Here is a 102265-nt window from a genome sequence, read left to right on the forward strand (position 1 = left end):
CTCACAACTATGTTCCTTTTTAGAAAGAAATGATATCTGTGAGGATTTCCAGTCAGGATTTAGACCATATCATAGTACTGAGACTGCTCTCATTAGAGTCACAAATGATTTGCTCTTATCATCTGATCGTGGTTGTATCTCTCTATTAGTGTTACTGGATCTCAGTGTGATGCATTTGATACCATCGACCACAACATTCTTTTAAATAGACTAGAAAACTATGTTGGCATTAGTGGAATTGCACTAGCATGGTTTAAATAATATTTATCTGACCGTTATCAGTTTGTAGCAGTAAATGAAGAGATGTCTTATCGATCAAAAGTTCACTATGGTGTACCACAAGGCTCAGTACTATGACCGTTGCTGTTCACTCTGTACATGCTACCCTTGGGACAGTGGCGTGCACAGACCTCCTCCGGGGCAGGGGCGGAAGGACCAAAAAGGACACTTTTTTTTAAAAACATTTATTTTTAAAATAAATCACCTGTATTTAAAGCAGTATCTGTCTGTCTGTTGTGTTTTATCTATTTTAATGACTTCCTCACAATTATTTGGAATATCTCACTCGATGGAGAGCAGCAGTAGGTCAGAGAGCCTCTCTCGGAAATGATGATCATATAACTAATTATTATTTACATTACCAAACAAAACAGAGAATCAAGTCGGTAATTATGAGGAATTCATGTTTAGTTATGTTGATGTTATAAATTGTAGGCCTATGTATTCAATAAAGTGTTAGCTATCATGAAATCAGTAACACTTTACAATAAGGTTTAGTTAAATTTGTTAACATGAACTAATAATGAACTACACTTCTACACAATTTATTAATCTTAGTTAATATTAATTTCAGCATTTACTAAAACATTATTAAAATCAAAAGTTGTATTTGTTAACATTAGTTAATGCACTGACTGTGACGTAACATGAACAAACAATTCAAAGTTGTATTATTATTAACTAAGATTAACAAATAGGCCTACAGTAGCCTAACAAATGTTTAGTTTAGTTTCAGACACAGTTGAGCTAACAAACAACAGCACAGTCTGAAACAGGTGTAGGCTGAAGCTCTTGCTTATAATGCCTACCTTTTTAAAACATCTCATATTTTAATAAAAAATAAAAATAATTATTGTCTTACATCATTATGTTGACAAACAAATATAAACAGAATACAAAAACATTAGTATTTCCTATGCAATACCATTGCACAATCCAAATACAACAAAAGCAGCTTGTTCATTTATCATTCTTTAAATGGTTTCATATAGTTTCAGTGCATTATTTTTTAAATAGTTTCTTTAACTTATTAAGTGCCCCACATATTTTTAGTTCCTCATGACAGCTATTCCATAGATTTACACCTTTAACTGAAATGCAATGGTATTTTGCATTGGTCCTATGTTCTTTTTGAACTGTACAAGTTCCCCTTAAGTCATGTTGGCATTCTCTTTCTGTGAACAACCCTTGGATACTTTCTGGCAATTGATGATTTTTTACTTTGTACATGATCTGTAATGTTTTTAGTTGTTTTGCATGATTAGTTAATGTTAGTTAATATGAATAATAAACAAATGAACCTTATTGTAAAGTGTACTATGAAATCAAAGATATAAATTCCTTACAATTTAGAGCTGGACATGGACTTTTCCTTGGACATGAAATTTCCTTTCACTAGATGCATTTCCCCAAGCTAATTACACTTGCTATGGCCTGGACAAAAACGAATGACATTGTCAGACTCAGAATGCGGCTGAAATTGAGTTATACTTTTATAATTTGTTAAGCATAGCCTAACTCACATGCTGCCGCAACTTTTACAGTAGCATGGTAGGATAAATGTAACTTTTCCGTATTAGCTTAATATTACCTGCTGCCCGTGCAGTTTGAAGACTAGCGGCGAACTGCTGCGTACATAGCGCTGAAAAAAAGAACTCCGCCTAGGCGCCTACTGCCACTTCACCTCCGCCAAATGCTTCCGCCAAAAAAATAATATTTCATATTTGTTTGTATTATTATTGTTCGTGGCAATGGTGTATAAGTGTATTGTTATTTATTATAATATTTATTTTAATAATTATTATTATTTACATTTATCAGAGAGGGGCACAATACATTTTGAGACAAAAGGGGCAGGGGCTTGAGCCCCTTAAAATATTGCTGATCACTTACAAAGCACTAAATGGTTTAGCTACCCAGTACTTGAGCGAGCTCTTAACACATCCTTCATGCCTATTGTGATCTCAAAATTCCGGCCAGTTGATAATACCTAGAATATCAAAATCGACTGCTGGCGGTAGATCCTTTTCCTATTTAGCACCAAAAACTTTGGAACAATCTTCCTAACATTGTCCGGGAAGCAGACACACTCTGTCAGTTCAAATCTAGACTAAAAACACATCTCTTTGTCCTAGCATAGACATAACACATTATGGACTTCTATAATTCAATGTTAGGCTGCATAGATTAGGTCAGCCGGAACCGGGAACACTTCCCATAAATCCTGATGTATTTGTTACATCATAAGAAGTATGGCGTCTACATTAATATTAGTCTCTCTGTTTATCCAAGGTTTACCGCAGTCCATCGGATCCAGGCCGTATCCAGATCTGATGAAGGACCTGCGCCTGGACACGATGACAACGCAGTCCTGAAGTGTCAACCAGTCCCTCCCCTGTGAAGGCCTCCTTCCCTTCCCTTTACCTCAGTACAGATAAAACTTTGTCGTGATAATTCCGGTTCGCGTGGCTACGCAGACGCAACCAAAAATTTCTGTATTATAAATTTTTAAGGCCAGACAAGTAGTTTATTGAGGGTTAATTTGTAAAGAAGGACTACACGCCTGCGCACATATTCAAACGCGCACACCTTTGGACTGATCACATGATGCGCATATGGATTTCATAAGGATTTTCCTGTTAGAACGGTGTTGTGTTAGCGGCCTCTAGGTTAATAACTAATGATCTTCGCAACGGAAGTGAATCAATCAATCAAAACTAGCTTTAGCTGGACAATAACTTTATCCTAGAGCTGTTGTAAAGCCTAAACAATCTGTTACGGTGATTGCTATTATCTCTGTAAAGCTGCTTTGAAACAATCCATATTGTTAAAAGCGCTATATAAATGAAGGTGACTTGACTTGACTTGACTTGAGTTTGTGGGGAAAGATTAACTATTGAATTCATTTTTCTTACTGCTACATAACATGGTGCAATGATTCATAGAACTACAACTTGAAAAAGACTTGTAAATGCCATAAACATAAATAAAAAAAAGTAAATAAGAAACAATATTTGTCCCCTCAAACAGATATGTAAAGAACTAGTAATAGCACAAAAGTAGCTCTAATTAACAAGACAACCCATAATAACTTTATACTAGACAGAATAATTCATTAAATTAAAAGTTAGATAGGGCCTATTAGTTTTTATGGACCACCCCTTACTACAACCAGACCTCCCTGACCTCCCTCCCAGTTTTTTTTTAATGCAGTTCCAGTTATTTGTGGTTCCTTTTTGACATTTCATGTATTGTGATGTTGTTCATTAATGATCCATCACAGCTTGTGCGGTCTCATGATGTTTTATCAACAAACTTCGGGAGGAGCACGTTCAGATGATCTACCCAATCAGCACGAGAGGAGGCCTGCATATAAAACAGACTTACCTCTGTCCCACGACAGTTTTCCAGCATCCCTCCACCACCCCAACTCCTCACTCTCGACTGTTCCTATACCAAACAAGGGATGGGGGAGTACTCTGAGTTTAGGCCAAATTCCGAGCTCGGAGCCCTCCCCATCGGACAGCACGCCAAATACGCAATCTCTTTACTCTATCTGGCCATGTAAGTGTGAATTCGTGAAATTACTAGAGTCTTCCAGCTGTTGTTGAAGCAGAGGTATTCAGGAGTATTCAGAGATGTCTGTTTAGTTGTGCATCAGTGTACACTGTAATGAAGAGATTGATGTTGTAACGTTTGTGTTGGGCCAGTGTAAGTCAAAGTCCAGGGTCATCTTACACCCACAGTCTGTCCCCTTGTAGAACAACATTTAAAGCAGAGTTGTCCAAAGATTGTTTTTAAAAAGCATTATGTGTTTATGTCTGTAATTATGCACCAGAGGAATGTCTAACAAATATGTTTTGTAATCCTCTGTATATACCTAGGATTCTGTTCTGTCATTTTTCAGTGATTTCATGTCAGATTCTCTAACATACAAAAATTGTTGCTGTTTTAAAAGTCTGAACTGTACACATGCACTGTGTGTATAGGGGCTGGGCTCCTGTCCTTCACAAACATTGCCTTGCTGTTGGCAAATATAAACCCAGGAGTTTCCCCACCGCTTCTGAGATATGTCATTAGTTTTGCATTTCCATACAGAGGTGTTTGAACTTTCAGCATGAATCTGGCATTAGAACTTTTGCTTTGTATGTTTTTAGGGACCCATGGTTTCAACAAACAGTATCCTGTTGAGCCTCAGCCCAACTTTGATCTGGAGAAAGTGAGTATGATTTTTCAATTTTTGGGGGTGTTTGAACATTGAATGCATGTTTTTCATTAAATAGTGACATATGTATAAGAGACATTTTAAATGTGCACAGCATTATATCTGTTTCAAACAGTGAAGAGGTAGAACTGCAGTGGGATATAAGTTTACTTAAAGCACGGATCATGGTTCATCAGCTTACACTGTCAGAAAGAAAAATGACCTATAACAGCTTGTCACTGGGGCAGTACCCATAAAAGGGCAACTTTGTACCTTATTTACCACTAAAAGGTGCATTCTATATAGAGTAGCTATATCTACCCAAACCATCACATCTTTCAAGAAGCAGCTGACGACTCACCTCCCCACACCCTTAAATCAATGCACTTATTTGAATAATCTATTAGTAAATGTTGAAATTAACATTATGTTATTAATAATACATTATGTAATTGTATGTAATAATAATGTTAACAAATGGAACCATACGTAACGCTAATTCTTTTTCAGGCACTGTATTTACTGTAATAACAGTAATTATACAGGCTGTATAACCATCAGCTGATACAGAACCCTTGGAAAACTTAGTGAACTGCAAACCATTTTTTACTTTCTTTTACTGTCAGTTTGCAGGTGAATGGTACCGTATTGGAATTGCAGATGAATCTGCGCTGTTTGCAATGTTCAAAAACCATCTGAAGGTTTCTAAAGGTCTTCTGGTACCAAATGACAACGGAAATGTGAACCTAACCATGTGGACCATGAGGTGCATGAGGAAGATATTGTTTCATATTTACATTATCACACTATCTCAAATAACAAAGGGAAAACATATTGTAAAACATGTAATATTTGAGCTCTGCGCTAACAATCTGTATATATTTGAACTAACAGGCCATATGGATGCTCCGTCAATGTTTATTCATACAAGAAGACAGATGTTCCTGGACAGTTCACTTACTTTAGCAAAAGTAAGCTCTCATTTCCTTTCTCTAACATCTTCGTGCTAACATCACATGTTTCTTATCACATGGCGTCATTGTTCACAGAACTGACTTCCAGAACTGACTCTCAAAAACTTTCAAATATATTTAAACCAATTGCACACCTTCATCGGGTCAACCAAGATATTTCTTAATAATTATTATATCCAGCATTTTGAGAATATAGTGCAAAAATGTATAAAATTAAACCAAATTGTAAAAAGTGGTAACTTGCGATTGTTACTTTAAATAATATTTTAATTACAATTTTTAGGATACCATTTTTTTTTCAGTATGCCTATAGGTTTTAGCTGCACTCTCTGTCTTTATAAACTTTATATACAGTAGTCAACATTTGAAGTGGATCAAAACCTTTCATCAAAGTTACCCATGAATTTTTAAAAATACCTGTTCTTGTCTTAGGACAAGTTTGATGAACTTTCTTCATCCACATCAAATGTTGACTACTACTTCAATTTTAGTATACACTTCTTTATAACATTTACACAAACATAAACAGATCCAATTAATTAAAATGTACATGATGTGTCTGACCTTTTGTTAAGGGCACAGGATAACAAAAGACATCACGATAGTGGAGACCAATTACACTGATTATAGTTTGGTCCTTAAATACAAGAACATGGACAAAGAGTACACTCAAGTAGCTCTTTATGGTAAGTCTGAACTGATGATGTAAAAGATATGCTGTCTTGGACATATTGATGAGGCATGCTAATCTGTCAGAAACATTGCTCCTAGGACGGTCATCCATACTAAGACCAGATCTAATTGAGAGATTCAGATCTTTTGCTTTATCTCTGGGCTTTTCTGAGGAGGCCATTGTCGCCCCAACAGATGTTGGTAAGTTTGCATGTGATATAACGAACATAAACTGTTTATGTCAGACTGCCACACTGCAGAAAAAAAGAAGAAAAAAACAGGAATAAGCTACTGGGGCTAATGTTTAATGTTTATGTGACCTTAAATAGGGCCTCTAAAGTTTGCTGAATCAATAAAACACCATGCACACACAAAACTACCAAGTCACTCTCATGCTGATCTACACTTTTACATTGTACAATTTTACATTCATTTGTTGATTTGTAATGCATTTTTAATGTTTTTTAGATCCCTGCCCTATCCTAGAACCAAGGTATGGATTTACCACTTCCTCATATATATGAGAGGTCGGGGCTAGTTGTCTGTAGAGATATGACTTCAAAAAGCAAAACATTCCACCGTTATTGCTCAAGAAATAACATATAGTTCATTTACAGTTGGGTATGTTGTCACAGTAGACTTGTAAACCTCTTAGTTTGCATCCTTGCGCCAGTAGGTGGCGACAAGTGACCGTCTTTATGAGTGAATCAAATTATTCGTTCAAAAGAACGAAACTGATGTGGATGTGTTTGGCAGTTGGAAGTATTCTCTTTGTTTGAGCAATAACAGACAAGGTAACTGGTAATATTGTGTATAAAATATATGTGTTTGAAAAGTGGCTAAATCACGGCTCTCTATGGTTAAATCGAAGTAATGCTGTTATTCGCAACAACATGTTTTGAAATTGATGTTTTAAAAACAACATACAACACTGCTATAAAAACAAGTTTGTGTAACTGATGTTTCAAAACATTATTGCTACTATTATAGCCCTTGTGACAACTAGCACCAGTCTCCCAGTAGCTGAAATACATGAGTAGCCTACTATGTGACGTTGATAATGATGTAAACCCCATGAAAAGCCTTGTTTTATCCAATCTAAAATATACACCACTGTTCACTCACCTGCAGGGATACAGCAGAATTCAGAGAGGACAAATCTGCACAAACTGTTAATCAGTCAGTCTTTGCCACTGAGAATCTTTCCAAAGTGTGATTGGACAGGATGTTTTTATCGGTAGGCTAACCCACTCGAACTTCATAACTAATTGTATACTTTCACCATCTTTCAGCCAGCCTTGGAGTCAGACCATGGGTTACATATATTCAGTTTTGTTACACATTTGGGGAACAGTGTTTGTTTTAACGCAAACAATCATTGGAGAAATGCAACACTATGACATCTTCAATGTAACGCAGTTTGTGCTACAACTGTAAACCAGCAGGTGGAGCTGTTGTATCCAGCCAGCATCACTGTTAAAATTCTGATCCACCTGACGCTGATGTTTACTAACAGGCAGTGCTATTGATAATGGACATGCATTTGTGTGGTTGGTTGCTAAATGTTTACAGAAAATTTGTGTCAAATCATTTCGATCATTTTACAATTCCACTGTATTTTCAAAATGAATAATAAAAAGTTTTTTTTTTTTTTTTTTTTGCAATTAAACTAAACATATAGGCCTATTCCATGTTACAAAACAAATAAATAAGCATATTACACATTTGTGTGTGTGTATATATACAATACCATTCAAAAAGTTTTCAAGAGTTTTTTAAAAACCAGTATTATGCTCAACAAGGCTGCATTTATTTGAATAAAAATACAACAATAATATTGTAAAATAGCTACCATTTATATTAAAATAACTAATTTATATTTTAATGTAATTTATTCCTGAATATTCAGCAGCCATTACAGTTCACTGTCGCATAATCCTTCAGAAATCATTCTAATATGCTGATTTTGTGTTAACATTTCGTATTATCAATGTTGTGCATTCTTTTCAGGATTCTCTGATGATGTATATATATATATATCATTAATAATCTATGTATACACACACACACACACACACCATCATATATATATATATATATATATATATATATATATATATATATACATATATATATATATGTAATGGTTATGTTGGTAATGACGATGATTATGTAAACATTGTGTCATATCATATTGTAAAATGCAGCCAATTAATCAGTCATTCAATTAGTAAATCAATCAATTAACTAGTTCCTGAAAAGCATTCCTCTACTATCATCACTTGTCAGCAACAAATGATGCGTGGCTTAGTTTGGGCCTTTGTCTGTTACCATATACCCCTCTTTGGGGTCCTCCATCCCTTTCTACTCCTTCCACCCCTTTACATGTCCCTCCCCCACTCTCCACTCTCACCCAATTACCCCCCTCCCTCCCTATCAGACTGCTCCCTCACCCCTTTTTACGGAGTGCCATTATGCAGCGGTGGGTGAAGGGAAGAGGGGGATAACAATGAAGATAAAGAAAGCATGCGGTTAGAGGCTTGGTGAATGGCTCCATTCAGCAAAGCCAGCCAAACAGAAAAGCAGCTCTGCTCTTCCAAACCCAGAAGTTTCTCTTAGTACAACTGGGTCTTTATCCTCTGTAATTATGTGCTAGCATATACATTCATACATACATACATGCGCAAGCAGACACACTTTACTGTAGCACACACATGCAGTAAAGCCACACAGTATATCAGTAAATAGTTAATGTCACAGGGTGATGAACGTTAATTCAACATCATTATAACACTGTCATTTAACATCTGACACCACTGGAGCAGAACACAAAATTAGACCTCCACTGTAAATGTTCATAACACTTCAATTGTTTTGGACCCCATTGACTTTGTATGGACAAAAACTGTTGAAATATTCTAAAAAATATATATATATATTATGTTGGCCAGAAGAAATAAAATCATACAGGTTTGGAACGACATGAGGCCAGACATGAGGACATGAGTAAATGATGACAGAACTTTCCATTATTTTCTTTTCTTTTGGGGGGTGGGGGGATAAACGCCTCATTTATTAAGGTTCCACTGATGAACTTGGATCTGATTTCTCACAATGGATGTTTCTGAAACAATCATGTCTCGAAGTTCAAAATCTAGATGTCACTTAATAAGAAGGGCTTCATTTGTGCATACATTTTTTTCATATTATTTTGAGGATGCACAACCTCTGTGACATCTCAAATCTACATTTTTAGGTTGAAATGCATTAGTACCAAATCATTATCTTTGACATTCAATAATAAATATGATTTTAAGCATGCTTTTGCATATGTTTTACTCACCTAAACACGTATATAAACAATGGGGGAATAAACTCCAAGCACATACATTTCTGTGGTTTTAAGTTACTTAAATGAAACATTTTTGTCGGCGTTGCCATTCATGAAATGTATCGCTTCGCTCATGGCCCCTCCGCCTGTTACCTCACAGATGTGTAACCTCATCTGAGTGTGTCTGTGCTTATTAATCAAAATGAGACACACACACACACACACTCTGGACCAAACTGTGTGTCAGTATTTGGAGAAAGGAGGCTCCATATGGGCACTCCTGCATCTCTTTTCTGTGTTGGTAGCCAGGCAGATGTCACATGGTCTAACAGGTCACCGTGCACAGACATAAGACGAATAGCTGTGCAGTGCAGACTGCATGGGGCCCCTCAGCCGTCTGCCAGCAGAGTCCCCCAGTTTACCCCACTCCCCACTACACACACACACTATACACATAGATATTTCATGCTAGTTTTGTTATATTACCACTCCCTATTTATCAATATTACTGCAATCATTTTTTGTTTTTATTAGATAATCTTGTCTTTGCTCATTCTTATTTATTTTGTTTTGTTTGTGAGTGCATGTCCTACATATAAAAATTGTTGAATTGCGTATTATTATATATTGGAATTACAATATGCATAGTTGCCAAAAGTTATGTGTAGATGGGGATATTTGTTTTTAAAAACCCTACAAAGTTCGATTAAACCATCAAAATATGAGTAAAATATTTTATATTTTTAAAAATGTTTTAAATATGAAGAAAGAAGAAAACACTAAACTTCATACAGGTTTTATTTTACTAAAAACAAAAAGTTCACAAAAGTTGGAAAAAGCATACATTGACTACAACATGATCAGTTATTAACATTTGGTTGGTTCTCTCTTGTTTTTGCATGTGTTCATAATTTCTTTTTATTACAGCCTAGCCAAAAAGTATGTCCGCACATTTTGGCATGTTTCATTGAGTTATCACAAATTAAACAATTGACCCCAAGCACAACTACATAATATTTATTTACATAATATGGCCACTATTGTATATAATGCAGGGTATGTGGACATTTCATCTACGCTGAAAATGTAGAATGTCAGAAATAAGAAAATATCAAACAAAGTGGCATATATTTATATTTATATTGATGATAGTATAAAAACACTTTTCAAACAGCATTTTACAAAAATAAATGATATGCTTTAAACTATAAAATATAAAACAAAAGATAATTTTGTAGATATTTATGGCAGTTAACATAATGCTTTTGGAAAGATGGTCTTTGGCATGCTATACTCTATCTAAATTATTTCATTTTTGCTGATAATAAGCATGTATAACAATTAGTAATTATGCTTGGACTTTTTATGGCCTTATATTAATTGATTGACTACATGAAATATTTGCACTTTTATTCACAAGAATAAATTAAAATATTATTTATATTAATTAAATTAAAAACTAATAATTAAAAACTAATAAACTAAAAACTAATAAAAAATAGTCAAATAAACTTGATAATATTATATTAACATTTATTTATTTATAATATTAATATACTCTGCTGTTCAAAAGTTTGGGATCGGTAAGATTTTTTTAGATTTTCGAAAGAAGTCTCTTCTGATCACCAAGGCTGCATTTATTTGATCCAAAATACAGTAAAAACTGTAATATTGTGAAATTTTATTACACCTTGCACGGTGTCTGTAAGCCTGGCTAGTGCTTACCAGCCCATCTCGCTGGGTCGTTCGGACGATTAAACTTGGCTTTGCGATTCAGTTCGCCCAGCGTCCCCCCAGGTTCAGCAGCGCCCGGTTTACTTCAGTGGAAGTCAAGGATGCTCCTGTCCTGTGTGCGGATATCGCAGTCCTATTGGCAAAGGACGCTAAAGAGCTGCTCACTCCAGCCGACATGAAATCAGGGTTTTACAGCACATACTTTATCGTGCCCAAGAAAGGCGGTAGGTTACAACTGATCTTGGACTGGTAGAAGCCAAGATTGGTTTGCAGCAATCGACCTGAAGGAAGCGTATTTTCATGGCTCAATCCTACCTCGACACAGACCGTTTCTGCGTTCGAGGGACGGGCATACCAGTAAAAGGTCCTCCCCTTCGGTCTGTCCTTGTTACCCCGTGTCTTTATGAAGATAGTGGAGGCTGTCCTCACTCCATTGAAGGAGGCGGGCATTCGCATCCTTAAATATCTAGATGACTGGTAACTGAGCAAACTCTCCCCCATAAATTCATTCAAGAGCAGGACAGCGCTTCCACTGAAATTATTTCAGTGGCTCCTGGGGCAAATGGCATCCATAGCCGCATTCACGTCGCTTGGATTGCTTCATTTGAGACCGCTTCAGCACTGGCTTCACGACCGGGTCCCGAGATGGGCATGGCACCGCGGTGGAAATCACTCCGGTTTGTTGCCAGACTTTCACCCCGTGGTCAGACCTTGCTTTTCTACGGAGAGGTGTTCCCTTAGTACAAGTGTCCAGGCATGTTGTTGTCTCAGCAGATACCTCCAGTGCAGGTTGGGCTGCTGTATGTGATGGGCAAGCAGCCTCTGGCTCCTGGACAGTGGGGTCCTGCCTCGAGTTGCTAGCAGTACACATTGCCCTGCGCCGGTTTCTGCCGTCACTCCGGGGCAAACATGTGCTGGTCTGGACGGAAAACATTTAGACCGTTTCGTACATCAACCGCCAAGGTGGTCTACACTCCCCTGCATATGTCGCAACCTGCCATCTCCTCCTGTGGAGTCAGAAGCAACTCAGGTCGCTTTGTGCCATGTACATCCTGGGTGAGCTCAGTCGTGCGGCCGACGAGCTCTCATGACAGCATTCGTCCAGGGAGGAATGGAGACTCCACCCCCAGACAGTCCAGCTGATTTGGGAATGCTTCGGGTAGCTCAGGTAGATTTGTTCGCAACCTCGGAGACAACCCACTGCCAGTGTTTCTATTCCCTGACCGAGGGGACCCTTGGCATGGATACACTGGCACACAGCTGGCCCCGGGACCTACGCAAGTACGTGTTTCCCCCAGTGAGCCTGCTCCACAGACACTGTGCAAGGTCAGGGAGGATGAGGAGCAGGTCTCGATGGTTGCGCCGTACAGGCCCACCCAGACCTGGTTCCCAGAACTCATGCTCCTTTCGACAGCCCCTCCCTGGTGGATTCCCCTGAGGAAGGACCTGCTTTCTCATTGATGGGACATAATCTGGCACCCAGACTTAAATGGCCTACCTTCAGGGGTAGTTGACACTATCACTTCAGCTAGAGCCCCCTCTACGAGGCGCTTACGCCTTATGCTTTGAAGTGGAACCTCTTCGTTGATTGGTGTTCTTCCTGCAGGGAATATCCCCGTAGATGCATTGTTAATGTCATGCTTTCCTTCCTGCAAGATGAGTTGGAGCGAATGCTGTCTCCCTCCACCCTGAAAGTGTATGTAGCCGCTATTGCTGCACACCACAATGCAGTAGACGGTAAGTCCCTCTGGAAACACACCTGATTATCAGGTTCCTGAGAGGTGCCAGGACGTTAAATCCTCCTCGGCCACGCCTCATCCCCTCTTGGGACTCTTCCTTGGTCCTTATTGCCTTACAGAGAGCACCCTTTGAGCCCTTGCAGTCAGTAGAAATTAGTATCCTGTCTCTTAAGACAGCGCTCCTGACTGCGCTCACATCCATTAAGAGGGTGGGGGACCTGCAGGCATTTTCGGTCGACAAACCCAGCCTGCAATTCAGGCCAGCTAACTCTCATGTCATCCTGAGACCCCGGCCTGGATACGTGCCCAAACTTCCCACCACTCCTTTCAGGGACCAGGTTGCGTTGCTGTGTCCTGTTCGTGCCTTGCGTTTGTACATGGACCACACATACAGTAGAACCTCACAACAGCTCTTTGTCTGCTATGGAGGACAGCAGAAGGGAAAGGCTGTCTCCAAAAACAGGTTGGCCCACTGTATAGTGGATGCCATCGTCTTAGCATACCATTCCCAAGACAAGCCGTGCCCCCTGGGAGTGAGAACTTACTCAACATGGAGTGTTGCTTCTTCCTGGGCGTTGGCGCACGGGGCTGGGCAACACCTAACACATTCACAAGATTTTACAATCTCCGAGTGGAGCCGGTGTCTTCCTGTGTATTGCCTACAAAAAGGTGATATGTAGGAGGGATTGCTTGGTGTCTCGCTTGCTGTGCCATTCCCCTCTGAGGACGGGATACAAGCACTTATTTTGCTCCTCAGTTGAGTTCTGGTGAACCCTGGTGTAGGTCCTCCAGCATCCTCGGAAGTTAGATGCGGCGGAGGCATCTGACGCCAGGTCTACAGCTGGCTTGCTCAGGGCACTGGAAGGGGCAGCAGTTTTGGTGCCTTCTATAGGGATCCCAAATCGTAAGTCACTGACGTTAACGTCGAACGTGACTGACTGATAGGGAACGTCTAGGTTACTAATGTAACCCTCGTTCCCTGAAAGAGAGAACAGAGACGTTAACGCCCATCACCACAACTACTGTACCTCCGCAGTTGGCCGGGACCCCGTCTCGGCTCCTCAGCAAAAAACTTATTGTAAGTATATGTGCATTGGCTTGTTCTGTTACCACTTGAAGGTGATTGGGCTCTCAGGTGAGATCCCAATTCGTCAGTCACTGACGTTAACATCTCTGTTCCCTCCTTCAGGGAAGAGGGGCTACATTATTAACCTAGACGTTTCTTGGGCAGCAAATCAGCATATTAGAATGATTTGTGAAGGATCAAGTGACACTGAAGACTGGAGTAATGATGCTGAAAATTCAGCTTTGCTTCACAGGAATAAATTGCATTTTAAAATATATTCAAATAGAAAACAGTTATTTTAAATTGTGAAAATATTTCACAATATTTCTGTTTTTACTTTATTTTGGATCAAATGCTTTGATGAGCAGAGGAGACTTCTTTTAAAAACATTTAAAAAATCTTACTGATCCCAAACTTTTGAACGGCAGTTTACCTCTCTCTTATTTTTACTCCAAGGGACCATTTAAACGCCACCATTCCAACTAAAAACAGATAACTTTTTATGTGTTTTGGGCATTAATTTACACAAAAACATGTTTTTTAAAATGGGTTTCAAAGTGCACGTTTTTGAAAACTATACAGTTATTGTCTCCGTGCAAACTACAAAAACACGAATTTGCAAAAATGGTGATGTCATGTAAAGTAACTTTAAAAGTAAAAGTAACTTTACAACTACAAGTCAACTTGTTTTACTAACCTGAACCCTAACACCTAACCCTAACATAACAGTCTACTACAGCCTACTAATACTCTGTCGAGAGTTAGTTAGTTGCAAAGTTACTCATAGTTAGTAAAATGTCTAGAGTAGACCATCAAAATAAAGCGTAACCAACAAGCTACACCTGCGGTTACTCTGCTAGGACACCTGTTTGACTTCATATATCACTATGCTACATCTATATGCCATTTGCTTTGATATTTTGACCCATTATCGGATGCAATAAAAACCTCTGTTTGAGTATGAAACAAGCATACAGTCTAAAAATGCACACAATTGCACATTGAGGCCAACATGCATGCAAGTGCATACATATAAACAGTGCAGCTTTCTCAGGCCTGAAGGGTTGGTTCAGAGTTACTTTACACACCTTTGAACATCCCTTTTCAGGGCATGGTGTGAAATGGATTTGAATGAGAAAGAGGAGGTCAGGAGAGGAGGTGTGGAGGCTGGGGGAGGGGAAGGACGAAGGGAACAGGGTGGGAAACCGACAGGAGGGAAGAAGAAAAGGAGGTAGACGGATTTTCCATTTGTAAAAAAAACAGGGCCACTGGTTATTGAGTTGCATGAGAAGAATCTCCCTTTCTCTTTCTGTTCTCTCCAGCCTTCTCCCTTGCTTGTCCCCTCTCTCATTACCATAGCAGCTGCAGAGCTGTGCGTGTGTGTGAGTGTGTGTAAAGGGAGGGGGTCCGGGTCGGGCAGTGTGACTTAGGAAGGGGCTCCCGTCAATGGTGGGCCGTCTGGGGAATGAATAGAGGCGCACAGAGTTGAACTGGACAAACAAAAGAGAAGAGGAGAGAAGAATGGGCAAGTGAATGGGGCGGCTTGTCACTGCGAGCTAGAGCACACAAAATGGAGTGAAATAGTGAAAGAAAGTTAAAAGGAGCAGAGGGCATGCAAGGATTGGCCTGGCCACCTGTCTCTCTCGCTATCTGTCTTTTGCCCCTTCTGTCAAAGGAGGGACTAAAAGTTGGAGGCATGAGAGCGTGATTTGGGCAGAAAAATGCAATGTAAGCAGTATGTTTAAGAGTGAACCACAAGTGAACTACTTTTTTTTACTTATTTCATAAACAACTGATGCAATACTAGAACATGTGTGATGCAATTTTAGTGTGCTAAATAAAGTTATTCTCTTGTGTGATTTAATCAGAACTCACAAAATAATTGTCACTCAGCTCACAAAAAAAAAAAAAAAAAAATTTGATTGGTTGCATTATTACCCTTGAGTATCCTCAGACAACACTGGCAAGATTTTCTGAAATGATATATCAAATGTAAACATGTTTTTTTTTTTTTTTGTACTCAGTGTAGTGAAGGAAACACATGGCATCCTTACCCATAATCCCCTAACCAGTAATTAGGTTACATTGACACAAATATATCAGCTTTAACAGTATTTAGTAACAATCCCTTGCTCTTTAGGTTGCTAGCATGATTGGGCTTGCTTGGCTACATGTTGTATGTATTAGCTGTATACATGGTGGTAATTCATTCAGCTTATATCACACGGTGGCCTATTATCCATCTATGGAAATGCAACCGGGACACAGACATGTAGCTTACAAATGTGTAACTTATTTGCTGAATTGACATTTTCAGAGTTCAAGTTCGAGATAAAGCTGAGACTGTGTTTCAAATGTGGGAGATAAGTAAAGAAACTGCATGTAATTTCTTTAACTATACAAAACTGGTGGAAGTTTGTGTTACCTTATGAAAAACAACGTTATCCTGTATTTTAAAAGAGTACTTATTACAGAAGTATATAAAATAATATATACTTAAGTGCCAACTGAATGTAATGTTTTCGGACACTTAATTGCATGATATGTACAATTAAATGAAATGTATTTTAATTTTAATTAAATGCAAGTATCTGAACTTTAGTATGCTTTTTGGCCAACTTAAGTAGGTATCTTTAAATTACTTCTATTGTCTTTGAAATATGGTTAAAGGGTAGGAGTGAGCGGGGCACAACCGCGGGATCACAGTAGTTGTAACACACGTGGTTTAAAACTTTCCACACATGCCAGCATGACGAAACTTAGTGTATTTACTAGTTGCCATATCATAGTACACTATATAGAGAGACAAAATGCGCCAAAATTTAAAATCTTTGGATTAAATCACTGAACATTTATTTCAGCATAGCAAAAGTAAATTTCTTAAGTACATTTTTCATCTGTTTTTTTGTTTTATGTGTGTGTTTATTTAAAATTAGACAAATCTGATATTATTTTAATCTTATATCTGTTGTTTAACAGTTGAGATAGTTCTTTAATGCTGATCTAACCAGCAGAAGACACTAGCTGGGTTTAAATCCCAGTTGTGCAGGTGGGGCATGTTGTAACACTGTGTTATGTGCCCCTATTAGAACTATGCTATTCTATTCTACTTTTATGAATTCTATTGAGAAACCATGAGAAAAAGGTGAATAAAGACTGAGAGTCAATGTTCAGAAATTATTAAATATTATTATGTTTTGAACTATGCTGTTTTGTGGTGTGTTGTCAAACTCAAAAATTACTTTATTTTTAATTATTTAAAAATGCCATTTTTTTTTTTTATATATATATTTTATATGAAAAAGTTAATAATTGTATTTTATTGACAAAATATTTTGGTTTGTCTTGTATTTTTTTATTATTAGATCATTTAACATTTTAATCTGCCATATGGTTATGTTACAATGTGCTCCTCAACATGCCGCACCTATGGGGTGTTGTCACATTTCACTTCCATTCTTTCGGGGTAAATCAAGAAAAATATACACTGTATTAATGAAACAAAACCACATAACTAGACATGTGGGAGATTAATGTGGGGAAAAAAATAAATACTCTGAACCCCAGGTGAATTTACACAAACAGAGAAAGTCAAAAAGTATTTGACTTTCCCACTCTCCCCTACTGTTGAATGTATTGACAGGCATTCATGGTAAACTAAAATATACTTTAATGTCATTCTATTTAAACTTGTATAGCATGTATTAAATTATATTTGTAATTACACATTTGTAATGATGAAGTTGCAATTTAGTACATTTAAAATATATTAACTAAATATAACATCAAATAACATATTACAGGTAAATACTTTACATGTGCTTTAGTTTGTTAACACATCAAAATAAGTGTAGCCTAGTCCTTTAAAGCATGAAAAAATCAAAACATAATGATTTAAAATGTACTTTAAAGTAATGTTTATTACTTCAAAGTGCACTTTTTAAAAGTTTACTTAAGTGTGTTAAGAAACATGAAGGTGTACTCTCTTTATAAAGTATATGTGGTATTTAGTTTCATTAATGTCACATTATCTGCAAGATCAGTAAAATATATATATAATGATAAGATTTGAAGTACTCTGCAAGTGCACAGTAAGCACATGTCTTTTTCACATAGTTGGTATTAAAGGTTAATGTAGACTTGTTTTAAATAGTTAATTTCTTTGCAGCCAAACTGGTGTTTACTGAGGAGCTAAATGCTAATGCATGCTACGGCTAGCATCTGCTCAAGGCTATATGCATACGGAACATGTTTCTCTGTAAAATATGTAAGGCATACATCTATAAAGAAACTTTTTTAGACTAACTGCATCCCTATATGTGCTTCACAGTTCATTTGTCACAACACTTGTGTTTCTTGGAAATGCTGAGCAACCCTAAGGCTCTGCAACTACCTGAGGAACAGGAAGAGGCAGAGTCTGAATCAAGGAACAATAATATTCAGGAGAGTCATGCGCAAGTCTATGCATTACACCAGTAATTTTCTTAAAACCACAGAATTTAATATCTAAAATGCCTTTGTACATAACGTACAAAATACAGCAAGTAATATATTTAAAATATGACCACTTACATCGTTCAAAACATAAACAAACAGCTAAACATATATAAAAACACAACAAAATAACAATTCACAAAAGACAAATCATTATGAGAGGCTTTTTCCAAACTTCTCTTTGATGAAAATATCTCAAAAGTTGGTCCAAAAAATCACAGTCATTTGACTTTTATCTCAATCAAAGAAGTTACTTTTACTTTTATGTCATAAATGTTATGGCATTATCAAGTAAAGACTTGTGCATTGTGCAACTTCTTGTTACACTGGTTTTACCATAGCATCCCCCTAAAAAGAGGAGGATGGGACTTCGGATATAAGAAGTGCTCCAAGAGTTTTTTTTTTTTTTTCTGAACACTTACTTAGATGTTCTTCCATTATGTCAAAGTTGTTATAGTCTAGAATATGTTTGACATTACTTATGGAGGGACATTTAAGCAGAGTGTGTTACATAATTATACATATAAAGTAATTCAATTCATTGGCATATAAATGCCTTTGATAAGAATGAGTGAAAACCACCCTGGAGCTTCCATACAATAAGAATTGTTTTTCCATTTAGAAAAATAGAATCTTTAAAAGTTGGCTTGACACCAACAACTCATAAAACAGCCATCAGTGCAATATTTAAAACATTCTCAAGTATAAGCGATGCATATTTTCATACTGGCATTGAAGCATTCCAGAAGTCACAACACATTTAAACCTTACCACATCTTGCCTGAGTTGGCAAGGGGTATAAGAAGACGAGTCCAATGTGCTTTAGGACACAGTGCAGTCTATACACTGATCTATGGATTTGCTCAACCTCTGAATTACAAAACAGTAAAGTAATGTTTACTGGCTTGAAATGTGTGGATCAAAAAACAGGCTTGAAATGTGTGGATCAGCACCAAAAAAAAAAAGGTTAGTGTCAGAAACTCAGTTCACATGGGAACTCCATAAGAATTACGACACAACAGTGCCAAAATGCAATCATATTTGGTAATGTCCGGGCTAAGTGTTAGCAATAATATATCAGTTCAAGAGGTGAGAGATCCTGAATGGTGAATAGATAGGCTACTAGTATGATACTAAACTTGATGACCAACATTGCAATGTCACCATTATAATGCATTGCAGTTGAGGTATCAGACATCAGTCCCTGTTTTAGACAATATGAGAGAATGTGTACATAATGTAATTCTATACAGGAATATTTATGTCAGTCTAGTCAGTGTGCGAATTATTCATTGACTCATAGGTCGACTCTCTGAAGGAATGCCTGTCAATAATTTTCTGTTGGTCTCGCATGTATTTAGTAGCTAAGTGTCAAATTAATTAAAGATGTGTTTAAAACAAAACAAACATTTTGTGAAATATCGGAGGTGAACGTCTATAATAAAGGGATAAATAATGACAGTAGTTGTGTTTTGTAAATTCTGTACTTTTCGATAATGAACTGATACTGATAACAGGCTACTGATATTGTTTGAAATATATGTAAAAAGACCAATATAATTCAAGCCTTAATTAAGGATTTAGACCCCAGACCACCCTCCATAATTCGCACCCTGAGTCTAGTCATCCTGTAGGACCACCAACCAAGTATCAGCTTTCTTACTTTGATCCGACTGTTCAATTTATCTTCCAAAAAAAAAAAAAAATCTATAAATAACACAGTGATCATTCATTTTCATCATGCATCAAAAGTTGGCAAACCACATCCATGACATTGTACCAACCCAACATTATCAAAAAAAAAATAAAAAAAAAATAGCCTTTTGGATTTGAATCATGTGCCTACCGATATTAAATCAATTTCCTAAACACATTACATCACAAACAAGCTGTCTTTTACTTTGGCACAAAGGGGTCAAATATATGATAGGCTTAAAGGTACAGCGTCAGATTTTCTTTGATTGCCTCAGAGCGCGCTTGATGAGTACTTCGCCCGTGTAATGAGGTAAAGAACGATGTCTTGATGTCCACCAAATGCTGCTATGTGCAGAGCGCTCCATCCATCTCTGTTGGCCAGACGGATGTCTGCCCCAAACTTCACCAGTAGCTTTACTAACTCCAAGTTGCCATCGATCACGGACTGATGCAGCGCCGTCTGCCCCTCGGGTCCGAAAGAGTTCACGTTAAATTCACAGTTTGTCATGTTTTGCAAGAGAGAATGAAGTTCCTTAGTATTGCCCTTCCTGAGCGCTTCCTGAAACACTCTTTGACGCGCAGAGCAAGTCATGTCCGCCTGACTCATGGTTTCAACAGGTAGACCCCTTCGCTTCTGCTTCTGAGAAAAGATAATGAGCCAGGTCTTCCTCCAAACTCCGAAATAACTCACGGGTCAGTAATGGCACTTAATAATTCATAGACCAAGCTCCAAGGTATTCGCAAATCCCCCAGTTTATGTTTTCCGCCGATACTATAATGAAAAAATATCATACAGTCCTTAAAGCAGAGGAGCTGGGAATTTCAGTAGTCCATATGGCATGTGGTGCTCCGGTACTCTGTTCCTAATAGAAAATGTATTTACTGTTATTTAATGTTTGCACATGCAAAATTTGGGCGGAAAACAGTATTGCAGTCTGTATATTAAGTGCTTTACCTTGGTGGTTCCCACGAGCGGGTGTTGAATTGCCTCCAGCTCCGCGCGCTGTGTTCTGACTGTATACTCCTCCGTTATAGCTGACAGACTATTCCTCCTCTTGCGGCTCATTTGAATAACAATAGCCCGTCATGAAGTTCGTCTTTTAGGGGCGGAGACTGTGTGCGTTTCTATCTGCTTTTTAGCAGACTGCATTGTTAATGTTATTTACCAATATAGGCCTACACAAAGGGGAAATGCAGAGAAAAATGCTGCAAATAAATGAACAATAAAAATGCCAAAAGACTTCTTTGTTATTTGCTCGTTTTCAAGTATATCATTATGTAAAATATCAAGTCGTATGTAATGTAAAATAAAAGTCGTATAGTCAATTTCAAATAACCTTAAATGCTGTCAGAAAATTTTAAAGTAAAATCATTTTATTCCATTTCTTACCCATTTGAATGAAAACCATGAATCTATCTATCTTTCTATCTATCTATCTATCTATCTATCTATCTATCTATCTATCTATCTATCTATCTATCTATCTATCTATCTATCTATCTATCTATCTGTATGTCTGTATGTCTGTCTGTCTGTCTGTCTATCAACTTCACATAATCTTAATTGCTGTCTAAAATGTTAAAGTAAATTAATTTTGTTGGATTTCTAACCCCTTTGATTGAAAACATCTATCTATCTATCCATCTATCTATCTATCTATCTATCTATCTATCTATCTATCTATCTATCTATCTATCTATCTATCTATCTATCTATCTATCTCCCTATCTCCCCCTCTCTATCTATCCGTCTTTCTACAATACTATTATTATTTGGGTGGAGGTGGTAATAATCCCGCCCAGTATTGGAGATCTTCACACTGCTAAGCATTTGTCTATCAAGTCAACAATCCATTTGTTAAAGATATATCAACAAATGGGTGAACAACCCTGCCCAGCACTTCTTCTGGCAGCAGTGAGGCTCTCGTTCTCAGTGGTGAAACAGTGTCTTTAGGCACCATGGGAACTAGGCTACTGCATGCTGTTTTTGTATCGCCCAGTAGCCTCAATTTGGCACAGAAACTTAAGCGCAAACTAGGCTATTTTCTAACTTCTATAGCTTCATCAGTGATATAGCCTATTCTGGTGACAAATGAAGTTGAAGATATAACTTAACATATGAGCATGTAAAATTTAAATTGATAATTAGTTAATAGGTGTTTTTATTTTCACATTTATGAAGAGCAGTTCATTTTAAGTTAATCTTGTGAGTGCACAAAAGATGATTGTTTACAATTGGTCGGGCACCACCTGAACACATTTTGCATGCTCTGCAATGAGAAACAAGGCTGGAACTTGTCTTTATATTCAACATGTGAAAACATCATTTCAAGCATCTCTTAACTCTCAAACCTGACTTAACTTGTCTGTGTACTGTGGTTTTGTTGAATATCTCTTGTACTGTTCTTTGCCAGTTCAATAGACTCTCATTGAAATGCCTTAAAATCTTTGGCAGTGTAACAGGATCTCAATGGCTAAACTGCAGTGACGTTTCAATAGGGAGGGTGGGTCATTCAGGATCCAATTTTAAACCACGTGCTCTAGGACCGTGGGAAAGAGTTGAGCCTTTCTTCCCAGCATAGGCGTATACACAGATAGAAAGTCAGAGAGAGAGAGAGAGAGAGAGAGAGAGAGAGAGAGAGAGAGAAGGTAGATATTTCAAAACAGTTGTCTGTGGAAAGTTGGCATGGCGTATACAGTCTAAAAACGGAACTGTGTGAATAATACAGTTGGTTATATAGGGTAATGTGTTACCCAACAAAACTGCACATATTTATGAAAAGGTTAGAGAAACTTAACTGAACTTTTAAGGTTGAAAAAAATCTAACAATTTTTTTTTGTCACAGTGTCCTTGTTACATATATAGCAATAACTATAAATTATGCAATTCCATGCAACTAACCCTGAACCAAACCCTATTCCTAACCCTAAACCTATAGTATTTATCAGTATTTATTTACATTGTAACAAGGACACCTTAAAATAAAGTTTGAGGTGTCCAAGTTACAGTGTAATTATGCATTTAAGTACTGAGTATTAATAATTAACTATATGTACTTACTATAGGGTTAGGATTAGGGTTAGTTGCATGTAATTATGCATAATTTATAGTTATGACTATACAGTAACTACATGTAACATGTGTAACAAGGACACTGTCAAATAAAGTGTTACCAAATATAGTGTAACTAAAATATTTATACAATACATTTCTAAAAACTTTAGAAACTTTTGGGTTTTGAAATTAAAATGCAAATTATGTGTGCTTTTAAATGTGAATCCTTGTTAAACAGGTCCTTGTTATGCGGGGTCATTTGTAGTGCCCTTGATTGGGCACTTAACCCCATGTTGCCTCATGACACTGCACATGCAATTAGTGTAGTGTAAGTTTTATGCTGACCTATTTATTTTGCATGGGAAATTTAGTGATGGGTGTTTCTCTTCCCACCATTTAAGTCTTTAAGTGTGACTTATAGATCATAGCCCATACACTGTGGGGTCTGAAAGATTTTTTTATGTTTTTTATGAGCTTATGCTCACCAAGGCTGCATTTATTGAATCAAAAATACAGTAAAAATAATTATATTGTGAAATATGATTACAATTTAAAATAACTATCTATTTGAATATATATATATTAAAATGTATATGGCAAAGCAGCCATTACTCAGTCTTCAGTGACACAAAAATGTGCAAAACCTTTGTCTTGGTAGTAGTAATATGTGCCTTAGAGTAGTAATATGTACCCTTAAAGGAATAGTTCACTTAAAAATGATTTAGAAATCATTTACTCACCCTCCAGTTGTTTCAAACCTGTGTGAATGTCTTTCTTCTGCTGAACACAAAAGAAGATATTTTGAAGAATGTCAATAACCAGACAGTTGATGGACACCATTGATTTACATAGGGAAAAAAATACTATGGAAGTCAATTGGGTCCATCAGTTTGGTTACCGACACTCTTCAAAAATATCTTCTTTTGTGTTTAGCAGAAGAAAGAAATTCATACAGGTTTGAAACAACTTGAGGGTGAGTAAATGATGACAGAATTTTCATTTTGAAGTGAACTAATCCTTTAAGGTGTTACTATGAACTTTTAAGTGGAAATAATGTTGAACAAAGTTGCCCTTTTAAGGGTACTGCTCCAGTGAAACAAAATGTTGTTAGCCGAAAGGTAAAAAAAATCCTTGGTTCAGAAATCATTAGAATATGCTGATCTTGTGCTCAAAAAACATTTCTTATTATTTAATATTTTAATATTTTTGTGAAAACCTTGATGCATTTTCAGTCATTTCTTTCAGGATTTTTGGAAAAATAGAAAGTTCAAAAGTTTTTTTTGTAACAATGTAAAATTCTTTACTATCACTTTTGATCAATTTAATTAAATATTTATTTATAAAAAATGTAAAAAAAAAAAAAAAGAAAAAAAAGCTTACTGACCTTGCTGACTTTGAGAACAAAAAGTCCACAAAGTCATACAAGAGATATCTACTGTAGCACAATTGCCATAGACACCAGTCAAATATCCAGTTTAGCGGTCGTTATACTAAAACATTTGACTACTGAATTTCAGGGAGCAGACATGTAATAAACATACGTAATGAGACAATTGTGTGGACACTCTGTGATCCATAAGGGGAGACATTTGCGAGCTAAAGCATTTGTTTAAGTGGAAACAGGGCCTGTAAATCTGTTGGTTTGTCGCGTCAGACAGTAGGAATGTCCTGTTTGTCTGGGTGTGTATTTGTTCACTGTACTTTGTGTTATGCTTGCAAGCCTGGCATTTGTGCGGTTGTCTGTGTGTGTGTGTGTGTGTGTGTGTGTGTGTGTGTGTGTGTGTGTGTGTGTGTGTGTGTGTGTGTGTGTGTGTGTGTGTAAGTGAGTCTGTACTGGTCCGTGTGTTTGATGTGTACCTTTGTGTGGGAACCAAGCTGCTTCCTGCCCTTGAACCACAACAGCTGTAGGGCAGGAGCTCAACTTGCTCAACCTCATAAGTTCAGAGAGAGAGAGAGAGAGAGAGAGAGAGAGAGAGAGAGAGAGGGGGGGGGGGGGGGGGGGGGTAAACAGAGAGCTTAATAAACGGTTGAGAGAAATATTAGATATTTTACTATATAGATTTGAGTTTACTATATCTATAAGCCTTAGTTAACTACTACAAAATGTAGATTGTCTGTTTAAACATTTAATTAATGTGTATTATCCTTTAGAAAACCAGCTTTAAAACAGGAAAGTGAAGTAAAGTCAAACATATAACAGTACCAGCAGGCTTTGCAAATTGTGTCTGTAGAAATTTTTGTCCTTGCTGAAATCTTACCTCTTCGGCACAGCCCACCCTCCTCCAAAGTGAACGCTTTCCTGTCCCTTTCCCAATCTCAGCCTCACTGTTTGTGACGGATATCCCCAGGAAAAGGCAACACTGATCATGATGTCAGACGCTGTACTGCAGTAACCCTCATGAATCGAATATAATACCTTGCGTAGAGCTGTATAAAAGATGGAGAAATATTCTCTAGGACCCCCTAATGAGTTTTAAAAGATATGAAAGTTTTCTTTTTGTAAATGTACTCCTCTGTATTGTATCAAATACAAGAAAATTTTGGTATTTTTAAACAGTCAATATCCCTTTCCAAAGAATTGTGAAGCTAACTCTGTGTTACAGAGGAAACTGGCTCCCTCTGGTGACAGAACACTCAAAGAAACAGTCTTGCTTTATGTTGTTATTTTATTAGGCTATGTGAAAATTCAGTCTGCAATTGTTAATAGGCCTATGGTTAATGGTTATAGCTAATGGTTCGTTTGCTGAGACCTTTGTCTACAAATATATGAAGTTTATAATTATTAAATAAAAAATAACTACTAAAACATGTCTTGTCTGTTATCTCAAGAATCAGTGATAAATAGTCAATGTGGAGACGATTTGTAAAAAGTGACAGCAATGTCTATACTGTCTACGGAAAGTTTAACGTTGATCGGTCCTTGATGACTTTGTTTTACAATTCTTATAATGAGTCCGTTTTAACATTCGCTGTTATGCTGGTATGGCAGTCTTAGTGTCACGGGTGGTTGCAAGACAGAAGATGAAAAAGGCATCTTTTCCAACAAGGTTTAATGGGAGTAATATACAGGACGGCAGAACAGGCAGCAACACTCCAAATACAACAGAGATCGGACCAAGACTGACTGAACAGACGAAACTTAAATGCAAACAGATGACACTGATTAACGGAACACAGGTGATACAGATGACGATGATCGACTAAACAGGAGATCAAGCTGAACTGATAATGACAGTGAAGTTGACATACAAGCAGACAAGTCCAAATGAAAACAAACTAACCAAAACACCACTGTGTCAGAACGCCCCTCCCTGCAAGGCACGTTAACGAGAGAGGCGAAGGTGGGGAGGTAGGGGTTTGGGAAGAGGAAGAGGAACAGGCTGAGGGCTGGCAACAGGAGTGGCCGAAGGGCTGGAGAAGGCAGGCAGAATATCAGGAGAAGGGCTTAGCAGAGGGGTGATAGGTCCAGAGGGAAGGATGATCCATGGTGGAGCCGATGGACGGAGGAACCATGGAGGCTGAAGGGCGGGAGGTTTTTGGGGCGATGACGGACAGAGATGGAACCGATGGGGGAGGATGACAGGGAGGAGATGGAAGTTCACCGGGCCATGGTGGAGCAGAGGGGCACGGGGAAGCCGCTGGCTCGGGCGACTGAGGTGTAGACGGGGGCCGAGGAGTGCAGTCCAGAGGTGAGGGTGGGATGAGGGAGCCTGGCGGAACTGGTGAACTGATGGGCAATGGCAGAGATGAAGGAGGTAGAAGCCAAGGGTGAGCCAGTGGACTGATGGGCCGATGAGGAATCCTGGACGCGATGGTTGGAGTCGGATCCAGGGCATCCACTGTCCATGATGGTGCTGAGGACTGGAAGACCCTCAGCGAGCCCACCATTCCACTGGTGTCTTGAGGGTGAGTGACGGGGCTGACAGGAGGCAGAGGAGATGAGGATGACAGCTGGATGATGAGAGGCGGGAGAGGGAGGTTGGGTGGGAATTCAGGAACAGACTCGGGTGTAGCGACGACCATCTCCTCTGAGGGCTCGGGCGGCGAGGCGGCCATCTTAGGACAAGGCTCTGGAATGGCGGCGGCCATGACAGGACGAGGCTCTGGAATGGCGGCGGCCATCTTGGGACGAGGCTCTGGAATGGCGGCGGCCATGAAAGGACGAGGCTCTGGAACGGTGGCGGCCATCTTAGGACGAGGCTCTGGAATGGCGGCGGTCATGACGGGACGAGGCTCAGGAATGGTGGCGGTCATCTTGGGACTAAGCTCAGGAATGGTGGTGGCCATCTTGTCTGAAGACACATCCACAGCAGGCATGACGTGAGGAATCTCAGGCTCGGCAGACATGATGTGAAGATGTTCAGGCTCCGAACTAGGCTCTGTACGGTGAGCGGGCTCCGAACTGAGCTCAGTGGGAAGTCCCGGAGCAGAGTCCAGAGAGCGTAGTGGAGCGGACTCTGAAGAACGGAGTGGAGCAGGCTCTGAAGAACAGACTGGAACTGACGAGGAAGGCACAGGAACGGATCCAGTTGATGTGGCGATGAAGCTGACAGGTGTTTGTGGTTGAGCGCCGATGTCATCGTCAGCCTCACCCAGGGTTAAGATTGAGCCACTCAACCACAGCACATGATCCAGGTATTGGGCAAAAGTGCCTGGGATCACAGCCGCTGGAGCTTGCTGGTGCAGATGATCGTCCAGCCCGTACCAGAACACAGTCTTTAGGACATCATCTGTCCAGTATACCTCATGAGAAATCTCCAGGAACTTTGACATATTCTTCGATCTGGGGCCCATCCTGGAAACAGGTCACCAGTCAATTTGCAGGATTTACGAGGGTGCGGAGAACGGCTATGTTCTCCTCTTCCAATCTTTAGGTCCAGTCTTCTGTCACGGGTGGTTGCAGGAAGACAGAAGAAGATGAAGGTATCTTTTCCAACACAAATGTTTAATGGGAGTAATATGCAGAACAGGCAGCAACACATACTAAATTCAAATGGAGATCGGACCAAGACTGACTGAACAGACGGAACTTAAATGCAAACACAAATGACACTGATTAACGCAGGGTTTCTCAAACTCGGTCCTGGAGGGCCACTGTCCTGCACAGTTTAGCTCCAACCCTGATCAAACACACCTGAGCAAGCTAATCAATGTCTTCAGGATCACTAGAAACTCACAGCTAGGTGTGTTTGATCAGGGTTGGAGCTACTGTGCAGGACAGTGGCCCTCCAGGACCGAGTTTGAGAAACCCTGGATTAACGGAACACATGTGATACAGATGACGATGATCGACTAAACACAGGTGATACAGCTGAACTGATAATGACAGTGAAGGTGACGTGAATTCAAGCAGACAAGTCCAAATGAATACAAACTAACCCAAACACCACTGTGACACCTAGTGTGAAGGCAAAGACTGCTTTAAATATTTAATACTAGTAGTAAGATTTTAGGAATTCAGCAGTCACATACCATCCTGTTTAATTGCCAGACAGTTAGAAAAGCCCAATCCATCTTAATGTTTAGTTGCCATCCTCTCTATTCTGAGTTTCAGTTTTTACCCTCAGGATCTTGGTTAAAGGGATACTTCACCTCTGGGAAGATGAATGTGTATTTAAAATAGGTCATTTAAGTAGAAGAAATGTGAAGAAATTTTTGAATTTGGAGCTTTCTAGACTGAGAAAAGCCAGAAAATGTATTTTTGGCTTATGTGGATGAAAGACAACAACTCCCAGAATGCACTTGCTTCGCTGCCTTAGGAGGCCACGCCTACCGGTAAGAGTGCGCAGTTGAAAACAACAAGGCTTACTTAGCCTACGTGATGAGTTTGCCAGGGATCTCTAGAGATCGCCCAAAATGTCCGGGATTCGGCTTTTGCGTTCTACAGTCGCCATTCATTCATTATGTTTACTGTGGCGAGCAGGACGAGGCTGAACGGCCGCGGGAGAACGGCGCGAGGCCGGTGGCGTCATTACTGAGACGCGCCGGGTCTCGCATCTCTCACGGAGGAGCGGGAATTTTCTTATCAATGGTAAAACGCACATCAACCGATCACTTGTTTAGCGTTCATGTAAACACTACATTCAGATTCACCAATCGGAGTGAATTCAGTTAGATTGAAACAAAAGGGGTGCATGTAAACAATGAATGGCGACCGCAGAAAGCAAAAGCTGAATCCCGGACATTTTGAACGATCTCGCCCGCCGGACAAGTCCGGGAAAAGGAAGATGGTAACCCCTACTTACTCAGCTTTCTCCTACTATTCAGCTTTCTCCACAGAACAAGAGCCTGCTAGCTTAGCTTCCAAAGAAAGACTGCTGACACTGTGTACATTCTGTGAGTGAGATCCCACCTCCTATGGGCGGGTTGAAAACATGCGGAACAACGCCATCTACTGGCTGTAGTCTTTAGCCTCTGGCCAGAAAATCCTCCGATGACGCAAAATGACGATTTTTGCGTCATCGGAGGATTTTTTCCAGACAAAAAATACATAAATCTCTTGTCTCAGGGGGATATGAGGGTGGAAAGCATGGTAATTCGAAAATACTACAGGTTTTCTACTAATACAAAGCTTAATGCTAAATCCTGAAGTAACCCTTTAATATTTCCCTCTGTTAGGAGCAACAGGTAAACATTCATTTATTCCTATACTTCTATTTCTCTGTTAAATTCGGGCATGGGGGGAGTAGGTGGAAGTAGGTAGTTGTTTGGGCCTGTCGTTGTCTTGTTTATTTCACAAACTGCTGATCTACTGGGGTTTTCACAAACAACCATCTCTAGAGTTTACAGAGAACGGTCCAAAATAGAGAAAATATCCAGTGAGCGGCAGTTCTGTGAGTAAAAAGCTTTGTTGATGCCAGAGGTCAGAAGAGAATAGCCAGACTGGTTCAAGCAGACAGAAAGGCTACTGTAACTCAAATAACCACGCATTACAAACGAGGTCTGCAGAAGAGCATCTCTTAAAGCACAACACATCGAACCTTGAAGAAGATGGGATACAGCAGCAGAAGAACACACCGGGTGCCACTTCTGTCAGCTAAGAACAGGAAGCTGAGGATACAATTTGCACAGACTCACCAAAACTGTACAATAGAAGATTGGAAAAATGTTAACTGGTCTGATGAGCCTCGATTTCTGCTGTGACATTTAGATGGTAGGGTCAGAATTTGGCATAAACAACATGAAAGGATGGATCCATCCTGCCTCTCAATAGCTCAGGTGGCTGGTGGTCTAATGGTGTGGGGAATGTTTAGTACCAACTGAGCATCTTTTAAACACCACAGCCTGAGTATTGTTGCTGACCATGTCCACCCCTTTATGACCACAATGTACCCATCTTTTGATGGCTACTTCCAGCAGGATAACACGCCATGTCACAAAGCTCAAATAATCTCAAATGGGTTTCTTGAACATGACAATGAGCTTACTATAGTCAAATGGCCTCCACAGTCACCAGATCTCAATCCAATAGGGCAACTTTAGGATGTGGTCGAATTAGAGATTTGCATCATGGATGTGCAGCTGACAAATCTGCAGCAACTGTGTGAGGCTATCATGTCAATATGGACCAAAATCTCTGAGGAATGTTTCCAGGACCTTGTTGAATTTAAACCTCAAATAATTAATGCAGCTCTGAAGGCAAAAGAATAAATAACAAAAAATGAAGGAGGTTTTAAATGGAGGTGAAACTACGTATTTGGCGCTGGTACAGTAGGTCACATGACAAAGACAACAAGCCTTTTTTGTAATTTAATGACTTTGAAAGGCTTATACATGTTTTTATTTCTTCTCGTTTAGACTATTGTAATGCCTTTTATGTTGATGTAAACCTGGCCTCTCGCTCACGCTTGCAGTTAGTGCAGAAAACTGCAGCTCGACTTTTAACACGAATGCGTAAACGGGAACATATTTCCCCCATATTGGCTTCCGGTCCTTTTTTAGGATTGATTTTAAGGATTTAGTGCTTGCTTATAAATCCTTAAATGACCTAGCCCCAACTTACCTTTCTGACCTTATACAACTGCACGTTCCATCAAGGTCTCTGAGGTCTGCTGACCATATGCTGCTGGTCGTCCCTAGAGTAAGACTGAAGCACAGGGGAGATCGTGCCTTTGCAATAGCTGCCCCTAAACTCTGGAATTTATTACCATTGTCTGTGAGGATGGCCCCAACTCTGTCTGCTTTTAAAACTAGTCTTAAAACACATTTTTATTAGTTGGCATTTAATTCAGTCTAAGAGCTGTGTTTGTTTTCCTCTTTGTCTTTGTTGTTTGTTTTTCTGACCTGTAATGTACAATATGTACAGTACCCTATTATTGTTGTTTGTTTTATGACCCTTTATGTACATCACTGTGATCTACTATTGTTTTTAAATGTGCTCTAGAAATAAATTGAACTTGAAACTTGAACAACATAGCGAATGTAGTACATCCGGATTACATTCATACTATACACATTCATACTACTTTTTTAGCAGTTTTGAAGAAATTACTTACAAAACAAGTACCTACTCAAGAGAGTATGCGATTTCAGACGCAGCCTTTATCTACTTTTAGTGGAATGTTTTGCATGTAATTGCAAGTGTTTATGCTATCTATCTTAAAAGTAAATGTCCTTAGTTTGAAATTTGTATTTAATGCAATAATATTCTAACATTTTTAAGTGTGGTCAATGTGTGTAATTACAGTGTGTAATCAAGTGACTAACTAAATAAACTAATAATGATAATATTTCTAATAAATCCTAACTGAATTGTTAAAGCATGTTTTTAAAGGCTAAGTTGCTGTTGTGCCTCTGCTTAGGCTCTGCATTATCATTTCACTGATCATATCTAACAACTTTGGAGAAATTATAGGCCTGGATTAGACAGTGTTTAGATTAAGCTAGGATTAGGCTTTAGTTCAATTAGGACTATAGCTTTTATAAATGTGCCTTAGACAAAAAAAAACATTACTGGTGTGCATCTTGAGACAAAACAATGACAGTGACATATTTTAAGATATGTCATTGCAAGTTGCTTTAATTTAAAACAGCTCAAACATGCATTCTGGGACTAATCTTAAGACTTGTCTATGAAACCGGGCATGTATCATACATTGTGCAAAGTTCCCCTTGTTTTGTTTATTAGCTCAAGAATCAAAGTCAAAATCTGCTGTTGATTCATCACACTGTTTGGTGTTTGGGTAAATGGATTTGTTTGACATTTTGATAAATTGAAAAGGGGAAAAAAATGTTAGTTTGAATACGCAGTGGAGAATGTGTATAGCAAACATACTTTGCTTTCACTTAAAACCAAACTAAAAGGTCAAAAGGAGAGGGTCAGTATGAAGGACAAGTTCACCATCCTGACTTTTACTTCCTTGCTATTATTTAACCAAGTCACTCAGCCAAAAATATGCATTTCAAAACGACCAAATATAAAATGCATGAATAATCTAAAGGATCCGTGCTGGGAGGGTCTATAGGCTGGTTAATGATTGATTGTAATCTGACCAAGGTGATACACAAAGGGTCAGTGAATCACTCTTCTGTTCTGTTACACACAGGTTGTGTTTTAAAGCCTTTAAACATTTCTGGGCCTGGGCATCATAGGGATATTTTGGGGGAAATATAAGCTAATGAACCAATGCTGTCCAAGCATGCTGTCTAGGTAGGTAGCACACTGGGTATTGAGATACTTCTCCCCGCTGAGACTCTGAATGGCGTGTCAACTGCAGTACGCACAGGGCGCCACCTGCATATGAGACACTGAGACAGCACAGGAACATACAGACTGCGTCCTGGAAATTAAAACTGGTCTTCATTTCACTCTTTTTGAAAAGGATAGACAAAACAACGGTCGTTTAAAGACGATCAGATGTGGTTTGTTAAAGCATGACCTGCTGATGGTCTTGACTATCATTTCGGGTGAGTTAGCATGCTCGCTAGCTGTCACACCACTGGTGATATTAAGACATGTCGCGTCCATAACTTATCCATCAGGTGGCTTTATTTAAGAACATATGTCGTCGTCTTTGCGGTCGTATTGAGTTGAGACAGCATGCGAAGTGCGAAGCTCCTGCGGTCATGTTTTGTAAATATGGGAAGCAACAGCACATGCTAACGCGCAGCTAGCCCAGCTAGCCGTCTAAACTTGACCCCTTAGCGAGCTGTGCTACAATAAGTCAAATGTTACGACAACTAACGGGATGATCGATCCACACGTAAGTGACACTGAGCGACAAAAATATTTGGAGTAAAAGAAGCAGCATGGATTGAATGACTGTCGCTCTGATATTGGGAAGTTTCAAGTGCGTTGATCGTCACTCGAGTTGGCTAGCAGTGTCGCTAGCTAAGCAACCCCAAACAAGTAAGTATTTCTCTTTACAGTAATTGTTTTTCGTATGCGAATGTGGTTTTTGCTTTAAAACACTGTCTTGTGTATTGCACTCTATAAGAACATATTATGTTAACGTTGTAACGTTAGATTGGATTCAATACTTGCTGTCATGTATAATTATTTTTTATGTAACAGTTAACTGTACAGCCAGTTTGGCATACTGGCAATCTGTCGACTCCGATTGTTGATAAATTAACGGAGTACAGCAGTCTGTTACTCGTTTAACCTCTATTCATGCATAATTCATATAAGTTACAGGTCTTCAAGTTCAACTAAGGCCACTTGTATATTTGTGTATATATATATATATATGTATATATATATATATATATATATATATATATATATATATATATATATATATAGTAACTCTCTTTCACACTCTCACAGTTTATGTAACTTGTCTTGCGGTAGACTTGTAGTCAAGACCGCCTAAACCGAGACCAAGACACTACCAAGACCAGAGGGTATCGAGACCAAGACAAGACCAAGACCAAGACCAAGACAGACCAAGTCGAGACCAAGACCAATTCGAGACCAAAACCGAGACCAAGTCGAGACCGGAGGGGAAAAAAACAGACTAGTTGAAGCTAAGCAATAACTTGTGAATTCAAGAACAGCAGCATAGGGTTCAGCCGCAGTTTACATTCGATACATATTAGATGGTATTACTTCAACTACACAGGCAGAACAATACAGAGACAGACCATGTCATGTGTGTGACTGTGAGCTCATTGTAATCTGTATCTCTAGAGATATCAAAGACACAAATTCATCCAAGCAAATGCCAGCCTATCTCTGCCGATTTCGGAGTCTCAGACTCCAAATTAACCCATTCTGCAACTTTTAAATACATAATTACATTTTTAAAAACGAAATTATAGGCTTAAGTGCGGGATCCGAAAGTTGGTCGTTTTGTCGCTATGGTTACACACACAACACAAATACCGTTGGCGGTGCGCTCAAAGTCATCTGTCAGTTGTGTAGTTGTGCAGTTACCCAAAATGAATGACTCCTGAATGAAGTTAATACCCATCATGTCACTGATATGTGTTTTTTAAACCAAGTGATCAAAGTGCTCGTTGCCGCTGCGATCAGTGGCGCGGATAAAATGTTTTCTCGTGTGGCTCGCGCACACACCGCACTGTCATCAATCCGGCGCGCGCTTCAATCCGTTCCGTTGCAGATAATAATGTTGCATTATCGAACGTTGTGTCGTCGTGGATATTGTAGTATTGTATTTCTAAATCCCCCGACCACTATGTTGGTCTGAGACAGCGAGACCAGACAAGACCGAGAGGTCCGAGACCAAGACAAGAGGTCCGAGACCAAGACCAAAGACCGTCAAGGCCGTGACAAGACCGAGACCACGTAAAAGTGGTCTCGAGACCGGTCTCGAGACCAAGACCGGTCTCGAGACATACATCACTATCTTGCGGTAAGAAGGACACAGGAAAATTCAGTAATTATATAATTATTACAATTATATATAATTAATAAGGTTGCTAACATTAGTTAACCTCATTTGTTAACAGGAACTAACAATGAAAATACTTCTAAAACATTTCACAACTAGTTCATGTTAATTGCAACATTTACTAAATTCTTGAAATGTATCTGACATGAACATGAATTCTATGGAACTAACCATGAACTGTTAATTTTTTAATAAACTAATGTTAACTAAGATCAGGCTAATACAAATGTAATTGTTTGTTAGTGAACCAACTTTAGCTAATGGGACCTTATTTTAAAATATTAACATGATATTTATCTTGATTTTTCTTAGTATACATCAGACATCACGTTTTATATTTAATCTCAAGCTCCTTACAAACATTGGTGTCTCCTTGATAAACAAGTAGCCTACACTAACGTTTGAGGAAACTGTAAACTTTTGGTCTCTTATCACTCAGAAAATATCAAATCAGAAAATACTTTCAACAGCCAGAACAAAATTCACCATGTTTTTGGAATAAAATAGAATATAGCCTACCACGCAAATTATATAAAGAAACACCTTTGTAAAAACCTTCAGAAATTAGATAGAAATAAAGCTGTAAGGTTAGGTGCATGTAAGTGTTACTGAAGTGGAGATTTCTGTTTCATGTTGAGAAAACAGCCTTTAAAGATATGTATTGTTATTGAAATCTACAATACAAAAATAGTGTAATAAACTAAACCCTTAAATGTATATTTTTATGTACTTTCCACTAGTGTGAAAGAAGACATGCTTTAATGTGATGTTCATTGTTCAAAATTGACTGAAGTTTAAGTCTGTTTTAGTAAAACTCTTTTATAAAATATTTAAAATCAAACCCTGTGACACAAAAGTGCCTGTAGTTGAAGAAACGCATACTGTGTGCAACGTTTCTTTAAAAGGAACTCTTATGAACCTCTGTCAGCTCAAATCTTCCCTTTCATCTTAACCATGTAATAGATTTCACATTGCAAAATGGTCATGTTAGAAATAAAGCACGTGTTGTGGTTAGGCAGCAGAAATGGCCCAGCCAACACCCGACGCTTGAAGGTGATGTTTCAAAAAAATGAAATAAAAAAATCTCCCCCGCAGGAAGTCGAGTTCACTCACTTCTGTCTTGTGCTGCAGAAAATCATCCTGTTAAAGGCCTTTGCTCCTTCAGAGAGTTTCTGTTCTCTACATCTTCTGTTCAAAATTAGAGTTGAAGTTAATTGAGCTAATTTCATCAGTTTTGTGAATTTGCATGCATGGGCTTTTCAGTCTGTTAGACTTGTTTTGAGGTTGTGTTTGGCTGTTTATATGTTAGATGTCTCTATATTGATTTAATTCAAAAACTAGAGCTTGAAGTTGAAAACGTACTGTAACTCAAAAATGGACTTTTGATACTTATTTCTTATTTCTTACTTGAAACCATACTGCAAAAATGACTCATTGTGAACTTTTGCAACACATTACCGTCCAGATTTTACACATCAATGACAGGTATTGGGTGATCAGAAACTTTGCCAACATCATATTGAATCATTATTGAAGGCTGTTATTGAAAGATTAATTTAAAGAGACATGATCAAGCCCTCTTATTTTTCTTTAACCTTCCCGGTACGAATGAATTGTTGCAGCGCCTGCATCCCATAGAGCAGGGTTCACCAATCTCGGTCCTGGAGGGCCGCTGTCCTGCAGAGTTTAGTATCTGAACGCTTGCAACAGTGCAAACAATACGAGTCAGTTATTAATAAAGAAACATGTAGTGCAATAGCACAATCCAATAATCAATAATCACAGTTAGGGCTGGGCGATATATCGCATGACATTGTTAGGCGCATCTCGTCAGTAAAGCCGGTTCCTTGATTAGTAGTAAATCGTCATCACCTGCTTTCAGATGGAGCGGCATTCACTACAAAGAGCCGTAGTTAACTGACAAGCTGAGCCATATTGCATTAATATCATGGACGTATCGCCTGTGATAATTAATGCGATATGGCTCAGCTTGTCAGTTAACTACGGCACTGTGTTATAAATGCCGCTCCATCTGAAAGCAGGTGATGACGATTTACTACTAATCAAGGAACCGGCTTTACTGACGAGATGCGCCTAACAATGTCATGCGATATATCGCCCAGCCCTAATCACAGTGCAGGTTAAAGTCAATGTCTGTCTGGAAAGCTTTCTGAACTCTACCATCTGACTCTGGTCAATCGCTCATGGCCTTATTGTAAAACAGTAGGCATTTATTGTAAAAGCATTCCTGCCAGTTTAGTTCAAGTCAAGGCATTTCTTTTTCTTGGAGCAAATTTCATAATCTTCTGATGGCCTTTGTGTCCTGTTTTTTTTTTTTATGTTGCCATAGCAAACAGCAGCAATGATGACAGTCCCAGCTTTGCTATTATTGCATTTCCTTTTATGCTGTGCTTCATGTGGTATTTCAGTAAAAAGTTTTTGCCTTTTAGAATTGTTAATGGCATTACTCAAGCTTTTAATCTAAAGTCATCAACCTTGCTAGTAAACATTTCAAAAGCTAATGGATTTGATTCTAAAGACAAAAGTCAAAGATAGTAAGAAAGAACAACTTTGGCTTTGTACCCATTTCGAAATTCAGCTTGGTTTTATCGCAGTGGTAGTTTTGTGGTAATATTTATCGTCAAAATTGGGGTAACAGACCCTAGTTTGTTGATCAGACAATGTAATAATAGGGCTGGGTTGATGATAGATTTGGGGGGGGATTGATTCACATGAATCGCGATTCTATCTTCTACCGATTCTAATCGATTCACAAATTAAAAAAATCGATTTTCTAAATGTTTCTTAATAACGTGATGTTGTCGGATCAAAGGTGGTTGCAGTGCAGCACTCTGAACCATTATGAAGCATTATGAATTATGAAGCTTTCACATTCTGTCAATTTTAACACGCAATTCAACAAACTTTCGCTTTACCACTAGTTAAAGCAAAAAATAAACATTAATTTATTACATTACTGAAATGTCATGTCTCATGTAATCACTCAAACAGTACCATGGAAGGACGTCAATAAAACAGCTTGTAAACATTATATTTACCTCAGGAAAGCCATTCAATGTCCATGAACTTGTTAGTTAGAAAAAAAAAAAAAAAACTAGAGAGGAGCATTTTGCTAAATATATGCACTATATTACATATACATTATATTTTTACTTAACCTTTTGTCTTCGTTATTTAATCTGTTTTGAATAAATCTGTCAAAACAAGTTTATTACAGTCACAGTTTAAATGTTTATATTTCAACAATAAATTGGAGTAGAAACAAAATGATATTATTACACATTGTATATAAAAACTACATTATGTGAAACTTAAATGTTTGTTTAGAACTTTGAGTGTTGATTAAAGGGATACTTCACCGATTAGCATTAAGCTTGGTATCAGAAGAAACCCGGTTGTATTTTCAAATGACCATGCTTTCCTCCCTCATGTCCCCCTGACTGTGCGTTCACACCACCGCCGGCGAGAGCGTCAAAGTGGCCGGAAGTCATTCATTTTCAATGAGAGCCGGCGGCGAGCACCGGCGACCGCAGCACGTCTTGGACGGTGAGAGCGGCGAGGAGAGTTGAATTCAGGTCAACTTTATGGTAATAAGCTATGACGCGGTTCGGCGGCAACCAATCAGAATGTAGAAGTCCTCCGTCTGAGAGGATTCCAGAGAACGCAATCCTGTAAACATTGGTTTAAAAAGATCACGCCTTCGATCTAAGTCAGAGCATCAGAGCGTCCCCGAATCTTTCTCTGGCGGTGGTGTGAACATACGGTGAGACGAGAGATTTCTGTATTGTCTGGAAAAAAACCTCAGATGACGCAAAAATCGTCATTTTGCGTCATTGGAGGCTTTTTTGGCCAGAGGCTAGAGACTACAGCCAGTAGTAGGAGCTCGTTCCGCATGTTTTCAATCCGCCCATAGGGGGTGGGATCTCACGATGAAACTGCGTCTTTTTATGCCGCGTTCCAGGCAACCTGTAACCCGTGTTTTCCAACTCGTAACTGGGAGTACATCGATCTAGTACGAGTTCACGGGTGGGAAGTCACGGGTTTGACTGCCGTTCCAGTGCACTTTCACGGGTATAAGGTTGGAAAAACACGGGTTACAGGTTGCCTGGAACGCGGCATCAGTTTCGAGTCAACTAGTAGCCTAGTTGTATCATTTCTTCCGATACTGCCCTCTGTAACTGGTAGGTGTGGCTTGGGAATGGCCTTGCAAAGCAAGTGCATTCTGGGAGTTGTTGTCTTTCATTCTCATGAGCCAAAAATAAATTTAGAAGGCACCAACTTCTAAAATAATTTCACATTTCTACTACATAAATGACCCAATTTAAATACTCATTCATCTTTCCAGCGGTGAAGTATCCCTTTAAATACATTTGATTAATTAATTAATTATTAAATAAACATTATATGTGGTTTCAGTTTTTAGCTAAATGAAAACTTAATTTTGGCATTTTGGAAATGCTAACATGTTCTTTGAAACGGATGTGATGCAGTCTTTCCTGGATGCCAACTTCCCTGTTGCAGTAGTCACTGCAAAACCAGCTTTATTAGTTGGAATCACCCTTTATTGTTACATTACGCGTTGTTACATTTTTGGAGAGGTGCACGTCAGGGTACGCGCGCTACACACAGCCTACGACGTAGCTACGGCGTAAGTTCGACGCAGAAGTATAAATTGGGCTTGAGACGCTCACGCCACGCAGCCAGTGTGTCACCGGCCTAACGGTGCGTGTCCACTACAGCGGCAAAAGTCCGCTCAGTGCCGCTGGCAACGCTGTAACGTCTCCGCTTTGGGGTATGTCTGTTGCGAGTGTGTTTAATCTAAGTTTTTTTCAACACACGGACAGTAACGGTGCGTGTCCACTGGCACGGTGCGAGCGGAGCGGAGAGAGCGTTTTCAGTTCATTACTATGGAAGTCGAGCTTCACGCTCGCGCATTGCATTTTGGGATTGACGGCAGCCAATTGCTGTGAGGTTCGGGATGTGACGTCTGTCTTGAGAGTTTAAGAATATGCAAATTGTCCCAGAGTTTATGCTGGATTTAGTGCGTAAATCATTTTGTTTACAAATTAGACACTTTGTAGTTGTTATATATATGTTAAAGATTTTATTTTGGATGTGTTTATTGTGATTATATTGGCTGGGTTTATAAAAGTTTATAAAATTGAAAGGATATATTTGCTTGGGGCATTTGGAAACAAAGCTTGTCTATTTCTAAATGTAATCGCGTACATCGCTGATAATTATACTGTCCGTGTGTTAAAAATAAACTTATATTAAACACACTCGCAACAGACACACCTCAAAGCGGAGACATTACAGCGTTGCCAGCGACACTGAGTGGACTTTTGCCGCTGTAGTGGACACGCACCGTAAGTGTTCCAGCTACGGGAGTGTATGGACCGAAGTGCATGCCTTAGCTTGTGTTTTGGGTTAAGCTGCGTTGCTTTGACATTGTGGAAAATAGAATAATAGAAACAAAATGTATTAGCATTTTTACCTGTTATTATCAATCTAAATTAATCTCTTTTTTAATTTAACTTAATTTCGTTTTTCTTTATTTAAATTTCGTTTTTCTTTATTTAAATTTCGTTTTTCTTTATTTAAATCTACCTTTTACTGTGTCAGTAATTTGTAAGTCAGAAAAATATTAGACTACCTTAAAAGTATTGCTTAAGTTAACAGACCTGTGTGTGTGCGTTTTATATCACTAGTGCAGTGTCCGTTCTCGGAGCATATAAGCCCTGCCCGCATGAGGTGCGCCGCTTCCCGCTCGCGCTCGCGCTGTTCTGTATAGTTTACTAAAAGTTTATTAATTCTGAATGTGTTGCGTCTCGCGTATCCATCTATATTGCACCAAGTGCGACACTGCACTCCCTTGTGAAGTCGATTGGATGAACGGTTCTCGAAATAATCAAAATGCAAACGGACATACAGACACATAGAGATTCCTGCCTTTATTAGAGAGAAGAATATGTTCAGCACCCTCTCTCCGAAGCTTCGAATATTCGATGTTCATTACTACCGAAGCTTCGAAGCTCAAAAAATGGTATTCGGACCAGCCCTACTTTACACGTATGTAACCGCAGACGCTGACATACTGTGTGGTACAGTACTTTCTGTCCCTTATTTTCCTATAAAGAACCACATTTCTCCCTTTTTTTTTCAGTAGGTGGCAACCCTAGTTGAAAGATGCATTACAACTTGCCGAAATTAATCCTGTTTCATGTAATCACTCAATCAGTGTTTTAATCGGGGAAAGACATCAATAAAACAGCTTGTAAGCTATAGCCTACTTAACGTTACATTTACCTCAAGAAAGCTATACTGTCCATAATCTCATTAGTTAGCTAGAAAAAAATAACTCTAGGCCAGAGCATGTTGCTAAATATATGCACTGTATTACATATTCATTATATTTTTACTTGATACCTATTAATGTTTAATACATCTTTCATGTTCTGTTTCACCAACAAGCTGAAGTAGAAACAATCTTGTTAATTAAAAAGTGTATATAAATATTGCCTTTTGCACAATTTAAATGTACAACTCTGTTTTAGCTTTTTGAGTGTTGATTATTAAATCATTTTGATGGATGGATGGATGGTTGGTTGGTTGGTTGGTTGGTTGGTTTTCGGCCAAGTGCATCCTGAATTTTCAGTTTTGGCCCAGAATATTTTTAATGTTGCTTGCATCCCTAGTTGAAAGCTGAAATTGAAAATAAAATAAACTCCAACCTCAGAGGGGTCAGTCAGTTAGCTATTTCCAGTGTTTTCTCTTAATGGAGAAGGCCCTGTAATATCAGACAGTGTCAGAATTCAGAAGTCAGAATGACTTGACCAACACCAAATTAGGGCAGGGCGGTAAATCGAGTTTATACGATATATCTATTTTTATAAACGATTTAGGATGAGGCAATACATACAGTATATTAATATAAGGAGCGCATCTGAAAAAATAGTTGGGGAAAGTGCATAATAATCCAATTTGTCCTAAACATGAAACATGCTTATTATTAAGGGCTTCAAAATACCTTGTAAGATATAGTTAGCACATATAACGCGTATAGTAGAAATAAAAATGATGACGCAGGGCACTGCAATAGGCTATAATTCAAGTAAACAGTGTAAGCTTGTCAATGTGTGTACACACAGTGGTTGGGACTAGTGTTGTACTCTTCATACACAGACAGGTAAGAGACGTTGTTGGTAGAGTTCAGTTGATTTTTCTGCAGCTATGCTCACATTTCTGTGTTTTGACCATATATACAACATAACTCTCAGATGGTTTGATACATACAGCAGACAGAAGTGAATCGGATCCATTCTTTAATCCTTGAGTAATACCAAAGTGACAGATAATGATGTCAAGGCATGTTTGAGATGATCTGATATGGAATTTCTGGGGTTTTATTAATATCTAATAATCTATTGTTGTGTATTATTTCCTTTTTGTGTTTTACCCCTATTACCTGGAGCAGCTAAAGAATTAAAAACCTTTTACTTGATTCAAAATCTTGTTAGAGTCTGAATTTTGCTTGCATTTAGGAAATCTGACTAACTCTGCACTTCTGCTTTTTAAATTGCTGACAAAATAAACTTTATATGTTGTGTTTTTTATGAAATGATTTTAAAAGTGAATAAATACTTTTATTTTTGTTCTTATGAAAGAATGTGAAAACACTTAGATGTAAGTGGCCATTCACAAAGGACACATTTATGTGTTTAAAAAGAGTGGAGGGGCCAGAGATGTCCATCTGACGAATGTCCAAATAAACCTGACATATACAGATGTGATTTTGACTAGATAACTTTACAAAGAATCAGGTCAAGCTTAGATGCTGAACACATGAAACTGATTAGCTTACACTCAAAAAAAAAAAAAAAAGCTGTTGAAAGAACTTGATTAAATTAAGGAAAACTTTTCCACGAAAATGAATTACATTTTTCCAACAAAATCTAATTTGTTTGAAATTATTTATTGTAATTTTGTTGTATGAACTTAAATTCATTTAGTCATTCCTGCTAGATAAAGTTTTGTCAGGTTGACTGTATTTAATTTGTGCCCTACCTAAAATCACCAACATAATTACATAATAACATAATTTTAGCTAATTTGACTAATTTACAGTTATTTCCAATGATAGAAGCTACAAGTGTTCAATTAAATTAAAACCACTTTTTACAGAGTAATATTGAATATTACTTATGCAAGTCTATGAGTGAGGTTTAATGTATAAACTGAGTGCCCACAGCCCTAAACTAAACACAGTCGCCACTCTCCTGCATAATGGTAACCACAAAATTCAAAAACATTGCAGAAAGTCCTCTAAGTTTCTAACATAACTGAATATTAAACACTAACATTAACTAACAACATCTTTCCATTTACAGAAAAACACACAAAATAACACTTTAATCCCTAAATTTACCCTCCTAATGCAGTCCCTTGCAAAGCATGCTGGGAACTATAGATCCACTGCCCAGTTAGTCGTCAACAAAAATGATTCATGTAGTTTTCACACAAATTAATTAAGTAAACTTCAGTTTTAAATATATTAGGTTGATTGAACACAATTAAATTAAGTTGTGACAAAATATTAAACAATCGTGTTACTTTTAGCTTATTTTAATTAATTAAATTTGACGAGGCAAAAATGCACTTTATACATTAAGGACACAGACAGCAGCAGCTTTATAAGTCTGCTGTCACTTTAAGATCGAACATATGGGTCCAATATAATGATACGTGTGCGTTTTCTTTCCCAAATGTTTCCGTTTCCGTTCAAGCAAAAACAGAAGAGAAAGAGAATGGAATTCAGTGTTTGTGTCTTCTTGCACTAAAAAAAAAAAAAAAAAATCGCTTGATCATTTGCTTACTAGCTTGTACCATCTTTTCTTTTTTTGTGTGTGTATGACCAAAAAAAGAAAAGATGGTACAAGCTAGTAAGCAAATTATTGGTTTAAATTATCATTAATTAGCATTCAAATTAGCATTAACTCCTCTATATATGGTTCCTTATATATTATGCAATGCTAATTTGGATTCTTTTTGGTTTGGTGGTTGTTGTTGGTAGATATTAGGGATGTCACAGTGAGGCCTATAATTTGTGGACATCAGCGAGCCGCTATTGAAATCACTTTTAATGTCAAGTAAAGGGATCGTAGTTGATCCGTACAGACCAGGCACCACGGTCAAAACGTGGTTCTCGGATTAGTTGCAAAATGTAACTATCATAGAGAAAATGTTTGGTCCTGTCAATTTAAAGAGTTAGCTCACAAAAAAATCTAAATTCTGTCATCATTTACTCCCCTGTTGTTCCAAACCTGTAAGACTTTCATTCATCTTCGGAACACAAATTAAGATATTTTTAATAAAATCTGAGCCAGTTTTGTACTCTCCATTGACAGCTACGCAACTCCCACTTTGACACTTCAAAGAGATCGTAAAGCTAAACCATATGAATTTAGAGGTTTAGTTAAGTTTAATAAAGAGACACGATCGCTTTATATGATGAACAGATAGAATTTAGGCTTTTATTCACGCAAGAACAAACCTCATTGGTTCTTGCTTAAGCTCAGATGTGCTGCGTCTTGAACTTCCGTTTATCATAACTGATGTGTGCATTGATGAATGTTTATATGTGAATAAAAGCCTACATTAAATCTGTTCTGCATATAAAAGCATTCATGTCTCTTCAGAAAATTTGGACTAAACCACATAATTCTTATGGATTAGTTTTACGATCTCTTTAAGAACTTTTTGAAGTGTCAAAGTGATGACTGAATTTTTGGTTTTGGTTGAACTAACACTTGAAGCATTCAAGCGATTTGTTTTTTTGTTTGTTTTTTTAGTGCAAGAAGACACAAACACTGAATTCCATTCTCTTTCTCTTCTGTTTTTGCTTGAACGGAAACGGAAACAATTGGGAAAGAAAACGCACACGTATCATTATATTGGACCCATACGTTTGATCTTAAAGGTGCTCTAAGTGATGTCACATGTTTTTTAGGCCAAAATATTTTTTGTCACATACAGCAAACATCTCCTCACCATCCGCTAGCTGCCTGTCCCCTGAACACACTGTAAAAAAACGCGGTCTCTCTAGACACCACAGGCTCCACAAACAGCAACAAAAACAAACTGGGCTCACCCGCACCACGAAACATAACAAACTGTTCCAGCCAATAACTGACAAGAATGATTTGGGGGTGGGGTTTGGGGGGTTAGTGCGGATGAGGAGGAGGGAGGGTCTTGCTAGCCTCCGTTTTGTTTGACAATACTTCAAACGTCAACAAGAAGTGAGTCACCCAACATCACTTAGAGCACCTTTAAAGTGACAGCAGACTTATAAAGCTGCTGTTGTCTGTGTCCTTAATGTTAATCAAATAAGAAAATACACTTCACTTCACAAAAGATCACTTAAAAGCTTTAACAAATACTAATTATATTTAATTTATACAGCGAAGGCAGTGTTAATTTACATTTGATTATTCAATTTCTGTACCTGAATACTGTTAAACTTAACTGTGTAATAAGGCTCTGTTATTTCATCTTTGTTCTAATTTATTATTTTCTATGCAGATATACTCCCCTACAAAATCACCCCAATCATTTTAAAATTAATTATTCTTTCCAAATAGAGCTATTAAAGTCATCTGGTGAAATTGTTTTTATATCAAAATATATATTGCAGAAAAACTATATATTTTATAATGTCAGTTTTTTCCAATATTGTGCCACCCTAGTGATAAGTGAAGTAAACTCAGATTTACACTCACCAAGCGCCAAATGCAAGTAAAAATCAACGTTGGCAGGTACAGTATATGAAACGGCGTCAATCGGCGGTTGGCTGGTAACATTTTTTTTTATTCTAACAGTGCAATGTTTTGAGAACATCATTGTAAATAAACATGAACGACGCTTGGGAAAGTTGACGGGCCAGTTCTGTATCATCACGAAAGTGTAAGCCTAGCCTATTTAAATTCAAACCCAAGAACATGAAAAAATTGACTCAACTCATTATTTGCATGTTGTTAGGGAAGTTTAAACATCCGAGGCACGCGCCCAGAAAAACGTGTCTCAGACAGCGTGTGAATATTGAGCTCTTTCATGTCTTTTTGCGCTTGAACGGACAAATTCACACAATTGTGTCAAAAAAAATGCCTGTCTCGGCAAGGATCCTAGTAAACATTGTTATGAACGTAAACAGTTGAGAAAGAAAACGCATGTGTACACAGAGTTCAAAATTAACTTTTTTACTTGGTAGCACTGGTGCTCCCAATTTCAAAAATTTAGGAGCACCCACCAAATGTGACGTTTAGCTTTGCCAGTAGAGCAGAATGACAGCATCCTGGCAATTAAAAGCCTTAATAATCGAACCTGATGAACCTGATTTGTTTGCCACACACCTGTCCCTGCATTTTTGTGCTTGGCACTCTCTCCGTGTTTAACCAAGCTTGCGCGCTTAAAATGTATTGATTCAGTTGCGAACGCTGTGTTAGCTGCAAATTCTGTCCCACAGGTTTTACAGTGAACACAATGCATTGAACCATCAGCATAGCGGAGCCACTCGAAATCTTTTAGCCACTCTCTCCGAAAGCTGTACGATTTCTTTTCAGCTGGTGGATCCACATTAACCACATCACCAACTCCAGGATTATTTGTGACGGCTTACAAAAGAAATCTGTCAGCGTTCATTTCATCTTCTCTCTTATTCAGCCTTTAAAATTTCACGTGGTAGACAGCTCCCTGTCACGTGACAACGGAGTGCAGTGAAAGGGAGTGGGAGTGATTGACAGCTAAAATTAACCAATCTAAAATCTGCTTTAAAGTTAAGAATGTAAGGATGAAGTTTGATTGGTTATGTAATGTTGGATAGAATGATGGTCCGGGCACCGTGTATCAGCGCACATAACGTACACACTGTGCAGTAAGCCTAATTTGCAAACGTTTTGAAGAGAAATGAAAACAGGTCGCACCAAAACCATTATTTGCACTCGCACAAATGCTCCCAAATATATTTTTAGGTCTCACAGATTAAATTTCAGGACCATATGGGACCAAATTGGTCGCAATTTCGAGCCTTGTGTACAGTGTGTATCAGTATATTGGATCCGTGCATTCGGTCTTAAAGTGACAGAAGGCTAATTGACTTGCTGCTGTCTGCTTTTTTTAATGTTAAAAAACACTCACTGCTCTTGAATGAATTACTTTTGTTATTCTATGTTTAATCTATTTTTCGTTTACACAGTGAAGACTATGCAGTGTTATATTACATTTGATTAGATTAATTGAAATTTTGGTGTCATAACTGCCTGTTTTTGCTAAAACATTTTCATGACCGATAAAAAAATATCGGCCATTGACAGGTGGGGTAAAATGTTAGTTCTTGGCCCTGCTCATGCTGTTTGGAGCAGAGCAGATGCTTTCAGTTTATATTTCCATAAAAAAACAAAACGACAGTGGGGGCGGTGCCACGGTGGCCAAGTAATGTAATTGCACCGGTTACAACAACTACCGCACCAAGCCTAGTAGATAATGTACTCTTTCTCCATGTCCTCCACCAGGTGAATGTTGCTGTTTTATCTCTCATCACATGTGTCTCTGTGATGGACATGGAGACAGCTGTGTGTGAACCACGTTACCAGAATGGTGATGTCCACCATGAGGAGCTCTGTCCAAAGCAACCCACCATTCTCAAGATCCACCTCTACCACAGCAGCCGGAGCGATGCTAACTGCACCCCTCTGTGTTACCCACCGGGAGAGTATGTCACCGAACAGCTCATCATCGATGCTGCCAAGGAGTGCGGTCAGTTATGCCCATCATGTGATTATAGAAAAGAAGCTTAAAAAAAATTTATTTAGAATTTATAAAGTAGATATGAATAAAATGTTATGATAAAGAATAATATGTTGCACTGTGTTCCATCCAGATGCAATGTGATAAATCCCTTCCATGGAGACTGTGATAAACGTCCCATGACATAATTTTATTGGTTGCTTAATGCTTAGTGTCTGTATCTTAGAGTAGGCCTGGCCACTGTGAAGTTTAATTTATCAAAAACTGGGATGCTCACTGCTGTGCATTAAACAAAAATGATGCTATGTCACGCAACATTTTCGATTAGGACCGTTACTGAAAACTTGTCACGTTGCTCCTGTTTAGGACAATGTTAAAGTGATTTCCCTGAAAAAAGGGTTTACCAGGCTAACATTATTTTCTTCTTGCCCATGTACTCAGATTTATTATTGATAACACAGTATCGTCAGTATCTTTTTTTTTATTATTCTTAAAATGAGATGTAACTATTATATTATATTATATTATATTATATTATATTATTGTAGGTTATTGCAAAAACAGTCAGTTATTTGTGGCATGCTTGGGATTCTCACATTAATCAGGTGTAGTATTGATGGCTTATATAATAAGATCCTGTCAGTCCACCTGTGTTTACGGTTTAAAAGATAAACATCAGCCCAGGAGCCATCAGCTCATCCCCAACAGGGTATTGGTGACAGACATGTGATGGTCTTCTTGTCACAGTTTTTTTTACCTGACTTTCTTTACTGCTAAGCATGGTGCTGCTATTCAAATAATGTAAAGGGGCTAGTAAATGAATCTGTGATTGATGTCATTTATCCTGTGAAAATTTACAGAAACACCTTGTCTTTATTTGTCTATGCACTGAAGAAAATTCATTTTTATTGCGTCAGACATCAACTAATAAATGCATGTTTAGGTGTGAAGTAGGGGTGTCGCAATATACCAGTGTTGACGATAATCGTGATATTCAAAGCATGAAATATCGACATCGTGTTAATTTAGAGTGTGACAATATACCGGTATTGGCGATAACCACAATGTTTAAAATGAACAGGACTCTTATGATAACATGACACGTAAATACTCCAGCGCCAGTAGGCTACCTGGTTGACCTCTCAGGTGGCTGTATTGCACCCGCTGACCCCTATCAAATAAGAAGACGACGCAGCGCGTGCCCGCGCAGCTAATCTGAGAAGAATGTCGTCTGAGCGAGAGAGTGAAACACTCTGTCCACACCCGAAAAAAATAAGCTCACAACATCTCCTAAAGAAAACATCTCCTTAACCCTCTAGGCTTCTTCATAATTGGGTCACACTTAGCTTCCTCCCGCCCGAAAACGGGCGAAGCCTTAAAATTGTACTTAACTTTGTCCTAGGATAACCAATCAAATATTGTTTTGTTCTATAATGTTTTCTGATTATTATATAGAATTTTTAGAATTTTTTATGATACTTTGCATTAATTATGTAATTTTTATGAGCTATTTTTTCCATTAGAATTAATATATATATTTTTATTTTATTTATTTTATTTTATTTTTCAATAAATGCAACATTTCACATCAAATTAGAGTGCAGGCCTAAAAAAAAAAATATTTCAAGTGAGAAGAGCGCCACCTAGTGGCTTCAAAATGTATTAATTTGTGTCATGTCCTATAACCGCCCATAGGCGGCCTATAGCTTTTTTATTTATTTATTTGATTTATTCCCATTCGGAAAGAAAACAATTTATTACTAATCAACCACTGAATGGAACAACACAAATTATATATCATTTTAAAGCTTAGAATCTCAGCTTTTTAATGCATCTAATTAAATGTATTAATACATTAACGAGTGCGGAGTAATCCCTCTAAAACCAAGTGTACCGCCAGCAGTCGCCACCTAGCTGCGAAAATATTTATTACCATATTTTTCAAAAATCTTGCCTTGATAAACACAAAGTTGATGTCATTTGAAAGCTTAGAGTCTGAACTTTACAGTGAATGTATCCACTTTGAAAAACTCTTAAGTATTGTTGAGTTATTTGCTGATACATAGAATTTCTCTTTTTTTCATAATCTATAAAATAATGTACTGCAATGTGTCAAAAACATCATACAGCTCATGAAACATTCTCAGATAATTGAAAATGGCACTTCATTTTTTACAGCATATTATTACAATTAAAATGAGCCCAAAATTAACATAATCTATTGCTTTTATGACAAGATATTCTTCATGGAGAAAAAATTGCCCATGAGGGGGTGTGAAAGACTGTACAAAAAGGCTATCTCTTTTCAAAATGCTGTAATTTTTGATTCCTTTATCCAAAAATTATTTTTTTTTATCCAGATGCAGCTAACATGTAGTGGGACTTCACTAAAAAAGAATTTTCCTCCTACCTTATTTCCTTCCTGAGTTATTCCATGACAAATATGAAAGATATGCAAAATCATAATAAAAATTATATATATATATATTGTCTTTTATCCACCGTTTCTTGGCGGGACAATGTCCAAATGTAATGTAATTTATATTTTAAAAAATTTAAAAAGAGTTCTTTCAAACGATACCTACCTTTTGACTCTCCTTGCTATAGTTTTGGAGTTATTATGATTATATAATTTTTATATAGTTTGGGGCAAAATTTGCTGTTTCAGTCTTACCAGTTCATTTCTCTGTGTGTGTGTGTGTGTGTTTGTGTGTGGGGGTGTGTGTGTGTGGGGGGGAGGGTGTCTTTTTTGCACTCTTGATGTTTTAGAGTGTCACCCCTTCATTGCTGTACACTTTTTTTCAGCACAGTGGCTGATCTGTAGCTTGTACCACCAAAAGTTTCTCTGAGTTTTCCTATTTTTTCGTATTTCCCATTCATTTCCTATGTCGCCCGTTTTCGGGCGGGAGGAAGCTAAGTGTGACTTTTTTTTTTTACGACCCTTTAACATATCAGAATCATCTCCTTGATTTTTTTGTGTGTTCATATAGGTAATAAAAGAAAAGTCACCAAGTTTCACCCCCATCCGATGAAGCAAAAAAATTAAACAATTCGAAACGTTCAAGTTTTCGCCCGTTTTCGGGCGAAGAAGCCCAGAGGGTTAAAGGGGGTCGCACACCGGAGGAGAAGCGCACGTCTTTAAAATTCGAACGCATTATTCTCTATGAGTGTACACACACCGGCGGTGTGCATCTGTCCGCGGCGCCCAGCAACTGCACCCAGCAACGGCTCAAAATCCGGCCGCGACCATTTTCAGGTGAGATTCTCAAATCATTCAGTTAAAGAGGTAAAGTGTTCAGATCGCAGACTCAGCAACTATTGTATTTAATTGTACAGTACAGTCATAACATAGTACAGACAGACATTATCTTCATTTCATAATACTTCAAGTTGTCATAGACGCGTCGCGACGCTTCTCATCCGGTGTGCCGCGTAAAAGCGATCCCCATAAACTCAATCTGCAGAATGTGTAGCCACCAACCTTTTTACCTATCTCCGTGTCCATCACTCTGCGGATTACGCCATTTTACAGAGTAAATTGCGATTATTTTACTAGTCATGGAATGGGAAACATGACATTAACCTGTTAACAGTGGGATTCTGTGATCATATATCCCATTTCTTTACTCATCTTATTTTTTTGTTCAAATCTGCTATATGCATGACTTGGCGCCAGTGCAACAGGTTTAAGAGCTTTTCAGTTCTTCAGGAAACATTCAGACAGTGTTTCGCTTCAGTTTGAAACCAGATAAACTTCACATGCTTGTCTTCCTTCACAAAAATTTGCCATAGATTGAGTATACAAGTAATGCATGTGCCTTGTGTTTATCAGTATCCTTATGTTTGTTGTGTAAAAAAGAAAAACTATAATCAAAGTAAAAATAAAAGATTCTATATAGATATCGCGATATATCGATATCATGAAATATTTTGGCCACAATAACCGTGGTGTGAAAAATCTAACATCGTGACAGCCCTAGTGTGAAGTACATTTAACACTGAACTTATACAATTTCTAACAAGCCTCAGCAAATTTTTGTTAAAATATATTCCTGTGATGGCAAAGCAAAATTTTTAGTGTCACATGATCCTTCAGAATACAATACTAATTTGGTACTCAAAAAAAAAAAAAAGTAACACTTTAGTTTAGGGTCCAATTCTCACTATTAACTAGTTGTTTATAAGCATGCATATTACTAGGATATTGGCTGTTTATTAGTACTTATAAAGCACATTTTAATGGCTTATTCTGCATGACCATATTCTACATCCCTAAATCCACCCAATACCTAAACTTAACAACTACCTTACTAACTATTAATAAGCAGTAATTAGGAGTTTGAGGCAAAAATCTTAGTTAATATTGAGAACTGTACCCTAAACTAAAGTGTGCCCAAAAAAAGATTATCAATGTTGAAAACAGTTGTGCTTAATTTTTTGTGGTATCCATGATGCATTTTTTTTTAGGATTCTATTCTGAAGGATCATGTGACACTGAAGACTTTGGTTCTTTCGTAGGGAACGCTTCTACAAATGGTGTCCCCTTCCCGAAGTGCCCTTCAAGGGTGCAAAAATGCCATTTGGATTGCACCCTTTACCATCCCAGTAAAATATATTCTAAATATATTCAAATAGAAAACAGTTAGAAAACAGTTACTTTTATATTTTATCTTTCACAATATTACTGTTTTTACTATATTTTTGAATAAATAAAGGTTTTTTTTTTTTTTTTAAAAGCATGAAATACACATAATTATTGACCGGTAGTGTAGATGAGGACAATTCTATTAAAACTAAAGTTAACCTCACAAATTGACTATTTCGCAGTTGGACCATTGTTGACCATCATGATCCATTCCCTAGTTTATATGTGCAGGCATTTCTTACTTCACACTGGATATTTTGGTGTAAAAAATTGTTTGCATTTATGTTTGCCGTTCTTTGTTTTTTATGTGTTGCTCTTGAGCCTTAGGGCTGATGTTGTGTCTGTCTCTCTTGTCTCACTAGCGTCTGTTCTTTATGTTCATCTGTTTCTCACAGGAGTTACGCCAGTCTACTGCAGCCTGTTTGGACTGTACAGAGAAGATGAAGGGGTCTGGTTATCACCCAATCATGTTCTCCATTTACACGAAACAGCCAACGAGAGTTTGTTATTCAGAATTAGGTAGTGCACTGTGCTCCATATTTCACTTAATTAACCTGGTTTATTTTATTTGGCCTTTGTCCTCTCCGTCTCAATGTTTTGTAGCCTGCAGTTTAGTGACTGCGATATTTCCTGTCAGGTACTATTTTCCCGGCTGGTATAGTTGTGGAGCGTCTCGGGCGTACCGCTATGGAGTGACTAAGGGATCTGAGAGTCCTGTCCTGGATGACTATGTAATGTCTTACCTCTTTGCTCAGGTGAGGATTCCCCACGTCAGGTTTGCAATAAAGAAATTACTTTTAATTGTTAACTAAGTGTTGTGTGCTGTCAGTGGATACTGAATCACCATAGCAGTGTTTTACAGTTACGCTTCACTTGGCCTGAAATCTGAGCATATCTTGCGTTATTGAGCACATTCATATATAATTTAATTGCAGTTTGGCCTAGATTATCTTCTCAGGAAAGAGTCAGTCTTGGTTTCGGATTTTACAGTGTTTAAATGTGAATTACGCCACTGTGTATCTGCACAGATAAAGGCCCCTATTTACTAAACACATGCTGCCCGCTCTCTGACTCTACTGAGTGGGCTGGTTTTGTGGCGCCCGTTTGTCTTCCACTAACAGTCTGTCAAGTTGATTGATCTGATTTTTTTATTCCTAACTTCAGCTTTTTAGTACAGCTTCCCATGCAAAATGCAGCCACAATGCTGGATATTAAAATTCCTGACTATTTTGTAGACTATAGACTAAGATTTGTTTTAAATGTCATCTTTGAAAAAATTACTATTTATTTTAACAATTACGTTTTAATAGGGTTATTAAACTATTAGTAAAAATGTACTTTAACTGAGCATAATATTTCATGTAAATGTAGAAATAGAGGAAATAACAGACCACTAGGAGGCTTTGAATTGCAGGGAGCCGTGTAAAAATATAAAAGAATGATGCATGGTTCTGTACTAAGCATGGACAAGTTTGGGTGTAACAATACCCTAATGTCACGATTCGATACATTTCACGATACTGAACTCCCGATACAATATTATTGCGATACTCCAAGACATATGATAGAAGTTTAACAAAAAATGTGCTGTTGATTAAAATGCTAAATTTGGTATTACATTGTGGGTGGAAATGAATAGGCTTGGACTTGGTGCTTGTAACTCAAGGACAATGGTGACACCAGAATAAAAATATTCATGATTCTCAAGCTGAAAATACAGAATTATTTTAGACAAATATTCTTGCACTCTATCACTGACTAGATATATTTAAAATAATGTAGGCCACTTTTTACACAGATATTCCCCCATTTTATTATTATACATTATATTCAACCTTATATGTAGTAATACAGACACTAAAACTCTGAAAACTTGAATTTTTTTTCTCACACAGTACTTTTTATTTTGGGTGAACTATCCACGATACATACATCAGTGCCAGGTAAGCGTAAAAGGAGATAATGTATCTACTTCAAACATCACGACTACCAAAACAACGTGTCTGCACCAGACACGAGCACTGCGGCACGACGTGACAAAAGCAAATAGAACCCATTATAATCAGTGATGCTGTCTACACTGGATATGGCGCGACACGACAAATCCCTGACAGGAAACTGATGCCCCGTTCTATTTCTGACGTGCTTCAAGCGCTTGCGGTACTTATGACACAAAAGAAAAAATGGATTTGTAACGTTCGCTTTGTTGCGTCCTGTGTAGACAGCCTCAAGACAAGAAAATATGATGAGGCATATCTCGTCCTCGGATTCACCAGTACAACGGTGAGTAATGAAGAGTGACCACAGTGTGTTGCGTGCCTCAAAATATTAGCTTCTGGCAGTATGAACCCCAAGAAGTTAAGATGCCACTTAGAGACCACTTAAAAAGCATCCTGTTGAAGTTAAGAAGTTTTAGTACTGTATTAATTATCTTTCAAATAAAACCTATAGGATTTTGCAAGCAAGGTCATGTCTCTAAAAGAGTCTTTATGTGGGTGCGTGCTGGTGGAGGGGCTTGAAAATATTTTTCTCTACAAAAGGCAGGACCAAAAGAAAACGTTTGGAAACCACTGTCATAGGGGAAGCTGTGCTTTAGCGGAAGTCATACGACCATCATGTTGAGTTCATCCTGGTAAAGAAGAACAGGCTTATGGGGGTTTAAAATTAAGCTGCGAAGTGTTTGGAGGTGCATTCTGTCTAACCCCATTGGATTACATGGGTTTATGTCCTTAAAAATTGCAAGTTTAACACAGACTGGAGTCATTTTGAAACCCGTTTTTGAGGCAGCATCTTGTGTACACTTGTCAGTCAGTCTGCGGCTGCTCTGTTCGTGGTTGTTTTCACAATGTATGTTTGCTTATACCTGCTGTGGTTTTCTCTAGCACACTCGTATTAATGCACAGCAGTGTCATAGTAGGTAGTATACAATGAAAACAACATTGTTTGCTTACTGATGTTTGTTTGACATGCTATCAGTAGTTTTATAAATGGTGTTTTTCTATGTAAAACCCCAGTTCCATGGTGACTACATCTTTCTATTGGGTTTTAAACGTAACATACTCTTAACTGCACTTACTATCATTAACCCAGGGTACTTTTTAGATATAGGCTGTTATCGGCCAGGCTAATTAATTGGCTGATAATTACCAATTTGAGATTATTGGTTGGTGACAGAAAATGTGCCAAATTGGCCAGCAGCCTAACCATTTGACAGCACTGTAAATAGATAGTGGACAGTTTCATTTGTTCAGTAAATATTGTGTAAAATAAGTTTTCATTCCAAGCAAATTTGTGAACATCTATCATGAAATAGTTTTAATTATATCAGAATATTGATCATCATCTACAAATATCAGTTTCTGCATATAAAAAAGAAATCATAATAGTTGACCACTATTTTTAACTCTGGTTTAAAGCTGAAATATGTAAGATTTTCTATGCTTAAAATGCATTCTGTTAACCCAGAATTATTGCTCCTTGACTACTATTTGCCATTCATGCGTTTATTTCCCCCAAAATTGTAAACATTGAGCCTCCCAGGCGCCATCAAATCATTGAGAGCGGTCCGCTCAGATCCGTCAGTCTTATTCCAGCTCAATCTTTGGTAAGAGTTTGGGGTGTGGCTACTGAAGCAGGCGGATCCAGAGGGTGTTTAGCTGGTGTGGGACCATGGCTGCCGCTTTACATAGGAAAAGACATTCAGCTTTGGTTACAGAACTGCTATCCATAATTTGCTGCATTTAGATCTTTCAAGATTAAACATGTTATGAACACGACAGCGAACGGGACTTTACGTTGCTACGCACTTTTATCATGCACTCGATCAGTAGACAAAGGCAATGTTTACTTTGATTCCAGTAGACAGCCTCAGACAGTTGTGGTGAATAAAATGCATGTGGTGCACATCCTTTCTAAAGGATCATGGCTGCTGAAAATTCAGCTTTGCCATCACAGGAATAAATTACATTTTAAAATATATTAAAATAGATCACAGTTATTTAAAATTGTAATAACATTTCACAATACTGCTTTTTTTCTGCATTTTTGATTGAATACATGCCCTCCGGTTTAAACGTGGCCTTAACTCTTGTTTAATAAAGGTGTTTAAACATTGTTCCCAGAGAATTACTGCCATGTCATTAATCTCTCTCTCTCTTTTTTATACTGTAATACTGATGTGGGATTCCACTCTCTGTTTTGTGTATGCAGTGGAGGAGTGACTTTGTAAACAGCTGGGTAAAGTTATCCAGTGACCATGAGGTTCAGGAGGAGTGCCTTGGCATGGCTGTGCTGGACATGATGAGGACTGCCAAAGAGAAGCAGTGCTCCCCACTGGACATCTACAATGACATTAGGTACCAATAATGGGATGATCTACTTGATATTTAGACCTGTCAATGTATCATATCTACGATGAGTCCATTTAAAGTTATGTAAATCCTCCAGAATTTTGCCGCTTTCTCTAAAACCTGCTTTGTTGTCTGAATCCAAACCATCTCAGATCTCCTAAATCATCATAGACATTACTAAACACCTAAATTACTAAACACAGCAACATGCACATGACAAATCAAAACATTATCCTGAATGTGTGTGGAAACACACATACACTGTTTGTTTGTGCATCAGTATGACAGACACACACACACTTACTTTACGAGTCCTGTACGTCACTGCAATCGTTTTTACCTTTATTACAATTCGCAACCTTTAAAACTTTACTATCGAGACTCTGGCTTGCTTTATCCAGCCCAGAAACATAGTTTGCGTATCATCTGGGCATACAGTGGTGGGATGTTTGTGGCTCGCACTCTTCTGAAACAAACACAGAATATGATCGAGCTCATGTTTTAAAGCAAAACACATACTGTAATGAATAATTCACTGAAAACGCATTGTGAGTCTTTATTCTCTCTACTATCTGTGATTTAATAAGCCTGGTTTTCTTTATATTAGTGCTGTTTTGGACTGATTAATTGTTTGAATGAATTCTCCTACTGGATCATTGGACCGAAAACTCTCCCAGAGGAACTGATCTGATCGCAAACCGAGAAGCGAAATCGGCTTAAAATAGAAATTTCCACCTACCAGGGTTTCAGGTGCTTGCGCCATTGTAGATGCTCAGTGTGATAAACTCCCGACTTCTAAGATCATCTGGCTGTGTGCAAAATTACATTAATGACGCAATTTCACGTGCTTCAGTATTTATTTGCATACATTTATTTGCAATATGTGCGTTGTGATTTTGAATGAATCGCACGCGTTAATGCGTTAACATTGACAGCCCTAATAAAAACAAAAATGGGACAAAGACCTTTAAAACTTCCATCCATCCTACAAACAAAATGTGGTGTTTGACAGTAATTCTCATTCTCTGCTTAATTCACAGTTACAAGTCTTTCCTCCCTAAAGACATGAGGGAGCGAATCCAGGATTACCATTTTGTCACAAGGAAGCGCATCCGCTATCGCTTTCGGAAAGTCGTGCAGCAACTCAGCCAGTGCCGAGCCTCAGCGCGCGACCTAAAACTCAAATACCTGATCAGCCTGGAGTCCCTGGACTCTGGCTTCTACACCGAACGCTTTCAGGTCAAAGAGCCCTCGGCCGAGCAGGTCACCATCGTCATCTCCGCAGACCGCGGCATCCAGTGGTGCCGAGAACGACACAAAGACACACAGTCTGAGGTAACCAGTTTTAGATGTTGAACCTAAATGTTTTATTTCAAATTCATGAGTACTTCAAAATCACATGTTCACCCCTTGGCCATGCATATACACAAAGCAAGATCTAAACTTGTGTGATTGAAGTCAATCTGGTCACACATATATTTTAGTGATTTGAGTAAATGTTTAAACCGCTTTAACTTTATGAACTCTTTGTGAAAGGCTGTTTGTTCTAGAACCCACTACCCACCTCAGGTGAAACAGATCCGACTTTAGATTAATAGAGGTCTAGTCAGGCTATTAACTGTGGAGTGTTTTACTTACTCTATTTTTAAATAGTGTTTTCAAGGCAGCACTGATGTTCGTCAAACATTGTTGATATTCCTCTCTACAATGAATTCAAAAACCATTTAACATATCTTACTGACCACAAACTTTTGAAATGTAGTGTATTTAATATTTTTATATTAAGTCTCTTATGCTCAACAAGGCTGCTTTTTATCAAAAATGCAGTAAAAATAGCAATTGTAAATAGCTGAGCATGATGCGTGGGTGTCATGACAATGGCAAATCGGCTCTGATGTGGCATTTCATTTATGTTGAACTAAAGCCTGAAACCTAAACCTACCTGGAAATTTAAAACAATTATTTTGCTGCCTTGAATGCATTGGCATATCCTGAAGGAAATACCAGTCTTGTTGTGTTTTATTAATATTTCTGTACTGATGCCAAAATTTAAAAAGGTTTCGTATTTAAAGAAATTTCGTAACACTATTGTACTTTCTCATAAGGACCTGCAGACATATTGTGATTTTGCGGAAGTTGTCGATATCAGTATCAGACAAGGCAAAGAGGGAACCAACATGAACCGCATTGTCTCCATCAACAGACAGGATGGAAAAATTCTAGTAAGTCTGTTGTAACTCTCTGGGATATCCTTTAATTGTTACTCTATTTTAAAGGGTCTCAAAGTGCCTTTGAACTACTGGATTTGTTCCTGCTATTATCTTTGAGAATATTTACAGATCATGCACTAAAATGAGATTTATATTTTTATTTTCATACAGGAGCTGGTGTTTTCCACCTCAATGGAGGCGTTGTCATTTGTGTCTCTAATCGATGGGTACTACAGACTGACCACAGATGCCCATCACTACCTCTGCAAGGATGTCGTCCCACCCCATCTGCTGGAGGCCATCGAGAGCTACTGCCACGGGCCGATATCGTAAGCACTACGGGAAATGCTTATGAATGACTGGCTATTTATTTACTCTTCGTTTTCTGTTCAGATTTCTCTAAACGATTTATTATAGAGCCCCATTTCTGGGGCTTTATATTTAGTTTTTTCAGGTTTAGAAGATTTGCATTCATGCATTATTTTTAAGCGTCTTCATTGTTTTCATTGCCTGTGTTGACAGAATGGAGTTTGCAATCAGTAAACTACGCAAGTCAGGGAACCAGAGAGGTCTCTTTGTGCTCCGGTGCAGCCCCAAAGACTTCAACAAATACTTCCTGACTCTTGCAGTCGGGGTACGTTTTTGCAAAGTGCCATTTTAATTACACAGAACATAATATATTATCAATTAGTAGCATTTTGTACATAAGATCGAATATTCCTCCACTCTAATCCCGACCTTCATATACTACCAATCAAAAGTTTGGACTTGGTAAGATTTTTTTGATGTTTTTGAAACCAAGGCTACATTTATTTGATCAAAAATACAGTAAAGTAATATTGTGAAATATTATTACATTCATTCTTATTTAAAATAACAGTTGTCTATTTTATATATATAGTAAAATATTTTTGGAAGAAGTCTCTTATGCTCAGCAAGGCTGCATTTATATAAATTATTATTTAATTTATTTGTATTATTGTGAAATATTATTACAATTTAAAATAGCTGCTTTATATATTGCAAAATGTAATTTATTCCTGATGGCAAAAGCTGAATTTTTAGCATCATTACTTCAGTCTTCATTGCCACATGATCCTTCAGAAGTCATTCCTATATGCTGATTTGCTACTGAAGAAACATTCCTTATTATATCAATGTAGAAAGCAGTTGTGCTGCTTAATATTATCATGGAAAACGTGATACTTTTTTATTTCAGGATTGTTTGATGAATAAAAAGTAAAAAAGAACAGCATTTATTTGAAATAGAAATCTTTTGTAACATCATAAATGTCGTTAGTGTCACTTTTAACCCATTTAATGCATCCTTGCTGAAGAAACGTGTTAATTTCTTTCTCAAAAATATCTTACTGACCCCAAAACTTTTGAACGGTGGTGTACATCAGCTGTGTCCTTCTAAACATCCTGACAGTCTCTTGACATAATGATTTCTTTCCCTCAGGCGTATGAGGATGTAGAGTACAAGCACTGCCTGATCACCAGGTCCGAGAATGGCGACTACAATCTTAGTGGAACCAAAAGGAGTTTTAGAAGCTTGCAGGAGCTGCTCAAGTGCTACCAGAAGGAAACCGTAAAATCAGATGGTGTCATCTTTCAGTTTAGCAGGTGCTGTTCACCAAAGGCCAAAGGTCAGTACTGCACCTGATATTCTCATTATGGTTATATGCAGGGCTTGGCATTAACACCCGCCAAATGCGTGTGGATTTCAGCGGTGGCGTGTAATGCAGTCACTCCTACTAGCCACTTTGGCGGGTTGGATTTTATATAATATACATTTTTCAATTGTAGTCTTTTAAAAATGCATCGGAAATAATAAACTAAATGCAATCTAGTGTTGTCAAAGATATCGATATGGAAATATCTGAAACTCTTCTGTAGAATAGATGCACAATACCAGCTGATCGTTCTCGCTCTCTAATTCTCCGACAGCAAGTTGACACACAAACCCTTTACTCACTTGTTTCACTTGCTCTGAATGAATATTGTTGGTGGTACAGGGCTTGAATTTCAGCAAGAGATTTCGCGTATTTAGCATGATTTTAATCATTCCCGCAGATTTTGTGCTCACACCCAAAGTGCGTGCACATAAAGACAAAGTGCAGTATATTGGCTATATAAAACAGTATAATGGATCTGTGCGTCATGTCTTAAAGCGACAGCAGCCTAAAATACCGACTGCCAAATTATGAGGTAATATTAAAAATATATATATGCTAGTTTTCCCCCCATGGTATCGATGTCAAAATTGTGGCCAGTGAAAATGCTGTGTGGCTAGTAAGTTTGGAAAACCACTAGCCACAGTGGCTGGAGAGCAAAAAAGTTAATGTCAAGCCCTGGTTATAGGACATACGAATACCAGAAATTTACAACTCTACAATATCACCTGGAAAACAAACCTTTTAGATTTGGAAAATGTTTTGTTGATCCTTTTATAATGGGTTCATGGTTTACTTTTTTTGCTTTGTGTTTTTGATGTAAATAGAGAAGTCAAGTTTGTTGGTGTGCCGAAGTCATCGGGGTTTGGAGGTTCCCCTGTCTCCCTCACTGCAGAGACACAACATCAGTCAGATGGTATTCCACAAAATCAGGAAAGAAGACCTTGATCTTGTAAGCATCCTGTTAATCTTATACATGTGATAAGATTTTTTATAAAGGAATTAATACTTTTGAGCATGGATGCAGTAAATTGATCAAATGTGACTGTAAAGATGTTTATTATGTTAAACAAAAGACTCTATTTTAAATAAATGCTCTTCTTTTGAACTTTTTATTCATCAAAGTGTCCTGAAAAAATATATCACCGTTTCCACAAAAATATTAAGCAGCACAACTGTTTTTAACAAATATAATAATAAGAAATGATTCTTGAGCAGCAAATCAGCATGTTAGAATGATTTCTGAAGGATCATGTGACACTGAAGAATGGAGTAATGATGCTGACAATTCAGCTTTGCCTTCACATGAATAAATTACATTTTAAAATATAATGTATAAAACAGTTATTTTAAGTTGTTTAAAATATTTTGTTCAAATAAATGCAGCCTTGCTGAGCATAAGATACTTCTTTCAAAAACATTAAAAACCTTACTGACCCCAAACTTTTGAATGGTAGTGTAAATGTCAAGTTTCATATTATTATGAAACATTGTTTCCAGGGTGAGAGTCAAGGTCAGGGGACATTCACCAAGATCTTCAAAGGGATTCGGAAAGAGCAGGGAGACTACGGAGAAACCCATAAGACTGAAGTCATTGTCAAAGTTTTGGACAAAGCACACAGAAATTACTCTGAGGTAAGATATAGATAAAATGTCCTGTTTTAAGAGAGAGTTTCGTCAAAGTGGACCACATAAATGTAGGGGAAGTGTGCAACTGATTCTGGAGTAATTTTGGAATTGAATTGTGACTCCCTGAATCGAAAAGCGAATTGAATCCTGGCGACCCACTGTCCTGCAGAGTTTCGCTCAAATAAACCTGAACCAGCTATTCAAGCTTTTCAGGATCACTTGAAAATCACAGGTGTGCTGAAGCAAGTTGTATATAAACTTTGCAGATCAGTGGGTTTCCAGGAGCAGGGTTGAAACCTCTGCTTTAATATAACATGTTATATCAAGATATCTCACTAAAGGAAGTAGACTTGTTTGTGCTTGATTAACTGATGTAGTGGTTTCTTCAGTCTCTTCATTTTTTTCCCCTCTGTAAGTCTTTCTTTGAGGCAGCCAGCATGATGAGCCAGCTCACCCACAAGCATCTGGTGTTGACTTACGGGATCTGTGTGTGCGGAGACGAGAGTAAGTGTTCACACTGTTCACATGTGACCAAAATGATTTACCACCGCATACTTGAGCTTGTGGATTTTTTGGTCTTAGACATCATGGTGCAGGAATATGTGAAGTTTGGGTCATTGGACACATACCTGAAGAAAAACAAGAATTCAATATCAGTTAATATCCTGTGGAAGTTGGAAGTGGCCAAGCAGCTTACCTGGGCTATGCTTTTTTTGGTAAGAAATCGCAACAATTCAGGATTAGCCCATGTGGATTGTGAGCCAAGTAGACTAATGCTTTTGTTCTTTCACACTCAGGAGGAAAAGAATCTGGCTCATGGGAATGTGTGTGCAAAAAACATCCTTTTGATCAGGGAGGAGGACAGGACGTTGGGAACCCCTCCATTCATCAAACTAAGTGACCCTGGCATCGGCATCACAGTGCTGCCCAGAGAGAGTGAGTGAACCGCATGAAGGCTCTTTGGAGAACTTGTGTGAATCTGTAGCATTACCTCTATATATTTGGCCTTCTAGTGGCAGTGGCACAGAACTTTCAAACTGGTCATGAAGCAACCGCTACCCTCCGCTTATTCCCTATGGTAAAGTGAATGAATAATGATTATGTATATTTCCACACAAAACAAATAACTGCCAATACGTCTGAAAGAAAAACGGTAGGTTTTTTAGGGCTAATCAGCGTAAATAATTATTTAACAATAACCGTTCATACCCACCAATTTTACAGAAAAGGGCTTTTCATACTTGAAATGGTTAACCCTGGGTCAACGAAAACCTGGGTTATCTTGCTTCACACATCATACTTCTCATGATTTACATGTGTTTAGCAATTAATCATGGGTATTCATAAGATGACATTTCACACTGTACATTCCTAAACCCTCAGTTATTGTCATAATATGCGTATTTGTGGCGTCAGTGTCACTGATTGGACGAACGCAGCGCGTGTCCTTTTTATATAAACGCTCTAGCATTGCACTTCCTCATATTATACATTGCCAAATATACTATCAGGTTTTTTTTTATTTATTTTTTTTGGTCTATAAAAGTAAGAATGAAATGGTCTCCTCTTCACTCCAGTTTAGGGATGTCAACGATTAATCGACGATCGATTAATTGTCGACAATACATTTAATCGATACAACTCATCGATCATCGATTAAGCAGGTCTTCATGCGCGTGCGCGCTACTCAACTGCGAAACATGTAAAGCGAGCGCGCCGGAGTTATGTTTGGGACCATTTTACACCTTCATCATGACTATAAGTTTGCGTGGGTATTCGCAGCCTTTTGTTTTGTGCAAATGTAAGTTGTAATACTGTTTATTTTGTGTATGCCTATCTATATCTAATTTATCTCACATTGGATGCGTTTGGTTTAGAATTAACTCTGTAGTAAAGCGTCAGCTTCAGCGCGCGCAGCTCAAACGGCAGTGCACGACTAATAATGACTATTGGGACTGTAATATTACATAACATTATAAAGAGAACAATACTGTAATAAAACGTGAATTATTTGGGTTTAGTTGCCGTGTCGCGTTGCTCCAGGAAGAGCGCGTCCACAACATGAGTAGTTCTGAATGAATGGCGCGTAACTTAGTTCAAGTTCACAGTTTGTGCATGAATTTGCGTCATTTTGTGCAGATATAATTTGTAATATTATGTTTATTTTGAATATATCTGATTAATCTCATATAGGATGCGTTTCTTTTAGATAAATAATGTGCTAGCAAAGTGCTCCAGTTTAACGGTAGCAGATTCATTCAGCGCGTGCAGTTGTTCCAGGAAGAGCGCGTCCACAACAGTCACACATTATAAGCGCATACGAGGCGGCGTTGGTGACACGTTGTATTAGTAGTTAATTATATTTGATTATTAAATAATTAAATTAATTATCAATCACATCGAAACATTTTACAATCCTACTAGCCCTTTATTTATATTTAAAACCATTCTCATTGATTTGGTGAGGAACATAGCGTTTTGAGCAACATTTGCAGACAGGCATGCTGTTGGCCATAGTCACTGCAGTAGACGCATATCGCAGTATTACGGCTAACGATTAATCGATTAATTGATATGGCGATCGATCATGGGAATTTGTGAAAATTGACATCCCTACTCCAGTTGATGCATTTTCGTCGCCATTTGACATTTTTCTCATCAAAATGCAGAGTTGACTGTTTATACAACAGATTTCGGTGACAAGATACCATGAAGTAGAATGTCAGTGCTAGAACTATTTTAGCAGAAGCATATTTTACTTGTTGTCATGCACATTGACCAGTAGAGGGCAGACGTCATCTTATTAAAGAGATGGTTCACCCAAAAATGAAAATAATGAAAATTCTGTTATCATTTACTAACCCTCATATTGTTCAAAACCTGTAAGACTTTCTTCTGTGGAACACAAAAGAAGATATTTTGAAGAATGTTTTAACTGTTTTTGTACACACAATGAAAGTCAATGGGGCCCAAAACAACAAAAAACACAGAGACATTATTGGGAATGATATGAGGGTGATTACTGAATTTTAATTTTGGGCTATCCCTTTTAAGATTTGTTGTTAATAAGGTCCAAAAGCATTCTGTTAAATAGTGGTGTGGTAAACAAATGTGGGTTGTTTTAATAGCCGATGACCAATATAATGATAACTTGAAATGAAACCACTTACATGTCATGTACCATTAAACTGCTTATATTTACTAAATTAAATTAACTTTATTTAACAAAATTAAATTAGGCCAAATGGGAGCTTATTTGCCTGATCCCTTAAAACTTTTCTTTGATCACCAAAATTACGTTTAATTTTTTTTTTGTGAAAATAATTCATGCCTTTAAAAAAGCTTGAAGATTACTCCACACCCTTGCTTCATTTAGTATACGTAGATCAATGAACATGCAAATTATCCCCGCCTCCACTCACTCGCACCAGCTCAGAATACCTGATCCACTCATCAACTTTACTGTAATAAACGCTGCACAATGGCAAATGGAAATACTGGTTTAATCCAGCCATACAGTATGTTTGAACCAGAAACTGATTCAGAAGAAGCGGAAGAGCAAATTATACAGGCTCGTCTAAAAGTCGATGCATCAGAATGGTAATGCGTTTTATGCTCTCTATGTCAGATATAACGGTAATTAATATGATTAGCCCTTGGCTTGACTATGCTATCAAACAGCTAATAATGTGCTGCTAATGTTACTCAAACCATGTTCCCATTCGCCATCTCTGAGTTACACAGCTGCCTTCTAACAATCAGTATCCTCATGCTTTGAACAATTGAGAAAGTCAGTGGAGAAAGGCATATAGTTCATCATAACATCGTAATATACATAATTTACGTAATTCACCTGCTATATTGCTAAATGTACCTGATTTTTCATATCACCAGAAAAATATGCCGGTATAACCTGGCTACTTTTGAGACTCACCTACTTCAGAGCAGTTAATGATATGATAAAGCCCGCCTGCACGTTGACGGGAATGGTTACAACATGTTTTTGAATTAAAAAACAAGGCCAATTTCAAACTGCGTTTTTGAGACCGTCTTTGGTTCATTGCAGTTTCAGGAGAAAATACTCTGCAATGGTGTTGACTGATGAATTTGCACTTGAAAGTATATTTAAAAAAATCACAGACATATAAACATTCAAAACTTTATTTTCACCACAGAGGGTCTTTAATATGTAGATAATGGGTTGTCACATTTGATTTAAATATTTGCATTTAAGTTCATTTTAAATATTTTTATAGTTCTCGTGGAGCGAATCCCCTGGGTGTCCCCTGAATGCATCTTAGATCCGAAAAACCTGAGTCTTGCCTCAGACAAATGGAGCTTTGGGACAACTTTATGGGAGATTTGCAGCGGAGGAGAAAAGCCACTTGCCAACATGGACAGTTCCAAGGTGAAGCAATACTTGTGTCCACAGTATACTAATACAGTAAATGTTTATTAGAAAATCCTGTTTTGGTTTTAGTGCTGTTAAAGAAATAATCCGTACCTCTTGACGAACATTTCTTGTAATCCTCCATTCAGAAACAATTGTTCTATGAAAACCATCACCAACTACCTGCTCCCAAGTGGACAGAGCTTGCTAACCTGATCAACAACTGCATGGACTACGAGCCAACATTCAGACCTTCATTCAGAGCCATCATACGAGACCTCAACAGTCTCTTCTGCCCAGGTCAGGACAGTCACATGTAACACACCCAGTCCCACTGGCATTTTGATGTGTCACAATTTATTTGTGTTGTTGCTCATTCTTGCACTTGCTGTGTAATGTTGAGTGATGAAATGTGTTCTCAGATTATGAGATCGTGAAGGAGAGTGACATTTTACCCAGCAGAGCAGGAGCATCTGGATTCAGTACTGGAGCGTTTGAGAATGAGGAGCCAGTGCAGTTTGAGGAGAGACATCTCATTTTCCTGCAGCAGCTTGGCAAGGTAGATCATTTTATTTTATATATAAACTGCTATTCAAATGTTTTGGGGCAGTAAGATTTTTATGTTTTTTGTTTTTTTTCAAAGAAATGTATAATTTTATTCAGCAAGACATTTATGTTGAAAAAGATTTCTATTTCAAATAAATGCTAACATTCTTTTCATCAAAGAGTCCTGAAAAAAATGTATTGTGGTTTCAACAAAAATATTAAGCAGCATAACTGTTTTTAACATCAATAATAAGAAATCAGCATATTAGAATGATTTCTAGAGGATCATGTGACACTGAAGACAATAACTGCATCCTAATAGTTGACTAATCGCTAGTCGACCAGAGGAGGCTTAATCGACCAAGATTTTATTTGTCTGTTAGTCACAGAAAAAAAAACTCCACAGTAAAAAAGTGTCGGAAGTCTGTGAGGGACAGATCGTTAATGGCGGGTCCTTGTGGTAGTTACAGTATGTCAGGCAGGATATCGAAACATTCGCCTATTATCCATCAACCTCAAATATGGCTTATCATTTGAAACATGTAAGTAGTAACTTTACATGGCTGCTCACTCACTCTAACGTTAACCTAGATAAATGCGTTTGTGCGGAGTGTGGAAGCGGAAATATAAAGTGCTTATTGCACGACGTGAAGGCTCCAGCATGATCACTTGCATTTCTTCAACTTAAAATACTCATTTGCTCATTTTTGTCATTTTTGCTCATACCGATAAGAGTAATACATCATTCCAAACTTTTATTTGTGTACGCTCATAGTAACAACAAAACATTGTGCTTTTTTAAAATAAAGAAAGCAAACAGGATGTGTCGATCTCCCTGAACTGCAGCGCGTCACGTAAATAAACCAATAAGTGTATACTTGCCTCACAGACATGAGAAATATATCTATATAAAACTTGAAATGTCAAGCGATTGGCAACCAATTCAAGTGGAAAACAAATATTCTCAGATGATGTAATCCATATGAAACGTTATTACACCCTGCCTCTAGGGGAATATAGGAAACTCTAAAAAGGCGTAATAAATAAAGTTGGGTTGTGGTAATGGAATCCCAGCAATGAATCACTCCGGTGGATAATCAAACACATACACAAATCTAAGCAGAAAAAGTAATACATTTATTAAGGAATAACAAGTGAAATAAAGAGCATCTCTTCAGGGTGTCCCAAAGGCTAAAATAACAAACAAAACAAATATAAAAAAGAAAGAGGGGGAAATTAATAACCAAATCCAATAATGAAAGAAAATACATTTATCTTACCTAACTCCGTGCCAAAAACAGAGCTCAAACCAATTTCAAAATAAACAAGGCAGGACACTCCTACGCTCCACATGTAGAATATGTTGTTTGGACATAAGGGGACCGGTTTCAGATCTTGCAGAAAGATACACGTTCCCTTGAACTAATTAACATCTCTAATACACAAATTTGATCATCAGTCGGAGGAGGGATTCCGGAGCACTCAACCCGAGAACGACCGAACCAACAATGAGCTCCCAGACGAGTTCCATCAGCGTCCTTATTAGGGATGGGCATGATTAATCGACGATCGATAATTGATCGTTAAGAATTTCGTCGATCACGTTTATTTGTTATCGATTAAACTAATGCAGGTTGCGTTGCGTAGTGTGAGTCTTGAAGCAATGGAATTCATTTTAGCGCGGAGGTACCTGTGCATCCCGGCAACGTCAGTCCCCTCAGAGCGGGTGTTTTCGGCGGCTGGACTGGCTGTCACCAGGTTGCGGTCGCATCTGATCCCAGATCATGTCAACATGCTTATCTTTCTCAACAGAAATCAGTAGACTGGTGCAGAAGTTCTATGGGAACTTCATGCGTTTTCTCAGATCGGATAGCTGTCTGATTTATCAAAACGATTCCATTTACACCTGGTCACATAAATGTGTTTTTGCAAAACGGATATAAATCCGATCTTGAATTCCTGCACTATATGCATATTTAAATTGTTGCACGTCACCGAAAGCAACTGATATGAGCTGCATTTTATTGATCATCAGCGAAAAATTCTAAATCAAAGACCGCAACAAGATACTGCGGCAACAGCCCTGGTAAGATCATTTCGGTTCTTTACTTTTAATGAAGATGATTGTGTGTTGATGAATGACTTTCACTTTGATTTGCGATAGTTTGCACGTTGGCTTGATGAATAGATGCTCATCTGTGGCGATGCGTGTTGAAGTAGCGTCGTCATATCTGGCTATAACATGACATATAGCCTATAACACGCTCTCACACGTTTATTTCTTAGCATTTTTGGGATAAGTCAAATTTACATATGTGGTTTCAACAACCAGATGCATTTACTCTTGTCCAGTTTCATCTAGAATGCGTCTCAGATCTCCTCCTGAAGTGGTTTGAGCGATCGGGTTTAAATCCGTCTCGAATGCGTTTCGGAGGGCATTTACACCTGGTTTTTTCACGATCGGATAGCTATCCGATCACAGAAAACGGATGAAGTGGCCACGGGTCTCTGTTTAAGAACGCCGGCTCGCAGCTGCAGGTTCCGCTGTTTTAGAGCACCGCAGGGCATATCTTCAAGTCTACCGAACGTCCAGTTTCACTGCCAGTTTATTCTCCGTCCTCAGAGAAAAATGCTAAAATCTCGAAAGTAGGTCTACCTAAGCCCTACTGTTACTGTCCTGTTACTTTATCCTCTACAGTAAAAGACCTGGGTGTTATACTAGACTGCAACCTGTCTTTTGAAAATCATATTTCATATGTTACAAGAACAGCCTTTTTCCACCTTAGAAACATTGCTAAGCTACGTAACATGCTAGCTGGGGGCATGCTAACATGCCCCCAGTTGATCTTCTTGTAATAAAGATCTCATCGAGGACAAACAAACTGTATTTTTGTATTTTCATTGCATTTTTAATTTATAAAAAGTTAAAGAAATAATGAATTTCAATATAAAAATATTAATGATTAATCGATAGTCGATCGTTAATTCTCCCGACGATCGACTAAGAAAATTTAATCGAATGCCCATCCCTAGTCCTTATAGAGACCACACCCTAACTGGACAACCAATGGCTTTCTTACACCCCATCATTGGACAACCTATTAGAAATAGACAAAACAAGGGAGAGAAGAGGAACACAGAGCAATAGAGAAACAATAGGCTAAATAAACACAGGTCGTAACACCCACACACATAAAGAATCTACATAGAATACAGTAGATTTACTCAGAATTAAACGACCGTGATAGTGCATCGGCCAACACGTTATCCTTGCCCTTCTTAAAGCGAATTTCCAGGTTAAAATCCTGGACAAAGAGAGACCAGCACATCATTTGTTGATTTGAGTTTTTCATCCGAGACAAAAAAAACGAATGGATTGTGGTCTGTATATACAACCACCGGAAGAGAACTAGAGCCAGTATATACCTCAAAGTGTTGTAAAGCCATTAAAAAGGCTAACGCCTCCTCCTCAATGGTACTGTAGTTTAACTGATGTTTCAGAAATTTCTTCGAAAAGCACCCAACAGGATGCTCAATCCCATTTTCATCATCCTGCAGAAGGACAGCACCTCCACCTGTAGTACTTGAATCAACATCCAAATGAAATGCACATGAATAATTTGGTGCCGTTAAGACAGGAGCACTACTCAAATGGGTTTTAACAGAATCAAATGCAGTCAGGCATTTGACACACAAAGCATATTTGTTAGAGGCAACACAACTGAGAAATTTTTACGAAATCCCCGATAATAGCCAGACATTCCGAGTTAACGTTTCGTACTGGCCCCTGCAAATTCTGCAATAGCTTGCACTTTCAAAGCAACAGGTCAACCTGCCCTTGCCCCACCTGTTCCCTAGATAGGTAATTGTCGCTTTGCCAAACTCACACTTAGCCAAGTGAAGAGTGAGAGATGCATCCAGTAAACGATTAAAATCAGTGCTCAAAGTTATCAAGTGCTCGTCCCATGTATCCGAATAAACAACATCATTGTGTTTGAAACAGGCTTAAACAGGTTTGAAACAGGCTTTTGAAACTGGTTTCAGTTTGAAACATCACCCTGAACTTGACTCCTCAAGCACTGGAACATAGCCAGAGCGCTGGAACGTAGCCGGAGCGCTGTGCAGTCCGAACGCCATCACCCTATAATTAAGGAAATCATCCGGGGTAACGAAAGCGTAAACTCGGAACTGCGAATTAATTCGCAACTAGATATTTTACCTCGGCCTCCATAACTTTACGTTTAACAGGGTTCACTTTATAAGCACGTTGCTTAATTGGTGAATGATCACCTACGTAAATATCATGCTTCAGTACTTCAGTGCGGGTAGGAACGTCTGAAAACAACTCCGAGGATGAATTGATCAACTTTACTATATCAGTGCGCTGAGGGTCAGATAAATGTGCCAGATGAGAGGTTAAATTCTCCAAAATGGTAGAATTATTCAATCTGCCACCCAACACCAGGGTACTCTGCAGATTCAGTCCATCTTCATCAACATCACTGTCAGAAGCAACCACGATCGAAGCTACTGGAGTGATAACAGAGCTTTTCAACTCAATATCTTCCCCACGACTCACATACAGCTTCAGCATGTTTACATGACACGCGCAAGTTTTTCTTTGTCGATCAGGAGTCCGAACAACATAATTTGTTTCATTCAACTTCTTATCAATGACATATGGTCCAGAGAATCTAGCCTGCGATGCAGCACCCTGGATTGGCAATAAAACCAAGACCTTGTCCCCCTCAGAGAACGAACGAGAAACAGCATTCTTATCAAAACGCTTTTTCATTTTCACGTGCGTACTTTCCAGTGCAGTCTGAGCTAATTTACAGGCATTATGCAATCTCTCTCTAAAGGAACTGACTTATTCTAGTAGATTACAATCCAATTTTTACTCAGTCAGCCAGTTCTCTCTCAACATTTTGAGTGGGCCCCTTACCGTGTGTCCAAAAACCAATTCTGCTGGGCCAAATCCTAGTGACTCCTGAACACTCTCACAGGCACAATAAACATAAGAAAAGGCAACCCCTCATCCCAGTCTTTCCCTGACTCGGCACAATATTTATCCAGCATGGACTTCAAAGTTTGGTGGAACCTCTTGAGAGCACCTTGGGACTCTGGATGATAAGCACTAAATGTAATGTGCTTAATTTTCAGTTGGGACAGTACCTGTTTAAATAGTCGTGACATAAAATTAGTTCCCTGATCCGCTTGGATCACCTGTGGAAAGCCAAAGGGAGAGATGAATGGGATTAGGGCTTTCACCACAGCCTTCGCTTTTAATGAACGCAACGGTACTGCCTCCGGATAGCGAGTTGTCGCGCACATAAGTGTAAGCAGATAAACATGTCCAGATCTTGTTCGCGGTAACGGTCCAACACAGTCCAAGATTACTCATGCAAAAGGCTCTCCCATGACAGGTATAAATTTCAGTGGTGCAGGATGTATAATCTGGTTAGGTTTTCCTACGACCTGACACACGTGGCACGAGCGACAATACTGCGCCACATCACCTTTAATGTCAGGCCAGAGAAAATAGCGCAAAATGCAATGATAGGTTTTAGTAATGCCCAGACGTCCTGCTACATTATCATGGACCACACTCAGAACTTGTTTTCAAAAACACTTAGACTCAACCAGTTGAAAAACAGTATCCCAACCTAAACCATCAGACCCTGCTGGAGTCCACTTTCTCTTTAACACCTCGTTGTCCCAAAAGTAACCTATCGATTTATTCTCAATCTCCTTCAAATTGAACGCTACATTCCTGCAATGCAATAGAGTAGTGTCTTTTTCCTGTTCAGCAGAAATCACGTCTTTATTAATGGACAACGACAGATCAGCTGATTCTAGTTCAGCACCACCAGTCGCGGGCAGCGACTCAGGATCAGATAGCTCAGGTTGTACAATGTGAACTTCACCTTTAACTTGGTCCTCAGCTGCCAAAAAGGTATCCGAAATATCAATCGAATCACCAAACTTACGCGCTTGAGCCCATGTAACTATACACACAGCAAACACTGAAGGAAACTCTGATGCTAACTCACCGGAAGTAACATAATCATACACAGGATTTTCAATGACCTCTGGAAATGGGAGTACTTTCCCTCCAGCGAGATCGTTACCCATAATTAAGGCCACGCCATTCACAGGTAACTTGTGCTGCATTGCCAATTTTACACAGCCTGTTACTAAACCGGATCAAATGTACACATTATGTAACAGTACATTTTTTAACACCCCCAACTCAATCCCTTGAATGAGAACATCAGATCCACAAAACCTTTTCTCAGAAAATGGCAACATACTAGCCAACACAAATGACTGATTGGCCCCTGTATCCCGCAACATGGTTACAGGAACCAGGTCTCGCTCAGATCCACAAAGAAAAATCATCCCCTGACACACAAAAGGATCATATGCGGCATCAATATTCAAACTAAGTTGACTGCCAATTTTCTTAACAAAACCAACACTTTTGGCTGACTTCCATTTTTCAGTGAGGGACAATTCGCAATCAAATGATCAAGTCCATGGCAGTAAAAACATTCACGGGATTCAACTGGTATTACTTGCTTAGTCAAGTCAAGTCAAGTCAAGTTTATTTATATAGCGCTTTTCACAATACAGATTGTATCAAAGCAGCTTCACAGTATTAAATTAAAATAATACATCAGTGTTTGTTTCTAGTGGAAAACGTCCACGTTTGGTAATGCTGATCAATAGTATTGTTGATTGATTAATTAAATTAAATATCCCCAACTGAGCAAGCCAAAGGCAACAGTGGCAAGGAACCGAAAAAAACTCCATCGGGTGACCTAATGGAGAAAAAAAAAACCTTGGGAGAACCCAGGCTCAGTCGGGGGCCAGTTCTCCTCTGGCGTCTATGAACTAGAGGTCGGATTTAACTGTAAGATTAAAAGTATTATATGAATGCCTGGCTGAAGAGATGCGTCTTTAATCTAGTTTTAAACTGGGAGAGCGAGTCTGAGCAACGAACAGTATCAGGAAGGCTATTCCAGAGTTTTGGAGCTAAATGTGAAAATGCTCTCCCTCCTTTGGTGGACCTAGATATCCTAGGTATGACCAAAAGCCTCGAATTTAGTGATCTGCGATGGATTATAGGGCGATAGAAGATCCGTTAAATAGACTGGAGCTAAGCCGTTTAGGGCTTTATAAGTCAGTAGCAATACCTTGTAATTAATACGGAACTTTATATGTAACCAATGCAGTGATGATAAAATTGGTGTTATATGATCATATTTTCTTGATCTAGTAAGAACTCTGGCGGCGGCATTTTGGACTAACTGTAGCTTGTTTATTAAGGATGCAGGACAACCGGCTAATAAAGCATTACAGTAATCTAGTCTCGATGTCATGAATGCATGAACTAACTTTTCTGCATCAGAAACTGATAGCATGTTACGTAGCTTAGCAATGTTTCTAAGGTGGAAAAAGGCTGTTCTTGTAACATATGAAATATGATTTTCAAAAGACAGGTTGCAGTCTAGTATAACACCCAGGTCTTTTACTGTAGAGGATAAAGTAACAGGACAGTAACAGTAGGGCTTAGGTAGACCTACTTTCGAGATTTTAGCATTTTTCTCTGAGGACGGAGAATAAAATTTGTGACGTACAACAAAAGCATTTTTATGAGTCAGAGTAAACTCATCTGCACAGACAGCAGCCTCGGCAAGAGTCAAAACTCTCTTTTCGTTCAAATAGACAACAATTCGGTCTGGCAATGAATTTTTTTTTAATCAAAATCAAAATCAACTCACAGTTTTTCAAAATTAGCGACTATGCTGGAGTGACACCATCTATCAAAAAGCACAGTCTTCTCGTACACCCTTAGCACTGCACTTTTCAGTTTATCATCACTTTTCAGTGTATCGCCAAAATACGAATCTACCTCATTATCTCTAAATGCGGGCACTAGGGTTAGATGACGACTAACATCAAAATCAACAAAATGACCAGGAGCAACAGACAAAGGCACAGAGGGTGAATGATAGTCAACACTAGTAGAGGGTACATCAAATTGAGCCTTAAAGGAGAACTCCGGTCAATTTTAACATTGAGCTCATTTTTTTGTACATTTGGAGTGCTGTCAATACAGAGAACAACGACAAAAATCGGTGTTGCCTACACCGAGTTATTCTATTTTTAAAATTTGCACCCTGTTGACTTCAATGGGGCAAGTACTAAACCTGCTTTTAGCCTCTTAACATCCTTGATGTGTCATTACAAGTGCACAGAAAATGTGAGTGATTCCTTCTGAGTGAACACGAGTGAGTCTGACTGCAGTAGATGTGAAAGAAATGTATAAAAATTATGTTATTTAAGCCAGCGCAAATACCTTTGTTTACATCCTGTTTTTCGGTTGAAGTCCAAAGTAGTCGATTGCAGAGTTCACACGCATAGGTTTAATACCTATGATCACGCGCGTAAACTCGGCAATCGACTACTTTGGACTTCAACCGAAAAACAGGATGTAAACAAAGGCTTAAATAACATCATTTTTATACATATCTTTCACATCTACTGCAGTCAGACTCACTCGTGTTCACTCAGAAGGAATCACTCACATTTTCTGTGCACTTGTAATGACACATCAAGGATGTTAAGAGGCTAAAAGCAGGTTTAGTACTTGCCCCATTGAAGTCAACAGGGTGCAAATTTTAAAAATAGAATAACTCGGTGTAGGCAACACCGATTTTTGTCGTTGTTCTCTGTATTGACAGCACTCCAAATGTACAAAAAAATGAGCTCAATGTTAAAATTGACCGGAGTTCTCCTTTAACTGAACTGGAACGATGATCATCAGCCTGCGTTTCTAGTTCACACTGCCTAAAACGTAACAGTTGAGTAGTGTGCTCCTGACGTTTTATTTCGAGATCTAATAGCTTTAACTGAATAGCTAAATCCTCTGAGTTTACACCACTAAAGCCCCTTTCACACAGTGCTTTGAACCCGGGAAATTGCTGGTAAATTGCCAGAGTGCCTTCTGTGTGAACGCAAACATGACCCGGGATTGATGCCGGGATCGATGCCGGGTTGGGGACCTAGTAACATTGCCGTGTTCAGTCCCGGAACGCGCGCTGTGTGAACAAAAGCCGTAATAATGCCGTGTCGTAATGATGACGCTGAAGCCGGGATCGTTCGCCAGCTGTGAAACGGTATGTAATGCGTAAGTTTATGATCGAATCAGAGAAAAAAATGCACAAGCGTGGTTTCTCGAGAGAGAAATCGCAGCTCATAAGCAAACTTAAGACGCTGCTCAGACATTAAAAGTCACATCGATGTCACGTGTCTTTACGGGATTTTTACGGGTTGTGTGTGAACGCACTCTCTGATTCCGGAAAATCACTGGCAGTGTGAATGAACCAAAATCAAACGAACCCGGGTCAAATCCCGGGTCACTTTATCTGTGTATTTTCCGGAATCTCTGTGTGAAAGGGGCTTAAGTGAGCGCAACATGGGATCTGAACTCGCAACATCAGTGCTATCTTCATCACTTACCTCAACGTTAGAACTAGGCTGCAAAATACCCTGCTTAATGCAGCTTGAATTACGTCTCACAGTTCCTTCTTTCTAGCAGTTTTTATAAAAATATCATAGAAGTCAGTGATTAAGTATAAATTTGCTTAAGTATAAACTTTCCGACAGGACTCCAAAACTTCACATGAAGGAGCCTGTTTTTAAACGCCTCAATACTAAATTCCATTTATCAACCTACTACTTCCCCAACACGCATGGAAAAAAACTGCCAATCAAAACATAAAATATATGTGGTACTCACCAGCAAAGCCGCAAACTTCTCAGTTTGGATCGGGCGAATTTCCAAATCAAAAATAGAATTGGTCGGACGAGCCCCCAATTATTACGCCCCGCCTCTAGGGGAATATACGAAACTTTAAAAAGGCGTAATAAATAAAGTTGGGTTGTGGTAATGGAATCCCAGCAACGAATCACTCCGGTGGATAATCAAACCAGAAAAAGTAATACATTTATTAAGGAATAACAAGTGAAAAAATAACAAACAGAACAAATATAAAAAAGAAAGAGGGGGAAATTAATAACCTAATCCAATGATAAAACGCTTTGGCAAGCTTTATGCGTGCGCTTGAGAATTAAAGGCTCATTATTATGATTTATATGAATCATTAATATACACGTGCGATTAGTCGACTACTCGCTTAATTGAATGACTACTAGTCAACTAGAAAAATCTTTAGTCGAGGGCGCTGCTGAAGACTGAAGTAATGGCTGCTTTTGTTTTGCCATCACAGGAATAAATTACTTTTTAAAATATATTAAAATAAAACAGTTATTTTAAATTGTAATAATATTTAACAACATCACTGTTACATTTGTTATCAAATATGTACAGCATTATTTCAAAAACAGTAAACATACAGTATCTTACCAACCCTATACGTTTGAATGGTTGTTTATGTATGAATTGTCGATTTGCTTCATATTTCTTTAATGCTTAAAGGGGAGCATCAAGTGTAGTTCTACAGATTTTTTTATTTTTTATGACTATTTCAATTGCCACAGTATTTGGAAAATAGTAAAAAAATAAAATAATAATAATAATGTGTGCTAACCACAGTAATTATCTCCTGTTTCCAGGGAAATTTTGGCAGTGTGGAAATGTGCAGGTATGATCCCCTGCAGGACAACACCGGTGAGGTGGTGGCAGTGAAAAAATTACAACACAGCACCACTGAACACATCCGTGACTTTGAACGGGAAATCGAGATCCTCAAATCCCTCCAGCATGAGAACATTGTGAAATATAAAGGCGTGTGCTACGGTGCAGGTACTGGATGAATGAAGTGTTGTGAAACCTTTTGTTGCTTTAGATGCATCATCTTTAGTTCAGACCCAAACATTTACTCAGAATTTGAGTGACTGCCAATGTTTTCCATTCCCTTACGTGTTGATTGAGTCAGTAAAAGATCAGATTTTTTTACGATTGTCTAAATTGACATTGCTTGATAATGTCAATAAGATGAATAAGATTGTAGTGCTGGCAGATGCATTGGCATGTGCTGTTACACTTGGTTCAACTACTTCAAATCAAAGTTTGATTCCAGACAAGCAATGCATAGAAATTAAGCAAGTGGTATTTAGGCCATTTACCACCAGAGATCACCAGTGAACCAGAAAATTAAAATTTCTGTTAATTTTTTCAGCATTGATCAAGTTGACATTTCTTTGAGTGGCAGTAACTGAGCATTATAAGGCCATATTTTGATTAATATTAATAATACTCTAAGATAAAATTAAGGTGTTGTGAGACCATCAGTCTCTTGACTGACCAGCACAATAATAGCATTAATAAAGGATCACAGTCTAATTGCATGTTTTCCCATGAAAATTGGCTGTCCTGTTCAAACATATAAAAGCATGAAATGAAAATTCGCCCAATCAGTTTTTTTAATGCATGTTGAAATTCGCCCCATTTATTTTAATACATTTTATTGATTTTATTTTTAACAATTTATTATATGCTTTATATATAGCATAAAATATGTGCTTAGTATATAGTATATGCTTTATTTTTAAACCTTGCCATTCTTTTAATCAAAATATGTTCTGGTGAAATTACTTCTTTCTACAAGTTTGCATTTAGATCTGCCTCCTTCCAATCAACAATGTATAGGCTCTCATTTACTTTTCATTTACGCTTGCATTGCAAATTAATGTTTTACTTCCATAAATGCACCAAACCCAGCTCTTGTCTCAAAGAGATTCGAATCTGAACCAGAAGAGAACCCCCAAACGAGTGCATGATTTTTAAAACCGTGTGTTCTAGTTATTCTAGTTATCTAGTTATTGAGCGCTCTCCATTGTTTTTTGACTAATTTTTACCACATTGAAGAACTATGCTTCTGTCTTATTGCAAACTCTAATGTCTTGTTCTCTTAGGAAGGAGAAACCTTCGACTGATTATGGAGTACCTGCCTTACGGAAGTCTACGAGACTATCTCAACAAGAACAGAGACAGGATTGACCACAAAAAACTTGTGCATTATGCATCTCAAATATGCAAGGTAATAAATACCTTTCTTCTTATCAGGGCCATGCACAGACCATTTGTGACCCTGGATCACAAAACCAGTCACATGTCGCACGGGTATATTTGTGGCAATAGCCAACAATACATTGTATGGGTCAAAATTATTGATTTTTCTTTTATGCCAAAAATCATTAGGATATCAAGTAAAGATCATGTTCCATGAAGATATTTTGTAAATTTCCTATAGTTGTATCTCGACCAAATATTGTCATATCCTAACAAACCATACATCAATTGACAGCTTATTTATTCAGCTTTCATGTGATGTATAAATCTCAATTTCATAAAATTGCTCCATGTGACTTGGTTTTGTGGTCCAGGGTCACATTTGAGGGGTATGTGTTGAAACTGAAAAGGGCACCCCCTCCCTTTTTTAAATTTTTTTTATATTTAGATTATTTAGTAAGCCTACATAAAAGGAAGAAATGGTCACATCTTCATGAAAAATTCAATAACACAAAATAATATTCTCAAAAGCTTTAGATTTATTCACTATTAATAACAACCATAATAATAATATAGATATACAGGGTTTCAGGGCTATAAGGGCTAAACCCCTAAAAAAAAAACATGTTTTACTACATTTATACATGTGAAGACGAGCGGAGAGTATAGAATAGGCCTACTATAGATTCAAAAATTAGCTAGATGGCGTATACGTGCATATTAACAGCCTTGAATTAACCATAGTTTAATATTATTACCATAACATGATTAAATGTTCATAAATTAAGTGTATCAGCAATCATAAATCCAAGAAAAAATTTCTTAGAAATGTTACCTAGGTGAAGTTCCAGTACGAAACAGCGCAGGGGCGCACCTGTGCTTATGATTTTCCGATGGTAAAAACAAATTATAGGCTATGTTGTTGTATTACTTATCAATATATTGTTAACTTTTACAAAAGTGTAACTTAAATGCAGTTACAGGGTTTTTGACCAGCGAATGAGTGCAAATGTGCATTTTGTCCGTCATTAAAACTGCGCCAGCGGCATCACATTACATTTTCATCAACAGGTTACAAACTAGTTTGTTGTACCTATATGGGCGCTCAGTTTTTCCTGTTGTAAAATACATTTTGCCAAAATCTCATTTTATAAAAGATGAAATGCCTATGCACAGGCTATTTAAGTGTAGGCTGTGTATTGGCTATGACTAGCAAATGCTTGACCTCTCTCTCAGGTCAGGTCCCACATGTCAGTCAGACATCAAATAAATAAAATATGAGCCTTTATAGACAGTGTTTAGTACTTATTCAAACAACAAGATCTTTGTTTACCCTTGCAAAACTTCGTTCAGCTGCTGTGCGGCTGCTGCGGAACTTCAGTTCATTCAGTCAAGATAGAGGTTATCAGGCCCGAGTCATCAGGTTTACTGACAGTTTGAGGATCGAACAAGATTTACACAAGCTCTTTTTAAGAACTTTCATTGGCTAAATCTTTGAAGAACCAGGATTCCCTTTGTCTTAAAAAACCCATATACGAAAAAGTGCGATTTATAGACTTGTGTGATTAGAAAAATGCATATAGAATCTTAAGATTTTAGTGAATATACACTTTTGTAGTTACGCCAAGCTCTAAAACAGGGGTTCTCAAATCTGCAGGAAAGTGGATCTCGAAGGACAGAGTTTAGCTCCAAACCTGATTAAAAAATAGAAATGAATGAGAAGTGCCTTAAACTAAATCATACCTGTTGCACAATTGTCCGTGACTTATCTTTTTTCGTGTATTCTTGAAATGTATATTAGTTATGCTAGTTGTTTTTGCTATGGTATCTTTAAACCATAGGCAAAAGTTCCTTGTGTTAGTGTTCTTTAGCCTGTTGGTTTTTGTTCATGGTATTCAGCTACAATAAAATGCAATAAGACTTCAAATAAATGTGAATGATATCTACGTTATTTTTTTTACCTTATCAAAATCGAAATTAGGAATTGATAAGAATCGGAATTGGAATTGTTAAAATTTAAACGATACTCAACCCTAGTCTTGTAGTAATATTATCATGTGTCTCTACTAATTTTGTTCTGTAAGCCTCTTTCTTTCTCTTCTTTTCAAACAAAAAGTCTCTTCACTCTTTTTCCCTTTTTTACATCATCTTATTCCACAACAATGTTGAATCTCCTGAAATTGTCACGTCTGCTATGTCTCTACAGGGAATGGAATACCTTGCGACAAAGCGGTACATTCACAGAGACCTGGCCACACGAAACATCCTAGTGGAGAGTGAGTTCAGGGTGAAGATTGGTGACTTTGGCTTGACCAAGGTTTTACCTCAGGACAAAGAGTACTACAAGGTTAAGGAACCTGGAGAGAGTCCAATATTCTGGTATGTCTTTGTTTTTCATTCAAACCTGTATGACTTTCATGTTCCGTTGGAACACAAAAGCTGAAAGCAGAGGAAAGTGAGTCATAGGTGTTTAGAACAACATGTCTAAAAAATATTTGTTTGTTGTGACAGGTATGCGCCCGAGTCTCTTACTGAGAGTAAGTTCTCAGTAGCGTCAGACATCTGGAGTTTTGGAGTGGTTCTGTATGAACTCTTTACGTACAGCGACAAGCTCTGTAGCCCACCTACAGTAAGTATCACAGCCGTTCTTTGACATTTCTCGTTTTGTTCTCTGGACATGCCGCGTTCACAATAAGGGCAACATTTAACAGTTGCTTGTTTTGAATTGCTTTGGCTATGTAAATCACACAGGACATGTCCAAAGAACTTGTCAACGACACCGCATAGAGTAACTGTTAAATAAGAAGCTCTATTTTGTTGTGTTCAGGTTTTCCTGAGTATGATGGGAGGTGACAAGCAGGGACAAACGATAGTCTATCATCTCATTGAACTCTTGAAAAGAGGAAACCGTTTACCCCAACCTATGGGCTGTCCCTCAGAGGTACCAGATCAGAACACATTCAACACAATGTCAACTGTATTACTTTTTTCTTTTTCTTTTTTTTTCTTATACTTTGTTTATTGAGATGCAACAACTTATGCCAGTATAATACAACAATATCATACATTAAAAAGTTAGATCTCTTTTACAGAATAATAAAAAAGAAAGAAAGAAAGAAAGAAAATAAAAAAAGGCACAGGTCAATTAGGATAGCTATACATTAAGAAGAGTTGGAAATAATCACGCATACAAGAGGGGGTAATTTAGGAAAAATAGTAAGTGATTAGATGACTAATGATTTAGTAGTAATAAAATGCGAGTGAAAATAGGTTGATAATCAAGTTATCTTATTTCTTTCTACCTCATTCATTATATTACTAAAATCAGAATTTGAAATAAAGGAAACTATTACATTTTTAAAAAACTTCAATATTAAAAACTGTGGAAACATCACAGTCTGAAAAGGTTCTATTATAATGAATTCTGAAGGATCATGTGACACTGAAAACTGCAGTAATGATGCTGAAAATTCAGCTTTGATCTCACAGGAATAAATTACATTTTACAATATATTACAATAGAACACAGTCATTTAAATTGTAATAATATTTCACAATATTACTGTTTTATTGTATTTTTGATCAAATAAATGCAGAGCATAAGGGACTTATTTTAAAACATAAAAAGAATCTCACTGACCCCAAGCTTTTGAATGGTAGTGTATAATTGTGTAAATGATGAATAATTCAGGTCTAAAACAGGTCTTTGTAAATCAGCTCTTGTTAAACACTGACTTTTTGAATTCTTTTAGATGTGCGAGATCATGCAGGAATGCTGGGACAACGATCTCAGTCTTCGGCCAACCTTCAAGGAGCTCGCTCTCCGTGTGGACCTGATCCGGGACGGTAGCGATTCAGACCGATATACCCAAGTGCCTGAGTTTTAAGAGAGAAGCTTCACTCGCTCACCGCTGCCACCCAGATATCCAGCTTTGAGTCTGTCCTCTGGCCCTGTCCGCTGTCTTAAAATCCTTCTTTGTGCCATTACGGCAGATCTAACCCCAGAACTTGATCACCTCATCTTCTGTCTGAACAATTAACGTCATTTATATCAAGAATGGGTTTCTCTTTTGCTAGCAGTGCTGGCATGCGCCCCTCTATCAGTGATGGTATAAATGAATGAATCGTTTTATTAAGAAATGCAAAAGCTGTGCATTTTTACATCCATGTGTTTGTATGTACATATATAAAGATGATTTTATAATTTTATAAAAATGAAATGAATTGTTTGGAAGCAGAAGTAAATTAAGATTTAAAAAAATATATATAATTGTTTATTGGTTGTTTGTTGTAATGCAGTTGGTATCTGATTTAAAAGATATAAAAGATCTTGCTATTGTAAGTCTTTCTGTTTTTCTTTGAATAAAAAATGCTAATGTGTTTCAGTCATCGCTACAGCCCAAAGTAGCCGCTAATGAGCCATTCCCCAGTGGCATATTCCCCATTAACCTCTTTGTAAAGCAATGGGCATGTGGAGTACGCGCTAACGTATTGCTCTTCAGCGCCACAGTCGGTCAAACTGCTATTTACAATTATTCAAGGAATTCTATGGATAGACTGTAGAAATACATTTTTGTTTTTTGTCCTCAAACAGTTTGATATTTACTTGAAGAAAGAACATGCGGGTTGTGTATTCTGATCCGTCATGCCCCTGGAGCTTTGGAATGGCAACAGTGCGGGGTATCAAACATAGACTTGACATTATCCTCTTACCGCTGGCTGGTACCAGTTTTCACCACACCGACTGACCCTTGTGTTATTGGAGCAATTTGAAAGTTTCCGAAATGAAACTGATCTGAGTACACTACTCAGAACTATTTTGTGACAAATGAAGCTTGTTAACATAAGCAGCATTGGCCTGTAAGCCAAACATTCTGCTTTGCTTTGTCCTTTCATTGTTTACTGAAATGTAAACAGTTCAGTCGTTTCCCACAATCCAAAGTGAGAGCGACTTTTTAGTCGTATCGCTGTAATTCTGGCGTTCACATTGTGTCTTATTTTGAATAACTTAAGTACAGATATTAGGATGCATTTTCATCATGATTCACTTTGCTTATAAAATCACAATTTGATTTGGATTATGATGTCAATTTCTCTGATGCCCTGATTTTGGTCCTGAAACCAGCTTGGATTAGACTCTCACTATTTAGTTCACATTTTTATGGTAACCATGGCATTCACAATACAGAGTTTTGCTTTATTGAAGCAACCGTTGATATGCTAACAGTGTCTTCTCAGTAATTCAGGACAGTGCAGAAGACTTCATGTACTCTTGATGTACTGTAATTGATCTGTTCTTTCACATTTACAAGACCTCTGTTAACTCGTATTATATATTTGTGTTATACAGATAGAGATTGTTACAGAATTGATTGCAACACGTTGACAGCTCATGTTTCAGAGAAATGGCTGTGGAATAACATTCTTTTATAATTGAAGCAACATTTATGTTGCATATGCATTAGTGAAATAAGTATTTCGATGAAAGTGCATGAGAGAATGGACGGAAGTATGGCATGCCTTTTATTCCTTAAACTATATATGTTTCAGTCATGTGACTTTACTCATCTGCCACATTTATGGCCATCAGTCGGGCAAAGTAATGGCAGTGAACAAAAAAAAACATACCTAGACAAAAAAAAAAAACATTGACCACTGGATTTGATCCTTAAAAGGTCCCAGAAAACATTTTGCACAAACCCTACCATATCTTACATTCATGGACATTTATATATTTAATCCAATGTCCATTGTATGTATGTGTATGTGTATATATATATATTTATATATAGACTACTGTGCAAAAGTCTTATGTATGTTGTAAGCATTATTTATATCTTTTGCTGTGTCAGTAGGAAATATCATTTTACATTTCCCAACATTCCTCTTGCCATTAATATATTAGAGAGATAATTGTGTGCACAAGGACTCTGACAACAGCCGATATGATCTGATCTCATCATCATTGAGTCTGTCTGGGATTACATGAAGAAACAGAAAAAACTGAGACTAAAACCAGAAGAACTGGGGCAACGTTTCCAAGACGCTTAAAGAAACCGACCTGCAAAGTTACCTGAAAAACTATGTGCTACTTTACCTGGACAAAAGCTGTTTTAAGCACAAAGGGTGGTCACACCAAATATTGATTTGATTTGTTAACCGATCAATTAAATCTATTTATGATATTTTTTTTGAAAGCATCCTCACTTTACAGCATTTTTACACAAGTGCCCAAAACCTTCACAGTACTGTAGATTTGCAGGTAGGTTTCTTCCAGCATCTTCAGCCACGTTTCTTCAAGCGTCTTGAGACATGCCTCCCCAATAATATTTTGACAACCTGACAATGTGATTTAAACTTGTAAATAGCATTCATGTCCCCATAGAGCTTGTAATTACAGCTTGTAAGATAGGAGTTTTCTGAGAGCTCCTACTTGTTGGACCACGTGACAGCTGTACCGACTGACCACTACAGATTCATTTAGGTATTGATAATGGTGTCATACAAATGCATGACTCCGAGTATGTGAACTGGTCCGAATATAACGTCACGTGTTGTCATCTCGAGACTGGCGTGAACGCAGCATTAATCCAATGCTAGGTTGTTTAATTTGAGCAGTTTTTAGCATATTTCACAAGTTAAATATATTCTGAAGCACATTTAAATGATAAAATTGAAAAAGAACTCTGGTCAAAATTAGAGAATACTTTCAGGGGCCATTTACACGACAATTCCAACTAAAAACGTAAGACTTTTAATATATTTTGACCGTGCATTTACACGACAACTGCGTTTTGGTGGCTTGAAAACGCAAACCTTTTCTTCACCAAATAGCCCACAATTATGCCATGTGATTATTTTGATCTACTGCTACTGAATAATAAAAAAATGTACATAATTTATGTTATTTATGTCATGGAGCTGTAAACTCACATTTTGGTCAGAAAAGTAATAATGTAGTGTTTTCCAACTATGTGTGCCGTGGAAAATAATCAAATTCCCAAAAAAATAAATAAATGCTACAAATACAAATATATCATCGCTGTAGGGTCGTTCATGCAATGCAAGGGTAAATAGAGAACTGATGTTTGAGTAAGTACAGTGTTTTCTTCTCGACGAGACAAATGTTCTACATAAATAATTGTCAGGAAGCTAAAAAAAATGTTTTGTCTGGGGTAGGGGGCCTACCGTAATGCTGTAGCCCAGATGATCCTTAGGTTTTCTTAGGGCGCCCCTGCCTCCCACTTGCAAGGACATCTCTTCTCTGATCAAGCATTTACTGGCGTGAGGGCAGGACAACCATTCACTCACATGAGATCAACAATGATTGCAACAATAGCAAACAACAACAAACCAATAAATTCCAGACTGACAAAATCAAATCCCGCCCTACATTTTTTCTTGTTCGAGAAGCCAGTTCACTCGGATATACGGCACAAATAAGGAAGAAAATTGTATCGCAACTTCCATTTCATGCCGACTTTAATGGAATAAATGTTAAGGCGGCTTGCCATATGGAAGCGTGTTGCGCAGGGGCGTGGCCAGCGTCGTGCGAGTTTATAAATAGAGATCTGCTCACATCAGTGGCAGCATCACACACTGCTACTACTATTGTGTTACAGACTGCGATGAACAACATGAAGAGGACCTGACAAAGTACAGGAGACTGCGGTCGCACCATTGTTGTAAGTATAATTCCCTACCAACCATATGTAGAGCAGATTTTACTTCAAAACGCTGACGTACAAGGACGTACATCATTAATCCTTTATGGAGAATTATCGTGCAAAGAAAAGAAGCAACGATCTAAATAGTTACATAGACACTTCGGAATAAGATACAATACAGTAGGCTATAAACAATATGTAGGTGACCGTGGCTTGTTCACTATTACTCCAATGAATATTTGGGTTTATTTTTGTATGTCAATTTCTGTAGGCTACACTGGTGGTGTACGCGACTTTATATCCATGAAGAATACTCGTTTAATTTTTCAGTTACCTTCATTCAATCTTGTCTGAATTGGTTAGTTAACTAAAACCATAAAAGCATTTTCGTTATTTGAATGAAATTAACGCTAACTGAATATATATATATATATATCAGCTAATTGCCAATAAAACATTTCTCATTTTCGTTTAGTTAAACATGATGTGCTAAAATAACTAAAACTAAAATCCAAATGAATATAGACCAAAAAAAAAACAATACAAAGGACAAAAATACACAACAAATTTACTAAAACTTTAATTAAAATGGAAAATATAAAAATAAAAAAACTAATTTAAATTATTAATAAAAACTGTATTCCCAGCTAACATTTTTGTGTCCCAGTCAGAACGTTCTTTACTATTCTAACGTCATTTAAAGTTCCCCTAACGTTATTCTAACATTACTAGAACGTTCCCCTAACCGCTTACTCTGATATCATTAAGTTACCCCGCTGTAGTAATCATCCAAGCACACCCGCATAGGTATGGAGGATGTATTGATTCCACAAGAATCCATGAACTGGAAAAAAAAAAAAAAAAAGAGAGAGAGAGAGAGAAAGAATCCATGAACCACATTATTAGATCGTTTTCTAAGGCTGCACGATATATAAAAAAATAAAAAAATCATAATATAGCATAGCATAGTGCTATCATTTACAAACCTACACTAACACAGGACTAACACACACTTAAGTGCGATCTTTTTCATCGCGATTTCAAAATAAAAGTTTGAATCCTCGCTCCGCATTGAACTTATAATGCTTTTATCGTAAAAAAAAAGTGGCCAAATATTAAAGATTAAGTGAACATTTCAATTAAAGGCTGTTGAATAAATAATGTTATTTTATATGCAGTATTAAAGCTACACTGTGTGATTTTTACCCCCATCTAGCGGTGAAATTGTATATGACTACCCAGTGAATATTTGTTTCTGTTCCTCTCAATTCCGAGGGCGTTTTAACTCCTACGGTGGCCGTATTATTCCAAGATTAACATGGCTTCCAGTTATCGACTTCGTCCATGACAATAATAAACAATACCTCTAAAATGAATAAAACTACAGGACAGATGTCAGGAGGTAAACGTCACCCTTGGAATCGGCTATCCCAGCATAATCAGATTAGGCTAACGTTACAATGTGTACAGAGTAAAAGCAATTAAAAATAACTAAAATTTACCTTGTCCTTTTTTTTATATAGCTTAAAAAATTGCGCCTTTAAAACTATTCATCACCTGTGATCCGTCGCAGCCATAGACTGTAAAAAAAATGATTTTTTATGCAGCACAGATTTATGTTACAAGGTAAACAATACTTTTTCACCATTGACACGAGGATGAAGTTATACTAGAGGTTGTTCTGGCGTTATGCACAACCATGCTATGGTTAGACAAGCAACTATAAAACTTCGAATTTACACAAATGAATTACAACAGGCTGAATTACCTGTCGAGAAGAAAGCAGGCAACCTCGGCGTCCGTTTTTAAATCTTTTCTCCTCATGAGCTCTTTCCATCTGGGAAAAGTTACTCCAATATTGACTATGGTCTTGCTGATTTGTCTGTCGCGTTGACGTTTTAATTCTCTCTTTCAAGTGTGAGTACACACGCACACACACACACACACACACCACACTATCTTTCAAATCTGCCGGCACTCGCGAGCTCGCGAGTAATCTCCCCCTTGCATTCGTCACGGTGTCACTGAGTGAAAAACGCAAAAGGCGAAGCTTGAATTTACAGGTATGTCCCTCTTTGGCGAATGTAGTTTCAAGATGGAGGGGCAACATGGCGACCGGCATTCGAACCCCTCACCCGTATGTACTTTCAATGGCAGATTATAAACTTAAGAGAATACTTTATTACTTGAAAGAAGTAAATATACATTAATGAGCACATATATTTTTGAAAGAACTAAGTGTTTTTTGCTAAGAATCAACTAAAAAAGTTACACAGTGTAGCTTTAAGAAAGGTCATAGAATATCGTATCTGATCATTATAACATTATAACTGTTTTGATTGATCTAATTTCTGCTTCATTTGATTAAATCTGTACTAAACTAATTTCAGTGCTCTCCTGCTTTGTATAGGTCATTACACAAAAACATCAGCAATGTTTTAATTGGAAGGTTAGTTTACATTGTTATAAAATAATAACCTAAAAATAACCATTAGGGAACTTCTGTATAAGTTATTTTTAGGTTATTTAAAAACAACCTTACTGCAATGTTCTAGGAACATTATTTTATGGTTTATAAAACAATAACCATTAGGGAACGTTCTGCATGAGTTATTTTTAGGTTATAGCAGCTATCAGCCTGAAGTCAAAGACTGGTTACCCACTGAAGCTGAGCAGGTTTGAGCCTGGTCAGTACCTGGATGGGAGACCTCCTGTAAAATTGGTAAAACTGTTACTGCTGGAAGAGGTGTTAGTGAGCTCAGCTGGGGGTACTCACCCTCTGTTCTGTGTGGGTCTTAACACCCCAGTATAGTGATGGGGACACTATACTGTCAAAAACCACCGTCCTTCGGATGAGGCGTTAAATCGGTGTCCTGACTCTTATGTGGGCATACAAAATACCAGGATATCCTTCGAAAAAGAGTAGGGGTGTATCTCCGACATTCTGGCCAAATTTTCCTATTGTCCTCCTAATCATTCCCATATAGACTGATGGTCTTCTCTCCACCAGTAAGTTGGTGTGTGGTGGGTGTTCTGGCGCAATATGGCTGCCGTCACGTCATCCAGGTGGATGCTGCACATTGGTGGTGGTTGAGGAGATTTCCCCTTCCATATAAAGCTCTTTGAATGCAGAGAAAAGCACTAAATGTAACAAATTATTATAATATTATTATAATCCGTGCAATTAAATGTTATTTTATGGTTGCAAAAAATAAAACCTAAAAAAAAAAAAAAAAACGTTATTTGGTTCCCCCCAAAAAATTACCAAACAGGAACCAAATACTAAAGTTAGGGGAACATTGTGTTTGCTGGGTTAGTAGATAATAAAAAGAACACTGGTCTGAATGTAGGTCAGTGTGGGTTTTAATGTGTCCACTACAGCGCAAAAAGATAAAATAACTCACTTTGTGTCCTGTTATATTAATATGGATTAATATTAATATTAATATATTAACAGTTATTCTCTAGATTGTGAATTACTGCAGAACAGTTTATTGCATGATTTAATTATTGTTGTAAGTGTTAAAATGATAACTTTTCATAAAATTAATTCACTGTAAATTTCATCATTTTGCCACTGTTGCATAATTTTCCTATGAAATCTGGAATCGCTAAAAGCAGCTCTACCAATTTCATGAGTTCACATTTGACACAGTGACACTGTGATTTGAACATACAGCAACTATGCTGATGCAGACAGGTTCCTGTCAGGCTGGATGTACACAACAGTAGTGCAGAAGCATGATGAAACATGGAGATTTTGCCCGTAAACCTCAGGAGTGCCTGTATTTACACTTACACCCAAACCTGTAGACATTACGTAATATAGGAGCAGTCTGCATTAACACAGATTCATACAGTAATTGAGTGGATTAGGACAGGATTCTATCAGCGGGGAAGCACGAGTTTTTGAAAGGTGACAATGGTCACATGAATGGCATAGTAGGTGGTAAGCAGCTTTTTACTTGGATTGCAGGACATCAAGCTGTTCTGTACTGGAGGTTGCTGACAGTTTGATAGCTTCTTTAATACATCAAGCTGAAGCCTAATATGGGTGATGGAACAAGTCAAGGACAAGGCTGTCATGAACTGTACTGTAACATGAGTATGTTTGCCTGCTGCTAGTGGTGCTGAGTCAATGGCAATAAAGGACTGGCTTAGTCAGTGATCGCAGCAGGGCTGGGCAGTGGAGCAGGCATTGTGGGTAATTTGTTGACGCACATGATCTTATGATTTCTGGCACTTGCTACAGATTTCCACTGTGAACGATTGTTCCTGTTAGGTCTGTCTTGGTTACTGCTTGTGCTTCTTGGTGCTGAGTTGATAGCCATTTTTTAAAATGACTGTCTTTTGAGGAAGTGTAGCAGCTGGAATTTATATGATTATTCCTACAGTACATACGAAAAATCAAAAGATTTTGGGCATCAGCTACAAAGACCATGTGACCAGCGTGGAAGTGTGCAATTACTGCGTACTGGGCCAAATGAACAACTACTGGTAACAGTCAAAAGAAGGAAATTGAAGGTACAAGAAGGAAGGCAGACAATAAGTAATGGAATGGGCCTGACTTCGCTAAGACGCAAGTCCTGGCCAAGAACCACCAGAATGGAACAAGCTGTCTAAGTGTGCATCTGCTGTGGTGCCCTGACCATCCAATGGATTATGGGAAAAGTGACGTATGAAAAGTTTAATGCAATATTATTATTTTTTTGGTCACAACATGCTAAATGACACACTGTGTGGAACAGGCTGCAGAAGTGCTGACAGAGATGCATTCGTCACAACATTCTAAAATAATTTCTTTCAAATAATTTGTTGAATTTTTTCAATTGTATATACCAGGGGTCAGCAACCTTATGGCACGTGGAGGGATAATCGGGTTTGTCGGATCTGCTCGCTAGCAAAACACTTTAATAGTAAATGCATACGCCTCTTTTTAGCTAATTTGTCAAGAGTTAGTGTTTATCCCTCCGTGTGACAATGTTGGCACGTTTGAAGAAACGTTAATGAAGAAATGTCCACAAAAATATCAAAACGTTCAAAAATCTTATGGACGCGCGCAGTGTTGTTGTTGTTGTTGTTAGGCCAAAAAAAAGAAGACTAAGCTGGTAAATAGAAGTGAAATAAAGTATATTTTTGATGAAATTTTGATTAATGAAAAACTTAAACTAAAAAAAAAATTGAATTAAAAGATCATTTTAAAAGTTGCCTTGGCAGCTAAATGAAATAAGTCGAAGTATAAAAATGACTTGAACTGAAAAAAATTCAAGCTAAATGGAAATATTACATAACCTAAAAAATGGACAGAAGTATATGATAAAATTAAACTCAAAATGGATCATGTAAAAATAAATACTATGTTAAAAATATGAATAAATACTATAATAGTATAATGTCAATATATGCCTATGTTGAAATGATTTAACCTTCTTTTACAGAAGGTGGGAAGTGATTGTCGGATTCAGCATGGAGAGGTATTTGTCCACCCCACCGGATGGAGGCTATGGCTGGGTTGTGGTGACCTCGGCCTTCTTCATCATGGGCCTCACTGCTGCTGTTCACAAGAACTTTGGCTTGTTTTTCCTTGAAATCCAAAATCACTACAGTGTCCTTACTAGTACTACCTCATGGATGACCTCAACCACCATTGCTGTGTTTCATTTGGGAGGTGAGAATTTTTTTTTCCTTATTGTTATCCACAGAAATTGTATGAATTGTCTCAGAACCACTATTAAAAAACTTTTTAAACTGACATTTCATGATGACACCCTAGTAAGCACCAGACCTGCATAGTGAGAGGTGTTTTCTTTTTTTCCATCTGTTTAGCTCCTCTTGCCAGTGCTCTCAGTATGCACCTGTCCCAGCGCACCGTTATCATGGTCGGAGGGCTTCTGGCTGCCTCAGGAATGATTATTGCCTCTTTGGGCCTCAGTCTGCCTTGGATGTATCTGTCTGTGGGTATACTGCAAGGTAAGTTTAGTTTACTCTTTATGTAGTTTAGTTTTAATTATGTAATGCTGGAATTTTAAGCACATAATCCTCTTTTTAACGTGTATAAAGGCTGGAATACACTACATAACTTTAAAAATCTTAACAGATTGAACACCTGGCACTTGCTGAGTAAAATCTCAGATCATCATACATGAAAGTCTGATAGTACGTTCCGCACACAATAAACTCAGCATGAACCTTGTGAAATGAAAACCGGTGAAACTAATTTGTGCTCTAAAATCGTTTTTGATATCGAGTTTGATATCCTCCGACAGAATGGATTTATAGTCTGAAGCTGAAAAAGTCTGTGCCCATCATACACTGCATGATTTTCTGTTAAAATCTGAGCAAATCGGAGCAAAGCCCTGGGACAAAGTCTTGTAGTGTGTAACAGTGGCAACATTAAGGCAACATTAACATTACATTAAGGCAACATGCTATCATACACTCTTAGAAGAAAAGGTTCTATATAGAACCTTACAGGGTTCCGTCAGGTGCTTTATATACTGTAGAACCTTTTAGGGGTTCCCATCATAGGATAATTTTATAGATTTTGTTTTAATACATTTTTAATTTAATTAAATTTTATGAATTAACTGCTCATAAACGTACTTTATCACTAAAAAATTGAAATAACTCATTAAACATGGAAGGTTTATGCAATCATTTAAGGCCTCTCAGTATATGGAATCTGTTTGGCATAAAGGGTTCTTTAAAACTTAATCAAAAACCCTAGGGTTCTATATAGAACTCCATTGAACCTTTATTTCTAAGAGTGTAGTGTTATATTAATTCTGCAAAATTGAGATGCATGCATTATCCAAACTGTGCATAACATGCACATTTTCTTACATTACCCAAAAAAAAAACCATAGTTCACTGCTGTTTGACAATGCAATGCCTTCTGTTTCGGCTTATAAGATGGTCTAAGGATGATGGGAGTAGGTCATGGTCAGACTCAGGTACACCACTGTTTTATGTGATGAATGTTGTGCTCTGTTACCATGTTTAAATATATTCCATTTGATGTACAGTATATGATAGACTGATGTAGTAGGCTAGTGTGTTATTTCAAACACTAAGTCTGTAAACAAACTAGGTGAGGTTAAGAAACACTAATCTAGAAACAAACATTAATGTACACAGTATTTACTTAGTCTTCTACACTATGAAAGAAATACGGTATGAAAGTGCCATTTAAAAAATAAAATGATCAAATTATTAAATAAAAAAAAAACTTTTAAATCAGACAAATAATATTATTTTTTGTTAAATGAGTTAAATGTAAATTGATAAATCATGTTTAAATGCAAGTTATTATGTATATAATGTATTATTTTATTATTACATCTATAACATTTAAACATTTACGTAAACAGTCAATTTGTATAGTGTCATTGTAAAGTGTTTATTTATACTATCATTCAAAAGTTTTGTGTCGGTAAGATTTTTTATTAGAATTAAAACTTTTATTTAGCAAGGAAGTATTACATTGATCAAAAGTGACAGTAAAAACATTTACATTGTTACCAAAATGCTCTATTTCAATAAATGCTGTTCTTTTGAAGTTTCTACATCACAGAATCTTTAAAAAAATGTATCATGGTTTCCACAAAAATATTAAGCAGCACAACTGTTTTCAACATTGATAATGGTATGAAATGTTTTTTGAGCAGCAAATCGGTATATTAGAATGATTTCTGAAGGATCATGTGACACTGAAGACTGGAGTAATGATGCTGAAAAATCATTTTTATATATATATATATATATATATATATATATATATATATATATATATATATATATATATATATATATATATATATATAAATGATTTTCAGCATCATTACTCCAGTCTTCAGTGTCACATGATATATATATAGTTTTTTATTTTATTTTTAACTGTATTTTTAAAATAAACGCAGCCTTGGTGAGCATAAGAGACCTTTCAAAAACATTAAAATAATCGGACCAACCCCAAACTTTTGATTGTTTGTGTAAAAAAAATGACACTATAATTGTCAAATAAACAGATTTATTTAAAACCATTTAAATAATAAATAAGTTTAAATGTTATAGATGTAGTAATAAAGTCATACATTATATGCATGAATAATAATAATTTGCATTTTAACATGACACAATGTATTTTTTTTACATTTAACTAAATCAAATGGTTAAATATTTGTCTTTGCCTACTGATTTATTTACAATCCTCCATATCTGTCTAGTGATAATTTAATTTGAGTGTGTTTTTGTGTGTATGTGGTCTAGGACTTGGAGTCTCATTTTCTTGGATACCAGCCAACAGCATGGTCAGCCATTACTTCAAACGCTGGCGCCCCATTGCTTATTCGATTGCTAGTTCTGGAGAGTGTGTCTTTGCAATGGGGTTCAGCCCATTTTTCCAGTGGCTTATCAACAGCTATTCTTGGCAGGGGTCTCTACTCATCATCGGCGGTCTTCAGCTGAATCTGTGTGTGTGTGGTGCTCTGATGAGGCCCCTTCAAGCTGCACAAACCTCTATCCAAGGCAAACTTGTGCTGGACTCAAAAGATGAAAGCCGGACATCAAAAAAAGGCCCATTCCAGTGGGATCTCATTCAGAGGCCTGAGCTGCTGCTATATATTGTGTTTGCCATCTTGGCTGCGGCGGGTTTCTTCATCCCACCTTTGTTTCTGGTGCCGTATGCCAACAGTTTGGGCATGGGGCAGTACTGGGCCGCCTCCGTTCTGTCAGTGCTGGCATTGGCGGACCTGTTTGGCAGACTGGCGTGCGGTTGGCTGGCTAACCTGCGGCTCGTGAGAAACCTGCAGCTGTTGACTATGGTGGTCACTGCACTGGGAGTGGTGCTGTTACTGCTGCCCATTGCACAGAGCTACTGGACCATCCTGGTGTTCTGCTCGTTCTATGGCTTCCTGTTCGGCTGTGTGGTGGCCATCCATGTGACGAGTATCGTGGATATTGTTGGACTGGATGGGTTTGATAGCTCTCTAGGGCTCTTCATGCTGTTCCGGAGCTCTGGAGGATTTGTGGGTCCACCTGCTGCAGGTCAGTGCTTGTCTTTAAAGGGTTAGTTCACCCAAAAATTAAACTTCTGTCATTTATTACACACCCTCATGTCGTTCCAAAGCTGTAAGACCTTCGTTCATCTTCAGAACACAAATGAAGATATTTTTGATGAAATCCGAGAGCTTTCTGAACCCCCCATAGACTGCGACGTTATTACCACTTTCAAGGACAGGAAAGGTAGTAAAGACATTGTTAAAATAGTCCATGTGACTACAGTGGTTCAACTTTAATGTTATGAAGCGACGATAATCCTTTTTGTGCGCAAACCCCGTCAAAATAACAACTTTACAACGTGAATAGCTTCAGAGACTGACACGGAAGAGAAGAAATTGTTGAATAAACGCATTGGAGCGATGTCAGAATGCCGGCTCAGTATTGGCCCGGATCCTGCGTCAGCATCACTCGCATGCGTCATGGTGCTCACGTGAACATCGTCACAGACACGGAAGAGAAGAAATTGAAAAAAGTCGCTATTTTGGTTTTTTTTAACACACAAAATATTCTTGTCGCTTTATAACATTAAGGTTGAACCTCTGTAGTCACATGGACTATGTTGTCTGTTTAGACATTTCAACAGTATTAGTCTTTAAAAGGGATTGTTCTCCCAAAAAATCTGTCATCATTTACTCACCCTCTTGTCTTTATTTCTTCTGTGGAACATAAAAGAAGATATAGAAAGTCATACAGAAGAATGAAAGAAGGTTTGGAATCACATGAAGGCGAGTAAATGATGGCAGTTTTTTTTTCCTTTTTGTGAACTTTGACCTTTCAATAATTTAACCATCATATATTTACTTTCATTATTTAGAAGTTATTTGCTTATTTTATGTATTAAAGGTGTTAAAATTCAATAATGCATTGCGATGTATCAATATGACAGTGAAAACTGACAATGGAGTTTAATAATTTATTATAAGTATTAGAATAATACCTGTATATAATATAATATAATATAATATAATATAATATAATATAATATAATATAATATAATACCTGGAGTAATAATGGTGAAATTTTTTTATATATATTATATATATATATATATATCTTCTTAAAAAATTTAAAAAAAAAAAAAAAAGAAAAAAAAGAATGTAACACCTGCTGTAGTGTTTTTGTCAGTTTGTGACTTCAGCATATTTTTAAAAATAATTCATAACAAAATAATTCTTTTGCAAGTCACTTGAATAAAAGTGCCTGCTAAATGCATAAATGTAAATCTAATGATCTGAATCAAATCTGATTGTGAACAAATTTCATGATAATGAATGTAGTAGGCTACAAATCATCATGAAAATGAATCATTGTCAGAGCAAGTACAGTAGTCAGTACAATTTGAAGTGGATCAAAAAAGTTCATCAAAGTTGTCCTAAGACAAGAACAGGTATTGTTCAAAATTCATGTATAACTTTGATGAAAGGCTTTGATCCACTTCAGATGTTGACTACTGTATTTATTATCTGCACATGTCAGATTTGTCTAAAGTCTAAAGTGGTCTTTTTTTTTTTTTTTTGGGGGGGGGGGGGAATTTATGTGAATAATATTATTTAAATAGTGCCCCCCTTTCAAGTTTTCATATTTTTACTGTTTAAACAGAGACAGACATACTGTGCTTTTTATGCAAATCTTCATTTTTCATTATGTGTACAGTAGATACATTTTGACATTTGATAAAGTCTGTTTGACAAAACATAAGTCTGTTTGCAGATTTTCCTGCATAATCTTTCTGAACCAAAAACAATCTTAAAGTTAAATTAGTTAAATAAGTGTAATAATTGTACCTCTCCTGTTTCCTCACTATAGACCTTATTCACAGCAGTGCCATCTTTTTAGCTTGAATGAAAGCGAGGCTGCAAGGGACAGACATGCATCTCTTCAGTTGTTTGTGCTGTTATTTAATGTGTTTTTGGATTTCGAAACCCTGCAAAAATATCTTCGACATTTCCGTAGACAAAAAACTTCAAACAACATGAGCAGTGGAAAATTATAAGTGATCTTGGAGTTTTATACAGCGTTTTATAGCGGATGCCATTGAAAATACGTTACATGTATTCCTCACAGCCTCTCTTTCATACCGGTCATGGCGCAGCTTGGAATATTATAAGGTCAATAAATACAGCATGACGAGCCGGGCTAAGTAGGTGTGCATTTGTTGACAGCCATTAATCTCTATTATGTCATGAAGGTTCTAATGTTGCGAGGTGTTTTGCACTGTAGAAAAAGGTTTGCGTATGTTTTCATGGTGGTGCTTTAGTAGGGAGGATACAGACACTGCTAACAGCTTTCTCTATGTCTCATACCTGTCTCATATTTCTTTTGTGTATCTGTGTCACAGGCTGGCTGGTGGACTGGACTCATGACTTCAGTGCTGCTTTCTACTTGTCTGGCGTCTGCCTTGTTTTGTCTGGTGTTTTTGTGGTTCTTGTTGACAGGCTGGTGGAGAAGAAAAAACCCAAACTACCAGATACATGTGCTGAGACTACAGATCATCCCATGCATAAAGCAGACATTGCAGATGTTTAAAAGCCATTGATGTTACCAGTGTTTAACTTTTTTTTTTTGGTAACACTTTATTTTACAGTGTCCTTGTTACATATGTTATATGTACTTACCATAGCATTAACTGTAAATTAGGCATAATTACATGCAACTAACCCTCAACCAAATCCTAATCCTACCCTAACCCGATAGTAAGTACATGTAGTTGCTTAGTAAATATAAAATTACACTGTAACAACGACACCTTAAAATAAAGTGTAACCTTTTTTTTATATGAACTTTGATCTATTTAAAGCCATATTGTGTTAATGTTTTTACCTTTCAAAAAGGCTGCAGGCTTTTTATTATCTCAACCTCTCACCCCATAACTTCCAAGCAGAGATATTAGTTTAAGACTGTGGCATCATTGCCACATTTAAAGCCAATACTTGATGGCAAACAATGACAACGACTGAGACCCGTGCAATTCAGAGCCTGTTTTTGCCCTTAGAAATAATCAAAGAAGCACTGAGTGCAGATGAAGCTGATTATTTCATCATGTATGAACGGAACAAGCATTAAGTGAGATATATGATGATTTTACAATATCTGAAAGCAATATAAATATTATCATTTCTCTTTTTGTTGTGTGCATACATGCTACTGCAAATGATATATGCATATAAGCTGCATACAGTGGCTCCAAAAAGTAAACTGGCATCCGCAAACAAATGATTTTTATTTCTGACATAACTTACTGGCCTCGAGGTGATTTTTTGAATGGCTTTTTTTAAAAGCAATTTATTTGTTTTATTTAAAATATAACAAACTTTATCTGAAATGTTTTGCTTTAAATGTGTACTGCTATTGTATTTAAAATAAATATCACTTGGTTTCATATGTTAAGTGTTATTTTATTATCATTTATATAGTATTATAGTTTTTTGTAAATATTATAAATTAGATTTTATTTTTATATTTTTAATTTTAATTGTTTTTTGTGCGTTTTTGTAATGTTCCTTTTCGTGAGCTTAGAATTATAAGGTTCTATCTCCGTTTAGGGTAGTTCCGAGATATTGAGCATCAAAGTTTTTACATCCCAGCTGGCACAACTGAGATGGAACCTTTTTATTTTATTAATAACTACTAACAAAATATTTTTTTTACAAAAATAACACCACACAGGCATTAATAAACACCTAATGGATCAGATTATGTCAAAAACTCAATTTCGACCAAAAGTGGAGATAGAACCTTATAATTCTAAGCTCACGTTTTGTCTATAGTTTTTTTTTTAAGTTTTAGTTTATTAGTTTAAACTAAATTAATGAGAACTGTCGCAATTACATTCAATGTAATTGAGTGTCCGAATACATTTTGGGGCCACTGTATTTCAGAAACCCACAAAGATTTATGCAACAAACTCAGAATAATACATGGTATTTGAGCAGCTGTTGAACAAGTGGGCTATGCCTTATATTGTTTTTCATGTCTTGTGTTTCACTGTATAATAACACATTGCTGAGCTGGTAGGGCAGTTCCTGTCTGTTCTGAATATGTTGTGTAAATTATGTGTGTACTGTACATGCTCACTTACACTCACACACACAGGACTTTGGAATCACAAAGATGCCTTAGTAATGTTGAAATCCGCTTAAATGAGCAAATGAGTTTTACAAAGAATTTGCCAACTTTAACCTTAAAATAAGAGCAGCCATCCCAAAAAAAAATGTGTACACTGAACTAATGTTCCTCTGAATCAGCAGAATCATGTTCAGGTTAAACACACTTTTGACTGTTTATATCACAACCAGTGATTCTAGCATTACAAGTAACTTGAGTACATAATACACATTACATAATCAGATTACTTTTTTAAGGTAAAGAGTAAAGTAACACATTGTATGTGTTTAATGACCTCTACCTCTACTGCATTTCCTTCATCCTGAGGCTTATTCGTTACACTTTTGGTGTGAAAGGAACTTTAAATTAGCCAAAAATAGAACCTTTTTTATTGTTGTTGTTAAAAAACATACAAGAAAGCCCAGCCCAGGTGAGAAAAAGTAACCCAAAAGTAATGTAATGGATTACTTTCCCTAATTAGTAACTTTTTTAGGGAATAATGCAATATTGTAATGCATTACTTTTAAAAGTAACTTTCCCCAGCACTGATCATGACTGATTCTTATATCATCAAATAGTATGTCTTTGATGTAAATGTGCCATAACCTGTAGAATCATGCTATGCAATTTAATATTTTAGTCTTTTGGTACTTCCCCAAATGCACATTCTCTTTCCGGAGATAAATAGCGTAGCGTTTTAGCTGGTAGCGTTTTTTTGTTTTTGTTTTTACTTTGATTTATTGAGCAAGTAATGTCTTAGTTTGTAGAAATGGATTTGTCGTTTTATGAGCAGAGTTTGAATGTGGTGATGACAAGACTTGATTTTTTCCTTAATTGCAAGTGACAATCAGGGAAATAATAATAATGTAGGTTAATGCGATCAGATTTATTTCTGTACATCAGAGTTAGAGCTACAGGATCTGTGTGTCATTCGTTCAGCCTTCGAGTTTTATTATATGCAATAATTATACTGTTGACAACTACTTATTTTTTATATTCAGGGGCATTTGAATATCTAATTTGGCATTTGCCTTCATATAATGCATTTTTAATATTTTTTTTATTTTTTTTTTTAATATGTAATCTAGTAAGCACCATCAAATTGTACCTAGCCTATACAACACTGCCACGCATGTTAACTATAATGTAAAGTTTACTAAAGACGCACAGATTAAAACAAGGGTTTGTTTTTTTATTAAAAAAAAAAAACAGTGAGATTAACTAAGAATAATGTCCTAAATCGTTTGTGAGACCAGTGATCACATCCCATCAGCTTTGTCCACATGTGTACGCAGTGGATATGGAGAGATCGTCTTGGTGTCCCATCACCAGGTGGCAGTATGACCACAGTAGAAGAAGCATGTGTTGTAGTGTTGAGTCTGTGATATACAATAAATATATATATATTTTCACTGTTTTTGTACACGTTTCTGACTAATGTGTAAAGTTTTATTATTAAACTATTAGTAAAATAATAATAATTAAAATGTTGTCATCATTTACTCTCCCTCTGTATGACGTTGGTTTTGGTTCTGCTCTTTCAACACAAAAGGAAATTATAGTGAATAGTGAAATTTTACTGACCAGGGGGTGTCAAGCAAGAAAAGTACTATGAGGAACTAAATTTAAACGGATTTGGACGTGACTAGGCCTGAATCAAGTAGGCCTATGTTTATTTTTGGTGAACTATTCCTTTAATTAATAACTACGAAAATCTACACAAAGTTCACCCAATATGAAAAGACATCATTTACCATTTCATATCATTTACTCACCCTCATGTCGTTCGGGTATCATCTTCCCTCGCGAAGCCACAAAATTATACTTAATTATTTTTTTACTTTTTTTGTCTAGAAAGCTTATTTTATTTCATTTTGATACTATTTTTAATGCAATTTTTACCTTTAAATTACTAGATTTGATAAATAAATAAATAGTAGTCTAATTTAAGCACATTCCTCTCATTCTTTCTAATTAAATTCAAAACAACTCACAATTTCATGCATAAACCTTTTAATTCAGCTC

General features: G+C 37.5%; 4 protein-coding genes across 11 annotated transcripts; 3 read left to right on the top strand and 1 right to left on the bottom strand.

Annotated features, from left to right (window-relative positions):
• The first annotated feature begins 3560 nt into the window (after window positions 1–3560).
• On the top strand, window positions 3561–7884 carry lcn15 (lipocalin 15). Of its 6 annotated transcripts, none has more exons than XM_079871166.1 (9): window positions 3670–3843; window positions 4269–4351; window positions 4437–4498; window positions 5110–5249; window positions 5378–5454; window positions 6033–6143; window positions 6229–6330; window positions 6598–6622; window positions 7422–7845. In XM_079871166.1, exons 1-9 carry the CDS (start codon window positions 3746–3748, stop codon window positions 7564–7566), a joined length of 843 nt encoding a protein of 280 aa, XP_079727292.1. In that variant the 5' UTR covers window positions 3670–3745; the 3' UTR covers window positions 7567–7845. The 6 variants fall into 6 exon arrangements, with proteins under 6 accessions (XP_079727291.1, XP_079727289.1, XP_079727290.1 ...); XM_079871167.1 differs by having other exon boundaries at window positions 3670–3813; XM_079871165.1 differs by lacking the exon at window positions 4269–4351 and having other exon boundaries at window positions 3561–3843; window positions 7261–7884.
• An 11797-nt stretch (window positions 7885–19681) lies between these two features.
• Window positions 19682–25550, bottom strand: nrarpb (NOTCH regulated ankyrin repeat protein b). Of its 2 annotated transcripts, XM_079870706.1 has the most exons (4): window positions 25502–25550; window positions 25101–25174; window positions 21144–21364; window positions 19682–21051 (listed from the first exon to the last, which is right to left on the bottom strand). In XM_079870706.1, the coding sequence occupies exon 4, from the start codon at window positions 20793–20795 to the stop codon at window positions 20460–20462; it is 336 nt and encodes a 111-aa protein (XP_079726832.1). In that variant the 5' UTR covers window positions 20796–21051; window positions 21144–21364; window positions 25101–25174; window positions 25502–25550; the 3' UTR covers window positions 19682–20459. The 2 variants fall into 2 exon arrangements, with proteins under 2 accessions (XP_079726832.1, XP_079726833.1); XM_079870707.1 differs by lacking the exons at window positions 25101–25174; window positions 25502–25550 and having other exon boundaries at window positions 21144–21369.
• Window positions 25551–32744: 7194 nt separating this feature from the next.
• jak2b (Janus kinase 2b) lies at window positions 32745–85019 on the top strand. 2 transcript variants are annotated; one of them, XM_079870998.1, is made up of 24 exons: window positions 32745–33591; window positions 47686–47929; window positions 52961–53084; window positions 53203–53320; window positions 56775–56920; window positions 57955–58249; window positions 59020–59136; window positions 59296–59453; window positions 59647–59758; window positions 60587–60773; window positions 61628–61752; window positions 62301–62435; window positions 62846–62933; window positions 63012–63145; window positions 63227–63365; window positions 66686–66837; window positions 66969–67119; window positions 67242–67378; window positions 78010–78199; window positions 79312–79436; window positions 81615–81787; window positions 81920–82037; window positions 82236–82349; window positions 83161–85019. In XM_079870998.1, exons 2-24 carry the CDS (start codon window positions 47728–47730, stop codon window positions 83293–83295), a joined length of 3375 nt encoding a protein of 1124 aa, XP_079727124.1. In that variant the 5' UTR covers window positions 32745–33591; window positions 47686–47727; the 3' UTR covers window positions 83296–85019. The 2 variants fall into 2 exon arrangements, with proteins under 2 accessions (XP_079727124.1, XP_079727123.1); XM_079870997.1 differs by having other exon boundaries at window positions 33032–33149.
• Window positions 85020–86951: 1932 nt separating this feature from the next.
• Window positions 86952–98698, top strand: LOC307158806 (monocarboxylate transporter 2). The gene is made up of 5 exons (XM_079871735.1): window positions 86952–87093; window positions 92514–92743; window positions 92902–93045; window positions 95344–96120; window positions 98475–98698. The coding sequence occupies exons 2-5, from the start codon at window positions 92542–92544 to the stop codon at window positions 98660–98662; spliced, it is 1311 nt and encodes a 436-aa protein (XP_079727861.1). The 5' UTR covers window positions 86952–87093; window positions 92514–92541; the 3' UTR covers window positions 98663–98698.
• Window positions 98699–102265: the final 3567 nt, after the last annotated feature.

This window comes from Squalius cephalus (assembly GCF_949319135.1).
Source record: "Squalius cephalus genome assembly, chromosome: 5".
Classification (NCBI taxonomy): domain Eukaryota; kingdom Metazoa; phylum Chordata; class Actinopteri; order Cypriniformes; family Leuciscidae; genus Squalius; species Squalius cephalus.

Bases quoted from the DNA above. Each gene is read 5' to 3' on its own strand.
- LOC307158806 (XM_079871735.1), top strand. From the start codon at position 92,542: ATGGAGAGGTATTTGTCCACCCCACCGGATGGAGGCTATGGCTGGGTT. The intron at 93,046-95,343 runs GTAAGTTTAGTT...TATGTGGTCTAG, and splicing joins GTCTGTGGGTATACTGCAAG to GACTTGGAGTCTCATTTTCT. The intron at 96,121-98,474 runs GTCAGTGCTTGT...TCTGTGTCACAG, and splicing joins TGTGGGTCCACCTGCTGCAG to GCTGGCTGGTGGACTGGACT.
- lcn15 (XM_079871163.1), top strand. From the start codon at position 3,576: ATGATGTTTTATCAACAAACTTCGGGAGGAGCACGTTCAGATGATCTA. The intron at 5,250-5,377 runs GTGCATGAGGAA...TTGAACTAACAG, and splicing joins CTAACCATGTGGACCATGAG to GCCATATGGATGCTCCGTCA. The intron at 6,623-7,421 runs GTATGGATTTAC...ACCATCTTTCAG, and splicing joins TGCCCTATCCTAGAACCAAG to CCAGCCTTGGAGTCAGACCA.
- jak2b (XM_079870998.1), top strand. From the start codon at position 47,728: ATGGACATGGAGACAGCTGTGTGTGAACCACGTTACCAGAATGGTGAT. The intron at 59,454-59,646 runs GTAAGCACTACG...CTGTGTTGACAG, and splicing joins TACTGCCACGGGCCGATATC to AATGGAGTTTGCAATCAGTA. The intron at 67,379-78,009 runs GTAGATCATTTT...TCCTGTTTCCAG, and splicing joins TCCTGCAGCAGCTTGGCAAG to GGAAATTTTGGCAGTGTGGA.
- nrarpb (XM_079870706.1), bottom strand. From the start codon at position 20,795: ATGAGTCAGGCGGACATGACTTGCTCTGCGCGTCAAAGAGTGTTTCAG.